The following is a 144,179-nucleotide window of genomic DNA, read 5'->3' on the forward strand; positions in this document are numbered from 1 at the left end:
AGTAGACAGGAGTGAGGGACTGAACAATAACAACTCTCATTTGGGACTCCCTTTAAAAAAATCTGTCCATAGTTTTGCCCTTAATCTAGGCCATCTATACTATATTCAAATCAAAGTCTGACATAATTGTTTTACCTCACAATACACAATTTGAGACAATAAGGTAAAATTCTACACCAAAACAAAAAACAGTCATAGTAAATTTCCTGAATTGCTAGTTGTTGTTTGATTAAACACACACACACAGACAATATGCCGAGACATTGTAGATGACATATCTTTATTTTTAAAGTTAATTTTCGATTTATAAAGAAAGCTTTACACCTTTTGGGATATTTGATTTTGCAATAAATCTTCATCCTTTTATGAAGTAATGAAACATGGTCCACTTGAAAGTAGGGAAAGAACTATTAGAAACAGAAGTTCTCATTCTGAAACTTGGTAGCATGAATCTTAAATTTAGCTAATTGAGAATGAACCATCAAAAAAAGGTCTGGTTTGTTCTAACAATTGTCTAGAATTTTAGACACACTATTTGACCTTTGACCTTAAATAGATTTCAATGCCAGTAAATAAAGGACGACACGCCTCTTTTTTACCTAGCTATGCATAAAGGGCTATTATTACCATGACTCAATGACACAATCCTGTCATTAACAGCTCTCAAAGCCAGAGTGAACACTCGTGGGTTTCTTTAAGTTTTATTTTCTAATTTTATGTTTAAAATACAATTTTGTTTTCTTTGGAATGCACGTTCTACATTGGATCACTTTCTTCTAAAATCCAATATTCCTGATTTATGAGTTCTCAATCAATGGCTTAATTTTGAGATGGCATCTTTAGGCTCTGATTTCATCAACACAAAGACCAGTCCGACAGGAAGTTGCGCTGACGCTACCATCCTATGTAAACATCCCAGGCATTTTGATTCCGTGTCTGACACTCACTGTTTTTGTTTTCCGTTTCGTCAGAAGGTTGGCCACAGTGCCCAGGCAGTGCCTGCACGTGTCTGTAAGCCTTTATGAGCGTTCTCGATTAGAAAAAGCATAGGGGCGGGACCTGGATGAACCCTGGACAAAGGCAGGTGAGGGCATCAGCTGGGACTCCGACAGCGGCACCCTAGTAGGCGGGGGCTGCCTGAGGGAGAAAGAACCGGCAGCCGCGTAGAATAGACCGGCGCCTCAAGGGCAGCCCGTAGGGGGCGTGACCGGCTAGCGGGGGCCGGGCCGGCGAGCGGAGGCGGGGCCGGAAGACAGAGGCGGGGCTGGGAAGAAGGGGGCGGAACCGGGTGAGGAAGCGGATTCGGCGGGTGGAGGCGGGGCCGGCTGCAGAGAGAGGGCCGCGGGCGGGGCGGGGCTGGGAGGAAGGAGGCGGAACCAAGTGAAGAGGCGAGATCCGAGGGTGGAAGCGGGGCCAGCCAAAGGGGCGGGGCCACCGGTGGAGGTGTGGCAGCCCAGCGGGCGGGACCGCGGTTGGAGGAGAAGCAGCCCGGCGGGGCGGGGCCACGGGCGGGGGCGTGGCGTGGGCGTGGGCAGCCGGGTAGGGCAGAGCCTGCAGGCGGAGACCGGATCTCTAGGGCGGCTGTTGCTGGTCCATCTGCTCGATGAGGCCCCAGCACTAAGACCATGTACTGGCGCCGCGCAGCGCTGGTGGGGACTCGGCTCGTCCCGATCAGGAGCAGCTCAGCGGGCCGGTTTGAGGGGCCAGCGGGAATTTCGGGCTCGGGGTAAGCGGCTCTGTGAGCAGCACGAGCTGGACGTGGCTGTGCGGGCTCGCTGGGGTCTGGACCTAGCGGTGGGCGGAGGCAGCTTCTTCCCGGGCGCCCGGTACGCCCCGAGTCGATCGAACCGCTGAGGCGCCTCGGAGAGCGGGAGGCCGGGAAGGGACAGAGAGAGAAGGTGCCTTAAGCGCTCTTGGCGATTTCGGGACCACGTGATCTTCAGATTGCACAAGCCTAAGTCTTGCTGGCTTGAACCTCCCCTTCTCCTCGGTTACTAGATAAAATACAAGATGCCCTAATAAATTAGTATTTCAAGTATACAGCGAATAATGGTTTGGCTTAAATATATTCCAGATATTGAACGGAACATACGTAGGCTAAACAGTTATTCGCTGTTTATCTGAAATTCTAATTTAACCGAGCGATCTTCATTCTCATTTGCTAAATCTGGCTCCTGCGGCAGGAAGTGGAAGTGGCGCTTTCTACCAAATGGCCAGGTCTTCGAGGTTGGACGGTGTCGCCTCTGGCTCGAGCGAGGTTGGTGAATACCCGCGGCCCCGAGGCCTGCGTTGCGAGACCGCCTCCTCTCTGCCCGCCTCATTCCCGTGAGGCCGGTCGGGGCTGTCCTACCAGCTCGCCTATCTGTACATCCAGCCCTCTGTCTGGGACGTTATTCCTAACTCCTCGATTTGTTAACTTCTGCCAGTTTTGCAAGACTCGAGGAGCTCCTTGATTAACCTCTGCTAAACTAGAAACCCCCTCCAGAAGGTGCCAATCACATAGTGTAACTATTTGACAAGTCCTGGAGGTTCAGTGGTGTTTTTACAGTGATACTATCCCTTCGGCATTTCAGCCCTTTAGCACATAGTACGGAGAAGGCAATGGCACCCCACTCCAGTACTCTTGCCTGGAAAATCCCATGGATGGAGGAGCCTGGTAGGCTGTGGTCCATGGGGTCGCTAGGAGTCGGACACGACTGGGCGACTTCACTTTCACTTTTCAGTTTCATGCATTGGAGAAGGAAATGGCAACCCACTCCAGTGTTCTTGCCTGGAGAATCCCAGGGATGGGGGAGCCTGGTGGGCTGCTGTCTGTGGGGTCACACAGAGTCGGACACGACTGAAGTGACTTAGCAGCAGCACGTAGTAGGTGTTACGTAAACGTGGCATGGCTAGTGGCTACTTCATTAATGGAGAAGAGAAACGTGTATTGAACAACTTACTTTCTTTTTCTTTTTTTTTACAACTTACTTTCTTGACTGGAATTGGAGAAAAGTGCCTTCCAGCAGCTTTCTCTTCTCTTTGGCGGGGAAGGAGACGTTTCAGAATACACCTTCCACTTCCTCTTAGTAGGAAAGGAAATATGGTCTTAGAAGGTCTATTAGAATTCCTGCTTCTAGAGTAGATGCAAATAGTAGGTGCTTTGGGAATGCTAATTAAGTGTTGGAACTGAGATGAAAAGGATGTGTTCTCTTAGTTAATAAGACAAATAGATTGATGTGTTGTTCCACCTAAGCTCCTACTTAGGTCCACACCTTCATCCTTTAACCTCCATTTTCTTTCCTGAAAGCTAGATAGTAAATGATGTAGGCCTTTGTGATATTAGTAAACAAATACTTTGACAATGCTATTTTGTACTGATAGCAAGTAAAACTTTTCTCTTTCATATGTTTGGATATATATTTGCATATTGGGTTGCTCTGAATGGATCTCATCTGATATATTGTCCTTAATGTTTAACTGCACTGCTCTTTAAAATTCATTTTAGGATGGGGAACAGCACATCATCTTTGGGAAACGCAGCAACTGCTCCTGTGAATCAGATCCAAGTGAGTGATGGGGGACACGTAGGAAAAAACTTTCCTTGTTGGAAATAGAATTGTCATACATATTTAATATGCTTATCCAAACTTGACAGTCTAGAAAATTAATTACTAAGTTTATATATATATATTTTTTTAGTTAATATATTTTAAAATCTGCTATCAAGATCATGCATGATACAAAGAAGTTCTGGATCATTTTCTTAGTTGTTGTTTTTTTTTTTTTTCTCAAAATAAACTTATGAGATTTATTCTTTTTTTCGCTGTGCCAAATTGCTTGTGGGATTTTAGTTTCCTGACCTGGGATCGAACGTGTGCCGTCTGTAGTGGAAGCACAGAATCCTCACCACTGAACTGCCAGGGAAGTCCCTATGAGATTTATTCTTAAGGTGCCTTCGCTCCTCTAAGTTGGGTCTATGAGGTTGACTGTTCTTTCCGTCTCCCCCACCTCAGGTTTCCTGTTGTTACCAGTCAGGGTGCCTTAGCCAGGCATACTGTTCGATTCTGTCCCAAGAAGCTGTTTCTCTAAAACATAGAACCTAGTTTGCAGTAGTTACTCTGTGACTGATCCTCTCAAGGATACTGTGCACTGCTGTGTTCTCTTGTGTTTCTCTTGCTTGAACTGCAAAGCCCAGTTAAGTCTGCCTCAGGAAATTCCTCTTGTGTGTATGTTTTTCTACCCCTGCAGCCTACTGCTGCTGCTGCTAAGTTGCTTCAGTCGTGTCCGACTCTGTGCAAACCCATAGACGGCAGCCTACAGGACATACATATTTCTCTGTCCCTCACCACCAAACACCACTACACACAAACAATTTCTGCCTTTGGTTTATTTGACTACAAAAATATTCACTCACAGCTGCTGAAAATAACAGTAATGTTGGAGACCTGTTGTGAGGGATTGCTTCTTTTAAAATAAGAATAGGAAACCAGGAGGAACTTCCCTGGCATTTCAGTGGTTAAGATTCCATGCTTCCACTGCAGGGGGCACAGGTTCAATCTCTGGTCATGGAACTAACACCTCGCAATTTGGCCAAAAACAAACAAACAAAAAGAATATGAAACCATGAAATATTTAGTAAGGACAGTGTTGAGAAAATGTGAGAAGGAAGGTTCAAGAAACTGTGACACTGTCATCCTGAGTTTCTGCTCAGTTTGGAATCTCTCAGTTCAGTTCAGTTGCTCAGTTGTGTCTGACTCTTTGCAGCCTCATGGATTGCAGCACGCCAGGCCTCCCTGTCCATAACCAACTCCCAGTGTTTGCTCAAACTCATGTCTATTGAGTTGGTGATGCCATCCAACCATCTCATTCTCTGTCATCCCCTTCTTCCTTTCCCAGCCTTCAATCTTTCCCAGCATCAGGGTCTTTTCAAATGAGTCAGTTCTTTGAATCAGCTGGCCAAAGTATTGGAATTTCAGCTTCAGAATCAGTCCTTCCAATGAATATTTAGGACTGATCTCCTTTAGGATGGACTGGTTGGATCTCCTTGCAGTCCAAGGGACTCTCAAGAGTCTTCTCCAACACCACAGTTCAAAAGCATCCATTCTTCAGTGCTCAGCTTTCTTTATAGTCCAACTCTCACATCCATATATGACTACTGGAAAAATCATAGCGTTGACTAGATGGACCTTTGTTGGCAAAGTAATGTCTCTGCTTTTTAATATGCTATCTAGGTTGGTCATAACTTTTCTTCCAAGGAGTAAGCGTCTTTTAATTTCATGGCTGCAGTCACCATCTGCAGTGATTTTAGAGCCCCCCAAAATAAAGTCTGACACTGTTTCTACTGTTTCCCCATCTGTTTGCCATAAATTGATGAGACCAGATGCCATGATCTTAGTTTTCTGAATGTTGAGCTTTAAGCCAACTTTTTCACTCTCCTCTTTCACTTTCCTCAAGAGGCTGTTTAGTTCTTTTTCACTTTCACTATAAGGGTGGTGTCATCTGCATATCTGAGGTTATTGATATTTCTCCTGGCAATCTTGATTCCAGCTTGTGCTTCATCCAGTCCAGCATTTCTCATGATGTACTCTGCATATAAGTTAGATAAGCAGGGTGGCAATATATAGCCTTGATGTACTCCTTTTCCTATGTGGAACCAGTCTGTTGTTTCATGTCCAGTTCTAAATGTTCCTTCTTGACCTGCATACAGATTTCTCAAGAGGCAGGTCAGGTGGTCTGATATTCCCATCTGTTTCAGAATTTTCCACAGTTTGTTGTGACCCACACAGTCAAAGGCTTTGGTGGAGTCAATGAAGTAGAAGTTGATGTTTTTCTGGAACTCTTTGCTTTTTCTATGATCCAACAGATGTTGGCAATTTGTATCTGGTTCCTCTGCCTTTCCTAAATCCATCTTGAACATCTGGAAGTTCACGGTTCACATACTGTTGAAGCTTGGCTTGGAGAATTTTGAGCATTACTTTGCTAGCGTGTGAGATGAGTGCAGTTGTGTGGTAGTTTCCGCATTGTTTGGCATTGCCTTTCTTTGGGATTGGAATGAAAAGTGACCTTTTCCAGTCCTGTGGCCACTGGTGAGTTTTCCAAATTTGCTGGCATATTGAGTGCAGCATTTTCACAGCATCATCTTATAGGATTTGAAATAGCTCGACTGGAATTCCATCACCTCCACTAGCTTTGTTCATAGTGATGCTTCCTAAGGCCCACTTGACTTTGCATTCTAGGATATCTGGCTCTAGGTGAGTCATCACACCATCGTGGTAATCTGGGTCATGAAGATCTTTTTTGTATAGTTCTGTGTATTCTTGCCACCTCTTCTTAACATCTTCTGCTTCTGTTAGGTCCATACCATTTCTGTCCTTCATCGAGCCCATCTTTGCATGAAATGTTCCCTTGGTATCTCTAATTTTCTTGAGGAGATCTCTAGTCTTTCCCATTCTGTTGTTTTCCCCTATTTCTTTGCACTGATCACCGAGGAATCTCTACATCACTATTTGTCAGGGCTTCCCTGGTGGCTCAGATGGTAGAGAATCTGCCTATGATGCAGGAGACCTAGGTTCAATTCCTGGGTCAGGAAGATCCTTTGGAGAAGGGAATGGCTACTCACTCCAGTATTCTTGCCTGGAGAATCCCATGGACAGTGGAGCCTGGTGGGCTACAGTCCATGGGGTCTCAAAGAGTCACATGCAACTGAACGACTTTCACTTTACTGTGTTTCAGCCCCTCTCTCTAAATTTATGGTCTCGGGTGTCTCTAACCTGCGGCAGCACAGTGTGGAAGGAGCACTTGCTTTGGTTTTGGGCCAGGGTGGGTGGAATCCCACCCAGTGCTGTGAAGTCCTCAACCTCAGTTTTCTCATCTGTAAAATGGATTCAGTAGTATATCTCTGGCCTGTCTAGCTCTCCCTGAGATAGACTTCTGTAGTAGTAAATATTGAGAGTGAGCAGAAGAGAAGCATGGAAATAGATTTGCATACACATAGACTCTTGAGAGTCCCTTGGACAGCTAGGAGATCCAGCCAGCCAGTCCTAAAGGAAATCAACCCTGAATGTTCATTGGAAGGGCTGATGCTGAAGCTGAAGCTCAATACTTTGACCACCTGATGTGAGGAGCCAACTCATTAGAAAAGACCTTGATGCTGGGAAAGATTGAGGGCAGGAGAGAAGGGGATGACAGGATGACGTGGTTGGATGGCATCACCAACTCAGTGGATATGAATTTGAGCCAACTCTGGGAAATAGTGAAGGACAGGGAAGCCAGGTGTGCTGCAGTCCATGGGGTCGAAAGAGTTGAACATGACTTAGTGACTGAACAACTGAACAGACACTGACTTGGAACCCTTCTGACCCCCGAGGGCATATGCATCTTCTGAACCACTTTGTCCTACTCTCTGATTTTCGACCTTCATCTTGAAGGTGCTGCTTATGACTCACACTAGGACAACCTAGCAGATGCTAGATCTGTCCATTCAGAAATTCCCGAAAGACATTGACATGCACAGAGCTCAACAAACTTCACCCGTGAAGTTGTGACGCAGATGCACAGCGAAGCCTTGGGGTCTTGGTGACGAAGGCAGGCAGGATAGCCTCCAAGGCTAATATAGCTTCCAGGCTGATGTTAGAATTGTTGGAAATGTTTTTCAGAAATAGTTTCTGACCTCTGCCTGAGACCCACTGAGTCAGCATGTCTGGAAGTAGCTTTTCCAGGAACAATGAATGCTGGAGAATATCTTATCAAAACAGTGATGACAGTTGTTTTATTTTTTTACTATAAAGATATACAAGGAAGGAGTGGAAGTTGAAGGGAAAAACTATTGTATACCTGGATCCTTGAAAGCCTTACATTTTGAAGAGAAATCATACATCACTGGGGCTTCAGGTGTCACTAGTGGTAAAGAACCTGCTTGCCAATGTAGGAAATGTAAGAGACATGGGTTTGATCCCTGGGTCAGGAAGATCCCCTGGAGACGGGCATGGCAACCCACTCTAGTATCCCACGGACAGAGCAGCCTGGCAGGTTACAATCCAAAGGTTTGCAGAGACTCAGACATAACTGAAGTGACTCAGCATGCATGTGTACGTCATTTTTCACCATTGAACAGTAAGGAAGTGGGTTGATCATTTTGTAAAATATAAAAATACCGAATCACCATGCTATACACCTGAAACTAATATAATAATGTAAGTCAGTTATATTTCTGGAGAAGGAAATGGCAACCCACTCCAGTGTTGTTACCTGGAGAATCCCAGGGATGGGGGAGCCTGGTGGGCTGCTGTCTGTGGGGTTGCACAGAGTCGGACACGACTGACGCGACTTAGCAGCAGCAGCAGTTAGATTTCAATGTTAAAAAAAAAAGCAAAGAAGGGAATTCTCGTGGTCCAGTGGTTAGGACTTCAGGCTTCCACTGCCAGGGACATGGGTTCATTCCTGGTTGGGGAGCTAAGACCCCATAAGCCGTGTGGTTCAGCCAAAAAAAAAAAGCAAAGAATGGTTAAGATGGTAAAAAAAAAAAAAAAATTTAAGAGACAGTTAAGTAAGGAGTTAACTCCTGAACACCTGAATATTTGAGTAGTATGACAAGAGATTAAGTATCTGGGCTGTGGACTCAGACTTGTGTGGGTTCAAATCCCAGCTCACCCACTTAAGAGCTGAGGACCAGGGTGAAGTTATTTACCCTCCTCTCTGCCTCAGTTTCCTCATGATGAAGTGGAGGCGATGATAAAGATCTATCAGGATTGTAGTGAGGTTTAAGTGAACTAGTGAAGGTAAAGTGTTGAAGATCGTGTTGGCACACAGAAGTGTCTGCTGTCTATGAATTGGCGGTGATTACATGTGTTATTACTCTGTGCCAACTCTTTCCACCCATCACATCCCTTTTCCCTAATAATTTTCTTTTGTCCTCAATCTACAGATGAGAATTAGATGACATAGGCTGAGTCTGAGCCCTAAATTGTGAGGCTCCAAAATCCATACCCTTCCTACTATATCATGTATCTCCTGTATCATGATTCCTTTCTGAGAGGAAATGTCTAAAATTAAAATGATCTTTTTGTTTTTCTTCAGGAGACCATTTCTAATAATTGTGTGGTGATTTTCTCCAAAACATCCTGTTCTTACTGTACAATGGCAAAAAACCTTTTCCATGACATGAATGTTAACTATAAAGTGGTGGAATTGGACATGCTTGAATATGGAAGTCAGTTTCAAGACGCTCTTCACAAAATGACTGGTGAAAGAACTGTGAGTCCATTCCCTGCATTGCTTTGCCCCAAAGTGGGTGGTGAGCTGGGTCACCTTGGGCCTGTGTCCTTGTGTAGGGAAAAGTGAGCCAGACATACTCCAAGAGATTCATAGATCAGGAAACAACAGAGTTCAATTTTTTAAAAATTTTTACTGTGTGTGTGTGTGTGTGTGTGTGTGTGTGTGTGTGTGTGTGTGAAATGGGTGGGTTAATGGTGTTGGCGTGAGTGGTGGTCTATAAATGGTTGACATCCTCCTGGGACTTTTTCAAGATGAAAGAATTCTTTGCTCACTTGAACAGTGCAGATCAAGGGTGCTTCATTTTCTGTGCTAATGAGTGCTTTCAGGCTCCATGTTTTTAGATTCTTGAAAATCTGAGGATGTTCCCATAATAATAGAGGAAATTCCATTGTTGTCCAGTAGTCAGGACTCTGAGCTTCCACTGTAGGGGACTGGATCCCTGGCCAGGCAGAATTAAGATCCTGCATGCTGCATGGTGTGGCAAAACAAACCAACCCAAAGGAACAAAAAAGAAAAATAATGGCAACATTATTTTTCCTTCCTGTTTATATGTGCCATTTTCCTATTTATATGTGCCTGTTAAGGAGTTGATAATGTACTCTTCCCCTTTAGTAAACAGTGATAAGAAGAACCACTTAAACATCACTAATCATTAGAGATTGCTGATTGCTTTATTTTGCCTTTTATATGCCAAAGTGATGAGGAGAAAGGGATTGAGAGTCAGTTTGTCCTGGGTTTAAACCCCAGTTCTGTCACTTACTTTGTGATCTTGGGCAAGCTCCTGTGCCTCCTTTGCCTGCAAAATAAGACTAAAAAATAGTACCCACCTGAAAGGTTGTTGTTTAGACGCTAAGTGTGACTTCTTTGTGAGCCCATGGGCTGCAGCCAGGATTTTCCAGGCAAGAATACTGGAGCGGGTTGCCATTTCCTTCTCCAGGGGATCTTCCCGACCCAGGAATTGAACCTGTCTCCTTCATCGGCAGATGGATTCTTTACCACTGAGCTAACCAGGGAAGCCCCACCTAAAGGGTTGAAAATTTTAAATAGGTAATTATCAAAGAGCTTTATATAGTGCTTTGCCCATAAAAGCACCCACAGAGTAGCATGTATTAGGATCCTGTGAATGGCTTTATACTTCTGACACCCAGGGTGACATCTAAACTTTTGTTTATCCAACAGGTACCACGAATATTTGTCAATGGAACTTTTATTGGAGGTGCAACTGACACTCATAGGCTTCACAAAGAAGGAAAATTGCTTCCACTAGTTCACCAGTGTCATTTAAAAAAAAGTAAGAGGGAAGAACTTTAGTGATGTAAGTGCATATAACTTTGCTAGTAATATGTCACTACATATTTAAAATGATATTGCCTGCTAATGTCTTTTAAATATTTGAAGGTGTTTTAAATATATGAATTATCTTCATGAAAAGGTTGTAAAAAATAATGAACAATAAATCACTGTGGAAACATCTTATTTGCCAATTCTTCAGTAAAAAAGATATTTAAAACTGAAGGAGCAGATAATAGGTGACAACCTGGACAGACGGGCATCTGCAGTGAGTGCTGCAGGGACAGTCCTGTGGGTCTAAGCAGCTGCCCAGGTGACATGCCAGTCCCAGATGACCAAGAACTTTAGTCTGATTATGCAGGGAGTTGTTACTAAGCGGAGGATTAACAGAAAGACTTTTGGGTGGGGGGACGTAAGTTTTCAGTAAAAAAAAGCATAATTGTTACTGGGAATGAGGGTTTCAACATAAATTTTGGGGAGACACATTCAGTCCATAACACCATAAATTATAGCTGGATAAAAGTCTTAATGTAAATCTAAGGCAAAACTAGGTTTTGGCAGCCGTACTTTCCAGAATCATAGGTTAGAAAGAAAATGGTGATCGTTTAAGAAAAAGTATGATCTTTTTGGGGGGGTCTTTGATTTTTACTGTTAAGATCTGAAAGACTAACTGTTTAATATTTTTTAAAAAACAGGCAATCTTTCCCCCCTCACTTTTACCACTAATCAACTTAGACATGAATTGCTGAAAAATTTAATTGGGAAGCTGAAAACCTGCTGGGAAAAAAGGGATTTTTAAAATATATTTGAGTTTCACTGTTTACTAATACTAAAAAAAATACTATTTGAACAATTTTTTTTAAAGGCAAGTTTCCCAATTAAGGTTTAAAATAAAGTTTAGTTTTGCTCATCTGTGAGGAAATATTTACAATTGATTCCTGAACAAGGCAGGGATTGGGGCTCTGAATACCACCTTGAAAATCCAAGTGTAACTTAGAAATCAGTCCTCCACACCCTCAGATTCATCCAGTTACAGACTGTCTAGTACTGCAGTATTTATTACTGAAAAAAATCCATGTCTGAGTGGACCCACACAGTTCAAACCCACGTTCCAAGGGTCAACTGTAGTTTGTGATCTTCCTTTCTCCATTCAGCTGTTCACTGCCATCTTTAAATGGAGAACTCTAATATCGAATGAATGTTTATACAGTTTTGGTGGGTATGCTCGTATGTAGTTTCAATTCGTATGTTCTCTTCAATTCCTATGGCTCAGATCTTAGAACTTATTTTTATTTTTTTTCTTAGAACTTTTAATATGAAAGTTTGATGGGAATTCAGAGAAATCTCTGTAAATTGGCACTTAGAATATTTTTATTTGCATAGTTGAGTTTTGGTGTTACCTTTTCCCAAAGGCAACTTTTATTTTCTATTTTTTAAAATTTTGTAGTTGAAGTATCATTGCTTTCCAGTGCTGTGTTAGTTTCAGGTATAAAGCAACGTGATTCAGTTAGATTATATACCTATTATATATGTGTGCATGTGTATATATATATTCTTTTTCAGATTCTTTTCCCTTATAGGTTATTTCACAGTATTTAGTAGTTCCCTGTGCTATACAGTAGGTCTTGTTAACTACTTTATATATAGTAGTGTGCATATGTTAATCTCAAATTCCTAATTTATCCTTTCCTTCCTCCCAAAGGCAACTTTGAATAATTTTTTTCCCACAAAAGAATCTTGTTTTAAACTCTTTAAAAAATGTATATTTTTATTAAATGTAGTTTTGATTCTATAATTAATACCTATTGAAAAGAATCCTCAAGCACATATTTTAAATAAACATTGAGGCATTTCAAGACCAGTATTAATGATCAAACCTTAATTTCATTTTATTTATCTATTATAAGACTGAATATTCAAATACTGTAAGATTATAAAATGTAAGGCCAAGAGCCTTACATCTTGTAAGCCATGCATGCTAAGTCACTTCAGTCATGTCCCACTCTGTGGTCCTATGGACTGCAGCCTGCCAGGCTCCTCTGTCCATGGAATTCTCCAGGCAAGAATACTGGAGTGGGTTGCTGCGCCCTCCTCCAGGGGATCTTCCATTGAACCTGCGTCTCTTGTGTCTAACCTGCATTGACAGGCGGGTTCTTTACCACTAGTGCCACCTGGAAGCTTCTTACAAGGCACATAATAACCTTAAAATTCTTCTTTCAAGAAATAAAGACAAATACTTGATGTGCATAGAGTTTATTTGGTACCTCTATCAAATTCTACAATAATACAAGTGACTAGAAACAGTTCACATTGTGCCCACCTGCACTCGATGTCTAAAATGATTTATCCAGTATGGGTTTTGCAGGGCTACACAGGAGAGTCCAGATTTCACAGTATTGGTGGAAACTATTTTGTCATGAAACAAATTTCATACATTAGTGTTTCATCCATTTTTCTATCAGAAAACACCAGAATTACATTGTTAGATGTGTTATTTACAGTGATAACTTGGAAGACTCAATAGAGTATCAGTGAGTTTCTAGGAAACCCCCGCCCCTCCTTTCAGGGTCCTTTTCCTTTGAAATGGAATGTGTTATAAATCAGACTTTATATACTTTAAAGCACCAGCTTGACAATTTAAAGTTTTCTCTCATTTTTATAAAATATTCCTGCTTTAAAAGGCAAAGTGAATGTAAAAATGTGAATGTAATTAAACATCACTGGCCTGGATACTTCTTATTGCAACTGTTTACAACTGTATTCACTTCTTTGAATGAATTGGTGGTAGGCTTGAAAGAATATATTTGCCTTTTGTCTTGAAAAATTCCCTTAAAAAATTAATCATTTTTGGAACTGTACAACTTTATTTTTCACTCAGAGTGTTTAAATATGCAGCTTGGTCCTTGGAGATCATGTTACATAGAGTCCAGCTTCTTGGATAATTTGTTATACAAAACAATAAAAAACCTTAAACTATCACAAGGTATTACTGATGTTAACAGTCATGTATGTATAACACATCAGTGTCCTAGATTATCCTGTTAATGGGTGCTTAAACAACTAATGTACAATCAGATTTAAAACTTGTTAAATTTCCATTCTTTATGTAAAAGAGAAAGCTGTAAAAGAACCTCAAGTTCTATACTTTAGAAATACTGACACTATTAAGGCATTACTTAATGAACAGACCCTAAGCAAAGTATGTATGCCTGTGTTGGAGAGCTAGTCATATTTTAAGGCAGTCAGAAGGTTCATTTTTTCACTTTAAGGCTCTTATATACTTCAATTTTACTCTATGCAGGCATTAGTCTGTATCATTTAAATACTGAGTGGTCAAATACGGAAATCAAAGCCTTTATATAAAGAAAATGGAGATTTTATAACTAGATTATAACAGTTCTTCCCCAGCCAATTTTTTTAAAGCTGATTTCATATATCTCATCCCTTAGGAGAATTTCTTCATTATCAGAAGCTGACAGTAAAAGGCAGAAAATATAATTCAGATGCATTACAAATTATGTCTAGTCACACCATTCCAAATTACATGCAGTCCATCTTTAGCAGTGCAACAAAAATATTTTTTCTCGGTTACTATTCATTAATTATATAATATCTTTGATTTGGCCGTGTATGGATTCTAAACAGTTTGCATTGCAAATATAGCTTAATAAGCCATTTAAACAGAGGTTTCAATACAATGATTGTATTGATATAATGGTCCATCAGTTTTGTGGTAATGATACATAAAATAGCAAGGCTTTAACCCCATTTACTACCCTTAACAATCCAAGTGTTCATTAAGTGAAACGTATGGAACTTACTATTTCTTTTGTTCATGTAGAGATTCTGATAGCTTCTAAAAGCAGAAAAATTTAAATATATTTGAAAATGAAATATTTTCACTTCTGTTCATAAAATTACTATAACATGGTGGTACTAAATTAAATAGAAGCAAACAGAAAAATTTTCTTAGGCTCAGAAATATCTTTTATATGTTTTCATTGTATTTACAAAATTAATTCTCATCGAAAATAATCACATTAATTTCAGTCAGAATTCTGCAACATAGCTCCTAAATTTATGTTTCTTTTTACCGATTTCCCATATAATTTGGTATTTTCAGAGTTTAGGAAAATGTGTCATTTATTATAATTTCTATTCAAACAGTTAAGTTTAACTACATTATTAGTTATCTTTTTTTAAATTATTAGTTTTCTACATGAAAAATACTACCATAGGATTAATTTTTAAATAAACGTCATAATAATTTTTCAAAAGTAAATAAAACACTTACCAAGTAAAAAAATGTTCAATGTGAATACAAGTCTTATTTATAAGACCTTTTATACTACAAGCCATGTATACAGAAGCATCGTCAAGTACTTGGTAGACCAAAGATTTTGTGGGTAGTCTTTATAATAATGGAAATATGAGCACTGAGATGTGCTACTTTCTGAGAGTATCCAGTTATTTATTTTTCAAAGAGTTTTTCTAAGAGCCAGGTACACTTATAATTGCAAACAAAGGCTGAATAACTAACCCTACTCAAAAGGCCACAAAATATCTGCGTACAGCTTATATAAAAGTTATACAAGTTAACTTGATTGGGAAGAGAATTTATCAATTTGATTATTGTTCTAGGAGACATGCCTGTTATTAATTTGAAAAAAAAATGTGACCTTAACTCTATGTGGAACAAAAAGCACTCTGCAAAAGATGTATCCCAAACCGAATACAGGTGACTTTCTTGTCATTCACGTTATTACTCAGGTAGAGCAGGAGTAGAAAAACAAAAGACCAAAATGTCAGAAGAAAGGAATTTTAAAAGAGGAAAAAAAGAAACAAGGAAAAAAGGTATAGAAGTAATCTTTCAACAAATAAGGGACTAGGGAGCAGGTATATGGGATATACTAGATTAAACTGCATACAGTAAGTACACCTAACTAGTTCAACTTACCTTTTTTTCCTAATTCTCCCTTGTGCATGTTTCCATTGCAGCTATCTGACATTTCTCTAAAGGGGTTTATCGCCTTAACAAATCACCCATGTCTGTGGTAGACAAGACTAGAAGTTTTCATTTTTGATTACTTACTGTAAGGGCCTTATTGAGAAATGTGTGGGTACCTTTAAGTCAAATTAAAATAAGTTCAATAAGTGATCACAGTTATTTTCCTTTATCGTTTAGATGTAGCTTTATTGTGCTTCTAAAGACGTTTCTCACGTAACTGTCAGATCCTCACATAACTTTAAATTTCCCAAATAACTTTAAATTGCTTTGCAGAAAAAAAGCCTGATTAACTGATATTCTATCATTTATAGATTTACCTATTATTTAAAAGGTTATGTAAATGTTTCTAAGACCATCTTCTTATTTAGAATATGAGTTTGTTTTTTAATGGGATCTTAGACTTGGAATATATTACTACTTTCTCTTATCAGAGAATGATGACATTTCCCATTCAGAACAGGAAGTGTTTAAAAAAATTACTCAGCTTAATGAGCTGTTTTTCTAAAACACTTTATCTTTCAAAACATATACCCTATTAAAAGTTTTAATTTTAAAGAAGTTCTAATTTGTATTGCAAGCCCTCTTCCCAATTTTGACTTTTATACAGATATAAATTCATTGATTCGTCTATGATCCAAGGATTAGATATGGTACTTTTTAAGGAGAGCAAAATTGAATCACACAGGTTAAACTGGTTGTCTCCAGTCACACAGTTAAGTTAGAGTGAAAGAGGCTCCAGAGAGATGACGGTACATCCCGTTCACTGAGCATTTTCCTCACCAATATTCCCGTAAGATGATCACTAAACTAAACAATACAAGACAGTATTCCTAAGTGGAATTTCCTAGAAATTTCAAATAACAAGGAAAGGGTAGGATTATAAGATTAGTTTTTGTTTTTACTAATTAAAACTATATCCTGAAAATATTTACGTATTTTCTGGGACATAAAGTTTATTTTTCTTAGGGTTGTTTTTTTAAAAGCCAACATTTTCCTAATCAGCAGTAATGCTAAAAGTAATTCAGAAAATAAAACTTCTTTATTACTTGAGAATATTTGATTCATAATGAGGTAAAAGTTTTTATTTTTTCTATATGACTATGTTATATAGCAACAGGTTATTAAGATATTAATTGTGCTTGAGGGTCACTATGAACTACCAAAGTATACATGTTCACAACTTCTCTGTTTTTCTACTCCTAAAGCAATCATGTATATACATTAATTACTTCCTAATACCTAAAAAGATAAAAGTCTTGAATAATTCTATTTTATCCCTTACTCTTATAAGTAAATGTCTTCCCACAAAATGGTACTTTTTAAGGATAGCAAAATTGAATCACACAGGTTAAACTAGTTGTCTCCAGTCACACAGTAAGTTAGAGTGAAAGAGGCTCCAGGGAGATGACGGTACATCCCGTTCACTGAGCATTTTCCTCACCAATATTCCCACAAGATGATCACTAAACTAAACAATACAAGACAGTGTTCCTAAGTGGGATTTCCAGTGAGCGCTGGAGTGAGAATGAGGAGGCCATTTCTAGACCTAGGGCTCCAGTGTCACAGTCTCTCGGACCTCGGGTTCCTAGCCTAAGTCAAAAAACTACCTTTTACATTTTTAAGGTTATTTCCAGCTCTAAAGCTCCGTATTTGAAATAAAGCTACCTTGTGTGGTTGTCTTTAGTTTTCTTTCTCAAATCTTAACATTTAATAGACTTTTCTATGTGACTTCAAAAAGGCCACAGCTAATCTTACTTCTCTGATGGATTTGTTAATATTAGTTCCTGAATATTCTGCCTAAAAACAATATAGAAACAGTATTTAACCGAGGAAATAAGCGTTTATATTATATTCCACTTAACATTTCTATTAGGAATAAGAAGTTAGATCATGTTATAATTTTTAATTTAAGAAGACCTTGGGTTTATGTAATGAATTCAAGTATGATTACATAATTCTATTAGGTTCTTGAAGCTTTAAATTCAATCTGAGCATAATATTTTAATGTATCAAAGTAGCTATCATTTCAAATCTAATGCCTGACAGGAGGTAAAAAAACCAAAGATACCAGAAGCGATGTATTTTGCGGGTGTTGGGTAGTGATGCCACTAGCTTTGTTGACCAAAATCTCAGGTAAATCACAATATTTACAAATTGCTACCAGTTGCCTTGAAGGAATGGCTACATAGATAAACCCAGTATAAATATGTCAAATAAGTTTGAAAGGGACATTTTCTTGTCACTCCCAGAGCCCAAATTTCTCATGAAACAGAAGAAAATATACAAATTCTAACATTACTTAATCCTTCTGCCCCCTAACATAAAATCTCTAACCCCCAAGCACACAAGTATGTGATTTACACTTATTGTTTGACTTTTCATAGTGAGAAGGCTTTAAAAATCCCCAGTAAATCTTTAAATACATTTAAAGAACAATACATAAAAACTAAAGTTTTATGTCCACATTATCTTAAGCAACCATGATATAATTATGAGCAAATATATTGGCATTTCAACAGCTTAAAGCTCCCCACACAGAAGGGGTATTTGCTCAAGGAAATAATGCACTTTATAATGAATAGGAAGTTTAATATACACAAATAAGAAAAATTTAATTTCCTATAGACTGGTTAGTGGTAATATGCCACTCAAAAATTGCCTTTCAAACCTGAAAGACCTAGCTTGCCTTTTTTTTTTCACACTATCAAAAAAGAATATTTTGCCACAAATGAATAGTAGACAAAGAGAGGAGGATGCCAACATGTTTACAATTAGAAATATCTAAAACTCATTTATAATTGGATAAAAAAAGTAATTAAAACAAAATTTTAAAGTAAGGTAAAATATTTTAAAGTAAGGTATAACCAGATTATGGTTATAGCTGAGATTTTATCTGTCATATTTTTCAGATTATGAGTAGGGGAAGTTAAATGCTTGAAACATCTTATGTTTTCATTTGTGAATATGAAAAAATGTGTCCCTACCTGTGGCTATGTTGGTATAAGCCATAGGAAACCAACAAATCATGCCCCTCACAGCAATAAACCAACAAAAACAAACCAAAATAGACTTCCTCAGCTGACAAACTTTAGTATCTCTTCTCAAAGGTTTCCATTATGTTTCTGGTTAATGGTAAACAATCCTGTAAATGTAAATTAACCCTCAGAAACAGAGTATCTTTTTCACTGACTGAGAATGCTGCTATTTATGAGATCGGTGAAAACTGTTAAAGCAATTTGTAAAACTCATTCATAAGCAAATGTCTTGGTGGTTGTTTTATCCCCTTGGTATAAAAATTTACAAGGAGTTTCATAATCACAGTACATGGTCCAGTGCATTTCAGAGTATTTGGACATTATCAAAGCTGTCCTTTACCAATGAAAACATTTAAGAAAACTTAAAGGCATTTCTCAAACAAATGACATGATATAGGACTACTTACACTTTTGGCTCTCACTTCTTTTAAGTACAAATGTGATCATTCACCAAAGCAGAACTGTTTGACTATTTTACAGTATCTCAACAAGAAGTTCTCTGTTAGGTAGAGGGGGCTACAGTGTACTCTGAAGCTATTTCCCAAAAGCTAGTTTAGTAGAAAGAACTTTGGGCTCATCTTATTGTTCCTTCTTTTTTTTGGTAAGGTAACCTTTCCATTATGCACATACTATACCACTGTCTGACTTCTTTCAGTGGATTAAGATTAGCTGGGAAGTAGCTGTTTGTTTTTAGCGAGATCACTGATGGCAGTGGACCTCTTAGATTGTGCTGGTGCTTATGGTTAAATCATATCTAATGTGAAACTTCGAATCACATCCAGAGCTCCAGTATCAAAGCCACACATGTCCAGCATGCCTCTATCATCTGGGTCTGCAATGGTAAAGCCACTTGATGTCATTCCACAAACAATCAATTTAGCTGGAATATCCATATTCTGTAGGAAAAGATAAAAGATATTTTAAAAATAGTATGTTAATAAGCAAAAACAAATAACCTCCAAAATTAAAACATTTTAAATCCTATCACAGCTTTTCATTACAAAGCCAATTTGTGTTTCCTCCATAAAATCTGTCAGTCTTCTGGGGCCAGAAGACTTCAGAAGAGAATGTGATCTTTAGAAGTATAGACAATTAAACATGTGAATAGCCTGCCTGAAATTCCTGCTTCTCTGCTGCATGTTACCACTCATTTTATGGACACAAAATACATTTCTGAGCAGCACAGGGACTCTGTACTCATGAAACCTGTCAGAATGTTCAGAGACATCAGACATTTTTACCAGCACATCATACACTGGGGCAGTATGTATGGGTACAAATAAGGAAAACAGTTCCTGGGGTTATCAATTTTTGTTCTGTGACATTGCTATGTATGACATATATAAATGTCGTAACTATAATGTCAATGTAATAACTTGTTCTCTGCAGCTATGATTTAAGGCTACAATACTTGAGTTTTTGAGAAAGACTAACAATCACTGAGTGTGCACTATGTCAGATACCATGAGCTCTTTAGACGACTGATCTAATGTTAACTGTTATAATGAGGGCTTCTCTGGTGTCTGTGGTAAAGAATCCATCTGCCGATGCAGGCGACAAGGGCTCGATCCCTGGGTGGGGAAGATCCTCTGGAGAAGGAAATGGCAACCCACTCCAGTATTCTTGCCTGGAAATCCCACGGACAGAGGAGTCTGGAGGACGACAGTCCAAGGAATCACAAAAGAGTCGGCCATGACTTAGCAACTAAAGAGTAGCAATTGTTATAACAACCCTGGAAGGTAAGTAGTACTTTTAACCAACATGGTACATGCCACAGCAGTGATACACTATTATGACATGTATCAGGTAAATAATTCACTTGGGTCCACAGCTAGTATAAAGAGAAAGACCCAGGACTCAGAACCCAGGCTTCTTGACTCTGAGTTCCATTCTCACTTTTTCTTAAGTACACACGAGAATCCCCAGAAAGGGTTGTTAACACACAGTCCCATCCCCAGAGTTCCTGACTCAGCAGGTCTCCCAGGGACTCCAGGAACATGCATTTCTAACAAGGTCCCAGGTGATGCTAAGAAAAGGTGCAGATGCTCAGAAAAGGAAACCACACTTTGAGAGCCACTGCTCTTCATCAAGTCCTAGTTCTGCTTCCAGTCACACCTGCCACACAGTTCAAGTGCTCCACATTCTCACCAGACTAGCAGATTCCACCCTGGATAGTGCAGATACAGATCCCTCACTTCACAAAGTTCACCAGCAGAGACTGATTGGAACTTAGAAATACTCATAACACTTAAAGCACACATTATATTATAGCTTTGCTTTACATTTATGTAGTTCTTAGCAAAACTCAGAAGTGATGTTGAATCATTAAAAAATTTATGGTTAAATTTCAAAAAATTTTGATTATTACTGAAAATACTGTTTGCAAAGTATATTAAAATATGTACATCTGGAACTGGTTGAAATAAATTATATATGTGTACTCAGTACTTCCTCATTTCAAGTACTGTTGAGTCCAGAACTAGAGTCGTATTCCTTTTACAAAGGTACACAACTACTTTCAGTGTCATTTAAAAAAAATATATATTGACTGTTTTAGAACTGAATCTTGTTTGGGGTGAGAAAGAATATTAGACTTTGCTTTACCTTTCGATATTCCCTCAGAGCGACAGCAGGATGGACACTTCCAGCAAAGGTCTCGTTATCAGTGAATACAATGAAGACATCGGCAGCTGTATTTGTCTTTTGAGCCCAGATCATTGGAAGAGAGCAATCAGTTCCACCTGCTGGGATCTAACTCAGAATAAAAACATGGTTAAGAATAAAAGAAAATGCTCCCATTTCCATACTGAGATGTCTGAAATAATTACTTAAAAGTACTATTTTACACATTATCATCTTGTTTAGCGCCAATGTATATGCTTTCAGAAAGCTTGTAAATATATTTTTGACTTTGTGCTCGTAAAAAAAATTGAGATGTAACACGATTTGTTCTCATATATTGATTAATATCAGTCATGACATCAATACAAAATTATTATAAAATACATATTAAGTAGACTACATGAAATAGTTTCTTACCTGACTCATAGCCAGTAAAACTTGTTGTAAGGTCATATCTGTAGTCACTGGACATGGTACCATTTCATCTGAAAAAGCAACTATAGAAGAATCTTTCTCTGTTCGTGTGACAACCTGAAAAATTCAATAGTAGGAATTTTCAGTACATTCAGGGGAAACAAATACAGTCTCTTAAAGTTCATCTTTAAAAGAAAATATGATGATTTATTTCTGAACTTAACTGCGTTTGAAAACTATACAGTAACAGTAGTATAGCTTTCAAAGCACTTTCACAAACTCTTACGAAGAAACTGGTTTTAACAACAATCCTTTGAAGCAAATAGAGTATATATTCTTCTTCTTATTTTATTAAATAGGCAATAAAGCCACAGAAGAGAAACTAAGAAGCTCGCTGATGATTACTCACTACTGAGTCAGGCTAGAACCGGAAGTCTCCTGTCGTTATTAGTCCTTGATCTTTTAACATCTATATTCGTTAATAATTTCTCTAAGAATTATCTATTTCTTTAAAAATACCAGTAACATTTAATCTGTTATTGTAAAATTAAAAGTTCTACTCTGATTTTTCTTTAGACATGCTTTTTCAATACACCTACAATATCATATATACCTAAGTATTAAAGTATATGTAAGTATGTTTTTGTTGTTGTTCAGTTGCTAAGTTGTATCTGACTCTTTGCAGTCCTATTGACTGTAGCCTGCCAGGCTCCTCTGTCCATGGAATTTCCGAGGAAAGAAGACTGGAATATATAAGTATACTCAAGTATATATACAATACTTAAAGCTCTGCTTAAAACAAGTGAAAATATAATTTTTGATCGTATCCAACTTTATAGTTTTGTGCTGGGTAAATATTTTCAGTATGGCAAAACCCTAAATTGCCTCAGGAGTTCTCACCATGCACATCGCTGCAGCTACTGTGCTTGCGTTGAGTACACTACCCAAAACTCTTTGGTTCATAGAACCACTGACATCAATTGCCAGTAAGAAACGCTTTCCAGTTGGCTCAACTGTCTAAAGAGAAAACAAAACAATCATTAAAAGCAATCACAGATACCGTAAATAAATTTCTAACATATCATATTTAATTTTCACTCAAAAGACTATGATAAAAGGCTTGACTTTTGATTTACCGACTGACAAATATTTAGAAATGCTTAGCTTTAACTAGAGGTAAAACAATGAAAATAAGATGGCCTATTTAGTAACTTACAGAAGTTACAGTCTTCCTTTTTTTTTTTTTTAAACTTTTCCTCATGAAGTAAACTGGGAATTTCTAGCAAGGAATTTTTTTTGTAGTAAAATATAAACAACATAACATTTACTTTCTAATCATTTTTAAGGGTATAATTCAGTAGCATCAAAAACATTCACAATGTTATATACATACATATATATATGTATGTATATAACCACCATTACTATTTCCAGAACTTTTTCATCATCCCAACAGAAACTCTACCCACTGACAACAACTCCTCATTCTTATCCACCTCTAGCCCTAGGAATGGAGAAGGAAATGGCAACCCACTCCAGTACTCTTGTCTGGCAAATCCCATGGACGGAGGAGCCTGGTGGGCTGCAGTCCATGGGATCACTAGGAGTTGGACACGACTGAACAACTTCACTTTCACTTTTCACTTTTCTGCATTGGAGAAGGAAATGGCAACGCACTCGTGTTCTTCCCTGGAGAATCCCAGGGACGGGGGAGCCTGGTGGGTTGCCATCTATGGGGTTGCACAGAGTCGGACATGCCTGAAGCGACTTAGCAGCAGCAGCCCTAGGAAGCTTCTGTTTTACTTTCTACATCCATGAATTTGTGTATTCTGGAAACCTCATGAGTGGAACCATAGGATACTTATTCTTTCCTGTCTGGCTTTTTTTCACCTAGCATAATGTTTTCAAGGTTCATCCCTGCTTTTTAGCATCTTTCAAGTTCTACTACTTTGTAAGGCTGAATACTCCATTATATGCATATATCATATTTCATTTGTCCATTCATCTCCTGACAACAACTCAGGTTGTTCCCACCTTTTGGCTGCTGTGAATAATGCTTCTATCAACATCTGGGTATAAGTACCTGTATGAGTTCCGGTTTTCAATTCTTTTGGGTATATACATAGGAGGTGGTATTTTTGGATGGCCAGAGCCATCCAACTAGGTGTGAAGTGGCATCTCACTGTGGTTTTGATTTGCATTTGCCTGATGACTAATGTTGAGCATCTTTGCATGTGCTTAACTGGCCATTTGTTTACCTTCCTTGGAGAAATGTCTGTTCAAGTACTCCGCCCATGTCTTGAATTGGGTTGTTTGTATTTTTACTGTTGAGTTGTAGGAGTTTTATATATATATATATATATATATACACACACACACACACACACATATATATATATATATATATATATATATACACACATATGCTGCTACTGCTGCTGCCAAGTCGCTTCAGTTGTGTCCGACTCTGTGTGACCCCATAGACGGCAGCCCACTAGGCTCCTCTGTCCCTGGGATTCTCCAGGCCAAGAATACTGGAGTGGGTTGCCATTTCCTTCTCTAATGCATGAAAGTGAAAAGTGAAAGTCAAGTCGCTCAGTTGTGCCTGACTCTTAGTGACCCCATGGAGTGCAGTCTACCAGGCTCCTCCGTCCATGAGATTTTCCAGGCAAGAGTACTGGAGTGGGGTGCCATTGCCTTCTCTGATATATACACACACATATATGTATATAAATATATATATATATATTCTGGATATATATATATTCTGGATGTTAAACCCCTGTAAAATAGATGATCTGCAAATATTTTCTCCTTCTCTGCAGATATCTTTTCACTCTTCTGACAGTGTCCTTTGATGCACAAAAGATTTGAGTTTTGATGAAGTCAAATTTATCTACTTTTCTTTTTCTTTTGTTGTCTGTTCTTTTGATATCACATCCAAGAATCTACTGCCAAACAGTAGAGCTTTTATAATATGGGTCATGAGCTTTTAAAAGGGTCATGAGGTTTTATAATAGGTCTTCTTCTAATAGCTGTATAGTTTTAAGTCTTATCTACAGGTCACTTTGAGTTAATTTTTGTATGTGGTATAAAGTAACAGTCTAGCTTCTCTCTTTGACATGTGGATATCCAGTCTCCTCAGCACCATTTGTTAAAGACTTTATCTTCTTTCCATTGAATTGTCTTGACACTCTAGTCAAAAGTCAATTGACCATACATGTGCGAGTTTAATTCTTGGCTCCCTGCTCTATTCTGTTGGTGTACATGTTGTATTTATGCCAACGCTACATTGTTTTGATTACTGTAGCTTTGTAGTAACTCTTGAAATCCTAAATTTGGAAGTGTGGGTCTTTTGACTTTTTTTTTTTTTTCAACATTAGGTTTCCCGATTTGGGGTCCTTTGAGAGTCCATATAAATTTTAGGTTGGGGATTTCTGTTTCTGCTAAACATGCCACAGGGATCACAATGAATCTGTAGATTGTTTTGGGTACACTGGCATCTTAACGTTATGAAGTCTTCCAAACTAGGAACACAGGATGTCTTCTCATTTATTTATTTCTTCTTAAATGTCTTTCAGTAGTGTTTTGCAGTTTTCAGTAAGTCAGTCTTACACCCCATAGTTAAATTTACTCCAAAGTTTCTCATTATTTCTGATGCTGTTGTAAATGGAATGTTTTCTTAATTTTGTTTTTGGACTTTTCACTGCTAGTGTATAGAAATACTACTGATTTTTTCCTGCTGAATTTATATCCTGGAACTCTGCTGAATCCATTTGCTAGATCTAATATTATTTTGTGGAATTAAAAAAAAAATCTTTTTGGTCATGCCACGTGGCATGTGTGATCTTAGTTCTACAACCAGGGACAGAAACTGTGCCCCGTGCAGTGGAAGGGTGGAGTCTTAACTACTGGACTCCAGGGAAATCCTATTTTGTGAATTCTTTATGGTTTTCTCCATGTAAGATCAAATCATCTGAGAACATGATAGTCTTTCTCCCTTTCCAGCCTGGACTGAGATGTTCCTGGTGGTTCAGTGGTTAAGACTGCACTTCTACTGCAGGGGGCATGAGTTCCGTCCCTGGTCGAGGAACTAAGATCCTGCATGCTGCAGGAGTGGTTTTTTCAATAAAAAATTTTTAAGTGAAAATGAAAACAACCTGGATACATTTTAATACTTGTTTTCCTTTTGTAACTGCTAGAACTTCCAGTAAATGTAAATCAAAGTGGGAAAAGTGGGCATCCTGGTCTTGTTTCTGATCTTAAGGGAAAAGATGTCAATCTTTTACCCCTGAGTATGATGATGGCTGTAGGTTTTTTACACATGACCTTTATCACACTAAGGAAGCTCACTTCTATTCCTGGTTTACTAAGAGTTTTTTTTTTTTTTTTTTAATCAGAAAGGGTACAGGATTTTCTCAAATGCTCTTTCTACATCAATTGAGATATATGTGTTATCTTTTAACAATGATGTTATATTACATTGATTTTTCTTATATTGTATGATCCTTGTATGTTGAGGGTGACTCACTTGTATAATCTCTTTAATATGCTGCTGAATTTGGTTGCTCATACTTTGTTGAAGAGCAAGACTTTTTTAAAACCAAAAACTTTAACTTATGGCTCTGATATAGAATTTCCATTTGTAAAAAAAGATTATTCCCTATCAAGACAGAGGAGATCTATTACTGATTAACAGGGAAAACAGAAGATCAAGTCCCAGGACTCCACAGGAATGCAAATTTTTAGTAATTTAAAACATCAAAATTTAATGGTTGATGTCTGGTTGTTGTCCAAAGGTAGAGACAAATACTTTATTCATAAGCTTATGACTATAATCATAATTATATATTCATCTTCACATGAACAAATGAATACCTAATCAAAAATGGTTAAACTACTAATATCATCTTTAAAATGTGTTTCTAAATCTTAACTGGGTTTTTTGTTTTCAAACAAAAATCAAACCATTACCTTAAACGTTTTATAAAAAGCAGCATCCAAAGCTTGCAGAATTTCTTCATCAGGGCGCCACTTCAGTTTTCCTCTGAGCCCATGACCTGTCTTATAAGTTTCTAACGCAATTAAAACATGAAATGGATGTATACGAGCCTAGAACATGACAGAGACAGAAAGCAAATGTCAAATTCAAGTGAAAAACTGTAATCATGTCTCTTAGATTTTTGTTATTGTAGCTAATAAATCTATTTCATAAAGAGAAAAATGAGGACATATTAGAGTTAGATTTCAGAGTCAATGCCATGTGGTATGATAAAAGTCTCAAAATACCTAAAAAATTCGCTGATTCCATCTCCAAAATTTAAAAGCCAGTTTTTTCAATTAGTAGTAGTTAACAAAGGTAACACTTACCTTTTTTAACAGTTTTTCATTACACAGCTTTTCACATACTAAAGACACTTCTGAGTTTCCGGGTTCAAGCACTGAATTAGCTGTCATCTTTCCCAGATTCCTTAGTAATGCTGTGAGAGGCATTTCTTGTAACAAAGCCTTCCACACCTATTGCAGTAAAACAGGTAGAAATAAAAGGAATTAAGGGGAAATGAATACATGTAACATAGACATATCAATTAATAGTAGTCTTTAAGGCTTTCTTTTGGGGGTTTGGACCACTTTCTAAATAAAAATTTGTGTGGGTTGGTCAAAGACTCATGGAACAAAGTAACCTGCTCTTTATTAGAGTAATAAAGTTAAAGTACATTATATTTTGTGAAGGAACTGTATATAAGAATTTTATTTATGTAATTAGCGAGGTAAACTAACCAATACATTTTCTGGAGTGGAACTAATACTTAAAAATTGCCAACTACATCTGGGCATTGTGCCCAGGTGTTTTAAATAAATGTTAATTTTAAGATATATTTTAAGTATTTTTTAGGGAATTCCCTGGTGGTCCAGTGATTAGCGCTTGGCGCTTTCCCTGCCGGGGGCCTGGGTTCAATTCCTGGTCCCCTGGTCAAGGAACTAAGATCCTACAAACCATGCAGTATGGAAAAAAAAATTTAAGTATTAATATATTTTAAAAGCATTAGCAAAATTTATCCTTTTACCACACAGCCTAAGTTCCTCATGTTTCCTCATGTGCTAGAACATATTATCACTTTCTTACCTCTCTCGACTTTAAGTGGTTTGTTAGGAGGTGCTCCCTAACCAGCCTGTGCTCTTCTATCAGATGAATGACTTCCAGTTCATCTTTTGTGCGCTTCACTTTCTCTACAGCCTCGAGATACTTTAATAATTTTTCAGCCTCCACAGAAAGCGCTTTTTCTTTATACATTTCATGGACCTCTTTCCAGCCCTTTGTAATATATTTGGTGACAATAGCAAGTCCTTCAACAAAATAAAGAATTAAAAAGGCATGTAGGATTAGCAGGTAAAAAACTGGACATGTTACTGAGAACACCTTATGTGAATGGCACATCTAGATACACAGGAGTTTAAACCAGGATGCTACTTCTCATAATAAGACACACACTTACGCAAATGGAGCCAACTAATTTTTGCCTCTCCCATGAGACTCTGGAGGTAAAACTCTAACCTAATATGTTTTGAAGTCTAATGACTCCAAAGTCATTTTATTACAGAGCTTTATTTTTGGAAGCAGTAGCATCAGAACCTTTAGTACACACTGACTATCTCAGGTCCACAATCTCAATTCACAAAAGTATAGATCTACCTCAGTTAATCTCATATTCACCTGCCCCTTTACCTGCTAAAGAAAGATGCATTTGTAAATTACAGAGATAAGTGGACAAGTAGGTAGGTAACTTGTAATTTTTAATAGCTGAGAAAGTATTACAGGCCTAAATAATGTGTCCATTTCTATAATTCCTTTTAATAGTTGAAAAAGCTTTGCACTGGGGGAGTGAGGAAATCTGGGTTCTAGCCTACATGTATGTGTGACCAGAGGCCTTAGTTTCCACTTCTGTAAAACAGTGGGGGGACATAATTATCAAATTTCAAGGTCTATGGGGGGAAGGTAGGTAAAATAAATGACAGAGGTCATTGATATAATAGTGGTCATGACTGTGGTGAATTAAACAGAATATGCCTGACAGATATTTTAATAAAATATTTGGAAAAAAAATTGGCTTGGTACTGCTAAAGGAATGTATTTTCAATATAAGGTGCAACATGGATTTTTATGTAACACTGGCAAATAATTGATTTTTCCCCCTAAAATATAGTTCAGGCCAAGTAAAATACACCTCTAAGGCAGACTGAGCTGATGTGTTCTTTCTGAACTCTAAATAATTTGAGTAAAAGTTAATACTGACATGCAGGAACTTGTAAAGTATTGTGACTCTGCTGTCTTACACATCTTAATGTGAAATCTGGAATTCCCTGACAGTCCAGTCGTTGGGACTATGTGCTTTTACTGCAGGGGTTATGGATTCAATTCCTCATGGGGGATCCAAGATCCCACAAGCTACACAGTACCCAAATAAATAAATAAATAAATATAACAAGGATGTAGTTTCTAATAAAAAAATCAAAATATACATGTGTTTGTGTATATAAATATAGTAATTTATTGCCTAAATTTCATTTGAAAAAGTTCATTTGTAGTTTTAGAAAAAAGTGGTAAAACAGAAACTACTGAGGAGATTCCATGTATGAAGACATCACCATACAAGATGTGTAGGAAGAAGGAGAAGCAACCAACACTGCCCTTTACTTGTGTCAGAAACTGTGTGTGTAAGTATTCCGATACACACTATCACTGATAGTCACACTAATTTCAAGGGCTATTCCCTTTCTACCTTTTTTTAATAGATTAAGATACAGAAAATCAGACAGGTTCAGTTACTTGGTATACGGACACACAGTAATTAAGTAGAACTGAAATCTGAACTCATCTGAGGGGCCGTCATTTCAAGTTTCACCTCTGCTGTGAAAAAATAATGTCAACTTTGGACATGTTCATGAATTAGTCAATCGATGTCTTGAGACTGAAAGACTATTTCTAGAAGATATTACACAATTGTCTTACAGCAGATAAAAATTTGCCATTTACTGGATATCTGTACCTCACCTGTCGCCATGAAGATCTCACACTTACCTTCACTGGAAGGTTTAAGATGTGACAATCTTAACAGATCTTTGTGAGACCAGCCGTTTCTTTGTTTGTATTTTGTAACTGCCAGGGCGAGGGCCATGCCACCCTTTTCATTATACCAGTCTGCTACAGCCTTCCGGAGGGCACGACCCCACATGCCACACTTCATGCTTTCCTTCAGATCTTTCTTAAACTGGATAAAAGTAAAGAGGTGTGTAGGGATGCGACAAACTTCAGGAACAGCTTTGAAGGCGGCTTGTTTGGTGCTTATGTCGGAACACTGGGAGCAAATGGCCAGGGCAAAGAGTGTGGGTTCCTGCTTTGCGGTTCTGCCTTCTTGACTGAAGGACTTTATTTCCTGTATCACTTCACATCCTCTGCCATCTTCAATCAATCTGATTAAAGCTTCGGCATTCTCAAGGCCTAGCTTCTGTTCTTTGATATAGTAAGTCCCACCTTCAGAACCAAAACACAAGAACCGGTGTAGCCGATTCATATCAGTGACTTGCCACACATATCCGCCTTCGGAATTAGCTATCTGCTTCTCATTCAGTGGCTGCATTTGGTTTACAGATTCCTCCATTTTTCTGTCTTTAGGAAGCCTATTGGAAAGCAAAATGTTATTACAAGAAAAAAATAGAATTCTGTATCATTGAAACTACCATTTAACAGAAAAACTTGTAATCACCTTTAAAAATCCAGATACATTAACAGAATTATCTTGGAATTTTCTGAAAAATACAAAGGCCCAAAGTGAAACTGAAAGTCACTCAGTTGTGTCCGACTCTTTGAGACCCCATGGGCTATACAGTCCATGGAATTCTCCAGGCCGGAATACTGGAGTGGGTAGCCTATCCCTTCTCCAGGGGATCTTCCCGACTGAGGAACTGAAGTGGGGTCTCCTGCATTGCAGGTGGATTCTTTACCAACTGAGCTATGAGGGAAGCCCCACTATCACTATTTTCCCCAGAAAAAAAAAATTTATTATAGGTAGATAGAAATGATAAATTATAAAAAGGAAAACCATTTATTAATCTAGGCTTATTGAAATCTGCCATGAAATATTTTAATTTAAAAATATTGTATAAATAAGTTATGGTATGATGATCAGAAGTGACAGTCAAGAAGTCACATTTCTGACGCAGTTTGCTGCTCCAGAGCCTGAGCAGGCAGCTCGGGTGGAGTCCAGAGGAGCAACCAGGAGAGGAAAAGGGGCGGGGCGGAGCAGTAACGTCTCTGGCGCAGTGACCGCAGACAAGCTCTGCTTGTACCCAGCATCTGCCCCTCCCTCCCCTTTTCTAACTAGTATCCTCTTTCCGGTAGTAACATCCTTCAGGGGACATTCCTCAGCCCCAAGGGATGAATCCTGATTGCTCTAAGCCAGTGGTTCTCACAGTCTATGAGCATCAGAATTACTTGAAGTGCTAGTTTAAACATAAAATGATGGGTCCCACTCGCCCCGTCCCCCTCAAGTTTCTTTCACAATTCAGAATGTCTGGCTGAGGCCTGAGTTTTGGTACCAGTTACGAGTCTCCAGGTGATGCTCTCACTCCTCTTGCCATGTGACTGGTACAGGTATTGAGCAAGTATCACAGCTCCTGCCAGTGAGACATGATAAATCTGCCAATACTTTGGAGGTCTCCTTCCCTCTTAAAAAGGGGCCTGGACTCTTAAAAAGGCATGTTCTCTAAAAGAAACAAAAGAGCTATATATAGAAAACTATAAAACACTGATGCAAGAAATCAAAGATAACACAAATAGATGGAGAAATATACCATGTTAACGAATCGGAAGAATCAATACAGTGAAAATGAGTATACTACCCAAAGCAATCTATAGATTCAATGCGATTCTTATCAAGCTACCAATGGTATTTTTCAGAGAACTAGAACAAATAATTTCACTATTTGTATGGAAACACAGAAAAACCTCAAATAGCCAAAGCAATCTTGAGAAAGAAGAATGTAACTGGAGGAATTAACATGCCTGACTTCAGACTATACTACAAAGCTACAGTCATCAAGACAGTATGGTACTGGCACAAAGACAGAAATAGATCAATGGAACAGAATAGAAAGCCCAGAGATTAATCCACACAGCTATGGACACCTTATCTTTGACAAAGGAGGCAAGAATATACAATGGAGAAAAGACAATCTCTTTAACAAGTGGTGCTGGGAAAAACCAGTCAACCACCTGTAAAAGAAACTACAAAATGTTCTAACACCAAACACAAAAATTAACTCAAAATGGATTAAAGATCTAAATGTAAGACCAGAAACTATAAAACTCCTAGAGGAAAACACAGACAAAACACTCTCTGACATAAATCACAGCAAGGTCCTCTATGACCCACCTCCCAGAGTAATGGAAATAAAAGCAAAAATAAACAAATGAGACCTAATTAAACTTAAAAGCTTTTGCACAACAAAGGAAACTAGTAAGCAAGGAAACTATAAGGCAGCCTTCAGAATGGGAGAAAATACCAAATGAAGCATCTGACAAAAAATTAATCTCTAAAATATATAAGCAGCTCAATACCAGGAAAATAAACAGCCCAATCAAAAAATGGGCCAAAGAACTACACAGACATTTCTCCAAAGACATACAGATGGCTAACAAACACAGGAAAAGATGCTCAATATCACTCATTATCAGAGAAATGCAAATCAAGACCACAAGGTACCATCTCACGCCAGTCAGAATGGTTGCTATCAAAAAGTCTACAAACAATAAATGCTGGAGAGGGTATGGAGAAAAGCAAACCTTCTTACACTGCTGGAGGGAATGCAAACTAGTACAGCCACTATGGAGAACAGTGTGGAGATTCCTTTAAAAACTGGAAACAGAACTGCCATACAACCCAGCAATCCCACTGCTGGGCATATACACCGAGGAAACCAGAATTCAAAGAGGTGTGTACCCTAGTGTTCATCACAGCACTGTTGACAATAGCCAGGACATGGAAGCAACCTAGATGTCCATCAGCAGACAAATGGATAAGAAAGCTGTGGTACACACACACAATGGAATATTACTCAGCTATTAAAAAGAACGCATTTGAGTCAGTTCTAATGAGGTGGATGAAACTGGAGCCTATTATACAAAATGAAGTAAGTCAGAAAAAAAACACCAACACGATATATTAACGCATATATGTGGAATTTAGAAAGACAGCAATGATGACCCTATGTGCAAGACAGCAAAAGAGACACAGATGTAAAGAACAGCCCTTTGGACTCTGTGGGAGAAGGCAAGGGTGGGATGATTTGAGAGAACAGCATTGAAACATGTATATTACCATATGTAAAACAGATGACCAGTCCAAGCTTGATGCGTGAAACAGGGCGCTCAAAGCTGGTGCACTGGGACAACCCAGAGGGATGGGATGGGGAGGGAGGTGGGACACATGTACTCCTGTGACTGATTCATGTCAATGTTTGGCAAAACCCACAATATTGTAAAGTAAATACGAGTAAATCCAATTAAAAAATTAATTTTAAAAAGGCATGTTCTTTCTGCCTTGAGATACTCATTTGCAGCACATGATGCCTGACGTGGTGTCAGCTATCTTGAGTCATGGGGGAGCCAGTTTAAGATGACATACAAAGGATGGCAGAGCTAGAAAAGATTAAAAAAAAAAAAGAAGAAAGAAAGGAGTCCAGGCTATTGATACTACCAAGTTACCTGGACCTTAGAAATGTGCTAATATATCATAGTGTATTAGTGTCAGCTGCTCAGTCGTGTCTGACTCTTTGCAACCCCATGGACTGTAGCCTGCCACGCTCCTCTATTCATGGGATTTTCCAGGCAAGAATACTGGAGTGGGTGGCCATTTCCTTCTCCAGGGGATCTTCCCAACCCAGGAATCGAACCTAGGTCTCCTGCATTGTAGGCAGATTCTTTACTCTCTGAGCCTAATGTATCTGTATTGTTTAAATCGTTTATAGGTTTTCTCTTACCTGTAGCTGAGAGCATTCTGATTAACATCCTGTATCAACAGTGCTCATTTATAGTTTGTGTCACCTGTAACTACCCACATTTTCCTCCTCCCATTATCTCTAAAGCTACTAGAACTGACTGTCTGGCAGCAATATCACTTTCTCTCCTCCTAGCAGAGTAACTACAATCATCCACTGCTCTACACTGCTGTTCTCTCTACAAGTGTTTGCTCTCAGGTTTCCCGCCTGCACTGCTACAGTGCACTGGGCTTCTCCCCATGGCCAACACAATGACACAGCCAACAGAAAGTCCTCAACCAGCATTTATTACATACTATGTGGAAGGCATGAAGGAGACTCTGTTCCATTAAAAGTAAGATTTTCAAAACTTTTCCTGCCCTCAGGGAAATCAGTCTGTATGATGTGGTAGAGATCTATTTATGCCTCAATTTAAATTTATATACAATTATGCACAACTTTATATACAATTGATAAAGCACTTGTAATCAAGTGCTTTAATAGAAAAGTGAATAAGCAGAGGAGGATAAACTAATGCTGTCTCAATAATCCAGGAAGGCTGAAAAACTGGCATATAAAGTTTGGGGAATGCATTCCAGGAAGGGGTATCTGTAATTTTGCTCTGTGTCTTTCAAGTTTAGAAAAGGAAGTAAGAATACTCCAAAGAAATGTTGGTAAGTGCAGATGACACCACCCTTATGGCAGAAAGTGAAGAGGAACTAAAAAGCCTCTTGAAGAAAGTGAAAGAGGAGAGTGAAAAAGCTGGCTTAAAGCTCAACATTCAGAAAACGAAGATCATGGCATCTGGTCCCATCACTTCATGGCAAATAGATGGAGAAACAATAGAAACAGTGGCAGACTTTATCTTTTGGGGCTGCAAAATCACTGCAGATGGTGACTGCAGCCATGAAATTAAAAGACGCTTACTCCTTGGAAGAAAAGTTATGACCAACTAGCTAGCATATTCAAAAGCAGAGACATTACTTTGCCAACAAAGGTCCGTCTAGTCAAGGCTATGGTTTTTCCTGTGGTCATGTATGGATGTGAGAGTTGGACTGTGAAGAAACCTGAGCGCCGAAGAATTGATGCTTTTGAACTGTGGTGTTGGAGAAGACTCTTGAGAGTCCCTTGGACTGCAAGGAGATCCAACCAGTCCATTCTGAAGGAGATCAGCCCTGGGATTTCTTTGGAGGGAATGATGCTGAAGCTGAAACTCCAGTACTTTGGCCACCTCATGCGAAGAGTTGACTCACTGGAAAAGACTCTGATGCTGGGAGGGATTGCGGGCAGGAGGAGAAGGGGACGACAGAGGATGAGATGGCTGGATGGCATCACTGACTCGATGGACATGAATGAGTTTGAGTGAACTCCGGGAGATGGTGATGGACAGGGAGGCCTGGCGTGCTGCGATTCATGGGGGTCGCAAAGAGGCGGACACGACTGAGCAAATGAACTGAACTGAACTGAAGGCAGTAAAATAAAGAAGCAAAAGAAAAAATTCTTTGAAGATGATAAAAGCTTGAGCATGTTCATATACTGTAGGGAAGGCTAAAGATAGAATCCTGGTGAATATCAACAATTAAAAGCTAAGGAGAAAAGGGTCCTTTAAAGGAGAAACAGGAGAGGCCCACAGACTTTAAATCAAGAAAAAGTGGTTATCATAGATCATAACAGAATTTCACGGAGTGAATGGCTGGTAATGTCAAACACTTGGTAATCAAGTAAATAAGGCTGAAATTGGTAACAGGAATGCTGAAGAGAGGCAATCACAGTCAGGGGCTGCGAGAAACAGCTTGATTCCAATGTGGTGAAGAGGGCACACAGCAAGGAAGAGCCTTCACGGGTAAATGCTCTTTTATAGAAGGAAAGTTATAAAGGCAAGGGAAAAGTGAAGGTGGGAGATACAGGAAAAATCTTTTTACCTTCTCAGATGAGAGGACAGGAGGCTGAGGTTGGAAGTTTAATTTGGAGAGTTGAAGGCCGTGGAGGAAGGGAGTTTAGTGAGGCAATGAGATCCCTGAAAGCTGCTCAGAGCACCCACGTGGAGACTGGCCTTGACAGCACAGGGCTGTCCCCTTCCCAAAGGATGAGGGTGATGGCTAAGGGCCCCCTGAGGGAGAAGGAGAAACAAGGAAATGACGGCGTTCCTAGTGGGGAAGTAAGCCTGGTGAGTGATACTGGGTCTCAGAGCGGGGAACACACAGTGCTTGGGAGAAGGTAGGTAAGGGGTAAGTGGGAGAAAGCCTCACGTTTCTGAATGTGACTGCGGGGGACAGAGATTTGGATTGTGTGGAAATAGCAGTATCAGTATTTCAGTACAGCTCTGTTACAAAGTAGTGAATGTCAGGGCAGGCCTTGGCCTCAGGCAGTGTCGGAGAGGTGGTGGTCATATTCTATCAGCCACTGGGGACTGATTTACAGTGACTGAGAGCAGCACAGGCTGAAACTCCTGGTGTGGTGGCTGGTGCTTTTTCTACGTATTCTTAACCTCGTTTCAACATGGCATGTACCTCTTCTTTTCAATCCAAAGAGACAACTGCCTTCTCAAAGACTGATAAAATTAATCGCTAATTCCAGTAGAAATTATTATTTTGATTTTTATACTGCATTTGACGTTACTGGCCTCTCCTTTAGATTTTACAAAAACATACTCTCTGGTGTTACTTCAACCAGGCCATTCTTGCTTACGAGTTATGTTTGTTGGATGAGTGTGAAATGGCATTCAATTATCGGATTATACTACTACCCCAGCTTTCCTGCACCAAGGTCCCAGTGGTGAGTTCAAGGTCCCAATATAAACCTCAAAACCCCCTCCTCTCCAAGTTTTCCCTTGTATTATATTCTTTGTTACACGTCCAGCTAACATAATGGTTCCCTTGAGAGTGGGGACCAGGTCTTACTTGTGTATCACTCCCCTAGAATATCATTTCTAAATAATTACAAATATATATTTAAGAATAACTAAGCAGGGCTTCCCTGGTACTTCAGCAGGTAAAGAATTTGCCTGCAACGCAGGAGAACCCAATTTGATTCCTGGGTTGGGAATGTCCCCTAGCGGAGGGCATGGTAAACCACTCTATTATTCTTGCCTGGAAAATCCCTATGGACAGAACAGCCTGGCGGGCTAGTCCATGGGGTCACAAAGAGTTGGACATGACTGAGCAACTAAGCACAGGACAGCACCAGTAACATTAAAGTTGATTTTTCTGAACCATTTCTCTAAGTATTATGCATGACTTGCTTTTCTTTCCTGTAACATTTACTTTAAAAGTAAGTCTTAATGCACGCAATTAAAAACATAATTCTTTAACATAAATTCTGTAATCAGACTAATAAATGTACTATATGCAGGTAACAGAAATAGTTAAGAAAAATAAAACATGAAAAAGTTACAAAGTAATGAGTTCTGAGTAAGAAAGTCATCTTACAGTCATTTCTCTGTAAATTCTTCTAATATGTTTAATATTAGGTATTCAAGTATCTTTTGTACAGCAAGCAGCAAAATGAACTTTAATTCTAGGGAAGATGCCTGAAAAAGAAATGTAATTTTTATAATTCCTATTATATGAAATGAAATCACTTATTCATAGCTGTGCCAATGGAATCTTCCCTTGAGTCTTATATTAATGACAACTCTGACCATGTATCTTTTCAATATTTCTGCAAGAGAAACTGTTCACCTTTTTCATCTGCTTCTGTGAAAGTACTTTCCAAGATGCAACATAAAACAGTGGACATAAAACATCATTAACAGCTATGGCCCCTATCCACTTGCCTGTGTACATATACCAGAGTCAGAATTTTTAGTTTAAAATAAAAAACAGAATGGCAGCATATTCCAAGCTACTCTGTCACTGAACCTGCAATAGATATTAACTTTAAAATTGGCTAGGTGGAGACCAGTCCTGGGTGTTCATTGGAAGGACTGATGCTGAGGCTGAAACTCCAATACTCCGGCCACCTCATGCAGAGTTGACTCACTGGAAAAGACCCTGATGCTGGGAGGGATTGGGGGCAGGAAGAGAAGGGGACGACAGAGGATGAGATGGCTGGATGGCATCACTGACTCGATGGACATGAGTTTGGGTGAACTCTGGGAGTTGGTGATGGACAGGGAGGCCTGGTGTGCTTCAATTCATGGCGTCGCAGTCGGACATGACTGGGTGACTTGACTGAACTGAATTGAGGTGATAAAACATAGTGGTATAATAAGAATATTTGGTTTTTGTGGGAGGTACAGACTACAGACGTGGCTGGTGCTCAGAGGTTAAAGCGTCTGCCTCCAATGCAGGAGACGCGGGTTCGATCCCTGGGTCGGGAAGATCCCCTGGAGAAGGAAATGGTAATCCACTCCAGTATTCTTGCCTGGAGAATCCCACGGACAGAGAAGCCTGGTAGGCTTCAGTCCACGGGTCGCAAAGAGTTGGACACGACTGAGCGACTTCACTTTCACAGACTACTGGAGGGAGGGGCTTCCGAGGTGGTGGTAGTGATAAAGAACAAGCCTACCACCAATGCAGAAGATGTGAGACATGGGTTCAATCCCTGGGGAATCCATGGATAGAGGAGCCTGGAGGGCTACAGTCCATAGAGTAGAAAAGAGCCGGACAAAACTGAAGCAACTCAGCACACACGCAGACTTCTGGGTATAAGACAGGCTACAGTGATATATTGTACAACACAGGGAATATAGCCAGTATTTTGTAACAACTATAAATGGACTGTAAAAAAAAACCTCAAAAATATACACGCATCCAATGTTCACAGCAGCGTTATTTACAACTGCCAAGGTATGGAAGCAACCTAAGTGTCCAGCAACAGATGAATGAATAAATAACATGTGGTATATGTATATACAATGGAATACAACTCAGTCATAAACCATAAAAAGGAATGAAATTTTGCCATTTTCAGCAACATGGGTGGACTTGGAGGGCATTATGCTACATGAAGTAAGACAAAGACAAATATTGTATGGTATCACTCATGTGGACTCTAAAAAGTGCAACAAACTAGTGAATGAAGAAGCAGTAAACAGGTTCACAGATACGGAGAATAAACTAGTGGTTAGCGGTGGGGGGGTGGGGGGAGAGGCACAATACAGGTGTAGAGGATTTATAAAGAGTTATTGTGAGACTATATGAAATCATGTGTGTGAAACTTAAAAACTGTACAGCAGCATAGAATTTAAAGAATCTTTTATTCAAAACAATGTTAACAAAAAAAAAAACCTTGCAATATCCTGATTGATGGGTGTCTTTGTTATGCTAATGAGAGGGCTCTTTCTGGGCCTTTGGATTGCTTCCAGATGGGATCACCATAAAGACCAATCGTCTGATTAGAAGGCTGGAACATCCTCTCAGGAGGGGAGGACGGCAGCACACTGGGCTCAACCATGTGGTCAATGAATTCATCAATCCTGCTTAATCATAAGACTCCATACACAAACTGCAGACCCCCAACTTCAGCACAGACTCCAAGTCAGTACTGGTGGGGTGCCGTGCCAGGACTGCACAAACTGCCTTCTCACTGGCCCGGGCGTGTCCTCCACTGGGCTGTCCCTGAACTGCGTCCTTTTAAATAAAACAGTAATCATAAGGCTGGTGCTTTTAGGGAGTTGAGTCATCCAGGTGAACTACTGACCCTGAGAGGGCTGCAGGACGCCCACCTGAGCAGGCAGAAGTGTGGGGAGACTGGGGCCCTCCCAGAAGCTGCTGTCTGAAGGAAGGGCAATCTGTTGGGGGTCCTGCCCTTTAACTTGGGAGATCTGATGGAACTGCACTCTGGGATGGAACTGAAATGAATTCTGAGGTGAAATGAATGTAAGACACTGTGGTGACATCAGAGAACTGATCTCAAAACACAGACACGAAAAGCATAAGTGACGAAAGGAAAAAAAACAAGCTTTCGTCAAAATTTAAAACTGTGTTTCAAAAGATACCACAAAGAAAGCAAAGAGACATCCCAGTGAAAGGGAGAAAACACTTGCAAATCATATATATGATAGGGAATTTGTGTCTATAATATAGAGAGCGCACATAACTACATAATAAAATGGCAAATGCCCCGATTAAAAAACAGGCTAAGAGTCTATATAGGCCTTTCTTCAAAGAAGATATACAAATGGCCAACACACAAAAAAAATGCTGACTATCACTGGTCATCAGCAAATAAAAACTGCAATGAGGTATCATTTCACGTGTACTAGAATGGCTGTAATCAAAAGGACAATAATAAGCAGCATTGTGAGGATCCGGAGAAATTAGAACCTTCATACCCCGCTGGTGGAATGTAGAATGTTGGATCATATGATATCTCTATATTTAACCTTTTGTGGAATTGCTAGATTCCTCTCTAAAGTGTAAGAGGTTTCTTTTTGGGGATGATGAAAATGTTCTGAAATTAGATAGTGGTAACGATTACGCAACTGTGTGTGTGTGCAACAACTCTGAATATACTAAAACTCCTTGAATGGGATGTGTGAAGTCCATCTTAAAAATGTTACTTAAAAAAAAAAAAAAAACTGACTAGGCAAAATTTGGGAAGTTATTTTAAAAGATAAACATTCAAATGATATTTAACCTTACTTTTTTTATATTTGTCTTTAGAAAGCAATTTGGGATACACATGGACATATATATGTGTGTGTGCATTGTTGTTTAATTGCTAAGTCATAACCGACTCTTTTGTGATCCCATGCTAGGCCCCTCTGTCCATGGGATTTCCTAGGCAAGAATACTGGAATGGATTGCCATTTCCTTCTCCAGGGGATCTTCCTCACCCAGGGATTGAGCCCATGTCTCGTGCATTGGCAGGCGGGTTCTTTACCACTGAACCACCTGGGAAGCCCATATGTGTGTGTGTATACATATATATGTAAAAATATATATGTGTGTGTGTCTATGATGAGATGGTTGGAGGGCATCACCGACTTGATGGACCTGAGTTTGAGCAAGCTCCGGGAGTTGGTGATGGACAGGGAAGCCTGGAGAGCTGCAATCCATGGGGCTGCAAATGAGCTGGACACGACCGAGTGACTGAACAGATATATATAAACACATACGTGTATGTTATATATAATACACATACATATATAGGACCTTAATTTCTTCCTTCCCCAACTGCTTTCATCCCCCTTCTCAAAGCTTAAGCTCCAGCGTCAGTGGTTTAGAAAGCAGTTGGGGAGTGAGTTAGGTCAGAGCCTGGTCATCAGTTAATCCAGTCCTGAACATCCAAGTGTTGTAAATCCAGATTAACAAAGATAGTTAATTATTCTTTCAGTCGGACTGACATACCCAGTATTCTTAAAGCATACCCCTCCAAAGAAATTTAATACAGCTAAAGTTTTATTAAACTTCTATAAATTAAAATTTGGGGAAGCAATCAAACAAATCACAATGTTACTAAAAGCACAGCCACACTTTGAAATTGGTTGTGGTTCTCTTTTTCCTAATTTTAAATGCAAAATCAGTGAATGCTAGTAATACACAGTATGTAATAGCATTTATTTCTGCTTCTCATTCACTGGAACTAGAACAACTACTGAAGCTGAAGCTCCAACACTTTGGCTACCTGATTCGAAGAGCTGACTCACTGGAAAAGACCCTGATGCTGGGAAAGATTGAAGGCAGGAGAAAGGGACAACAGAGGATGGTTGACATCACCAACTCAATGGACATGAGCAAACTCCAAGAGACGGTGAAGGACAGGGAAACCTGGTGTGCTGCAGTCCATGGGGTTGCAAAGAGTGAGACAAGAACAACTATAGCAGCTTTTAACAATGCTAATACATGATTTCTAAGCATTCCTACGTTTTTCTTGAAAGTACACATCTAAGTATCTTTCCAAAGTCTCTTGATCATTTGTTACTTGAAAAGGCTCCCTTTCATCCCAAGAGGTCAAACAAGTTGGTAGCTTACTCCTTTTTAAATGAAGTCAAAACTTACTTACACCTATGAGAGAGAGGAAGATAGTCTGAAAAAAGAGGGAATACTGCAAAACCTGGGGCCACACTTTCAGATAACTATCACTCAGACTGGTAAAGGACATGAGTGGATCAAGTCAAGTGTGATGTAATAAAAAGCAGTGAAGAACAGTAGGAGATGTAACAGCATGATATCCCGAAGGCATGCCCTTTCAGCCAACTGGTCAACATGTAGTAAGGGCCTTGTAATTCCAGATCCTCTCATTTTGCCCAAAGACCCAGAAATCTGGATTTTTATGTGAACTCTTAAATGTTAACAATATAAGGAAATTTGACCCCCATTCCTTTTCTGATTACTTATAGGTTCTGTCAAGGGCTAATTTTCAGTTTGGTCTCTCTACAACAGGCACATTGACTGGAGTATCAAATGTTAGTTCTGCTGTATTCACTTAGCCCTGAAGTTCTAAGTTCTATTGCAAGTTCACAGCAATACTGCAGATTAAAAAGTACCACAAATTACTGCAAACAGTTCTAGGGTCTGATGACACTCATTCTAGGTGTGGTTCATAAGGAAATAAGCCTAGACTCCTCGCCTCACAAACTTTCCCATCTAAGTATACTTAGCAGAACTCCTGGAGAAGACAATGGCACCCCACTCAGGTACTCTAGCCTGGAAAATCCCATGGACAGAGGAGCCTGGTAGGCTGCAGTCCATGGGGTCGCGAAGAGTCGGACACGATTGAGCGACTTCACTTTCACTTTTCACTTTCATGCATTGGAGAAGGAAATGGCAACCCACTCCAGTGTTCTTGCCTGGAAAATCCCAGGGATGGGGGAGCCTGGCGGGCTGCCGTCTATGGGGTCGCACAGAGTCGGACACGACTGAAGCGACTTAGCAGCAGCAGCAGCAGCAGAACTCCATCCCCTCCACCCACTACCCCCACCAGCTTTAGGACAGAATCTCTCAGGTATAAACTCCCAGGAAAGTTTCCAAAAAACACTTTTAAATCTAACACCTGACACAAACTTGGGCTTCTACTCCATAATACAACCATGTCTTAATATTAAAGCTGTCCCGTTCTCAATAAAATTTATCACGTTTACTTTGTGGCTTCACATAGCCCTGTAGGACAATGTTCCCTTATTTCAGGTCCACCAGACTGAGAAGCAAATAGAGTTCTACCAAGTAAAGCTTTTTTTCCCCCTGAAAGTCAAGGGCCCCTCCTGGAATTCAGAGATTCAGGGAGTGATGCATAAGTAATACCACCCTTAAAGACTTTATCTTAACATCAGTATTCTGCAAGGGCTTGGTGAAGGGGGGCTGTTTCGTGATTTAGCGAAGACAGCCATTTTTGGTTCAACGCATCCTTTAGTCTTAGGACCATTATACGTGTTTTCAGATTTAACACACTACATTTTTCAACCTCCTGAGCCTTGGAGGCATCGCACAGCACTTGTCTATCACCTCCGATGGACGACAGGAAGGATTCTTCTCTCCCTCGTCATTCCCTCCAGCACAAACTCGTCCTGGGTCTTCTCACAAAGATCCTTCTCCTCAAAGGCTGCAGGCCGGGCAACGCCTCTCGGCGCAGCAGCGGCGGGAGGAGGAAGGAGGAGGAGGAAGACAGCGGGTCCTCGGGACGTCGGTCGGCGGGAAGCTCCGCAAGCAGCAGCGGGAGGGGTCCGGTCTTCCGGAAGGGTCCGGCCCAGCGGGGAGGCTCACGGAGCGGCCGGTTCCGCTCCCCCCACACCCGAGACGGGCAGAGCCCCGAGTCGGGGCGGGAGGAGGTCTGCTCCGGCCGCGGAGATGCGGAGCGAGAGCCACGAAGGACCGGCCGGACCCTGCGCATCCGGCCCCCCACCCCCCGCGCCGCTCAGACCGCACAAAGGGCCGCGGCCACTCGGCCGCCCGCGGCTCCCTCACCTGTGCCCGGCGGCCAAGCCTCCGAAGCCGCCTCGCCACTGGGAGAAGCGCTACGCGGCAACGCGCCGCCGCCGTAAGACGACGACGCACGGCGGCCTGACGGGCGACGACTGCTCGGGGGAAGCCGCTTGGGCCTCCGGGTTCGGCTCCCGGGCGCGAGCCCCGCCCCCCGGCCGCGCCCCGCCCCTGCCCCAGACCGGCGAGGGGCCCGGATGTTCCCTCCTCAGGGGCCCCAGGCCCCGCCTTTTCTCGGATTTTGCCCAGACCGTCCGCCCCCCAGCCCTTCCAAATCCGCTAGTCGTCCTCCGCGGCCCAGGGAGAGTCTCGCCAGCTCCCGGGCGGCTAGAGCGTCCGCCCGCGCTCTGTCGCGTTCCAGGTGACGGCGCCGCGGAGGCTGTCGGGAAGTAGGCGGGGTGACGTGAGGTGGACGAGCCCGCGGCGGGTTTGCCGAGCTCTGTGGCCGGCGCTGGCAGGAGCGAGGGCCGGGGCGCCCGGAGCCGGAGGTGGAGCGGGGCGGCGCGCGGCCGGGGCCATGACGGGCAATGCCGGGGAGTGGTGCCTCATGGAGAGCGACCCCGGGGTCTTCACCGAACTCATTAAAGGATTTGGTGAGAGCCAAGGGGGCAGTCCTGGGCCGGTGGCGGGTTACGGGAGGAGGCCGGAGCTGGGCACGAGCGCTTCTCTGCGGCTCCGGTAGCCTGGCGTCTGAAAGGAGGCGACTCCCGAACCCTGGAGTCGGGGAGAGGCGGGGGAAAGGCAGGGCTTCAGCACCGGTAAGTCGCGTTTCCGTGGCGATCTGAGAGCCACATCTCGGGGACAAGAACGTGTACCCGGGATTCGACGCTCCAGGACTGGATTCGCTGGCCCGAGCCCTCCGCCCCGGCTGCCACTTTTACGCCTTGGAAGCCTCCTCTTTCCACCTCTGGGCGCCCCCATCGCGGGCAGGTGTGTCCAGGTGCGCGTCTCGGGGCATCCGTCCTGCAGAAAAAAAGTCAGATGTGCCTTGTCGAGGGTGGAGGTCCAGGGCCCCAAGCTGCCCGGGAACCTGACATCCGAGTCATTCGAAGCAGAACCCGTCGAGTGTGTGTGATCGGCCCTGCGGCCGTCCGCGCGGGCTGGCTACACGGAACGCGCAGGCCACCTCGCTCGTTCAGCTCGTTGTCGCTTCCGGGAGTGTGCATTCTCCAGCGAGTGTTCTAGAGGCCACATGCTTGCCTCCTAATTGCTTTCTGACTCTATTCCTTGTCTCTGGTCCCAAGTAACCAACGTATTCGACTTGGTGGCCTTCTCTGCCGTTCTTGTTGCCTGTTCTCTACTTTGGCAGTAAGTTTATTTTTATCTGTTACATTTTTTAAAAGTATTATTCATTTTAGCTAGTATGTTATTAAAACTTGTACTGAAGGTAGAAATTCAACATTGATATGTATACTGTTTGTCCTGCGTCCATGCTCAGTCGCTTCAGTTGTGTCTCTTTGTGACCACATGGACTGTAGCCTGCCAGGCTCCTCTGTCCATGGAATTCTCCAGGCTGGGATACTGGAGTGGGTTGCCATGCCCTCCTCCAGGGGATCTTCCCGATCCAGGACTTGAACCCGTATCTCTTGCGTCTCCTGCATTGCAGGCAGGTTCTTTTCCCACTGAGCCACCAGGAAGCCCACTGTTCCTTGTACATAGCTATTTGAAATACCATTTATCACGCATATATTGTTTACCTACTGTATATCTCAGACATATTGGTAGGGTTTCGGTATTTTTAGTCTGAAGAACTGACTGACAGTATATAATGTGGCATATTAACTGCTGCCTTAGAGTATTTACACACAAGTCCTGGAAGAACACAGGCAGAAGGAAAGGCATAAACAGTAGTGATATTAAAGTATATGACTTAGGGAACAACTGCTCAGTCCTGTCCGTTAGCTCCGTTCTTTACCACTAGCGCCACCTGAGAAGCCTAGGGAAGGGGCCTTGGAAGTGACTAAAACAGTGTAACAGATTAGAGGAGTATTTGAATCCCAAACTGAAAAGATAAACTGAGGCCCAATTGTGTGCCATGCTGTGTTGTGTGGATTGGCCTGTAATCCCCCGGGACTGAACTGTCAGCTATTTCAATGCTGAAATGATATTTTTATAATTGAAAAACATTTACTACATGTAGTGTGCAGTACACTGGAGTGGAATGAAGTGAGAGACTAGAAAACTCTTAAGATGGTCAGAATCTGAAAAGGTTAGCTCGATATGAAGTAGTGATTTGGAGAGGAGGTAGTCAGTAATTTTGGCTTTATTTAAGTCCACAGGACAGTGAACTGGTGGGATAAAGGGGGAAAGGTGATAATGACTTTAGTCTCTAGCTTCAGTTCAGTTCAGTCTCTCAGTCGTGTCTGACTCTTTGTGACCCTGTGAATTGCAGCGCGCCAGGCCTCCCTGTCCATCACCAACTCCCGGAGTCCACCCAAACCCATGTCCATTCAGTCGGTGATGCCATCCAACCATCTTATCCTCTATCGTCCCCTTCTCCGCCTGCCCTCAAACTAGCTTAGGAGACTGGTGAAGTAAAAGAGAAGAGTAGGCTTGATGGACAAGGAAATAGGTTCAACTTTGGACATACGCTGAATTTGAAATGTGCGCAGTTTAACCATGAACTTTTACCTTCAAAACCTTAACTATTATGACATATTAAAGTTACCTTAAAAAATGTTGTACCAGACAAGTTTGCTTATTTTAAATTTAGTTCATTCTACTAACAGCTGTTGCTTCACTTTCATATGTGCAGAAAGCTTGGAATTGAAAGTGATTTAAGTAAAGTCATGTATAAGAGTGGAGAAGGCGATGGCACCCCACTCCAGTACTCTTGCCTGGGAAATCCTGATATGGAACCGCACCTCCTGTACCTGCACTTGTGAAAAGTGAAGCGATATGATTGGCTCAGTTAGCAGGAGAACTTTGCCAAAAGTTAAATGATGGAAGTTGTTCATCATTATCAGCTGCTTCAAAGAGACAAAAAGTTTATTTCTGTCTTTTTTTTCCCCTCATTCACGTCATGGATTTAAAAAAGCTTTTGGAAGTTTATTATTTCAAAAGTGAAACATCTTACTGTTTTATAGGTGGTACTGTAGTTTTAAGTTTCTTCGCTGAAGGGGAAATTGTGAGTTCAGTGATTATATAATTAAAAATTCTGGTGGAATATAACATCAGGGTAAAACAAAGTTCTTGTGTTAAGAAACTGATGGAGCAGATCTATATTTTTAATTGATACAGTGCATACATGATTAATAAATTGAGTAAAACAAACTATGATAGTCTACCAATTAAAAATAGAAGCCGTAAATTTCTGCTTCTACCCAGGATAGAGTATCAGGGACTGGATTTAGTGCAGCAAATCAATGACCCCAGCTTTCCCTTCAGTAAACTAGAAAAAGAAGGGCAGATTAAACCTATAGTAAGCAGATAAAAGGAAATAATAGAGATCAGGGTTGAACTTAGTAAAACAGAAAAGAGAAGAATAGTGGAGAAAGTCAATGAAACCAAAAGCTGTTGTCTCAAAGATCAGTAAAATGGATAAACCTCTAGTCATACTGATCGGAAGAAAGGAGAGGAGAAAGATGATGAATATCCAGGAATAAGAGAGATGATATCATTACAGATTCTATAGATATTAAAAGGATAAGTGAATATTCTAATAAATATTTGTGCAAATAAATTGACAACTTAGCTGACGTGTACAAATTTCTTTAGACACAAATTACCAAAGCTCACTCAAGAAGTAATTGATAAACAGTATAGCCTTATGTGTTTTTAAAAAATTGAAATTGTAATTTAAAATTTTCCCACAAGGAAAACTCTATCCAAAATGTCATCACTAGTAAATTCTTGCAAATATTTAAGGAATAAGTAATACCATTTCTACACAGACTTCTCCAGAGACATTGGAGAAGAAGTACTCCTTATCTCATTTTATGATGGTCAGCATTAATTTTAACACGCAAACCAAAGACATTGTAAGAAAAGGAAACTGCAGACCCATATCTATTGTCAACGTAGACACAAACATTCTAACCAAAATATTAGCAAATCAAATCCAATAATATATTAAATAGACAGTATGTCATGAGTGAGAGGGGTTTATCCCAGGAATTCAGGGTTGGTTTAACATTTGGGATTCAATGTAATTCACCGTATTAAATAAGAAAAACCATACGATTAGATTATCTCAATAATAGCAAAAGACATTGGACAAAAATCCAACATCTGTTAAGAATTACAAAGTGTTAGGTTTTAGCCTACTTGCCAGCCAGCAAGTGAGCCTGCCACTATTTTATAGATGCTGGTAGACAGCTTCAGCTATAGAGGTAAATAATAGTATTACTCATGGCACGGTAGTCAGCAGGAGATTCATGTTTGCATTGGTGTCCTTATCCTTTGAGTCCATAGGAGTGAAGGTAACGCCACAGGCATGAGTTTCTGTCAGAGCTGAGGAACCCCTGACCTTTGGGAGCCTCAGCTTTAGAGTCTGCTTGCAAACTTGCTCAACCTTTGACTCTAGGGAGATGATATTATAAACAGCAGATCCATCTTCTCTCTGCCCCACATGGGGGATACTATCCCTGATCTTCAAGTCTGTTTACTATTTTGACATTCTTGAAAAGACAGTTCTGAACGAACCTCGCAATTTCTCTCAGAAGACAAGCAGTAACAGTAGAAACTGATTGAGAATTGTCTCCCAATACAATCTATCCTTTCTTACATACCAAATATGCCATTCCGTCAGCTACTCTGATTAATCTGACTGGACCTGCAGGACTGGTATCAAATCTGTTTATCCCTTAGGATGTTTATGTTAGGAAGCCAGGTGACTTTCTCAAGTTTTTGTATTGGCCTTAAGGCTTAAGGCATTAAATCAGGCATAACAGTATGTATTAGTGATTGCACAGACCCTACCTTGGTCTGCAGGGAAGAAGTCTGAAACAATTCCATCATCTACAACTCTGGCCCATGAGTTGAGGCATCTCTGAGGGATTCAGGGCCAGTGTGGTGTTTCCTTTACATGGATGTCTATTTCAAACACTCATGAGGTACACGTCTGTTATTGTGGGGAGGGGGAGAGGTGAGTTAATGCCTGGCATTTACACAAGAAATAAAAGAACAGTTGAGTGTGCATGTGGTACACTTGAAGTGAGTGTTGATTCCTATCTTTGGGACCTCCAAAAAGGCACCTTCTTAAGAGTGAAAGTTGCTCAGTTGTGTCCTACTCTTCGCGACCCCATGGACTGTACAGTCCGTGGAATTCTCTAGGACACAGTACTGGAGTAGCAGCCTGTCCCTTCTCCAGCAGATCTTCCTGACGCAGGAATCGAACCAGGGTCTCCTGCATTGCAGGTGGATTCTTTACCAGCTGAGCTACCAGGGGTATACGTTAATAGTGCCTCCAACTTAGGGCTCCTTGTTCATTTTTAATAACTGAGTTTAGTCCTTTTTGGAGACATTGCCTAAGAGTTGACCATATCGTTTTTCCTATTTTGTCACATCACCAGTTGAATGGCATTTGTCTGTGCTGTGTAATAACTGAAAAAGATAATGGGGTTGGGAAAGATATCTGGGGCTGTTTTTTGTGGGAAGTGCATAAGCTGGCGCCATGCCTGCTGCTTCTGGTGGAGCTGTTTATATGGTCATGGGGTTGGCAATCAGTGTGTCCAAGCTATTTGTTGAAAGATACCATTCCTAGCAGTCAATTAAATTTGAGTCACTGATAGTGGCTTAGTGTTAAAGAATCCACCTGCTAATTCAGGCAACACAAGAGATTCTGGTTCAATCCCTGGGTCGGGAAGAAGCCTTGAAGTAGGAAATGGCAACCTATTCCAGTATTCTTGCCTGAGAAATCCCTTGGACAGAGAAGCCTGGCAGGCTACAGTTCATGTGGTCACAGAGAGACACAACTGAGCACGCACAACAGTTTGGGAGTACTTACCCAGAGTATTTTTCTTGGGGAAAAAGACTCCAGGTATGTTGTTAAGAAAATGATTTTTAGAATTAGTTTCTCAATAGAGCTCTTTTATGGAGCCACCAGCACTATAGTATAAATGTGTTTGTCAATCTATAAATATTTTTAAACAGTTTAATGAATGAATTTAATTAAAAATTTATTTAATGTTTTATTAAGTAAAATCAGTTCAATAAAAGCGGTGTTCTGGTTTGAATGGCAGATTATTTGGTTATCCTATTTAAGGCCCAGGTTAGCTGTTCTTTAAAGTTTTTTTCCGACCTGCAGTGGTAGTCTGCTACCTCTTAACTTGCAGAACACAGCCCATGTACCTTTCATATGCAAACTATGCAGCCTGCATAGTCTTTGAGTCATAGATATGTGTTTCCTGCTAGGTTGAAGTTCTTGTACGTGTCTCTGTGTGCTTGTTGTGTCCCACTCTTTGCCACCCCATGGACTGTAACCCACCAGGCTTCTCTGTCCATGGGATTGTTCAGGCAAGGATACTGGAGTGGTTTGCCATTTCATTCTCCAGGGGATCTTCCCGACCTGGGGATCGACCCTGTGTCTCTTGCATCTCCTGCACTTGCAGGTGGATTCTTTACTGCTGAGCCATTGATTGGAAAAGCCCCAGGTTGAAGTTTTTAAATATTGTTAAAGTATTTTATTATTTTCTGGCCTTGTTAGGACCTAATACCGTGCTTGACATATATTTTCAACCTGTGTTTGGTTGAATCACGCATACAGAACCTATAGATACAGAGTGCTGAATATATTTGTTAAATACCAGCAATTCATTAACTTTTTAAAGTTCAACTCCCACTCAACATTTTACTTAATAAATATTAGAGAAGTCAGCATGGTGATACTTTGTGCTTGGTATTTGAGAATGTATACCTCACTAGAGAATTTTGTGAATTAGATAAAGCAGGTAGTATTCTCATTTTAAACTTGAGGAAAGTGAGGCTCAAAGACATTTTCTTGCTAAAGGCAAAGAACTTAAAGCCATTGCTAGGATTACAACCCAGGCCTCTTGAGTCATTGATTATTTTTATTTCCATTATAATCTGCATGATTTGAAATTGAATGTACATAAAGGGATTATTGGGCTTCCCTGGTGGCTCAGATGGTAAAGAATATACCTGCAATGCAGGAGACCCAGGTTCTATCTCTGATTTGGGAAGATCCCCTGGAGAAGGGAATGGAAACCCACTGCAGTATTCTTGCCAGGAGAATTTAATGGACAAAGGAGCCTGTGGGCTACAGTCTGTGGGGATTCAAAGAGTTGGACACGACTGAGCAACTAACACTTAAACTTTTTCACAAGGCGATTATTCAGTTCAGTTCAGTCGCTCTTTAGCATCACTCCTTCCAAAGAACACCTAGGACTGATCTTTAGAATGGACTGGTTGGATCTCCTTGCAGACCAAGGGACTCTCAAGAGTCTTCTCCAGCAACACAGTTCAAAAGCATCAGTTCTTCGGTGCTTAGCCTTCTTCACAGTCCAACTCTCACATCCATACATGACTACTGGAAAAACCATAGCCTTGACTAGACGGACCTTTGTCAGCAAAGTAATGTCTCTGCTTTTGAATGTGGTATCCAGGTTGGTCATAACTTTCCTTCCAAGGAGTAAGCATCTTTTAATTTCATGGCTGCAGTCACCCTCTGCAGTGATTTTGGAGCCCCCAAAAGTAAAGTGTGACACTGTTTCCACTGTTTTCCCATCTATTTCCCATGAAGTGATGGGACCAGATGCCATGATCTTCATTTTCTGAATGTTGAGCTTTAAGCCGACTTTTTCGCTCTCCTCTTTCACTTTCATCAAGAGGCTTTTTAGTTCCTCTTCACTTTCTGCCATAAGGGTGGTGTCATCTGCATATCTGCGGTGATTGATATTTCTCCCGGCAATCTTGATTCCAGCTTGTGCTTCTTCCAGCCCAGCGTTTCTCATGATGTACTCTGTATATAAGTTAAATAAGCAGGGTGACAATATACAGCCTTGATGTATTCCTTTTCCTATTTGGAACCAGTGTGTTGTTCCATGTCCAGTTCTAACTGTTGCTTCCTGCCCTGCATATGAGTTTCTCAAGAGACAGGTCAGGTGGTCTGGTATTCCCATCTCTTTCAGAATTTTCCACAGTTTATTGTGATCCGCACAGTCAAAGGCTTTGGCATAGTCAATAAAGCAGAAATAGATGTTTTTCTGGAACTGTCTTGCTTTTTCCATGGTCCAGTGGATGTTGGCAATATTAGATAGATTAGAAACATCTATCTCCTTATACATCAAGTTGAGTACTGTGTTTTCCTTTTGCAAAGATGTGTATGTGTCAAACATAAGGTTATTTAAACAGTGCCACCACTTGAAAGTATACCTTTACAAAAGACTTTGGGACTCTTAATTCAGTGACTTTTGTCATTGTGTTTCTGTGTGGTATGTGCAGTGTTCTAATGTTTGGTCTTTTCATGGTAGATTTACAATAGTTAACCAGTGTTAACAGTCGCATCAGTGCCCTTTTGTGCCCTTTCTTGTTACTCGCATAAGTATAGGTTCAGTTTCGTAAGGTTTTTCCCCCAGCTTAATTATGTGGACGTCTAGAAACCTGTTATACATATGTGGGTTGTTTCTAGTTCTTCTCTACTACAAATAGCATAGGGCTTCCTTGGTAGCTCAGCTGGCAAAGAGTCCACCTGCAATTCAGGAGACCCCGGTTTGATTCTGGGGTCAGGAAGGTCCCCTGAGAAGGTATAGGCCACCCACTCCAGTAATCTTGCCTGGAGAATCCCTGTGGACAGAGGAGCCTAGTGGACTGCAGTCCATGGGGTCACAAAGAGTCGGACACAATAGAGTGATTACACGCACAAATAACGTAGTAACTCTCCTCGTACCTGTAGCTTTAATACCTGAGTGGGTGCTAATAGATATTTGCTGAACGGAGCAAATTGTGGTAGTAAACGGTATAAATGCTCAAAGTCACAGAGTTGGTTGGTCGTTGGTCCAATTTTTTTTTTTTTTAACCACTCATTTTTGCAGTTGGTCTAAAGGCTTCTCCATCTCTGACTGGAAAATAATCTGGAGTATTAGAAAAATGCCCAGACTTTGGAACCAGGCATGTTTTAATTAATTTTTTGGCATATGTTAGTTGTAGTGAATTTAGGCAAGACACCTACTATCCCTAAGCCTCTTTCACATAATACTTGTTTTGTAGGAGTTAGAGAAAATCCATTTAAAGCACTTTATCCATTGAAGTTACTGGTAAATATGACTGTTTTTTTGGTTTTGTTTTTTTCTCATGATAATACTACTACCTGACATTTAGTGAACCCTAAAAGTGTGTGAAAGTGTTAGTTACTCAGTCGTGTCTGACTGTGACCCCATGGACTATAAGCCCACCAGGCTCCTCTGTCCGTGGAATTCTCCAGGCAAGAATACTGGAGTGGGTTGCCATTTCCTTCTCCGTAAAGTGTGTGAAGGCACTATATTGAATGTATGTCATTCATAATAAATTATCTTATGAGATAATAAGTAATCTCCTTTATTCCTCACAACAGCTCTATGAGTATGGGGAGCGAGAAGGTCACTGGTAGTGGAGGCAGGGTTCAGACCCTGGCAATTTGGAGGCCACATTTTAACATTACCACGATATGAACTACTAGAGCTGGGTTCTCCACCTTGGTTCTCTTGCCTTGTTGGGATTAGACACTTTGGGTTTGATAGTTATTTTGTTTTGACACTTTGGGCCAGGTAATTATTTGTTTTTGGGTGCTATCCTGTGCATTGTAGGATGTTCAGTATCTCTGGCTTCTACCTACGAGTTGCTGCCCCCCCCACAAGTGACAATAGTGGCAGTAAAAGTGTCTTCAGACATTTTGAAACGTTCGTGAGGGAGAGGGGGATTATCTTGGTTGAGAACCACTGGGGGACTCTGATGTAGTTGACATTAAATTAAAATTTTAATTTGTATAGTATAAAATTTTAATTTAATTTGTATAGTAATTTGTATTTTAAAATGTATAGTATTGGAATTTTGGAAAGGGATCAGGACTGAATACGTGATCTGAAAGTCGCTGTTAAGTGCTAGTTACGTATTACCACTTTATGGATCAAGTGGACAATAAGGAAGAAAGAGAGCCATGGGCAGAATTGTGGGAACTTAGCAGCTGAGTGAAGAGGGTGGATGAAGAGGAGTCAGAGAGAGAGACTGAGAAGGGACAGTCATGGGTGGTGCTTCAGTGAAAATCAGTGGGGACAGTTTTTAATATACTCCCTTTGTAAATAATTAGAAAATAGTAAAGAAAGGGCTAGGATTTGCTGTGAACTTGATCAGTTTTGCCATTTTAATTTGTCATGTCATATTGCCCCTAAATGTGCATTTCTTTCTGTTGGTATTTTATTTAATGGTGAAGGGGGAAATGCATTGTTTTGTCTTCTGAAGAAATAATTTATTTCAGGTTGCCGAGGTGCCCAAGTAGAAGAAATATGGAGTTTAGAGCCTGAGAATTTTGAAAAATTAAAGTAAGTATGTTTTAAATTATGTTAAAAATATGTCTATACTTAAGCAAACTTAAGCCCATTTTCTCCTTTATATTTTTCAACTGTGTAAGGGGCTTCCCTCATAACTCAGTTGGTAAAGAATCTGCCTGCAATATGAGAGACCTGGGTTCAATCCCTGGGTTGTGAAGATCCCCTAGAGAAGGGAAAGGCTACCCACTCCAGTATTTTGGCCTAGAGAATTCCACGGACTGTGTAGTCCAAAAAATCAGACATGACTGAGTGACTTTCAAAAACAAAAAAAGGTCGATATTATTCCCATTTTATAACCAAGAATCCGATGCTTATAGATAAGTAATTCACAAGGGATTCAAAACTAGGTCTGTGTAATTCCATATCAACAAAGTACTGATTGGTCAACTTTTTTTTTTTTTTTAACAACATTCACTTTATAGATCGATAGTGTTAGAACGTGGAACACATTTTAACACAAACACAAAACACGTGAATAATAGGTCAGTCTACAAAACTGTATTTAATAGATAATGTACTTGGCTAACCCAATGTATTGATAATAATTCAGAACCTTTTTCCCCTACATTATTACATTGCCTCTTGGGGAGGTTCCAGTTCAGATTCCAAATGTTGATTCCTGGAAGTACCTTCCTCTTACCCCATCCTTCTGACTGGAGTCACTTGTCTGAGTCTCTCCCTAACCCTGAAACCTCTGTGTCCACAAGCACCAGCCCTGTATTACAGATGGAAGGCTAGAAGAGTTTTCGATGTGGGAAGCATTCTTAGGGTCCTGGAATAGGGACTCTAGGGATGTGCTTTTAATATCTTTAGTAAGGAAATAGTTTAACGACCCCCCTCCCCCCATTTTTCTCCTTCCCCACAAAAGGAACAGTCATTTTGGATGGAGTAAGAGGATGATCAGGGAAGATTAATTAACAGTGTATCATTTAACCTGTCTTTGCTGAATAGGAAAGAATTTGTTGTGTGGAAGGTAGTGATAAAGACTGGAGAGACTCCTCACGTGGTGATTTAATTGTTCAGTGGTAACAACCATTGTAGGGAAGTGTGTGAGATGCAGCATCCATCCAGTAATTACATAGTTTGCAGTATATATGCCATCAGCTGATTTATCTGTAAGCATCCTACGTGAACTTTGTTCCTGTATATTGGAATTCACTCTAGGGCTAACAACTTCTAGTTTTGCCGTGTTCGTTCTGGTTTTAAGTGAGGGTGATAAATGGTAGAACTGAATAATCCGCAGGTTTAAGAATATACCTTTCATTATAATTCCATTTTAATTGATGTAATTTTAAGTTTTGTTAGCCTTATCTTGGGCAACATTCTAGTAACTATGAGTAGCAATGCTGCTGCTGCTGCTGCTGCTAAGTCGCTTCAGTCGTGTCTGACTCTGTGCGACCCCATAGACGGCAGCCCACCAGGCTCCCCCACCCCTGGGATTCTCCAAGCAAGAACACTGGAGTGGGTTGCCATTTCCTTCTCCAATGCATGAAAGTGAAAAGTGAAAGTGAAGTCGCTCAGTCATGTCTGACTGTTAGCGACCCCATGGACTGGACCCCAGGACCAGGCTTCTCCGTCCACGGGATTTTCCAGGCAAGAGTACTGGAGTGGGTTGCCATTGCCTTCTCCGATGAGTAGCAGTAGAAATCGTAAAAAATTTTCTCTCATTTACTTCATTTGCACTGTATTTCTTAAGTAAGTGACTAAAACTTAATATATTGACAATGTTTTATAGAAGTAAAGAATCTTCCTGCAGTACGGGACACCTGGGTTTGATCCCTGGGTTGGGAAGATCCCCTGGAGGAGGGCATGGCAACCCACTCCAGGATTCTTGCCTGGAGAATCCCCATGGACAGAGGAACCTGGCAGGCTACAGTCTATGGGGTCACAAAGAGTTGGACATGACTGAGTGACTAAGCATAGCACGTATAGGAAGCTGGGTTTGGTGTCACTAATTTGTATTTTATTTTGTAGGCCAGTTCATGGGTTGATTTTTCTTTTCAAGTGGCAACCAGGAGAAGAACCAGCAGGCTCTGTGGTTCAGGACTCTAGACTGGACACAATTTTTTTTGCCAAGCAGGTATGGTCGTTGGACACTCTGAAGTCTCAAGAGCAATGCTTTTTATCAACCTGTGTGTTTTCCACCTGTGTGTCTCTAGTGTAGCAGTTCTCAAGTTTCTTGGTCTTAGGATTCCTTAACATTCTTAAAATTATTGAGATCCCCGAAGAGCTTCTTTATTTGAATTTTATTTATTAATATTTATCATTTAGATATTAAACTGAGACATTTAAAGTATTTATTAATGGATTTAAAAGAGTAAATTCTATTAATGATAACATTCTTTAAATAAAACATATGTATATTTACCAAAGCAAGAGTAGTGAAAAGACTGCATTGCTTTACATTTTTGTAAATCTCTTTAATGTCGGGGTTAATAGGACACAGCTGGCTTCTCCTATCAGCTTTATTCAGTCCATTGCAATATTTTTGTTTTGTCTTGTTTTCATTTGAAATATATGAAGAAAATTTAGTCTCAGACACGTATATAGTTGAGGAGGAAGGAGTATGTTCATTTCTTTTCTAGGAAATTATGGATATTCTTTGATATCAAAACTCCAAAAATGTTCTTCTTCTAAAGATTGGTTGCAATGTGAAATCTGAACTCATATTAGTAAACTTCGTACTTCGTTTTATTAAAATCCTTAGGTTTATCTTGCTCTTCAAAAGGATCTTTTACTCATGCAGCATCTGATAACATTGTGTGTTGGTCATTTTGAAAATTTACCAACTGATTTTGATTTTGTAAATGTTAGTATGTATGATTATGAAACTTTTAAACTCACAGAGGTGGGTCTAAGTCTTATAAAATTCTAATTTTCACTTGAAAGTTCAAATTTTATCAAGGATACCAAATATTATCAGGTGTTTTCCTTGAAGTGACAGACTCAATTCACACATTTCAAGAAAATAACTGCCAGATACAGTCTGAACTACTGTATTTATCTGCCATATGTCCTTTCAAGTAAAAATTATGTTCCTGGAGAAAACTTAGCTGACAGTTCAAACAGTAGCAAGGGCGCCTTTCCTGGAATTGACTGGCATATTTTGGTTTATAGTAAAAGTGGTGTATTTGTATTTCCTGTTTCACTCAGCAAATATTAAAGAATTATACTCTGTGGTCAAAATGAAATTAAAATAATTTTTACTGCTTTATCAAAGATGTTCTTCAGTAAAAACTGGTTTTTGTTTTGCTAGTTTTTAGAATTATACCTATGTGTCAGTGAGAGAATTTAGTACCACTGCCTAAGTATGTTAATAAAATAGCAGCAGTGTTACCCACGATTGCTTTTGTGCTGCAGTGCAAATATGAAAGCAGGGGAAAACCAAAGACTGTCCTGGACTTATTATGGAGACAATTTTGAGCTCACAGATCCCTTGCAAATGGTCTTAGAAGTTCCCAGGGGTCCAGGTCTCCCATTTTGAGAACTGCAGGTCTAATGTATACAATAAACATTGAAGCAACATTATTAGATGCCTGCATATTTTAGAGTCTATTGTTTGGAAAAGCTGGAAAAGAGAATGCTGAAAGAGGCTCGATTAATATAGAAAATCTAAGCTAAAGATGATTGCATTTGTTTGAAAATAGCACTGCTTTCTAAGACTCAAAAGATTAAGATAAACTGTTAAACCTTTAGAAAGGTGGAAACAATAAAACTGTTAATTCTCATTACTGCCCTTTTAACCTAACGTTTCCTATTCCACTTTGTAATTTGTTTTTCTTTTTCCTCTTCTTTTATTACTTCTTTGTTTTCCTCCCAACTTTTAAGAACGGAGTGTTTTTAAAAAAATTAGAATTTTCTTGCTTTACTTAAAGGATTAGAAAAACATTATTTTATCATTTTGTAGTTAAAGTACTTAAGTTACAGAAATGTCATGACGAGTGAATATACACCTGTGTCTGCTAACCCCTCCCAGCAGTTTGACTCATTCATTAATCATCAAATAGTTGTTGAGCACTTCCTTTGTGCTAGACTTTATTTTAGATACTAGGGGTATAATGGTGGGTAAGACAGGCATGTCTCATTTATTACTGTCATGATAACAGTACCAATGGAAGCCAATATTTACCATTCCTGTTGTGTGCCAGATATTGTGCTTTAGACTATATTATTTATTTAATCCTTGCAGCAGCCCTGTGAGGTTGTTATCCTCATTTCACAGATGAAGAAATTGAGGCCTAGGAAAATTTACTTGGCTGAGGTCCCACAACTAGTACATGGTGGATCCAGAATTTAAACCCAGGTCTAAAGCCCAGGTTTGTCGTTTCACATTCTGTACTACCTCCCACAATTTCTATCCATCTGTTGACACATTCTTATTATCATTTTTTTAACTGAAGTTTGACTGTTGTGCAAAATATTTTGGTTCTTTTTTCACTTGAAACTTGATTTTGTTCCATTTCAGTGCACATAACAGTATTAGATAACATACTGAAGGTTTATTAGGTACTTACATATATCTTATTTTTTATTATTAATTTACTTGTAGTAACTGATCCTCACAACAACCCTATGTGGTTTTACAACTTCCTCATTATTTCACAGATGTGGAAACTGAGTCCCAGAGAGATTAAGAAACTTGCCCAAGTTATGCGGCTAGTCAGTGGCAGAGCTGGGTGCAAACCAAGGCACTGCTACGTTGAAGTCCATCCCATATCACACCACTACTTCTTTTAAAAGCATAGATCACTCAGTTCAGTTGCTCAGTCGTGTCCAACTCTTTGCCACCCCATGGACTGCATCACGGTAGGCTTCCCTGTCCATCACCAACTCCTGGAGTTTACCCAAACTCATGTCCATTGAGTTGGTGATGCCATCCAACCACCTCATCCTCTGTCGTCCTTAGTATAAGTGTCCTGTAATTTTTTAACTCACTTCTTAAGGGTAAACATTTTGAGATTCTTCTCATGTAATGCAAATAATCCATTTGTGAGTTGTAATATTTTATATTTATATAAGTACCATTGTACTATAATAATTATAATAATATAATTATAATCATAGTGTGTGATAATCTAGATAGTACAGAAGAAGTAGGGAACAGACAGTTTCATCCTTCAGGTGATTTTTCTAATTTTTAAGAACATTTTTGTTATTTCCATATGGAATCACATCAATTTAGAGAATGTTACTGCCTGTCTTACGCTAATCATATGCTGTAATTGGACGTATGCAGGTGTGTGGGTCATTGATTAACAAAATATTGAGAAAAGAAATTGCCTTCTGATAATGATTTATTTGTGTTTAAGGATCCAAGAATAACCTTTTTGGTAATGCTTCTCTGCAAAACATTGTTGTCTCACTGCTGTTTCACCGATGAGAAGCTGAGGTCTGTTTGATGTATTGTTAAGGTCATGCTATGGTGGTATTGGGTGTGTGTGTGACTCCGCCTGTTCAGTCTTTCAGGAAAGATCGGTTGTGTGTCTGCAGTGTGCCAGACACTGTGACAGGTGCTTGAGAGACAAGCAGTGGTCAGGATCCCTGCCCTCCAAAGTGTTTAGAGTTTAGTGGAGGAGATTGGTTAAGCAGTGAAATGAAATACTGTAGCGGAAATAAATGCTGCATGGAGTGAACCACCTTGTGAAGTTTGAAAATAATCTATTAAGAGTACGCTCACTGTGGACACTAACTGCAGGGTTTTGGGTCTTCAGTCCACCTTCCCTTCTGACACTTGCAAGTTTGGGGAGTCCCCAAACCCATCCTCAGGTTCTGTAGTTTGTTAAAGTCATAGACCTTACCATAAGCTGTGTAATAAACTATGTTTTAGTCACATGATGACTTTATTACAGTGAGAGGAGAGATTAAACTCAGCCATGTAAAGAGGCACATGGGTCAGAGGCCAAGAGCGTTCTCTGTACACTGCTTCTGGTTGTCTTCTCCCAGGGGAGTCACGGACAGCACCAACTTCACTGGCGGTGATTGTGGCAAAGTGCGCGGTATTCAGGCCATCTCAGCTGATTCCTGGGATCCAGTTTTTAGTGGCCCTCAGTCTCCAGCCACATGAAGACTGAGCCGTTGATCCAGAACCCACCCCAGTCACATTGTGAGACTATCTGTGTGGTGCCCTGCCTCCAGGTGAACACAGACGCTTTTACCAGGCATGGCTCTTCATGAGCTTAGAGATTACCTCCCAGGAGCCAAGGGCCAAGGCCAGGCCTCTTTTAGGGCGAGGCTAAATTCTTCACTACACACATGAAAATGGGACTGACCTTTCAGGGAGATCTGAGAAAGCGTCCCTGAGTAAGTGACAATTCAGCTGAAATCTAAAGGTTAAGTAGGTATTAAGTGGGGGAAGGAAGCGGAGGATCATCCCAGATTACTACAGCTGTATGATAGAAAGGAGTAGGGCTGGTAGCGTGCACTGGAAGAAGGCCAGTACAGCTGGGCTAGAGAGAACACGGGCAGGGTGGCAAGAAATACAAGCAGCACGTGAGTCAGGGTTTAGTCTGATCAACTGTAGAGAAGCAACGCTTTGTGAGAAAGACAGGTTTTTCTCTTTCCCATCCACTGTCAAAGCCAGCCGGGTGGCAGGCTCTTTTGCTTTGTTCCGTTGTATGTGCTTTCTGTTCCAGAGTTACTTCTTGGTCCGAGATGATAGTTGGAATTTCAGCTGTTTCTTCTCAACTCCACATCCTTGACAGTAGGAGAGGACAGCACCCTCCTTTTTGACGGACGTTTTCTAGAATTTGCCTGTGCCGCCTGCTTTCTTCTCTTTGGCTAGAACTCAGTCATATGACTACTTAGTGGCAGAGGAGACTGGGGAGCTGTCTTCATTCCAGGTGAATGTGGACCCAGATACATGTGAGTCCTTTGTTCTGGAAGAGGGAGAAGGTGGATATTAGAGACTGACTCCCCGCTTCCTGCCAAGGTGCCAACAGAGGCGAATCATGCTTGAGCCCTTTGTCTGTATCCTAAGAGCAGTAGAAGTTTACTGAGGTGTTTTAAGAAGGGTGATATGATTAGATTTTCATTTAGAGGAGATCACTTTGGCTCCCGTGTGGGGAGTGTGTTTGAGGAAGAAGGAGTGGTATAGGGTAGAGATGACATAGCAGTTAATAGACTTCTGTAGAAGTCCATGCCAGAGTAGGTAACACTCCTAGTAGGGATAGATGTGAACAGACTTGAGTATCACTTAAGAGATAAAGTAACTAGCACCTTTAATGTGTAACGATTGGGAGTGACTAAGTGAAGTCGTTCAGTTGTGTCCAACTCTTTGCGACCCCATGGACTGTAGCCTGTCAGGCTCCTCCGTCCATGGGATTTTCCAGGCAAGAGTGCTGGAGTGGGTTGCCATTTCCTTCTCCAGAGGATCTTCCTGACCCAGGGATCGAACCTGGGTTTCCCACTTTGCAGGCAGGCACCTTACCATCTGAGCCACCAGGGAAGCCTTGTGGGGGGTAGTGACTAAGGAAGAGAGCATATCAGTCGATGATGCCTGTGCTTTGCTTTTCTCCTTTTTAAAAAATTGACCTTCCGGTCCACGAAATGGAATTACTATTATCCCTGATTGGTGACATACATTCCTGCCCTCCTTTACTTTACTCATTTGGTTACTTTATAACTAGTAAGCACCTTAGAACTCACCCTAGTAAACCTGCCCAAGTAAACCCACCATCTGTCATTCCCTGTGTCCCCCCACATGACTTTCATCCTCCGTCCCTTCATCTGAGTAACCTGCATGTTGAATTCTGTATCTCATTTCCTTGCTTTCTACTTTCTGTAGTTTTCCTAATCCTGAAATGGCTGCGTATGTATAAAATTTTAACTTTATAAAAAGTATCATGTTCTGTGTATTTATTAATAGTTACGGGGGACTGACTTTTTTAGGTTAATTTTATATTAAGGTTTATCCAACTTATTTTGCATGGTGTACAATAGTGATTGCATGAACATGCATGAAAAATAAGCAGTTGTGTGCTGTTGTTTAGTCACTAAGTCCTGTCCTACTCTTTTGTGACCCCATGGACTCTGTAGCCCACCAGGCTCCTCTGTCCATGGGATTTCCCAGAGAAAAATACTGGAGTGGGTTTCCATTTCCTCCTCCAGGGGATCTTCTGATCCAGGGATGGAACCTGTGGCTCCTGCATTGGCAGGGAGACTCTTTACCACTGAGCCACCTGGGAAGCTTAAATAATTGTTTTCTTTTCATTGTTTAGTTTTCATTTGCATCACTCTGAACTGTGCAGCTCTACTTATTTTTGTACATCTATTTTATCTCCTGATGTGTAACCAGAAGTACCATACTACTTAATCTGATAGGTAAATGTATAACTTAAGGAGGAAATATCAAAGTGCTTTCTGAAGGAGGGGCTCTAGTTTATACCTGTACTAGCAATATCTGAGTTACTGTGTAGCCACGTACTCCAGTATGCAGTTATTGTTAGACCTCTTTGATTTTTGCCAGCCAGCTCATTCTAAAATGGTACTTCTTCGTGGTCTGAGTTTACATCTCCCTGGTCACTAATCTTGTTGAAAGGGTCTTGATGCCTAGTGGCATATGTGTTTCTTCTGTGAAAGTCTTAAGTTACTTTCTGTAGGATTAATGTACTTTTCTTTTTTATTTATAGGCATTGTTTATATATTCATGATACTGCTTCTCCAAATTGGTACTTTATTGTTTTACTTTTTATGGGTGTTTTTTGATAATGGAAATTTGTATTTTAGAGCTTGTGCCTTTTGTATCTTGTTTAATAAATTATTATCTATCTGAAGTTATGAAAGATATTTACCTATGCATTTAAGTTTTAATTTTTGATATCTATGTCCATAATTCATCAGGAATTGGATTTTGGTATATCATGTGAGGTAGGGTTTCATTTTTACCTTTTTCCCACCTGGATCACCCTTTTTTTGAACATCCATATTTCCTTACTTATCTGACACACCACCCCTGTTGTATATGTGTTCCACACATGTGTGTGTGTTTCCTGAGTTGTACTGATCACTTTGTCTCTGCCAATACCACCCTGACTTAATTCTTTTCACTTCTTTGTAAGTTCTTAGATCTAATAGGTCATGTCTCCCCTACCTGCTCTTTTTTGGAAATATCCTTCCTATTCTTGACCTTGTGCTCTTCATATAAATTTCAATCATCTTATCAAACTGTAAGAAAACTTCTATTGGAATTTTGACTCGAATAACATTGCATATATATATATCAACTTGGGGAGAATTTATATCTTCATGATATTAAGTCACAAACATAATACGTTTCTCTATTTAGACCTGCTTTTATTTATTTACTTTTAGATGTGCTTTTAAGCTTTTATTATCTTTAATATGTTGCATAAAAGACCTTAATAAAGGTCTTTTACATTTTTGTTAGAGTTATTTTAATTCCTTAATATCTCTGTTATAAATCATCTTTTCTTCAATTGCATTTTCTAGATGTTTGCTGCTAGTATAAAATAATTAATTTTTATGTCTTAATATTTAGCCATCTTCCTCAACTCTGTTATGTTTGTTATTTGTTGGTTTGAGAGAAGTGTTTCTATCTAAATTACTATATCAAATAATACCAGTTTTATTTCCTTATTTTGAATCCCTGTGTCTCTAGTTTATTTTTCCCATCTTATTGCCTGGTTTAAACGTCCAATAAAATCATTGTGATTTTAGAGGGAATGCTTTTACCGTTTCCCGTTTCAGATTTTTTTTCCTTTAATATTCTTTTTCGGGTAAGGACATTCTTTTAATAATTTAGTAAGTGTCTTTATTATGGAAGGACCAAGTTTTTTCAAATGCTTTTCTGCATCTATTAACATGATCGTTTTTATTTTCCCTCTTAATAGGTTAATATGATTAGTTACGTTTATGAATTTTTCTAATATTAAGTCATTCTTTCATATCTAAGATAAGCCCAGTTGGCCATGATATATTCTCTTTTTATGCACTGTTGAATTTAATTCAGTATTTGTTTAGAGGTTTTTTTAAGCATCTATATTTTTGAATGAAATGGGCCTTAATTTTCCTTTCTTGTAATGACTTTGGCTAGTTTTAGTATTAGAGCTGTGCTTATTTCATGAATTGGGTTGAAATTTCTTCTTTTTTGTAATTGTCCTGAAGAATTTGTATAAAATTTAAATGGTTTGTTTCTTCAAATTTTGATAGAATTGGCCTATGAAATCGTCTGTGCCTGGTATTTTCTTTGTGAATGTATTTTTAACTACTGTAGCCATGTGCTAGTTAAAAGACTTATTTGGGCTACTTATTTTTTCTTGACTTAGTTCTGGTAAGATTTTTTTTTTTAATTTCTCCATTTTAGTTTAAGTTTACAAAATTGTTTTATATGATTGTTATTCATATCCCCTTATTTTGTTTTAATCTTATTTTTAGTTGTATACCTGACACCGTGAGTTCTGACTTGCATATTTGGGTGATCCTGGTTTTGTTTGCTCCATTAACCTATTGCCCTTTATTATTTCATACTAGCATTAAGGTGGGGCTTCCCTGGTGTCTTAGTGGTAAAAATCTGCCCGCCAATGCCGGAGACATACGTTTGATCTCTGGGTCAGGAAGATTGCCTGGAGAAGAAAATGGCAACCCACTCCAGTATTTTTGCCTGGAAAATCCCATGGACAGAGGAGGTTGGCAGGCTACAGTCCATGGCGTTGCAAAAGGGTCAGAGATGGCTTAGTGACTAAACAACCATGAACTTTAGGGTTGGAGAAGGAGATGGCAACCCACTCCAGTATTCTTGCATGGAGAACCTTGTGGACGGAGGAGCCTGGTGGGCTGCTGTCTATGGTGCTGCACAGAGTCGGACACGACTGAAGCGACGCAGCGGCAGCAGCATTAGGGTAGCAACCCAGTGGATCTTGTTTGTTTTTAGCCATTTTCAATCCTTCCTGTAAGTTGTATTAAACCAAACCTTTCTGAATCACTGTTTTTACTGCTATTTCCTATTTAAAATATCTTACTCCTAGGGTAAGCTCCTAATGGCTTATCAATACTGATTTAGTAGATGACTAATGACCCCATACTCTTGTCTACAAGCATACTAATACAGGCAGACCAATATACTTACTGTATCAAAGATCTCATCTTAATTTGTTCCTTTTTGTGCCCTTTTCTCTTCTAGAATGAATTCCCTTCTCTGTTCTCTAGGTTCTACTGTGCTTTCAGTGCTCTCTTAAAACTGGTGGTGGGAAAAACTGGCCCTTGCTCTGGTGGGCAGGGCCTTGCTCTCAGTAAGCTTTAATCCAAGTAGATTCCCTCCCTGGTAGTTTTTTTGGCCTAAGGCGACCCAGCCCTCTGGTCTGCAGGCTTATGGTCTGGTTAATGATGACCTCCAAGAGGGTTTATGCCAAAGGGGACCTTCCCAGACTGCTGCTGTCAGTACTCCCATCCCTGTGGTGAGCCCCTGCCAACCCACACCTCCACCTTCAACACTAGCAGGTGGTTTTGGTTCAGTATCCCATGGAGTCACTGCTCCTTTCCTCTGAGTCTTTGTGCACGCAAGGTTTTGTTTGTGCCCTCCAAGACTGGAGTCTCTGTTTCCCCTAGCCTGTGAAAATCTTGTAATCAAATCCTACTGGCCTTCAAGGTCAGATTCGCTGGGAATCAGTTCCTTTGTCAGATTCCTAGACTGGGAAGCCTGACGTGGGATTCAGAACCTTCACAACAGTGGGAGAGCTTCTTTGGTATTATTTTGTGGGTCACCTACTTTTTGGAAATGGGATTTGATTTTATAATGATTGTGCCCCTCCTGCTGTCTTTCTGCAGCTTCGTCTTTGTCTTTGGACATGGGGTGTCTCTTTGGTAGATCCCAGTGTCCTCCTGTCTATGGCTGCTCAACAGCTAGTTGTGATTTTGGTGCTCTTGCAGGAGGAGATGAGTATGTGTTCTTCTACACCACCATCTTGAACTGGAAGTCCTGTCTCTGCTTTTTAATGCACTGTCTAGGTTCGTCATAGCTTTTTTTCCAAGGAATAAGCGTCATTTAATTTCATGGCTGCAGTTACCATCAGTAATTTTGGAGCCCAAGAAAATAAAGTCTGTTAATAAATATTAAAACATTATTAATTTATCCTATAGCTATGACTCAGTGAAGATTGACTATAATTTATAATGCAGTACTTCAAGCAGTTTTAGGTGTATTTCTCTAGGCGTCTGCCATGTTCTTTTCTGTACACCAGGATAAGAAGTTGTTCTCTAGCCTCTGTGTTGTGAAGTCAGGTAGCTGCAGGATCCGGTTGGCAGCATGAATGTGTGAATTGGATTTTGTGTAAGAGGTAGAGAGTGGAAGAGCTCAGATGAATTAGAGAATATATGGCCTCTTCAAGGAATTCAGACCAAATTCCTAAGGTTCTGGGGCAACCCTTCTTGTGACCTGGTCTAGCCTTCCTTCTGTTGTTAAACTCTACTGCTTTATTTAAGTGTGTTACAAGTCAGAATGCTTTTAGTAGAACACTCAGGACTAGTTAAAGATTTAAGCAGTTGGGGACTGTATACATAATTTATACTGCAGAAATTATTTTCTGAAATAAGTTTAAGTTCTTCCAAAAGGATGTATATAAGGTGATTTTTACATGTTTCATGAGGACAAGGACCGCATCTCTTACGCTCACTGTGTGTTCAGCATTTATCACTATGTCTGGCCCCCAGTGGATGTTTCAATAAATATTTGAGCAACTGAATGGCTGTGCACTTTTTAATGTCTGAAAAAGAATTTTTTGCTACTTCTGTGCAGTATCCCCCCGCCTTGTCTGCTGTTTTACTTTCCATGGTTTCAGTCAGCTCTAGCTGAAAATATTAAATGGAAAATTTCAGAAGTACACCATGAGTTTTAAACTGTGTGCTGTTCTGAATAGTGTGACAAAATCTCATGCTGTCCTCCATCCCACATGGGGTGTGACGCATCCCTTTGCCCCTAGTGGATGCTACCAGCCCATTAGCATAGGAAAGAACATTTTATTTTTCGGGGTTGGTACTGTGCATGTTTGACGCATCCCCTGGGGGTCTTGGAAGATCTCTCCCAAGAGTAAGACTCATGTGCTGTTTATAGCCTTACCACTTGGTGGCACTAAACTCATTTAAAAACCTGAAGAGCTATATTTATACCCATGCACACACATAATGACTGTTCTTCACACAAACACAAAACAGGCTGGTAATAAATCATGGACACTGTTTAGTCCTTATTAACTCCAGAAGAGGAGTATCAGTAACCACATGATTTTCTTTCTCTCTCTTTTTGTTTAACCCAACTTTATTGAAATATAACTGATATACAAAAAAACTGCATATTTACTGTATACAGTTTGATGATTTTGCCTAGAGTTCTTTACTAATCCTTTAAAAAAATTTCTGAAGTGATGGATTACAGATTTGAAGTTCTTAGATGATAGGAGGGTTTGTTAGTATTTTCCGCCGTAGCCTCAGTGTCTAGTGTAGCATTAGGTATAGAGTATGTCTTTAATGTGTCATCATTTTGAAAGAATGTGTGAATGAGTATAAATTTTAACTTCTGTTGACTTCACTCCTACCAACCCAACCCCAGATAATTTTGGCCCAAGATAAGAGAGCCCTAAGTCTTGTTTTAGTTAATGACCTTTATGATGTCTCCTTTAATCATTACAAATTTTCATCCAAATTTACTAAAGAACTGTGATTCAGATCAGAATACATATTAAAAGAAGTCAGTGGCAATGTTAATTGGATTCTAGATCTATTGTTACTTTTCTCTAATTGTCAACCATAAGATAGTTTTGAGTACAAAATACTGTAAGGGGAATTCCAAGAGTGTGGTGTTATTACTGTTTGAGAGTTGGGAGTAAGAGAGTGGTCTCTTGGAAATGGAGAAATGGAAAAAGCAGGCTTAGCAAGGAATTTCTTTAACATACTGCAGTCAAAAGTGTAAGAACTCATGGATGTTTATAAGATTTCAAGTCTCTGACCACAGAAAAGTGTAGGAGTGTAAGAGTTAATAAAGGAAGATGATTAAAGGATTTTATTTTGAAATCAGGCAAAATAGAAATAATTTACCAAATTGTCAGATCATAAACGAATTAACGTTTTTGGAAAATGGTTTTTAATTACAGTGTTGTAATGAAATACAGCAGTAGGAATAAATTGTATTTTTTAAAGTAATTTATCAGGGTTAACTTTACAGTGAATCTAGCTGGCATTTGCAATGATGGTCTGAGGCTCTTTCCAGCTCTGTGATCTCAACCCTGAGTAGGTGCTGTAGGGAGTGTGGCAGAGGCCCTTGTCCACGAGTAGGTTATAATCTCGCTGGAGAGACCACAAGTGTGTGTGGAGCCAGCCTCCAGTGTTGGCTAAGTAGACTGATTTTCACACCAGATCACCTGCCTCTTAGCTCTGTGCCCTCGGGGTAAGTTACTTAACCTTTTTGTTCCTCAGCTTCCACAAATGTAAAATGAGGATAATAATATTACTCCTTCTTCTTAAGTTGTTGGTTGACAGGATTAAAAGAAGCCTAGAACAGTACTTGCACATAAGTGCTATCTAGATGTTTTCTTCTCTCAGTAGAATGTGGCAAGTTACTTAACCTTTTTGTTCCTCAGCTTCCACAAATGTAAAATGAGGATAATAATATTACTCCTTCTTCTTAAGTTGTTGGTTGACAGGATTAAAAGAAGCCTAGAACAGTACTTGCACATAAGTGCTATCTAGATGTTTTCTTCTCTCAGTAGAATGTAAGGTCCTCACAATTTGTTAAATAAACAGTTAATAGCTAGAGGTTAGGGCTGTAAAGATTGCATTGAAAAATATGTGGACAGTATACTGCCGTATATGCTGTCGTTTTTAGAAATTCAAATGAGGGAAGAAACTAATATAGATTGTTGCATAATTTCTCTAACAATTACACAGGTAAGTTAGAGTTTGCACTGGATTCTGAAATTTGGATTGAATGTTTGAAGGTAGAAACAAGCTTATTAGGAAGTGAATAGGAGGGAAGCATAGGCTGTTTGGGTTTTATCAGGTATATTTTAGACCAGGAAATATTGATTTCGTCACTCTAACTAGATTAGTCTTCACTGATATTATGAATTCATTTAATCTATTTGATTCAGCTCCAGAATTGCATAAAATTCCTGCAAATAGATTAAAAATGGAAATTAATCATGTTTATTATGTTTATGCTAATACTATATTAAGTAAAATTTGGAAGCTATTATTTTTTTTCATATGTTAGGGGTCAGTGTCACCAGTTGAAAGCTGGGTTTTTTTAAAACACATTGATAATATTTTTCCTTTTATATTTTATAGGTAATTAATAATGCTTGTGCTACTCAAGCCATAGTAAGTGTGTTATTGAACTGTACTCATCAAGATGTCCATTTAGGAGAGACATTATCAGAGTTTAAAGAATTTTCACAAAGTTTTGATGCAGCTGTGAGTACAATCTTATTATTCCTAAAATATCCTATTTGTGATGGTTCTTATTTTAATAGGCTACTTTCAAAACTTATTTCAGATGAAAGGTTTGGCGCTGAGTAATTCAGATGTCATCCGACAAGTGCACAACAGTTTTGCCAGGTAAAGAGACTTTATATTACATAAATGTAATATTTGCTGGTTTATCTTTGCCGATTTGTTTCTCACGGTTTTTCTGTTCCCTGTAGACAGCAAATGTTTGAGTTTGACGCTAAGACAGCAGCAAAAGAAGAAGATGCTTTTCACTTTGTCAGTTATGTTCCTGTTAATGGGAGACTGTATGAACTAGATGGATTAAGAGAAGGACCGATTGACTTAGGTAATGTAGTTCCTATTCCTGGCATTTCAATTTTGATGAAGAAAAAAGGATTGGATGTTCACCTTCGTTTCAGTGCCAGTGCTGTGTAGGTTTTGAAACGGGAGGTGATGTCCTTAAGCTCTTCAGTCCTTTTTGAAACTAAGTAACAGGCAGTGAGGACATGTTGACTACTGTAGTTTCATTGGGACCTTTAATTTTTTCCTATGAGAAAAGTGTTTTTAGTCCCGAGATTACACAATTTATTTTTGATTTTTCAGTTAACTTTTAAAAACTACTTCTTTCAGTGAACTTAACTTGTCATTGATAAGAAATACGATCCCGTCCCTGTCATCTGTGTTAAAATATTTTCCCTTGGATTTAGATCTTTAAGAATCTCTGTAATTCAGTGTTCAACAGTCTATAGAAATGTTTTTCTTCAAAGCTTCTATTTAAATAGTGCAGTACCGTGCTGTCCTTTGTGCCAAAGGGTGGATTTGTCCTGATCCCACCCTAACTCCAGCCTTGAGCTCATGATAAATGGTTATTGAGTGAGGCTGAGGTGGTTCTGATCTAGTAATGAACTAACAACAGACCCACAAGTTTAACTCCATATTTTACCTCATTAAGTTTTCTTTGTCTCTTTTTAAAGTTCGGTTTAAGTTCAGTGAAACCTGTTTTTATGAAATCTAATGTTGTTTGCTGTTCGCAAAACTTTATACTTCCAGAATAAAAAAAAAAAACATTTGCAGTTTTATTTTGCTTATTCTATTCTTACTGCCCACACCCATGCCTGGAACCAATAGTTCATCTCATGCAGATTTACATGTTTAAAAATATTTATTTTTCTATGTTTCTTAAAGAAAATTAATAGAATGTTCTTTTAATTATGTAGAAGTTGATTTTCTCTGGTTGGGGGTTGATCTGATCTCTGCATTTTTCCTCTTGGCATCTGTCTGGTCAGCCATTCTCTATTCATTGGATCCATCAGCTATAAAGGACGTAAACTATAAAACAGAACGGCCAGTTTTGCTACACAGCTGGTGGCTATGCTAAAATATAGGTAAAAAGGGAGGATTAAAACAACTGGGTAAAATCAGTTTTGCATTGTGTGTGGATTTTAGTTTTGTTTTGTTTTTTCTATAGTTGTGATGGTGGGGAGTCAGATAAGGATTGAATCCCTATTTTGTCGCTAACGTGAGTGGGCTTTTCTTAGCCCTCAGTTTCATCATCTGTAAAATGAAAGGCAGTCATCCTTATCTCACAGAGACAAGAATTTTAATGAAATAATTGCCTAATTCATTACTTTCTCAAACATTTGTCTAGCAGTGACACAATGTGACAATGCAAATTATGATACCTTATCATTTCCCTCTAATCATTCCCGAGAAAGGAAGGGTTGAAGCTTAACACAGTTATGCTAAAAAGCTTTTTCTATAATGAGTTTGCCAAAATATTTAAAAAAAGATACTTTGAATAAACTTTTGAAATAATATTGATGTCAAATCTGATATAAATGCTTTTGCATTTCTTCCTAGGTGCATGCAATCAAGATGACTGGATCAGTGCAGTGAGGCCAGTCATAGAAAAAAGGATACAAAAGTAAATGCTCATCTTATCTCTTTGGCATAACGAACGTCCTCATTTTTAAACATTTCTTTAAGCCTTTTTTAAAATTGTTGTTTTAGCAATACTTACTGAACTTTTTCTTTGGATTGGATTAATATGTTCAGGAAATCATACAGAAAAATCTCTAAATTCTACATAATAATAAGTTATCTTGTCTTTATAGGAGCTAAACATGCGCATCTCTGTTTAGGTAGATACTTTATACAGTTATTTTGTGACGTTTATTGCTTCAGGACTGTCTTTTTTATGAAATTAATTTTTTTGTTGAGATAATTATAGATTGACATTAAGTTATACAAATAATTCAGAGAGATCCTGTGTACCCTTTACCCTTCGGGAGGAACATCTTGTAAAACTGTGGTACAATGTCACAGCCAGATGCTGACACTGATATAGTCAAGATGCAGGATAATTCCATCACTGCAGTGGTTCTTCATGATGCCCTTTTATAGCTACAGCCACTACACCCCTGCTCTGCCACCCCTATCCTTAATCCCTAGTTCTATAATTTTTGTCACTTTAGGAGTATTACATAAATGCAATCATAAAATATGTGACCTTTTTGAATTGACTTTCTTCACCCAGTGTAATTCTTTGGAGATTCATCCAGGATATTTAGTATTGTCAATAGTACCTTCTTTTCTATAGAAGAGTAGTAGTCCATGGTATGGATAGTCTTTTTTTTTTTTTTTTTTGCCCATTCACTTATTAAAGGACATCTGGATTAATTTCTGGTTTTTGCTATTATGAATAAAGCTGCCGTAAACATTTGTGTACATATTTTTATGTGAACATAAATTTTTGTTTCTCTGAGATAATACCTAGCTGTATGGTAAATGCATGTTTAATTTTTTTTAAAGAAATTGACAAACTCTTCCAGAGTGGCTGTACTATTTTATTTTACATTTCCACCTATAAGTGGAAATGTATAGTATAAGTGATCCAGTTTCTCCGCAAGCTAGCTAGGATTTGGTTTTGTCAAAATTTTTTATCTTAGCCATGTTAATAGGTGGGTAGTGATATTTCATTGTGGTTTTAATCTGCGTTTCCCTAATGACTAATGTTGAAGATCACACCTTTTGTTTATTTTGTAATTGAATTGTTTGTTTTCTGACTGTTGAGCCTTGAGGCTCTTTATATACTCTTGATATCACCAGTCCTTCCTCAGACACTTGGGTGAAAACAGACTCTCCCGGTCCCATCGACTCATCCTTCCACTGTGGTCTTTCACAGAGCAAAAGCTCTCCATTCCAGCCAAGTCCAGTTTGTCAATTTTTCCCACTATGAATTTGTATTTTTGTTGTCCAACCTAAGAAATCTTTGTCTAGACCTAGGTCCCAAAAATTTCCCCCTTTTTCTCCTTAAGGGTTTATAGGGTAATATTTTATGTGATGTATTTTGAGTTAATTTTTGTTTGATGTCAAGTTAGGTCAAGGTTCATTTTTTTGCTTCATATTTTCAATTGGTTTAGCACCATTTGTTAAAAAATGCTGTCCTTACTGAACTGTTCCTACACCCTTGTAAAAAAAAAAAAAAATCCAGTTGGGCACATTTGTATGGGTCTGTTTCTGGGTTCACTCTTCTGTTCCACTGATTTGTTTTTCTCCTCTCTGCAAGTACCTCACAGTCTTGATTGCTGTAGCTTTATTGTAAGTCTTGAACTTTATTCTTTTTCTTTAAAGTTGTTTTAGCTGTTACAGTTATTTTGCCCTCCATGTAAATTATAGTGTAATTTTGTATCTACAAAAGTTCTTGTTGGGCTATTGATAGGAATTGTGTCAAACATCAATTTTAGGAGAATTGGTATTTTTTTTAAACTCAGCTGATTCTTCCAATCCATGAGCTTGATATGGCCTTCCATTTACTTGGATCTTTAATTTCTTTCATCAGCATTTTGTGGTTTTTAGCATACTAATTCCATACATATTTTTCAGATTTATACCCCAAGTAGATCATGTTCTTTTGACTGATAATGAATGATACTATATTTTAATTTTTAATTTCCATGTGATCATTGTTAGTGTATAGAAATAAAGTTTAATTTTTTTTCTTTCTTTGTCTTGTATCCTTCAACCTTGCTGAACTCATCCACCAGCTTTAGAAGCTTTTTGTTAATTCCTTGGCATTTCCTACATAGATTACTAGGTCATTTGCAAATAGAGACAGTTTTGAATTTGCCTGTTTCTAATTTTGGTTTTATCAGTTTTTAAAGCTTTATGTATTTTTGCAGGTCTGTTGTTTGGTACATGAACACTTATGATCACTATTTCATTTTGGTGGATTGACATTTTTACCATTACACAGTGCTGTCCTGCTCTAGTAATTTTCTTTCCTCTGAAGTTTACTTTATCTCCGGTTCATAGTCTTTTCTTTCAGCATTTGAGAAATAGTATGCCACTCCTTCTGGTCTCCATGGTTTCTGCTGATAAATTCAGTTATTCAGTGTGTTTTCACCCTGTAGATATGGTTAACTATATTTGTTAACTTTATTCCTAGGTATTTTATTCTTTTTGAAGTAATTGTACATGGAATTTTTTTCTTGGTTTCTCTTTCTGATAGTTCGTTATTAGTGTATAGAAATGCAGTAGTTTTTATTAGCTATTAAAACTACTGGGATTCCCTGGTGGCTCAGACAGCTCTAATAGTTTTCTGATAGAGTTTTTAGGGCATTTTGTATTTAGTTTCATGTCATCGGCAAATAGTGAGTTTTGCTTCTTTCCAATTTGAATGCCTTTTATTTCTTTTTATTGTGTGGTTGCTGTGGCTAGGACTTCTAATACTGTATTGAATAAAAGTGGTGAGAGTAGGCATCCGTGTCTTGTTCCTGATCTTAGAGGAAAAGCTTTTTAACTTTTCACCATTGAGTATGATGTTAGCAGTAAGCTTGGCCCTTACTGTGTTGAGATATGTTCCGTCTATATCTTTGTTAAAGAGTTTTTAATCATGAGTGGATATTGAATTTTGTCAAATAATTTTTCTGCCTCTATTGAGATGATCATGTGATTTCTCCGCTTTGTTTTGTTGATGCAGTTATCACACTGATTGATTTGTGTATGTTGAACCATCTTTACATCCCTAGAATAAATCCCACTTGATCTTTTTAATGTATTGTTGAATTCAGTTTGCTAATATTTTGAGAGTTTTTCTATATGTGTTCACCAGGGATATTGGCTTGTAATTTTCTTTATCTGAAGTGTCTCTGATTTTTGTATCAGGGTAATGCCATACTCAGAATGAGTTTGGAAGTATTCCATCCTCTTAATATTTTTAAGAATAGTTTGAGAAATATAAGTATTAATATTAGCTGTTCTTTAAATGTTGGGTAAAATTCCCCTGTGAAGTCATCTGGTCTTGGATTTTGTGTGTTGGGATTTTTTTTTTTTTTGGATTACTGATTCAACCATTGTTATTGTTTGTTGTTTAGTCTTTAAGTCATGTCTGACTCTGTTGCAATCCCATGTAGCCTGCCAGGATCTTCTGTCCATGGGATTTTTCAAGCAAGAAAATTAGAGTGGGTTGTCATTTCCTTCTCCAGGGGATTTCCCAACCCAGGTATCAAACCCACGTCTCCTGCACTGGCAGGCATATTCTTTACCACTGAGCCACCAAGGAAACCCTACTCATTCAATTATATGACTAGTAATCAGTCTATTCAGATTTCCTATTTCTTCCTGATTCAGTCTTAGAAGGTTGTTTCTAGGAATTTATCCATTTGTTGGCATATCATTTTTCATAGTATTCTCTTATGATTGTATTTTTGTAATATTGGTTGTAATGTCTCCTCTTTACGAAAGTTTTCTTAAAATATCAGTTTTTATGGTTAGCTGATTGGTAGATTTGTGTCTACCCCAGAAAATAAGGGAGTAATCAAAATAGGTTATCTTTATTATAACAGTGTTACGTTTCTTTATTACATTATAAACTGTCATTTTTTCTTAGGTACAGTGAAGGTGAAATTCGATTTAACTTAATGGCTATTGTGTCTGACAGAAAAATGATATATGAACAGAAGATAGCAGAGTTACAAAGACAACTTGCTGAGGTTTGTAGCCATGTGTTTTATGTACAAAGTTCTAGTTATTCTCTCAGGGAAACTATTTTCTTTTCTTTCCTTCCTTCCTTTCTTTTTCTAAAATATAGATTTAATCAAGTATCCTGAGTGGTGGTTAAGATAAAGCACCCTGGAGTCAGGCTTCCTAGATTTGGCTCCTGCCTTTGCCACTTAGTGAAAGTATGATTTTGAATGTATTTCTCCGTGCCTCAGTTTCTTCATGTAAAGTGAAAATAATAGTCTTTACCTTAAATGTTGTTGTGAAAAATAACTGATATATATATATATACACACACATACAAACCACATCAAAAAAGTGACGGGCAAATAGTATGTACTAAATAAGTGTTCACAATGAACTATTTACTGTAATTTTATTATATAAGCAAGTTAGAATATATTTGTTATAGAATTAATTGGGCACATTAGAGTCACATGTAATCTTTATTATTCCTTACAATGATTATCTTTCTAGTAAATATGATTGGCAAAGAGAATTAGTAATAGACAAAGACTTCTGTTTACATTTCTTTGATCACATTTTCCTGAGTATGTTTAAGCACATTTATTCTATAGCTAACAGAAGATTGTAACAGTTCAGTACATTATACAATGGATGGTTTTTAGTTAAAAATTCATACATACTGTAGAACACAAAAATTTGAGGAAATACTATTTCTTATACTTACTTATAAGCTCTAAATAAGTATTTCTTTCATCCTTTAATATTACAGTTATTAAGCTGATATTCCATCACCAATATTAAGATCAAAATTGCAAAATGGGGGGGGTGGTCCTAAGATGGCAGAGGAATAGGACAGGGAGACCACTTTCTCCCCCACAAATTCATGAAAAGAACATTTAAACTCTGAGTAAATTCCACAAAACAACTTCTGAATGCTGGCAGAAGATGTCAGGAACCCAGAAAAGCAGCCCATTGTCTTCGAAAGGAGATGTTTTATCAACGGTGCTATATAGAAGGAGAAGTCTTGAGACTACTGTAAAAATAAGACTGAAAACCAGAAGCAGGAGGCTTAAGTCAAAACCCTGAGAACACCAGAGAACTCCTGACTCTTGGGAACATTAATTGACAGGAGCTTATCAAATGCCTCCATACCTACACTGAAACCAAGCACCAACCGAGGGCCAGCAAGTTCCAGAGCAGGACATACCACGCAAATTCTCCAGCAACACAAGAACACAGCCCTGAGCTCCAATATACAGGCTGCCCAAAGTTACTCCAAAACCACTGACATCTCATAACTCATTACTGGACACTTCATTGCACTCCAGAGAGAAGAAATCCAGCTCCAGCCACCAGAACACCGACACAAGCTTCCCTAACCAAGAAACCTTGACAAGCCACTGATACAACCCCACCCACAGTGAGGAAACTCCACAATAAAGAGAACTCCACAAACTGCCAGAATACAGAAAGGACACCCCAAACTCAGCAATATAAACAAGATGAAGAGACAGAGGAATACCCAGCAGGTAAAGGAACAGGATAAATGCCCACCAAACCAAACAGAAGAGGAAGAGATAGGGAATCTACCTGATAAAGAATTCTGAATAATGATACTGAAAATGATCCAAAATCTTGGAATCACAGATAAATGGCCTGGAGACAGGGATTGAGAAGATGCAAGAAAGGTTTAACAAGGACCTAGAAGAAATAAAAAAGAGTCAATATATAATGAATAATGCAATAAATGAGATCAAACACTCTGGAGGCAACAAATAGTAGAATAACGGAGGCAGAAGATAGGATTAGTGAAGTAGAAGATAGAATGGTAGAAATAAATGAATCAGAGAGGAAAAAAGAAAAACGAATTAAAAGAAATGAGGACAATCTCAGAGACCTCCATGACAGTGTTAAACGCCCCAATATTTGAATCATAGGAGTCCCAGAAAATGAAGACAAAAAGAAAGACCATTAAAAAATACTTGAGGAGATAATAGTTGAAAACTTCCCTAAAATAGGGAAGGAAATAATCACCCAAGTCCAAGAAACGCAGAGAGTCCCAAACAGGATAAACCCAAGGTGAAACACCCCAAGACACATATTAATCAAATTAACAAAGATCAAACACAAAGAACAAATATTAAAAGCAGCAAGGGAAAAACAACAAATAACACACAAGGGGATTCCCATAAGGATAACAGCTGATCTTTCAATAAAAACTCTTCAAGCTAGGAGGGAATGGCAAGACATACTTAAAGTGATGAAAGACAATAACCTACAGCCCAGATTACTGTACCCAGCAAGGATCTCATTCATATATGAAGGAGAAATCAAAAGCCCTACAGACAAGCAAAAGCTGAGAGAATTCAGCACCACCAAACCAGCTCTCCAACAAATGCTAAAGGATATTCTCTAGACAGGAAACAGAAAAAGAGTATATAAACTCAAACCCAAAACAATAAAGTAAATGGCAACAGGATCATACTTAGCAATAATCACCTTTTGATTTGGGTTGAATGCCCAAATCAAAAGACAAAGACTGGCTGACTGGATACAAAAACAAGACCCCTATATATGTTGTCTACAAGAGACCCACCTCAAAACAATGGATACATACAGACTGAAAGTGAAGGGCTGGAAAAAGATTTTCCATGCAAACAGAGACCAAAAGAAAGCAGGAGTAGCAATATTCATATCAGATAAAATAGACTTTAAAACAAAGGCTGTGAAAAGAGACAAAGAAGAACACTACATAATGATCAAAGGATCAATCCAAGAAGATATAACAATTATAAATATATATGCACCCAACATAGGAGCACCGCAATATGTAAGACAAATGCTAACAAGTATGAAAGGGAAATTAACAATAACACAATAATAGTGGGAGATTTTAATACCCCACTCACACCTATGGATAGATCAACTAAACAGAAAATTAACAAGGAAACACAAACTTTAAACGGCACGATAGACCAGTTGGACCTAATTGATATCTATAGGACATTTCACCCCAAAACAATGAATTTCACCTTTTTCTCAAGCGCACACGGAACCTTCTCCAGGATAGATCACATCCTGGGCCATAAATCTAGCCTTGGTAAATTTAAAAAAATTGAAATCATTCCAAGCATCTTTTCTGACCACAATGCATTAAGATTAGATCTCAATTACAGGAGAAAAACTATTAAAAATTCCAACATATGGAGGCTGAACAACACGCTGCTGAATAACCAACAAATCACAGAAGAAATCAAAAAAGAAATCAAAATATGCATAGAAACGAATGAAAATGAAAACACAAAAACCCAAAACCTGTGGGACACTGTAAAAGCAGTGCTAAGGGGAAAGTTCTTAGCGATACAGGCATACCTCAAGAAACAAGAAAAAAGTCAAATAAATAATCTAACTCCACACCTAAAGCAACTAGAAAAGGAAGAACTTAAGAACCCCAGGGTTAGTAGAAGGAAAGGGGTTAGTAGAAGGAAAGAAACCTTAAAAATTAGGGCAGAAATAAATGCAAAAGAAAGAGAGACCATAGCAAGAATCAAAAAAGCCAAAAGCTGGTTCTTTGAAAGGATAAATAAAATTGACAAACCATTAGCCAGACTCATCAAGAAACAAAGGGAGAAAAATCAAATCAGTAAAATTAGAAATGAAAATGGAGAGATCACAACAGACAACACAGAAATACAAAGGATCATAAGAGACTACTATCAGCAATTATGTGCCAAAAAATGGACAACATGGAAGAAATGGACAAATTCTTAGAAAAGTACAACTTTACAAAACTGAACCAGGAAGAAATAGAAAATCTTAACAGACCCATCACAAGCACGGAAATTGAAATTGTAATCAGAAATCTTCCAGCAAACAAAAGCCTAGGTCCAGACAGCTTCACAGCTGAATTCTACCAAAAATTTAGAGAAGAGCTAACACCTATTCTACTCAAACTCTTCCAGAAAATTGCAGAGGAAGGTAAACTTCCAAACTCACCCTAATACCAAAACCTGACAAAGATGCCACAAGGAAAGAAAACTATAGGCCAATATCACTGATGAACATAGATGCAAAAATCCTTAACAAAATTCTAGCAATCAGAATCCAACAACACATTAAAAAGATCATACACCATGACCAAGTGGGCTTTATCCCAGGGATGCAAGGATTCTTCAATATCCGCAAATCAATCAATGTAATTCACCACATTAACAAATTGAAAAAATCCATATGATTATCTCAATAGATGCAGAGAAAGCCTTTGACAAAATTCAACATCCATTTATGATAAAAACTCTCCAGAAAGCAGGAATAGAAGGAACATACCTCAACATAATAAAAGCTATATATGACAAACCCAAAGCAAACATTATCCTCAGTGGTGAAAAATTGAAAGCATTTCCCCTAAAGTCAGGAACAAGACAAGGGTGCCCACTCTCACCACTACTATTCAACATAGTTCTGGAAGTTTTGGCCACAGCAATCAGAGCAGAAAAAGAAAAGGAATCCAAATTGGAAAAGAAGAAGTAAAACTCTCACTGTTTGCCAATGACATGATCCTCTACATAGAAAACCTTAAAGACTCCACCAGAAAATAACTAGAGCTAATCAATGAATATAGTAAAGTTGCAGAATAAAAAGTCAACACACAGAAATCCCTTGCATTCCTATACACTAATAATGAGAAAATAGAGAAATTAAGAAAGCAATTCCATTCACCATTGCAACAAAAAGAATAAAATACTTAGGAATATACCTAAAGAAACAAAAGAGCTATATATAGAAAACTATAAAACACTGGTGAAAGAGATCAAAGAGGACAGTAATAGATGGAGAAATATACCATGTTCATGGATCGGAAGACTCAAAATAATGAAAATGAGTATGCTACTCAAAGCAATTTATAGATTCAATGCAATTCCTATCAAGCTACCAATGGTATTTTTCACAGAGCTAGAACAAATAATTTCACAATTTGTATGGAAATACAAAAAACCTCGAATAGCCAAAGCAGTCTTGAGAAAGAAGAATGGAACTGGAGGAATCAACCTGCCTGACTTCAGGCTCTACTACAAAGCCACAGTCATCAAGACAGTATGGTACTGGCACAAAGACAGAAATATAGATCAATGGAACAAAATAGCCCAGAGATAAATCCACACACCTATGGACGCCTTATCTTTGACAAAGGAGGCAAGGATATACAATGGATTAAAGACAATCTCTTTGGTGCTGGGAAAACTGGTCAACCACTTGTAAAAGAATGAAACTAGAACACTTTCTAACACCATACACAAAAATAAACTCAAAATGGATTAAAGATCTAAATGTAAGACCAGAAACTATAAAGCTCCTAGAGGAGAGCATAGGCAAAACCCTCTCCGACATACATCACAGCAGAATCCTCTATGACCCACCTCCCAGAATATTAGAAATAAAAGCAAAAATAAACAAATGGGACCTAATTAAACTTAAAAGCTTCTGCAGAACAAAGGAAACTATAAGCAAGGTGAAAAGACAGCCTTCTGAATGGGAGAAAATAATAGCAAATGAAGCAACTGACAAAAAACTAATCTCAAAAATATACAAGCAACTCCTGCAGCTCAATTCCAGAAAAATAACCCAATCAAAAAGTGGGCCAAAGAACTAAATAGACATTTCTCCAAAGAAGACATACAGATGGCTAACAAACACATGAAAAGATGCTCAACATCACTCATTATCAGAGAAATGCAAATCAAAACCACAATAAGGTACCATTTCATGCCAGTCAGAACGGCTGTGATCCAAAAGTCTGCAAGCAATAAATGCTGGAGAGGGTGTGGAGAAAAGGGAACCCTCTTACACTGTTGGTGGGAATGCAAACTAGTACAGCCACTATGGAGAACAGTGTGGAGATTCCTTAAAAAACTGGAAATAGAACTGCCTTATGACCCAGCAATCCCACTTCTGGGCATACACACCGAGGAAACCAGAATTGAAAGAGACACATGTACCCCAATGTTCATCGCAGCACTGTTTATAATAGCCAGGACATGGGAGCAACCTAGATGTCCATCAGCAGATGAATGGATAAGAAAGCTGTGGTACATATACACAATGGAGTATTACTCAGCCGTTAAAAAGAATTCATTTGAATCAGTTCTGATGAGATGGATGAAACTGGAGCCGATTATACAGAGTGAAGTAAGCCAGAAAGAAAAACACCAATACAGTATACTAACACATATATACAGAATTTAGGAAGATGGCAATGACGACCCTGTATGCAAGACAGGGAAAGAGACACAGATGTGTATAACGGACTTTTGGACTCAGAGGGAGAGGGAGAGGGTGGGATGATTTGGGAGAATGACATTCTAACATGTATACTATCATGTGAATTGAATCCCCAGTCTATGTCTGACGCAGGATGCAGCATGCTTGGGGCTGGTGCATGGGGATGACCCAGAAAGATGTTATGGGGAGGGAGGTGGGAGGGGGGTTCATGTTTGGGAATGCATGTAAGAATTAAAGATTTTAAAATTTAAAAAAATAAAATAAAATAAAAAAAAAAAAGAAAGCTGTGGTACATATACACAATGGAGTATTACTCAGCCGTTAAAAAGAATTCATTTGAATCAGTTCTGGTGAGATGGATGAAACTGGAGCCGATTATATAGAGTGAAGTAAGCCAGAAAGAAAAACACCAGTACAGTGTACTAACACATATATATGGAATTTAGAAAGATGGTAATGATAACCCTGTATGCGAGACAGCAAAAGAGACACAGATGTATAGAACAGTCTTTTGGACTCTGTGGGAGAGGGAGAGGGTGGGATGATTTGGGAGAATGGCATTGAAATATGTATAATATCATATATGAAACGAATCACCAGTCCAGGTTCAATGCATGAAACAGGATGCTTGGGGCTGGTGCACTGAGACGATCCAGAGGGATGGTACAGGGAGGGAGGAGGAAGGGGGGTTCAGGATGGGGAACGTGTATACCTGTGGCGGATTCATGTTGATATATGGCAAAACCAATACAATATTGTAAAGTAATTAACCTGCATTTAAAATAAATAAATTTATATTAAAAAAAATAAAATTGCAACTCAAAAAAAAATTGCAAAATGACTGTACTATGTTTATCATCTAAAAATGTTTTAGAGTTAAGCCTCAGTTATTAGGGTGTGCTATTCTTTTTCTTTTCCCCAAGGAGGAACCCATGGATACAGACCAGGGCAGTAATATGTTAAGTGCTATTCAGTCAGAGGTTGCCAAAAATCAGATGCTTATTGAAGAGGAAGTACAGAAATTAAAAAGATACAAGGTAAGTGTTTCTCTTTTGTTCTTTAATGTAACATAGAGTAGTGTATTTTGATGTGAAGGTATATTGCTGCTTGATTGCTCTTCTCCCCATCACTTACATGTTTTCGGAATGTGTTGATCTGCCTGGCACCGTACAGAGGTAACTAGTAAGGTTTCTTTCCTTTTAATTTTTTTTCAAGTATTTTGATGAACAGATATTTAACACATCTTTTGCTAATGCTCCGGAGAAGGCAATGGCACCCCACTCCAGTACTCTTGCCTGGAAAATCCCATGGGTGGAGGAGCCTGGGAGGCTGCAGTCCATGGGGTCGCTAAGGGTCGGACAAGACTGAGCGACTTCCCTTTCACTTTTCACTTTCTTGCATTGGAGAAGGAAATGGCAACCCACTCCAGTGTTCTTGCCGGGAGAATCGCAGGGATGGGGGAGCCTGGTGGGCTGCCGTCTATGGGGGGTTGCGCAGAGTCGAACACGACTGAAGAGACTTGGCAGCAGCAGTTGCTAATGTTCACTGCAGTTATTTTTAGTGCTCAAATTAACCCCGTCTTTGACCGTTAGGAGCCGCATCAGACTGTCTTCCAAGTTCTTTGGATGTGACTATCTTCATGTCTGATAGCTTCCTTGCTTCCTAGCATGACAAGATGTTTCGGACTCTTGTCTTGTACATTTCCTGCTGCAGACTTGAAACTGGCCCAAGAAGTCCTGAGTGCTTTTGGTGAGAAATGGTGTTTAGAAACTATTAGCAACCATTGGTTGCTCAGGGTGCTTAGCGATATTGATTCTTCATTATTTCCAGGACTTTTCAGAGCTAGGAAATACATTTTTACTTGTTTCTTGTTTTATCTTTGAAGAGAAAATGCAATTTGAATTCATGTTAATACTCAAGCTAGGGATTAAAGGGCTTTATATTTGAAGTTAAGCATTTGTTGTCTTTTCAGTTGAAAATCTTGGTTTCTATCAGCATTAACATAATTACTTACTTGCTCTGTGTTATCTGTATAAAAAGGTTCAGAATAGCAATGCCAGTAGTGTTAACAACTGAGAAGTATTCTCGTAATTTTTTTCCTTAGGATATATTTCATTTTCAATGTACAATCGAACTAGCATATTTTAAAATTCACTTGAAAAAATTTTCTCTTGGTGTCATTCTGTTACCAGTTTGGTACATACCTGGGTTCATTTTTTAAATTTTCTTTCCAATTTTTTTAGGGTTTAAAAAATTTTAAATTATGTCAACCATTGTATAACTCAGGGTCAGAGACTAAGCAAGCCTGTCTTCAGTCATGTCACTTCTCTTCATTTGCAGTCTGTCTGATAACTTTTCAGAGATGGAGAAGAGCGAAGGAAACTTAATTTTGTAGGGTGTGGGGGAGACAGTGCTTAGGTGCTCTGCCACGTCTGTCACAGTAGAAAGAGCAGTTTTCATCTGAAGCTCAGTTGAGGGCAGGGATTGTTCTTTCTGTTGTTTAGCGTAGTCTGAGAATGCTGCTTTGTTACTACTTAACAGCCAACAATGTGATTGTTAAAATACATGGACCCTGGGCAAGTAGGATTTCTTTAGGTGGAGGTGGTAGGAGCTGGCTCCAGAGTGTTCCAGACAGGAAAAGAAGGGTCAAATTCATGGAGACAGGAAAGTAAGGGATGAAAGCTTGAATGTTATCTTCTCTTTTCAGTTCAGTTCAGTCGCTTAATTGTGCCCTACTCTTTGCAACCCCATGAATCACAGCACGCCAGGCCTCCCTGTCCATCACCAACCCCCATAGTTCACTCAAACTCACATCCATCGAGTCGGTGATGCCATCCAGCCATCTCATCCTCTGTCGTCCCCTTCTCCTCCTGCCTTCTCTTATTATGTGGTATTAAAACACTGCCTGCTATTTATGTATTCTGGTGTAGTGTTGTTACATAATTAACTAATTTTTCATATTTGCCTTAAGTATAACACTGAGTTTTAGCATGTTTGCTTTGTTTGAGAATGCTTTGTTCAAAAATTGGGCCAAAGAATTTAGCCAAAAAGAATTCTCAGACCAGATATAAAATGAACATGCTAAAATTTTATTTACTTCATTAATTGAGCAAATCTGTAAGATGTCACAACTAGTTCAAAGGAGAAGTCAAAGAAGCTCAAATTTATATGAACTGTAGGAATGCTGAAATGAATTTACAGAAGATGGTAACTTTTTTTTTCCCTATGGAAAGGGAAGTAAATTGAACCTCTACCAGACAGTGACAGGCTGCAATCACATAACTTGGGAGAGTGTAGACAATGCATAGTTACCCACCGGAGCACCGATTTTTCCCTACAGCTTTTCCCTTTTTGGTAAAAAATAATCAAAGAAAGATTGTTCTTAATCACACAATAAAACTGGTCTTATTAAGTGTGGCCTTATTGTTTGTATAGGTGTAGTAGCAGGAGTATTAATTTATCTTGTAGGCCTTCTTTGCTTTCATGAGTTATGTTTTCATAGATTATCTCAGATTAGACTTTTAAAAGCCTCTGTTGTTTGCTAAGCCAAGAGTAGGATGCTGTACCCCAGAGAACTCTCTCCACATATTTTATTTTAATTACTCTTTATTCTCAGCGGCGATGGAAATCTCATTATTTCTAATGCTTTTTTTATGATAATGGAGGATTTTCTTTCATTTCTATTTTGATCTGGATCCAAAAATTAAAATATCAGAAGCTTAGTGAAAATAGTGTGGTTTGGTGTGTGTTTTGTTTTCAGATTGAAAATATCAGAAGGAAGCACAATTATCTGCCATTCATTATGGAATTGTTAAAGACTTTAGCAGAACACCAACAGTTAATACCACTAGTAGAAAAGGTAAGTCTTTTACTGGTGAGTACTTAGAGTCTCCAAAAAATGTTACTTGACTTGAGTAGAGATAAAATTTGTTGAAGCTTTGCTTTTACTTACTTGTTTTTCAGCTTGAGAAATGCTGGGTCAGTGTCATATTGCAAAATAAAAATAAGGAATTGCTTTGTTGCTTTAGTGTTCCGGAATCCTTAATGTTACGAATTCAGATTGTGCTATATTAGAATGAAATTTAAAACATCTTTCTTTCTGTAGCTGAAAACAAATTAACTTTAATTATTAAAGTAATAATGTTTCCCATTTAATTTAGCAAAAATTTGAATTATCATAGAATTTAGAACTAAAATGAGCATTGAAAGGGGGAAGAAGCATAACCTAGCCTGAGAAATAGGTTTCCTTATTCCCAACCTATTACCCTTTGCACTAAGGGAAAACTACAATAGGTTAGTGAAAAATTCTGATTACTAGGATTTTTTTCTTCCATATAATGCACTTTAAGAAAAATTTTGAATAAATGAAGTATAGTTGTTTTTTAAGTTTATACAGTGTTTATGAAAGTGACCACTGGATACTCTTTCATTTATTTATTTATTTTTGATTGGAGGATGGTTGCTTTACAATGTTGTATTGGTTTCTGTGACACAGCAGAGATCTCTTTACAACACTTGGTACCTGGCCCCTCCCCAGACAATCTGGTTTAGGGAGGGAATCTGTAATAAGTTCTCCCCAGGGATTCTAATGAAGCTGGTCTATTTACCACATTTTGAGAAGACACTACTAGGGAAGTACAGTTTTGAACCGTTAACTTAGAGACCAGAATACATTGTAGATGTTTTTTCTTATTAACTTTAAAGTTCATGAAGCACAGATACATTTCAACCCAACTGTTTGGTGCCATCATGAAATCTGAATAATTCGAGATGTGTGTTCAGGTTTTTGTGTATACTTTATTATATAGATCCTGAACATGCTATGTGCTGTGCTTAGTTGCTCCAATTGGGTGTGTCCAATTCTTTGGGACCCCATGGACTGCAGCCCGCCAGACTCTGTCCATGGGGATTCTCTAGGCAAGAGTATTGGAGTGGGTTGCCCTCCTCCAGGTTATCTTCCCAACCCAGAGATCAAAGCCAGGTCTTCCGTATTGCAGGTGAATTCTTTACTGTATGAGCCACCAGGGAAGCCCAAGGATACTGCAGTGGGTAGCCATCCCTTTTCCAGGGGAACTTCCTGACCCAGGAATTGAACCACGGTCTCCTGCATTGGCAGGCGGATTCTTTACCAGCTGAGCTACCAGGAAAGCTTGAATTACCAAGGAATTCTGAAGCACCTGAACATATGCTTCAGCTTTTAGCATTAAAAGTAAAATTGTTGCAGGAACACTGCTAAATCTTCTCTTTACCCATATAGATTTTTTTCTATTCATATATCTCAAGGTAGTAAAAACCATAAAAGTCCAAGATGCGAAACTAATTTTTAAAGGCTTAGAAACAATTAGGGTGCTGTAATCCTCAGGATTGCCTGATTAACTGAGTATCTAGATATTAATATTCTTTACATGAAACACTGTGAAATATTTCTCTGTCGAAAATACTAGAATATAGACTGCTGTGGCAAATTGTATGATATATCAGGTATTAAATATAGATAAATATTATCAGGGACCAGACAAATACTTTAGAGAAATTTTAAATGTATGTATTTTGCTTTAAAATGGTCCGTGAGTAAACTTTTTTGTGCAACTTAAGAATAGGACCATTTTTATTTGACTTTAATGACAGTATATTTCCATAGTTTTTTTAAAGTACAGTTAAAACAGCCTTTCAGCTTTTACATTAGAACCATAATTCTTTAGTTCACATTATTTTGGACACAGGGTGGCAGTATATGAATGCCTAGTGTTATTGGAATACCCACCCAGTCTTTTTTTCATTTGTATTTGTTTTACTGAAAGAGTAGTTACTGACTTTCTTGTTCTTTGACTAATAATACTGCACAGGCAATATTGAGATACAATCTTGTATATATGCACCATCTGTTATGTGCATAGATTCTGAAGGGAATTCAGATTCATTATTTGATTAAAGTTTTTGAGGTGTTTTGATTATCCAACACTCATCTAACTGAAACTGTATTTGAGGCGGTCTGTTAAAGTCAACAGATGTACGCATGATTAAGACACATCTCTGTCTTAAGTAACCTAGTTGGGGAGAGGGTAGGAATACATAATTATAGTACTGTGCTGTATAGTATTATTCTGATAAGTGCCAGAATAAAGTCATGCTGGAGATTCTGGGGGAAGCACAGTGTAGCTCCCAAATATTAACTTTATGCCATTTAAAATTTCACAACCTCAAATTTTTAAATCTGTTGTTAGAATTAGATGCTTAATTTCTACCAGTGAATCAGCTTCTTTAGTACAAATATATTTTTGTTCATCTTATTTTGAAAAATCATATTCATTGAAATATCAGTTTCTGCTGATAACTGCAAATGTTAAAAATTAAAAACAGATCAAGATTAAATTTTATAGTTATATCCAGTATAAAGATTTCAGTAGTGAAAATTACTTATTAAATAAGTAACACTTCTAAGAAGAAATTACATGTAGAGTTCAGAAGTGGATTATTACATTGAAACTCACCCCTCTTCCCTGCAATGCCAAGTGAAAGAAAAATTAGGGATGAAGTGTGGAAGGGGTGGAAGGAACTGAACAGGAAGGTGTGGCTACTCTTGGCTGTGTTGCTAAGAGATAAAGCTGTCCAGGATCAGAATTCTGAGAACAGCAGCATTTACTTACTGCCTGTGATGGCTTGGAAATATTTAAGCTGTGAAAATCTGTTCATTTTACAAAATAATAAAGAGTGCAGACTTTGATTCTCCCAAGGGCCTATGCCTTTAATGAATTAGTTTAAGATCTTGCCTAATTAGTGTTCTTGTTCTGTGACGCTTCTGTTCTTATCTGATGAGTTCATTGAGTGTATGTTAAATAAAAACTGCTCAGGAGGTAATATAAAAATGTATAGTTATAAAATTTCTTGTGCCATACATCAAATCTGTTCCTTAAACTATGAAATAAAATCAGCAGATTAACATTTTACTTGTGAAACTTTTACTTATTCACATATACTTATAATTCTTTAAAAATTTTATCCTAACTTTTGTATGTGTTTCTGAATCATTTTCTGTCTCAGGTTTTTAGCAACCACCAATACCTACCATAATTTAAAGTCATAGATTTTGTTACTGTGGGGGAGTCAGAGCAACCTCACAGTATTGAGTTTTGTCCAGATTTTACAAAAACATTATAATTCAATTGGTAATAAATAACTGATACACAGAATTTACTTTTTCTAGCCCTTAATAGAAACAAGGTAGAACATAGTTCAGCTGTTTACAATAATATCTGTGTTAATACCTGTGACTACAGAATTGTCTGACTTGAGTCAACAATTTTTAATATCTCAATAGCACGCTAAATAGAAGGAACATATTTCTGAACTGTGAACATTTTTTTAATGCTATTTTGAAATTCAGTATTTTTTATTTTTCAATCAAGGCCAGAATACAAACTTTTGGTTTAAATCTCAGAAATGTTACTTATTATTAGCTGTTGCTTTTAGGCAAGTTATTTATTTTACTATAGAATCTTTTCCTCATGTATAATTTGGGAATCATACTTAGTTCACATTCTTGGGGATTAAATGAAATCTTATTGGTCAAGGTATGTAATTATTTTTAACTTATTTTATTTAACTCATCTTTAGTTGTATCTGAATTATATATTTTAATACATGAATGGATACTCTGCATGTCTTTGCTTAATTATGTTGTAAAATTTGTTATTAACCAGTTTAGTTAATTCATTCTTATTAATCCTAGTAAGGTACCTGTGTATTCAGACATCATTAAAAAAAGAAGTACACATTTTTATTTCCCAGTTACATCAAAAATGGAATTGTGTTTTTATTATTTGGAAACAGAAAACTCCTTTGAGAAATCATATGCATCAAATTACAAATTATTCTTTTTAATGAAAATGTTTACATATACAATTTAAAAAACTATATGGTACATACAACATATTTACTCTTAATATATTGTAAGGCATAGTGCTGTTTTATCATACAGTTGTATAATAATTTTATTACCTAATGCAGTATAAAAAAAGATTGTAGTTCTAATCAAGGAAGGTTTTTTCTTTAATTGTATAATATCAAGGGTTTAATTGGAGAAAGCAATGGCACCCTACTCCAGAACTCTTGCCTGGAAAATGCCATGGATGGGGGAGCCTGGCAGGCTACAGTCCATGGGGCTGCTAAGAGTCGGACACGACTGAATGACTTCACTTTCACTTTTCACTTTCATGCAGTGGAGAAGGCAATGGCACCCCACTCCAGTACTCTTGCCTGGAGAATCCCAGGGATGGGGGAACCTGATGGGCTGCCGTCAATGGGGTCGCACAGAGTCGGACACGACTGAAGCGACGCAGCAGCAGCAAGAGCTTAATTTACTTGTTCCTTTCTGATTCAAGTGCCATAGTGGAAAGAGCATTATATTCTAGTCTTGTAAAATCTTGCTTCTCTCAGTGTCACCTGAGGGCCAGCAGAATTGGTATCACCTGAGAGTTTGTTAGAAATTTAGATCCTTGGGCATTTTACTGAGTCAGTTTGCATTTTGACACGGTTCCCAGGTTATTAGTTTGATAACACTTGTTAGCTCTGGCCTCCTCATCTGCTAAAAAGTGAAATAGAGTTACTGTGTTCAAGCTTTTTACTTGTTATGAGCTTCAAGTGAACAACTCTTGAAAATGTTTTCTGAGTCATATTAGTGAGGTTTATCAACATTCCAGGTATGTGATCCTTTAGTTAACTTAAACTCATTTAAACTATTATGTTAAACTCATTTATTCAAATATGCAGAAATCAATATAGGATTTTTCTTATACTCATGTGTATGAGAAATGGACAGATATGTAAATATATTGTTGTGAAATAGTTATGAATGAATATGACTTTATGGAATGAGTAATTTTTTATCTTAAAATTATTACCATTATAATAATACATTTTCAACTTCAAGTAAGAAATAACTGCAAACCAAATATGATCCTTTTTTTATTGAGGACAAAGAATCACTAATTGTCCAGGAGGAGTTTGTTGTGAGTCTCAAGTTATAAAAGATAATGCTTTAGACATAAACAATGTATCTCAAGCGAAGAATGTCCTCTTAGACACATTTTAATATGAACTGAAACATACTTTTAAGATGTTATTGTATGCTATCTTTAATTTCTAGGCAAAAGAAAAGCAGAATGCAAAGAAAGCACAGGAAACCAAATGAAGAAGATGCTTTGGGATGTGCATACATTTCTGCTTCTGCACTTATCTTCATGGAAACCATTAAGTATAAAGAACCTTGAGCAACTTTCTCACTGACTCAGTGCACGTTTGGCAATAGTACCAGTCTGTCTTGTCTTTAATGCATGGATTCATAAACTCTCCCTACCTGCATCATATGCATGTGGTGCATACTAAATAAAAGCGGTGTTCAGAGCACTTGCCCAAATTCCATTATTTGACATTGGATCTGAGCACTCCTGTTGGTTCTTTGGGTAGATAACTGCCATAATGAACCTAGAAAATGGACAAATGCTATTCTTTACCTGTAATTGTTATAATTAATCTTTCATTCAATCTTCCAGCTCAGTTAAATACTTAAAATTTATAAATGTCAGATCTTGATTAAACTGAATCTCTTTTCTTCTCATCATTAATGAAAAAAAATCAATATTTCTATCTTATAGTATCTTAAGTATTTTGAAGATTTAAAAATGATTTTATCTTCTATGCCAATTATTTAAAAAAGCTTGATTTTTTAAGCAGATCATTGAAAAGAACAAAAGTATAATTTCTAGTGATTTTCATTGCTACCAGTAGAAAAAGTAATAAACATCCCAATTTTATTTTAGCAAACATTTTTCAGTGTTTGGAATTATTTATGTATTGTAGAATTGTTTCAGGAAGGTGTATTATGCGTCAAAGCAAAATTTTAGGTTAAGAGCAAATTGTGAAATCTTCAAGATTTTGGGTGTTACTCAGTTTGGCAACATTTTTTCAAGCTGTATCTTTATAAAAAATCAAAGATTGATCAATTTTGGCTATTATTTGCTTTTTTATAAAAAAGGTGATGGTGGCGATGGAATATCCTTGTTTGCCAATTTGAACAAAATTAGTACAGCCCAGTAGTTTATAAGAGCCATCTATAGTTTGCCCACAATGGAATTTGCTATTGCTTTAGAGAGTTGTTTTGTTCTTTATTTTATGAAATGATACTGTATTCTTGCTCTTAATCTTCTTTTTCGAGTTAAACTTTAAAGGAAATTTTATAAAACTTCTATTTATAAAGGAAATAATCTACTTTTTTCTTTACTAGGTACATTTATAAAATTGATCCATGACTCTTTAGTATTTTATTATGGAAAAATTTAAATATAAGTAGAGAGACTGTATGCATCCTCTAATTTGAGACATTAATTTTTAAAGATTTTTTTTGTTGTTGCTGCAAAAAGCTAATAATTATTGTTTCCATTTGGTCAAAGGCTTGGAAGAGGGCCCCAGGGTGATTAAAAAACTGCCTAGTGGCAGCAGAGAGGGGCTTTAGGCATAAGTCCTGACACCAGTGGAGCGCTCCAGAGTCTCCTAACTGTGCTCGAGGGTGAGCCTCTCAAAGAGATTCTCATCCAGTCCAGCCTGGGGACCTCCAGCCTGGGGAGGGTAGCCACGCGGTGGCTTATCTTCTGGGTGTTTCACCGCTCGTCCAGGAAGCGGCTCTCTGGGAAGTCACAGAGGTGGGGGTCCACGCGGGCAGAACCCAGGGCAAGCAGACCCAAAAGGGCCTGGTTCACAGCGTCCTGGGTTTTGCACCATTCATCTTGGGATTGCTTCTGCACCTCATGAAAGAGGGTGTGGCCGCCCCAATTGTTTTGCACTCTAGTCACTGGGGCCCTGGTGCTTCATCTTGGCCAATTCACAGAAAAAGTGGCCCACACCCTCCAGAAGCACAGTGTCACGGTGGGAGTAGAAGCCCAGAGAGGGAAGTGTAAGAGACCTGGAGGTGCATGTTGACAGGTGGTGAACCATGGTCTCTCCATCAGTGAAACTGGATGAATCTGGGAGCCCAAGACTATTCCGGTAACAAGGAGTTCAGTTCAGAAAATAGAGTTGGCTTGTTGCGGAGACTGAGTGGCTGATTCTGAGGGTTGAATAAAAGCTTGGAGGGTGGTTGAAAGCTGGAGTTTGGGGGCGTCCCTAGGTCTGTCTGTCCAAATGCTGTTGAAATAAGAGACACATCCATAAGTAGCCAAGTGCACTGCTTAAGGATTGTTTTTATGCTTACTATATTGTGGTATTTTAAAAATAATGTGAGAAAACCTAGTGGGAAATTGAGTAGTAAAATTAATAAAATATTTTTCAAACAATTTCAATTAAAGGTCATAAAGAAAATTTGTAGTTTTTCGTTTGTTCATCAGTAAATACATTTTGCTTTGGATACAGTAGTGATTATGGAGTGTTTTCAAAACCATAATACAGTTTAAAAATGATTTCATAAGCATTACTTTAGGTTCATCTTGATCTATCTCAACTTTATATATTTTGTAAAGCAATGCAAAGAGTATTATAGTAAGTAGTATCCAGTGACCAAAGACAGTGTGATACTGGTATTGTTGTCGTTTAGTTGCTAAGTTGTCCCCGACTCTTTGCGACCTCATGGACTGGCCTGCCTGGCTCCTCTGTCCAGGGAATTCTCTAGGCAAGAGTACTGGAGTGGGTTGCCATTTCCTTCTCCAGGGGATCTTCCTGACCCAGATTGAACCCACAGTCTCTTGCATTGGCAGGCAGATTCTTTACCACTTAGCCACCAGATCTGTATTTATAAGGTCACTTGAGTTTTGACAGAGATAGCAAAGTAGTCCAACAGAGAAGGAAACTCTTTTTAACAAATGGAGCCAGAAGAGCTGAATATTCCCATGGAAAAGATGAACCATGATCTCCTGCCTCACAAAAATGAATTTGAGGTGAATCCCAGACCTACATGGAATAGCTAAAATACAAAGCTTTTTATAACAAAACAACAGGTGACTATCTTAGGTCACAGAAAGCAGTGACCATAAAGATCTAAAATTGGTGTTCATGAAAATTAAAAACTTGTCATTGAAAGATTCTTTTAAAAAAAGTAACTAGTATCAAATGACATTTTAAAAAATGTGTCATAGTGAATTGTCAGAAAAAATATATTAATGCATTTATGTGAAATCTAGAAAAACGGTGCATTTCTGTCGCTCAGTCATGTCTGACTCTGTGACCCCATGGACTATACCATGCCAGGCTTTGCTATCCACCAACTTCCAAAGCTTGCTCAAACTCATGCCTATAGAGTCGGTGATGCCATCCAACCATGTCATCCTCTGTTGTCCCCTTCTCCTCCTGCCTTCAGTCTTTCCCAGTATCAGGGTTTTTTTCCAGTGAGTCAGTTCTTTGCATCAGGTGGCCAAAATATTGGAGTTTCAGTTTCAGCATCAGTCCTTCCAATGAATATTCAGGACTGATTTCCTTTAGGATGGACTGGTTGGATCTCCTTGAAGTCCAAGGGACTCTGAAGAGTCTTCTCCAGTACCACAGTTCAAAAGCATTGATTCAGTGCTCAGCCTACTTTATGGTCCAACTCTCATATCCATACATGACTACTGGAAAAACCATAGCTTTGACTAGATGGACCTTTGTTGATAATGTCTCTGCTTTTTAATATGCTTTCCAGATTTGTCACAGCTTTTCTTCTAAGGAGCAAGCGTCTTTTAATTTCATGGCTACAGTCACCATGTACAGTGATTTTGGAGCCCAAGAAAATGAACTCTGTCACTGTTTTTGTTGCTTCCCCATCTATTTGCCATGAAGTAATGGGACCAGATGCCATGATCTTAGTTTTCTGAATGTTGAGTTTTAAGCCAGCTTTCTCACTCTTCTCTTTCACTTTCATCAAGAAGCTCTTTAGTTCTTCACTTTCTGCCATAAGGGTGGTGTCATCTGCATATCTGAGGTCATTTTATTTCTCCCAGCATCTTGATTCCAGCTTGTGCTTCATTCAGCCCAACATTTCACATGATGTACTCTTTGTAGAAGTTAAAAAAGCACGGTGAAAATATACAGCCTTGACGTACTCCTTTTCCTATTTGGAACCAGTCTGTTGTTCCATGTCCAGTTCTAACTGTTGCTTCTTGACCTGCATACAGATTTTTCAGGAGGCGGGTGGGGTGGCCTGATATTTCCATCTCTAAGAATTTTCCAAAATTTGTTGTGATTCACACAGTCAAAGGCTTTGGCACAGTCAATAAAGCAGAAATAGATGTTTTTTCTGGAACTCTCTTGCTTTTTTGATCATCTAGCAGATGTTGGCAATTTCATCTCTGGTTCTTCTGCCTTTTCTGAATCTAGTTTGAACACCTGGAATTTTATTGTTCACGTACTGTTGAAGCCTGGCTTGGAAAATTTTGAGCATTACTTTACTAGCGTGTGAGATGGGTGCAATTGTGCGGTAGTTTGAACATTCTTTGGTATTGCCTTTCCTTGGGATTGGAATGAAAATTGATATTTTTCCAGTCCTGTGGCCAGTGCTGAGTTTTCCAAATTTGCTGGCATATTGAGTGCAGCACTTTCACAGCATCATCTTTTAGGATTTGAAATAGCTCAACTGAAATTCCATCATCTCCACTAGCTTTGTTTGTAGTGATGCTTCCTAAGGCCCACTTGACTTTGCATTCCAGGATGTCTGAGTGATCACACCACCATGGTTATCTGGGTCATGAAGATCTTTTTTGTATAGTTCTTCTGTTGTATTCTTGCCACCTCTTCTTAATATCTTCTGCTTCCGTTAGATCTGTGCTATTTCTGTCCTTTATTGTGCCCATCTTTGCATGGTATAGATGAACCTATTTGTAGAGCCGGAATAGAGGCCCAGGTGTAGAGAACAGATGTGTGGACATGGACTGGGGGAGAATGGGGTGTGGGATGAATTGGGAGATTTTGAGTGATACATCTGCACTACCATGTGTAAAATAGAGAGCTAATGGAGAGCTGCTGCACAGCACAGGGAGCTCGGCTCGGTGCTCCTTGATGACCTAGAGGAGTGGGTGAAGAGTCCAAGAGGGAAGGGATGTATGTATACTGAGGGCTGATTCATGATGTTACACAGCAGAAACTAACATTGTAAAGTAACCATACCCCAGTTTAAAAAAAAAAAAAGCTGTATAAGGCCACTGAATTAATAGCTATAAGGGTATTTTCTTATTAACCTAATTCTAATAAAATTCCTTGATAGGCCTGTCCATACCTTAAGAATGGTTTATTTTATCGGCTCCTTCTTTGATGAATGCAAATGCATTGTAACCTTGCATGATAATTTCTGGCCGTGAATAAAGGAGTATGTTATCATTTTCTGTGTCCTAAATGATGAAGCTAGTTGAGAAAATGGAGGAATAAGGAGCAATTGCAACCCACTCCAGTATTCTTGCCTGGAGAATCCCAGGGATGGAGGAGCCTGGTGGGCTGCTGTCTATGGGGTCGCACAGAGTCGGACACGACTGAAGTAACTTAGCAGCAATAGTATATAAACATTGGTTATGTGGAAATTTTTTTTTGAAGTTTTTAAAAAGAAAGTCTTATTTGCTCATTTCACTTTTGCCCTTTCTTTTCTAAAATCTGGTTTAGTGATTGAGTAGATAAAGGCACTTCCATTCGGTTTTATTCCTTTTAATATAGCCAGTCGTAAGGGATTTACTTCTACTGTTTTAAACAAAGAAAGCTTGCCAACAGCTGCGGTACTGGCTAGTCTCACTTCATATGTTTAGTTCCCAAGATAGCTGCCCTTTTTCTAGCAGAGAGCAGTCAGCTTGACTGTGTCACTGGAATAGACAAATATTTGTTCTGAGATCATGTGCTGTGGGGACTTGCTCCCCTATTTAGATCATGATGAATACTCCTGTGTGTCTTGTGGTATTACATGTAGATTAATACCATTTAGTTACTAATCCTAGTTGCCTCAAACATTTCAAGATACATTAAGAAATTGCTCTTTTCCTGTAAGATGATACTGTTGCTTATGTTTGAGGAGGGAAAAATGGCTTTTAAAAGTTTTCCCCTTAAAAAGATGAGCAAAATAAAATTATTCTTAATTCTACCACCAGAGATGACTACATTAACATTTTAGAACCCTGAATATTGATCGGAAGGACTGATGCTGAAGCTGAAGCTTCAATAATCTGGCCACCTGATGAGAAGAGCTGACTCATTAGAAAAGATTTCAGTGTTGGGGAAGATTGAAGGCAAAGGAGAAGTGGGCAGCAGAAGATGAGAGGGTTGGATAGCATCACTGATTCAATGGACGTGAGTTTGAGCAAACTCCTGGAGACAGTGGAGAACAGGGAAGCCAGGAATGCTACAAGCCCAGGGGATCACAAAGAGTTGGATATGACTTAGTGCCTGAACAACAACAAAAGTGATTCTTTTCCCTACATGTTTTTGTGTGTTAGTCTTACATGCCCTTTCTACATTCTGAAATAGATTTACATAGTATACATTATTTTTAAAATTAATGATACTTTTTTGAATCATTGATAACTTCCTTGCAGGAAATAAATGTCTCTAGCTAGTTTAAGAGGAATGGAAATTAATATTGGGAATTTTGAAACTACTTAGCTCTTGCCTGGAGAATCCCATGGACAGAGGAGCCTGGTAGGCTACAGACCATGGGGTCGCAAAGAGTTGGAAACGACAGCGACTTCACTTTAACTTTTCACTTCCATGCATTGGAGAAACAAACGGCAACCCACTCCAGTGTTCTTGCCTGGAGAATCCCAGGGACAGAGGATCCTGGTGGGCTGCCATCTATGGGGTTGCACAGAGTCGGACACGACTGAAGTGACTTAGCAGCAGCAGCAGTCCCTTACAAAGTCGTCAGAAGGTATGGAGGCGTGAACTCAAGTTTGGGTCCCCAGAAATGACTTGTAGTAAAATTGCTGGCCAACCAGGGCAACTGCTACTGCTGCAGTGTCAAGGGGGTCTCCACTGGGTTCCTGACATCAGAACAGGTTACAGTGGCTGTGTTCTGGGAACGTGCTGCACCATCTGCAGGCAACGAGCGACCATACGTGGGAAAGCAGAAAACTGCCACCTCTCCATGGCTGCATATGCCACGGAGATGGCTTCCACCTTACCTGTCTCCTCCAGATCTTAGGTTTTCTGCAGAGAGAGTCTGGGAAATCAAGTGTTTAGCCCTGCAGTCTGCAGGATAGGAAGGCATCCCAAGGATGGATGAGGAGATCGATGTGGGTGCTGGGTGCAAATCCATTTCATCACACACTGTTAACGTTCTCCACCAAAATAATTCCTTTTTACATGAGTGGAACATGTTTATTTTAGAGAAATGATAAAATACAGAGAAGGAAAAATGTATAAAAATCCAATTTAATCCCATTACCCAGAGATTAATAGTGTTCTGATACAGATTTCTCCTGGACTTCCCTGGTGGCTCAGACAATAAAGCGTCTTCCTACAGTGCGGGAGATCTGGGTTCGATCCCTGGGTCAGGAAGAGCCTCTGGAGAAGGAAATGGCAACCCACTCCAGTACACTTGACTGGAAAATCCCATGGATGGAGGAGCCTAGTAGGCTACAGTCCATGGGGTTGCAAAGAGTCGGACACGACTGAGCAACTTCACAGATTTCTCCAGAGACTGTGTGTTTACACTCACGCATGTAATAGGTTTCTTCTTTTTCTGAAAATGGGACTATGTTGTTGCATGTGTTTTCACCCCAAACGTCTTATTAGTAATTATGCTTATTCCACACCTTTGTTCGATGGTTGCTTAGAATTCCACTATCTAAATATGCTTTAATGTATTTAACAAGCCCCCATGGAGGCTTATAAGGAATAAAACTTAGAAATAAAATGGGCAAACTGGATACCTCAATTTTTAGGGAGGAATTTAATTTTTATTTTTTAAACCTTTTTTTTTTAAAGTCTGTTTTGAATTTGTTACAGTATTACTTCTGTTTATGTTCTGGTTTTTTTTCCTGTGAAACATGTTGAGATCTTGGTTCCTCCACCGGGGATCAAGGGCCTTCCTGGTAGCTCAGTGATAAAGAATCTGCCTGTAGTGCAGGAGATGCAAGCGACTGGTTCAGTCCCTGGGTCAGGAAGATCCCTGGGAGAAGGAAATGGCAACCCACTTCAGTACACTTGCCTGGGAAATCCCATGGACAGAGAAGCCCGGTGGGCTGCAGTCCATGGGGTCGCCAGAGTCAGACATGACTTAGTAACTAAACCACCATTACCACCAGAAATTGAACCAGCACCACCAGCATTGGAAGGCAAAGTCTTAACAATGGACCACCAGGGAAGTTCCTTATTTTTTAAAGTAAATTCGGTTCCTAGATCAGTCAATAACACGTATCTTTCATTTGTTGTTTTCTTTATCACGTGGTTACTGGCAGTAAATCCAGTGACTGACCAACTAAAGATTCGTCACTCTTAGCTTACCTAGTATTTTTGATTTTGACTTGATATGTTAACATCTTGACATATCTTTCTAGATGCAATAGTATCTTTGGTAATTTATTCTCATGATCATTTATTCAGCATACCTGAGTTCTAGATACTGGAGATAAACTGGCAAAAGAGATAAGGACCCATTATCATGGTAAGATGAGGAATAAACAAGCCTGTATAATACCATCTTTCAAGTAGTAGTGAGAACTATAAAAAGAAACCAAGACAAAAGGATGGAGTTGAGGCTTAATAGAATGGGCATGGAAATATCCCTTTAAAGAGATGATGTTTAAGCAGAGACCTGAATGAAGAGAATTGTCTTTCTGAAGTACTGACTCAGCAATGTGAAAGTGAATTGCATATGAGCAGAACAAACGTGAAAATTCAGAATATTAATTTGCAGTAATGTTTGATGACAGTTGATTTGGGGTGTCAAGGTGAAAATAATAGGTTGACTAAAAGTTACATTGAGAAAAGCCTAGGACCACTGGCCTGTGCTTTTTAGGCTATCCAGATATTTTACATAATAAACTCTTTTAACTCTTTCCTGTAACAGTAATAATATAGTACTGACTAAACGGTAAATCCAGTGGTAAAAACCTCATGCAAATATATTAAAAAAAATAATTTGAGATATGATTAATGATGATTTAGATAATACAACTAAAATGAAATTACTAGAAAAATGTGAGAGAATATTTTATTATTTGGGGGTCAGGAAAAACTTCTAAGCAAGAAATAAAACATCAAAAAACATAAAGAATCCAGAAATGAAATGCTTAATTCTATGAAAACTTCTGTACAATAACGTACACCATAAAACTCTAAAAAGACAGCAAGCCAATAAAATCTTACCATAAAAAATGTAATATATATATTAGAAGTATAATATCTAATATACAGAGAGCTGTTACAAAAAAAAGGAAAAGGTAACCTAGGAGAAAAATTGGCAAGTGATATGAGCAAACAATTCACAGAAGAAATTTAAATGGCTAGTGATATTTTAAAAGAGCAAATCCCACTAATGATTAAGAAAATAGAAGTTCAAATAATAAAGGGATGCCTTTTTCCTGATTATGAAGGCAGTTAAAGTGATTGCCAGTGTCTCTTTCCCAGTGTGGACGTAAGACAGGCTCCTGAAATAGTGGTAGAAGCTGTTTTGAAAGCAGTTTGGCAACTCTCATGTTTAAGAAAATTCATCATCGTATTTGTGAGTGTGTGTATGTGTGCTCAGTCATATCTGACCCTTTGTGGCCCCATGAATATAGTCCACTAGGCTCCTTTGTTCATGGGATTTCTCAGGCAAGAATCCCAGAGTGGATTGCCATTTCCTATTCCAGGGGATCATCCCAACCCAGAGATTGAACCTGAGTCTCTTGCATTTTCTATATTGGCAGATGGATTCTTTACCATTGAGCCACCTGTAATTGCAAGTAATTGGAGACATCCTAAACACATAGCAATAGGGAAGAATAAATGAGTTATAGTATGTTGGAATACTGTGCAGTCACTGAAAAGAAGGAGGTGAATTCTTATGTATTAACATGGAAGGATGTTTGTGATATATTTTTGAAGACAGAGCAAGTTGCATATAGTGATGTAGTAAGAATTCATTTTCTGAAAAAAAATCTTAGATGGGTATATAAGAAAAAATGCTTTAAAGTATCATACCAAACTCTTCAAAGTTTTCAGTCTAGGAACTTAGAACTTTAAGGGTGAAGTAGGGAAATTTTTTCCATTTTAAGTTTATAGGTTTCTGAGATAATTGAGTTTTTCCTACCAGAATATATTACTTTTGTATTCTAAACAATAAGTAAATATCAGTAAATTAGCTAATTATTGTCATAACAAATGTATTGGCAGAATTTTTTTTCAATAAGATGCTCCCTAAGTACAGTTAAATATGAACAAAACAAACAAATGTATCTATATGCATATATATACACACATATACAAATAACACATGTATTTGAAATAGATATATTTATTGTGCAATCTAAGGCATACCTAGAATGCCTTTCGAGCAGTAATAATACAGCAGATTATGGAGTTATCCCCTTTAGTGACCATTCCTCTCACATTTTAAATATATTCTTTGATTTTACTTTCTTCTGCCTATTTTTTCCTTTGAAGCAAACCATCTGTATATAGCTTAGCTACTCACAGACCAGCAGCATCGGGCATCACCTGGGAACTTGTAAGGAATGCAGAATCTCCTTGCCCTGGACCAAGGAAATCAGAACCTGCATTTTACCAAGATGCCCAGTTGTTTCCTATGTGCATGAAAATTTAACAAGCACAGCCTCACTTGTTACTGTTATGTTTATGGAAATGTTTTTATAATCAGTGGGCGTTGGGCTTTATTTGTTGCACTTAAGAAACAAGTTTTAGGATTTTTACAGTTTGTGGCAAAAAACAAAAGTGCAGTTGACTAGAAAATTTATTAGAAATAAAATGCAAAACCATCCACAATATGCCAGGCATTATCCTGTGTATTTTTACATAGTAGCTGTAACTCCCTACAAGATTCAAAGTAAATCCTGTTATACCCATTTTTCAGACAAGGACACTAAAGCACTAAGATAGTTCCTTGCTCAAGTTCACACAGCTAGTAAAGAATAGTCCTAGGATTCAAACTCAAGGTGAGACTGCTCAGTTCATACTTCTTTCCTTCTCTCCCTTCCTCCTCCTTCCGTCTCTTTTTTCCTGCCTTTCTCTCTTTCCTTCTCTATCTCCCTCTTTCTTCCTTTTTTTTCCTATCCCACTTTTCCTCCCAGCCACCTTTTCCTTCTCCTCTCCCTTCTACTCTCTTTCTTCCTCCCCACCTCCCATTCTTAGAAGTGACGTTGCTGTTGTTCAGTCACTGAATTATGTCCAACTCTTTGTAACCCCATGGACTTCAGCACACCAGGCTTCCCTGTCCTTTAGCGTCTCCAGGAGTTTGCTCAAACACATGTCCATTGAGTCAGTGATACCATCCAACCATCTCATCCTCTGTCACCCCCTCATCCTGCCTTCAGTCTTTCCCAGCATCAGGGTCTTTTCCAGTGAGTCAGCTCTTCACATCAGGTGGCCAAAGTATTGGAGCTTCAGCATTACTCCTTACAATGAATATTGAGGGTTGATTTGCTATAGGATTGACTGGTTTGATTTCCTTACTGTCCAAGGGACTCTTCTATAGCACCACAATTCAAAAGAGGTGAAGTTGCATTATCATAAAGCACAGAGTGGAAGTACTCCCATGAGAAAATTATGTCTGGATTTATTAGAAGCTTTGCAGGAGATGCTGATGACCTTTGCTGGGTTATTAAGGAATGCACATAAGTGGTAACCATGAGCTCTGGGGCCTGGTTATTACAATGATTCTGATTAGAGACTAACAAACTCTCCAGGTTGGGCTGTGTCTCCTAGTGAGACTACCAAAGTCCAAGTTCTGCCCTTTAGGCGTATGATGAAGGTGATAAGGACATTGGATAGTTGAGACAACTTAATAAAACTTGGAGGCTAATGTACACCTGAAAGACAATTTATTAATTTACAATTAAAACTGCAAAGAGAGCCAAATATTCCTGATTGCCTATCAATACATTCTCTCAGGTTATGAGAAAAGAGAATTAAGACCAGGAGATTGGTTAACTGTGGTGGTGTGGTTTAGTTGCTAAGTTGTATCCAACTGTTGTGATGACTGCCTCCTGCCCCCGGGCTTTAGCCCACCAGGCTCCTCTGTCCATGGGATTTCCCAGGCAAGAGTGCTGGAGTAGGTTGCCATTTTCTTATCCTGAGGATCTTCCTGACCCATTAGAAGTAATCCAGAAGGAAATTACTTGTTTTTTAGAGGTACTGGCTGTTGTAGCCTATGACATGTTTTGCCATACTTAATGGCAAACAAATCTGCCTGGTTCACTACACACTTCCTTGGTCAAAGAGTTACTATATCTTTTTCCTACACATTGCTAGGACTCAAAGTTTTAAACTCCACAATAATCACTGGTTGATATTTTCCTGCTCATATCACATGTTTTCAAATATGTTGTAATTTAGATTTATTGATTTCAATGTTATCCTAATCTGGTTTCTTCTAATGACACGTGGAGGGAGCTTTTATATTTTTTAAAATATAATTTTTTAAACTGTCTCCAAATAAGGGGACTATTTCCTATAACCTGTGTAACATCTGGGTTCAGTCCCTGGATTGGGAAGATCCTCTGGAGAAGAAAATGGCAACCCACTCCAGTATTATCTGGGAAATTCCATGGATAGAGGAGCCTGTCCATGTGGTTGCAAAAAGTCAGACACAACTGAGCACACAAACACGTTTAACACCTATGGACAAGGAATCAGTGTTTCTGTTCTAACGTGGCCGGCATGACTGTTCTTAATATCACCTTCTGGGACATGAGTTTGAGTGAACTCTGGGAGTTGGTGATGGACAGGGAGGCCTGGCGTGCTGTGATTCATGGGGTCGCAAAGAGTCGGTATATCTGAGACTGAACTGAGACAATTTATATCTAATTTATGTATTTGGAATGCCATGCACACTTCTGTGGAAAGTTTTTCTCAGAGCACACGGGGTTGTTAATTGGAATAGTTAATACTGTGAACGTTTGGTGACACCATTACTTTTTCAGATTTTTTTGCAAACTTTATTTGGATGAACATTTGCAATCACAAACACTGATGTGTCCACGTAAGTCACTTCTGTATATCTCTGTGAATCACTTGGTCACTGTAGCCTCTACTGTCATCCTAAGAACTGAGCATAGTTGCTAACTTGCTTAAAGCTGGTAAACACAGCTTCACAGTTAAAACATTGACCTTTCTGCATAAAATTTTCTTTCCAGATTGTAACTTCCTGGTGCAAAATATTACCAGTTACTGTGCTTGGACTTAAGAGGCCTAGGATTCTAGTCTTCCCACACTACTAACTATTGTGTAACCGTGACCTATATATTTTGTTTTCTGCTGAAACGTACTTTGTCCTTTGTTATACATTTCAAGTAGCCCTTATGGGCCAAACAGATGGCTTTCACATCCGTTTATACAACTAACCCTTAAAACAAATACTGCTTTATTAAAGCTTCATTGTTTTAGACACACACTTCTGGCCCTCTCTTGCTCTCATGGTTGAGTCTAAACATACGAAATCAAGCCTATGAGTATAAGCTGTATAAACTATGCATTCTGACGCAGCATCTCCAGTCTGAACCCCAGTTATTTGTATATACCATCTTTATAGCTTCTTTCCAAGTGTATTCACCAAAATGAAAATCAGCTGCTTTCTGGATGTGTCTTTAAATAAAGCAAACAGTTCGGGGGCCTTGGGGTAGAACTACCATTTAAAAAATTTGAGGGACTTGGCTGGTGGCTAATAGGCTGCACTCTAAGTGCAGGGGGCCCAGGTTCAGTCCCGGGTCAGGGAACTAGATCCTACATGCCACAGCTAAGAGTTTGCTTTCCACAACTAAAAAGATCCCACGTGCTGCAACTCAGACCTGGTGCAGCCAAACAAATAAATACTTAAAGAATTGAATTCTGTATATTAGCATCAGTAAACGTCAGAACAGAAGCCCTGATTTTATAAATGCCACATGATAGTATTCTAATAGAAGCAAGATTGAGAATAAGACTTTACCCTCTGCTTGCCCATTCACTGGCTCATTCAGTCTGAGGTTCACTGCTTTGTTGGGAAAACATGGATGAAGAGACATGCTCTTGCTCTGTAGTCTTGGGCTGGATTTTAATCTTGAGAGATTATAATAGACACTGGTGATAACTTTGCCAGAGAGCAAGGACACCATGATGATAAGTAACTATTACCCATCCATTAGACAAAACAGTCTAAATGAAGTCTAGTTACTGCCGCACATGCAGTAATAATATTTATGTAGTTCGAACAAATGTTTATGAGAATCAACTTCCACTTCAGATACCGACTTACTATTATATGTTGTGGTCATGGTGTAAATACTCCTGTCAACATTTTTCTTTTTTCAGATTCAGTAACAGCTTCTTGTCGGGGGCAAGAAATAGAAGGAGAAAAAAGAATAGAGGTGTTAGCTGGTTTTCAGTTTAGGTTCTAGATAAATAATACGTAAAAATGGTGACTTCTAAGTTCTGTCAGCATTTGGGGGCTAGAGAAGTGCTCCCCAGGAACTGGGGAATTAAGGAAATAAGATTGCATTCTGCTAGTTAAATTGTAAGGTCAACACCATAACACAATATTGAAGTAGACAGTCCCCAGAATGAGGCAGACTATTTCTAGGCCATTTGGATATGGCATAAATCAGAGGTCACAAACTTGGGTCTGCAGACCCAGGCAGGTCATATAAAAGAGTAAGCTGATCAGGTTTAACATACTGAACACAAAGTGATAGTCTTCACTTTTCACAAAAATATGTGCTTCCTTCTACTGTTCTTTGACATATATGCCCCTCTTTGTTCAATTTCCTTTTCTCTCTCATCTGTGCAATGAAACAGCACATATTTTATTTTTCTCTCAAGTTTGAGAGGGAGAAAGAACACAAACAGATTAATGGCAGGTGACCCGTGGCTGGAGTGGCAGAAGTCTTAGTGAGCAGGAGAACTCACACCTTACCTGAGGGGCACAGCCATTCCTCAGACATAGCTGATTGTTTCAGGTGAAAACCAGGGCTGTTATTGCAGATCTTCTGTTTTTGAAAGAAGCCCCCAAACCAGGATTTACTAGAATTTCTCAATTTGGCAGTGTTGATTTCAGTTTCGTTTAAAACACCATGCACCAAACAAAAACCATCTGTGGGCTGAATTTGACCCAGTCTCCACTTTAAAACCTCAGCTATAACGTAATTGAATGTAGTAATATTTTATGAACATAGCTCACCCAAAAGGAGTTAGTCAAAAAAGAATGGCCAACTGTAGACTTGCGGTTGTAATAGAGTCGTAGTATATGTTGAAGTATGTCAGGAGGAAGAGTCTTACCCACTAAATGCCTGGGTGTCTCTGATCTCAACACTTAGATATCTCTAATGTTAAACCCATCTTGCATTTCTTGGATAAAACCTAACTTGTTCCTGCTATAGTAGGTGTTTTTATATATTACTGGATTCTGTTTGCTAATATTTTGCTTGGGATTTTTGTCTCTATATCTGTGAGTAATATTGATCTTCTTTTATTTTTCTCTTACTACTTTGCTTTTATTTTGATAATAAGGTTTTGCTGCTGCCACATAATGAGTCTGATCATTCCAAAATCTGGAGTCTTACTGGATCTTTTATTGAGGTTTCTTTTAGTGCTTGCTTGAGTTGCCGTGTGTATTCCTTATCTCATTGTTCTTGAAAAGTTATTTGTAGGAATATTTTGAGGCCTGGGCTGCAGTTTCCTCCAGAAAAGGTTTACATTGCTTATACCAGGTACCCAAGGCTTCCCTGGTGGCTCAGGTGGTAAAGACACTGCCTTCAATGTGGATTCAATCCCTGGATCGGGAAGATCCCCTGGAGAATGGAATGTCAACCCACTCCAGTATTCTTGCCTGAGGAACTCCATGGACAGAGGAGCCTGGTGGGCTACAGATGGGGTTGCAAAGACTTGGACACGACTAACACACGCATGTATACCAGGTACCCAAGGCTCAGCAAATTTGGAATAACCTTAATCTATGTTGAAGACCGGAGTTTTCTTGAGCTTCCTGAATGGTGCAGACCTGGGCTATTGGACTGTGCAAAGGCTGATTTAAGTACGTGTCATACTTTGGAGTCCAATTTTTGTGTGTGTGTGTGGGAAGAATTTACAATTGAATCCTTATTGTACAGAAGACAGGGCTTTGATTTCTCTTCCTGTTGACCTGGGTGGCCATAACAATTAGTTTAAATTTTCAGAGTTTGACATATGTGTAAAAAGCAAAGGCATCTTTCATGGGTTCTTGTCTCTCTTTTCTTTGGCCTGGTAATTTCTTATTACCTGTTGGTGCCTTGATAATTTCATCTATTGTTTTTTGTTTAAAGTTGTTCTAAGCAGGAGATTTAGTCCACTACCAGAATAGCATTACTAGACAATGAAGTTCCTTCTCTGTTCATTTCTACATGTAAAGACTGTCAAGGTTTACTAGTAGAGGTCTTTTTGTTTTAATTTAAATGTAATTGGCATACAACAATATATTAGTTTCAAGTATCCAATAAAGTGATTTGACATATACTTTATGAGATGATTGCCATGATAAGACTAGTTATCATCTGTCACCATATAAAGTTATTTTGATATTATTGACTATATTACCTATATTACATCCCTGTGACTTAATTATTTTAGAGCTGGACATTTGTGCCTCTTAATCCCCTTTATCTGTTTCATTCACCCTCAGGCCCCTACCCTATGGTGACCACCAGTTTGTTCACTGTCTCTATGAATCTGTTTCTTTTTTGTCTTGCTTATTAGATTCCAACTAGTAGTTCTTACTTATTTTTAAAACTTGAGAATAATTTCATTGAAAATATATGTAGTTCTTATCTCTGCAGTAGTGGTATACTTTGTATCTCCATTTTCTTTGATCACTAATGGAATTCATCTTTTGTGTATTTGATGGCCATTTGTATTTCTTTGCTAGTGAAGTACCTACCTGTCATGTATTTAGTCCATTTTTTTCTACTGATGTGCTAAAATTTTAGAAATTAATGTTAGAAATTTCAATAGCTTTTTTAGATATTAAGAAATGTTCATTTTATAAGAAATGCTAAAATCTTATTTCTAGAGCTTCTAAACCATCAGGTTACTCCATCAATAAGTGAAAGTCACTCAGTCGTGTCTGACTCTTTGCAACGCCATGGACTATACACTTCATGGAATTCTCCATGAGAGAATACTAGAGTGGGTAGCCTTTCCCTTCTCCAGAGGATCTTCCCAACCCAGGGATCAAACCCAGGTCTCCTGCATTGCAGGCAGATTCTTTACCAACTGAGCTATCAGGAAAGCAATAAAGAGGAGGAATATTGGTATGGGTGGCTTAAGGCTAATGATATTTGTCTCATTATAGTGCTGGAGACAGTGTCCTCTAAATGTTTACTCACCATACTAAGCATCAGGTACTTAATGAGGTTCTGGGCATATAATAGTAAAAACAAGTTATGACCTTCATCTTCATTAAGTTTGCTCTTTAGTGAGGCTGACAAACCTGAAAAAGTCATGTGTATAGATACACACACACACACACACACACACACACACACACACATAGATACACACACACAAACACACATTTGTTATTGTTCAGTCGCTCAGTCACGTCTGACTCCTTTCGACCCCTTGGGCTGCAGCACATTAGGCCTCCCTTTCCTTCACCATCTCCCAGAGCTTGCTCAAACACATGTTCATTGAGTCAGTGATGCTATCCAGCCATTCTCATCCTCTGTCTCCCCCTTCTCCTCTTTCCCTCAATCTTTCCCTGTATCAGAGTCTTTTCTAATGAGTCAGCTCTTTACATCAGGTGGCCAAAGTATTGGAGCTTCAGTTTCACCATCAGTCCTTCCAGAACATTCAGGACTGATTTCCTTTAGGATGGACTGGTTGGATCTCCTTGCAGTCCAAGGGACTCTCAAGAGTCTTTTCCAGCACCACAGTTCAAAAGCATTGATTCATCAGTGCTCAGCCTTCTTTATGGTTCAACTCACATCACATGACTAGTGGAAAAACCATAGCTTTGACTAGATGGATCTTCATTGGTAACGTAATGTCTCTGCTTTTTAATATGCTGTCTAGGTTTGTCATAGCTTTCCTTCCAAGGAGCAAGGGTCTTTTACTTTCATGGTTGCAGTCATCATCTGCAGTGATTTTAGAGCCTAAGAAAATAACGTCTGTCACTGTTTCCATTGTTTCCCCATCTATGTGCCATGAAGTGATGGTACCAGGTGCCATGATAGTCATTTTTTGAATGTTGAATTTTAACCCAGCCTTTTCAGTCTTCTCTTTCACTTTCATCAAGAGGCTTTTTAGTTCCTCTTCACTTTCTGCCGTAAGGGTGGTATCATCTGCATATCTGAGGTTATTGATATTTCTCCCAGCAATCATATGTAAATATAATATAAAATCAATATATTTCTCCTGGCAATTATATATATCATTATGAACCAATGTAAGTGCTATGTGAGTAAAGATCTCTGTGAGATTATAATAGATCATAGGAGACCTGACCTGGAGGCTTTTCTGATGGCTAATTGGGTAAAGAATACACCTGCAATGCAGGAGACAAAGGAGTCATGAGGGTTCTATCCCTGGGTTGGGAAGATCCCCTGAAGGAGGAAATGGCAACACATTCCAGTATTCTTGCCTGGATAATCCCATGGACAGAGGAGCCTGGCGGGCCACAGTCCATGGGATCACAAAGAGTCAAACACAGCTGAGTGACAGTACATATACGTGATTTGACCTCTCTGGGGGGAACTTTGAGCTGAAATCTGAAGGAGAAGAGGGAGTTTAGTAGACAAACCTGGGGGTTGTGTGTGGAGGGAAGTGTCCCAGACAGAAGGAAGAATGAAAACTGTAGATAGACTAGAGCTAAGGAGGTTTAGAAAGTATGCCTGGGGTGTACAGAGTGAACGAATGTGTGGAGTCTGGAGAACTAGCTGTAGTGATTGTGCAGATTTTTGTGAGTTACACCAAGGAGTCGGGTCCTCAAACTAACATGAATAGAAACCATTCAAGGAGCTGAAGCAGGAGAATGATGTGGTCATCATGGTGGGTTCTTCTTCAACTGGAGGTGACTCTGGTCTACTTAAGTCTCCATCTGTGTCTTTTTGGTGATACCTCCCTGCCACGGATGAGTTATGACTTAAGTGTCTTCTGACTCATGGCTTTTAGCTTCCCTGTTCTTCCTACACTTATCACATTCTGCCCCCACACAAGGGTGGACCCTCCTCAGAAACAGGTTACTCTATTTCTTGTGAAGTCTGGGAGCATACGTCCTGTCAGCCACAGGAAACTGTGATGACATCCAGGGAGAATTAAGGTTCCTGGATGAGCCATTGGGCAAATGATGGATGCAGTTGTCTGCTACCCTTGCACTCTGCCACTGCCAGCTCCCACTCACACAGGCTCGCTTCATCAGCATCTACATCCACTTCCCTTCCACAAACATAATAAAGGGTAGCAAGGCTTTTCATTTTGTTAGGATGAGATTAGAAAAAAGATTCTACAACTTTTAAGAACAATAACATTGCTTCTCCTCTCAGTTCAGTTCAGTCTCTCAGTCGGGTCCAACTCTTTGCAACCCCATGGACTGCAGCACACCAGGCTTCCCTGTCCATCACCAACTCCTGGGGCTTACTCAAACTCCTGTCCATTGAGGCAGTGATGCCATCCAACCATCTCATCCTCTGTCATCCCCTTTTCCTCCCACCTTCAATCTTTCCCAGCATCAGGGTCTTTTCTAGTGAGTCAATTCTTCACATCAGGTGGCCAAAGTATTGGAGTTTCAGCTTCAGCATCAATCCTTCCAATGAATATTCAGGACTAATTTCCTTTTGGATAGACTGGTTGGATCTCCTTGCAATCCAAAGGACTCTCAAGAGTCTTCTGCAACACCACAGTTCAAAAGCATCCATTCTTCAGCTCTCAGTTTTCTTTATAGTCCAACTCTCACATTCATACATGACTACTGGAAAAACCATAGCTTTGACTAGACGGACCTTTGTTGGCAAAGTGATGTCTCTGCTTTTTAATATGCTGTCTAGGTTGATCATAGCTTTCCTTCCAAGGAGCAAGTGTCTTTTACTTTCATGGCTGCAGTCACCATCTGCAGTTATTATGGAACCCCAAAAAGTAAAGTCTGTCACTGTTTCCATTGTTTCCCCATCTTTTTGCCATGAAGTGATGGGACCAGATGCCGTGATCTTACTTTTCTGAATGTTGAGTTTTTTGTTTTTATTTATTTTTTTTTAGTTTTTATTTTTTAATTTTAAAATCTTTAATTCTTACATGTGTTCCCAAACATGAACCCCCTCCCACCTCCCTCCCCATAACATCTCTGTGGGTCATCCCCATGCACCAGCCCCAAGCATGCTGTATCCTGCGTCAGACATAGACTGGCGATTCAATTCTTACATGATAGTATACATGTTGAATGTTGAGTTTTAAGCCAACTTTTTTACTCTTCTCTTTCACTTTCATCAAGAGGCTCTTTAGTTCTACTTCAAAGACTTTCTGCCATAAGGGTGGTGTCATCTGCATATCCGAGGTTATTGATATTTCTCCCGGCAATCTTGATTCCAGCTTGTGCTTCATCCAGCCCATCATTTTGCATGATGTACTCTGCCTATAAGTTAAATAAACAGGGTGACAATATACAGCCTTGACGTACTCCTTTTCCTATTTGGAACCTGTCTGTTGTTCTGTGTCCGGTTCTAACTGTTGCTTCTTGACCTGCATACAGATTTCTCAGGAGGCAGGTCAGGTGGTCTTGTATTCCCATCTCTTTAATAATTTTCCACAGTTTGTTGTGATCCACACAAAGGTTTTGCCATAGTCGATAAAGCAGAAATAGATGTTTTTCTGGAACTCTCTTGTTTTTTTGATCATCCAACCAATGTTGGCAGTTTGATCTCTGGTTCCTTTGCCTTTCTTGAACATCTGGAATTTCACAGTTCACATACTGTTGAAGCCTGGCTTGGAGAATTTTGAGCATTACTTTGCTAGCATGTGAGATGAGTGCAATTGTGCGGTAGTTTGCACATTCTTTGACATTGCCTTTCTTTAGGATTAGAATGAAAACTGGCCTTTTCCAGCCACTGCTGAGTTTCCCAAATTTTCTGGCATATTGAGTGCAGCACTTTCACAGCATCATCTTTTAGGATTTGAAATAGCTCAACTGGAATTCCATCACCTCTACTAGCTTTGTTTGTAGTGATGTTTCCTAAGGCCCATGTGACTTCACATTCCAGGATTTCTGGCCCTAGGTGAGTGATCACACCATCGTGATTATCTGGGTCATGATGATCTTTTTTTGTATAGTTCTTCTGTGTATTCTTGCCACCTCTTCTTAATATCTTCTGCTTCTGTTAGGTCCCTACAATTTCTGTCCTTTATTGTGCCCATCTTTGCATGAAACGTTCCCTTGGTATCTCTGATTTTCTTGAAGAGATCTCTAGTCTTTCCCATCCTATTGTTTTCCTCTATTTCTTTGCACTGATCACTGAGGAAGGCTTTCTTATCTCTCCTCGCTATTCTCTTTTCACACTGTTCTATTTTCTTTGTTAGGCTCCTCCATTCTTACAGGTTCAACACAGAGATCTAGATGACTTCCAAGGGTTCCTCTCCCAAGTGCTGTCCAACTACTGCTGAACTTCTCTTTATAGATAGTCTTCTGTAATCTCAAAACCATTGTGGCTGAAAATACATTCACATCTTCCTTCCTGATTTATCTGTTCCCTTACTGGTAACTAGACACCCAAAACGAAGAGTCGTAGTCATGTTTGAGTTCCTTTTACCTTCTCGTCCTACTCATTGTGGAGGTCTTGAGGAGACAGTTCGCCTCTGTAATGGTTCATCGTCACTCGCTTGGTTTCCTATGCCGCCACCCTGACACTGGCAGGGCTGTCTTTAAAGCTTTAAGCTTCCTTCCTTCCCTGAACCATACTCAAATGTAAAGCTATGCCAAGGACTTCTCTGTCAGTCCAGTGGTTGAGACTTTTCCTTCCAGTGCAGGGGGTATGGGTTCAATCCCTAGTGGGAAGCTAAGATCCCACGTGCCTTGTGGTCAAAGAGTGAAAATGTAGAACAGAAGCAATATTATGACAAATTCAATAAAAGACTTTTTATATGGCCCGCATTAAAAAAAAACCCTTAAAAAATAAAATAAAGCTATATTCAACTGTAACATAGGAAGCTTAACTTGCACATGGAAATTTTAGAAATTATTTACTACAATTTATGAAAGCATAATTCTGTATATATTCACTGACGGTGAACTTTTTGTTTTCTTGCTATCTCAGCTTTATTGTTGCCTTAAGTTAGTGGACAGAGTTCAGCCTTACCCAGACTAATACAGATATTTTGCTTTTTAATTCTATAACTGCATATATTTCCCTTTGATTTATTCTCTTCTTTAAATTAATCTTCCCCAATCAGAACTCTTTTCTTCTCAGGAAAATGGAAATGCTCTCTCACTTACCAAATACATAAACTAACCAGACAGCTAAGACTTCGTGCTTCCACTACAGGGCTCGTGGGTTTGATGCCTGGTTGGGGAACTAAGATCCTGCATGCCACACAGCAGGGCCAAAAAGAAAAAAAAAAAGTGAGTGGTTTATAGGCTGCTCATGTTATATTTCTGGGCTGCTTTCCAGAAGTTCACCAAGACTCAGAACCAAAGGTGTCCCAGATATTTGTTGGACTGCAAATGAAGCTGAGTGCCAACTTTCTCTAAACTTGAACTCTGGCTTGGGCTTTCAATTTCTTCCAACCTGTTTTAAGTAAGTTCTGCTTACCAGATTCTTCTCTTCCCACATGCTGTTGAATTTCAGACTAAGTGTCTGCTGCTTCCACATTTATAAAAATATTGAATTGCTCCCTCAGGACAGTCTTGCTTGGACCTAGCAGATTTAGGTCAAGTGAGTGAGATTAATTTCCATTTTAATAAGCAACCCAGACCCCATCATTGGGTGCTCCTTTTCACTTTCCTTTTAATCTTTTTTATTTTTTAAATCAAAAGTAGGTAGAGAGTATTTTTTCTTCTGTCCTATAACACACTTTTCTCCTCTTTTCTCTCTGTGTCTTTTTAATGCTGAAAACTCTTTGCCAACAGCTGCAGAGCTGCCCGACTCTCAAACCAAACACTCACCCCAGGACTGGGTGAGAATCTGTGAGACTGGAATAAGTCTGGGGTAGACAGACTTCCAGAACCCATCTGTTTTAGGGAGAAAGAGTTCCTTCCTTGCTGGAGAGAAGAAAGTGGATTTGAGGAAGAATGGGGAGTATTTCTGTCACAAACCAGCTGCTAAGTGTTGACTAAAGTCTTCTGGTAATTAGCCACATTGTTTATAGTATATACATGGTATAAATGTATTCTTTCCATTTCTGAGGAATTCAGTAGGTTTCTGAAAATCATCTCATCTCTATTTTTAAAATAATTTTTAAGTCTATGTTTGCCTTTTGAGATGGGAGAATGACCATTTTTTCAACACACTTTACCACTGAAGAAAACAGAGAAAGGCATATTTACATCAATTTCCCAAGGTTATGCAGAGACATGTAGAGCAGAGTCCCTTCTATATATTGCTTAAGTATTTTTAGATTTTAGGCTATTTCAGTGGACTCAGTAACTTCCACTTGCTCTGTTGTTCAGTTGCAAAGTCATTCCCAGCTCTTTGCAACTCCATGCATTGCAACACACCTGGCTTCCCTGTCTTTCACCATCTCCCAGAGTTTGCTCAAACTCATGTCCATCGAGCTGGTGATGCCACCCAACCATCTTGTCCTCTGTTGTCCCCTTCTTTCTTGCCCTCAATCTTTCTCAGCGTCAAAGTCTTTTCTAATAAGTCAGCTCTTTGCATCAGGTGGCCAAAGTATTGGAGCTTCAGCTTCAGCATCAGTCCTTCCAATGAATATTCAGGTTTGATTTCCTTTAGGATTGACTCATTTGCTAGCATTTATACTTGCTACTGCAGAAAATAAAACAGTTAGCACTTCCCCTCTCAACTCATCAGACTCAAAGGAAACTTTAATATATTTTGTGTAACACCATTGTGGTCATTTAAAAAAATTAAAGTGGCAGGCGTAAATTATAACATCATAGCAAAAAGTAAAGTGTAGCTTCTCCCATATTACAAATGTTAGTAATGCAATTGTCTGCTCCTGAGAAGAACTAAGTAACATGGAAGGCAGTGCTTTTGTCAGTCAGTAAACCAGTATTTATTGAACACAAACTACATTAATGGCCCAAGGCAGGGACCCAGCCTGACAAACCTGTGGGGTGTAGCATGCACAGCTGCTAGTGCACACAGCCCAGGAAGATGGGGCATTCTCGGCTGTAAATTCCTTGTTCAACTTCAACATCCTTTCTGACAGTGTTCCAGGAACCCCTGCTGGGCAAGTGGCTAGGGAGGTAACTGATTTTCCTTCTCTATCTGAAGTAATCACTATTAATCACTGAATTAATCACTATATGAAAATAAAACTGAATGGTGTAGTACTGAGATCATAGACTTTGAAGAGAGATAAAGCTGGGTTCGGAGATTATAGACTTTGAAGAGAGAGACAGCTGGATTCGAGTCATGACTTTTTGATTGTTGTGTATCCGTAAGCAAGTCAGTTAATCTCCCTGAGCCTCAGTTTCCCCATCAGCAAAACAGATAAAAATAACCTCCCAGGACAGGCCCTGTGAGCACTGGTGGTAATGGCATGTAGACAGTGCTCAGTGAATGTATGAAATGGAAACTTACTCTTTCAGAAACATTTGAATGATAAAATGGGTTGATTAGTTTTCATCTGTGTTTGGCATCATATAGGTATCATTACTTTGCCAACAAAGGTCCATCTAGTCAAAGCTATGATTTTTCCAGTAGTCATGTATGGATGTGAGAGTTGGACTACAAAGAAAGCTGAGTGCCGAAGAATTGATGCTCTTGAACTGTGGTGTTGGAGAAGACTCTTGAGAGTCCCTTGGCCTGCAAGGAGATCCAACCAGACCAACCTAAAGGAAATTAGTCCTGAATATTCATTGGAAGGACTGATGTTGTAAATAAAACTCTAATCCGTTGGCCACCTCATGAGAACTGACTCATTTGAAAAGACCCTGATGCTGGGAAAAATTGAAGGTGGAAGGAGAGGGGATGGCACAGGATGAGATGGTTGGATGGCATCACCGCCTCAATGTACATCAGTTTGAGTAGGCTCTGGGACTGGGGATGGACAGGGAAGCCTGGCCTGCTACAGTCCATGGGTTCGCAAAGAGTTGGACACGACTGAGTGACTGAACTGACTGAGGTATAGCCTTTGTGGCTGGTAAAGAATCCGCCTACAATGTGGGAGACCTGGGTTCGATCCCTGGGTGGGAAGATCCTCTGGAGAAGGGAATGGCTACCCACTCCAGTATTCTTGCCTGGGAAATCCCATGGACAGAAGAGCCTGGCAGGCTACAGTCCATGGGGTTGCAAAGAGTTGGACATGACTGAGAGACTAACACTGAATTTAACTGAAAGGTATAGCCCAAACAAAGTCTTCTAGCTGTTTTCTGATAGGAAGTTAGAAGTTTTCATTATAAGAGTTGTGTAGGAGGAACTTACATTTATCGAGGAGCTCTGTTCCAGTCACTATTTAGAAATTTTATAGATTTGTCAGTGGCTCAGATGGTAAAGTGTCTGCCTACAATGTGGGAGACCCAGGTTCAATCCCTAGGTTGGGAAGATCCTCTGAAGAAGGAAATGGCAACCCACTCCTGTATTCTTGCCTGGGAAATCCCATGCACAGAGGAGCCAGGTAGGCTACAGTCCATGGGTCGCAAAGAGTCGGACACGACTGAGAGACATCACTTTCACTTTTCATTCCTTCCAACAGTGTATGAGGTCGCTATTATAATTTTCATTTTACATGTGAGGACATGAAGCTAAATTTGGTTAAGGGGGTTATCCTAAATCATATGGCTAAAAAGTGGTAAAATCTAGCTCCAATTTTCAGTACTTGTGTAAGATCAATGAATTGTTTATATCTAAGACATGAGTTTCTGAAACTCCGTAATCATACGCCTGAGTATTCAGGTAGTGAGGTATCGACTGCCTATGTCCACTGAAAGCTTCTGTCCCAACAAAGAGGCTTTCAAATTTGACAAAGAATCCTAATGGTCAAGTAAACCTTGATGATATAAACTGAAAAATAAAATATCCAGGCCAGCACCAACTATTTTAGTTTTCTTACAGTTTTTCAAAAAGTGTAAGTAAATTTGGAACCATTAATACTTTGGGAAAATAATCAATGATGTTAAGGTGCATCCTTGGAATGGGGAAAATTTTCTAACTATAGAATCACTACTATGGATATAAATAAAGAGATTTCTCCTGATTATAAAAGTAATATTTGCCTATTAAAAAATGCTTAGAAATAAAGAAAATATAAAAAGTGCTTTTCCATTGCCCCAGCTCTAAAGACTACTGTAATTATTTTGGTTATTCTGTATATTTACGAATTAAGAAATTTTTGAAAAAGTTAACTGGATAACTTTTAAGATTAGAAAACTAAAGGCTGAGAAAGCTTACATGCCTTACCTAAGGGTTTGTTGTTGTTGTTTAGTGACTAGGTTGTGTCCTACTCTTTGCGACCCCATGGACTGTAGCAGCCCACCAGGCTCCTCTGCCCATCAGATTCTCCAGGCAAGAATACTGGAGTGGGTTGCCATTTCCTTTTCCAGGGTATCTTCCCAACCCAAGGATCGAACGTGCATCTCCTGCGTTGGCAGCCGGGTTCTTTACCACTGAGCCACCAGGGAAGCCCTACCTACAGATACTAATAACTAAAAACAAGTATTGGGAGAATGGGAATTCTAACATGTATACTATCATGTAAGAATTGAATCGCCAGTCCATGTCTGACGTAGGGTGCAGCATGCTTGGGGCTGGTGCATGGGGATGACCCAGAGAGATGTTGTGGGGAGGGAGGTGGGAGGGGGGGTCATGTTTGGGAACGCATGTAAGAATTAAAGATTTTAAAATTTAAAAAAAAAAAATAAACAACAACAACAATGAAAAAAAAAAAGTAAATAATCATGTGCTAATTTACATAACTTCATTGCAAAGATTGGAATGCATTTCATTACTATTAGTAAATGTATTGTCCTGTTTTAATACTCAGATGAGGTATGGAACTTATAGCAATCACTCCCAAGTCTTTCTTTTATTCAGTTAATGGAAGCAGATAACATTTAGGGCCTTCCAGGAATACTCACCAATGAGAAATTCCAAGTGAAATATGAAGTAACAGAAACAATAACATTAGGGGCTATTTTAATGGCCCATGTGGTTGTTCCCTACTCCTACCCTCAATGTTCAAAAATGCACTGTTGTTCTAGAATGAAAATAAGAAGCAATGTACTAGATGAAATAGGATCTTTTTGCACCTTGACTCAGAGAAACAAACTGCTCTAAGAAACTCTTCTGGGAACTACACAATTCTGGTCTCATAAATTTGCAAAATAATTTATTTCCTAAAAGTTTGGTAACCTCAGGTTTTAAAAAAGGCCTTATTGAATCTAGGGTGAGTCAGAACACTTTTTATCTTGATGGAGCCAGTTACTTTTATTTGTTCAAAAGCAATCTTTGTTCTAGTTAATTTGTCTTATGTTTCTTTTCTATTTTTGTTTTGTGGAAATAAAACATGGTAAACAGACGCATGTTCAGTTCCTGGGTCGGGAAGATCTCCTGAGTAGGAAACAACAACCCATTCCAGGATTCTTGCCTGGAAAATTACATGGGCAGAGGAGCCTGGTGAGCTACAGTCCATGGGTCACAAAGTGCTGGACACGACTGAGCGACTGAGCACGTACACATGCACACAGTTAGTGGGTGGAGTAGGACTTTGTTCATGAAAACGAATTCAAATCTCATTTTATTTACACATTGGGTGATGCCAAGTCACTCACTTTCTCTCTAGGTCTCAGTTTCTTAATTTTAAAAAATTTTATTAGTTTTATTATTGATATATACTTACTTGCTGGACAATGTTGTGTTGGTTTCTGCTACACAACTAAGTAAATCAACTATATGTGTATCTATATCCCCCCCCTCTTGAACCTCCCTCCCGTCCACCCCCCATTCAACTTCTTTAAACTCCTGGCGATGTTGTCTACCTTGTAGAGTTATGGTGAAGATTTTAATCTCTGTTTAAATGATAAATGTAAGCTCTTAACAAGTGTTTTGTCCTGTTTCCCTTCTGAATGAATATAATAGCATCAGTTTTGTTGTGTTGTATGTCTTGGTCATGGGAAGCAAGGCTAAATTAGCGTTTGGCCTTTGTTTCCATTCATTTCCATACAGAGGACTATCCTATCACTATACATACACAATAATGATTACTTGAGACTGAAAGTAGCCACACATGAAGAATAATGGCTTAAAAAGGACAGCAACTGCAGAGGAAGCTAGGCCTGAGCAGTATGGTGTTTCCATGGAATCAGAAACAGAGGTTCTTTCTAGTTTGTTGCTCTGTCAAACATGGCTCCACCTCCCAAGGTCACCTTTTTGGGAGCTCTACAACAGGAAGGGGGACCCCTTTCATGGCCCAAGACTGGGGTCTTGTCTAACACTCAGAAATGAATTGTCCAAGGAGATACACATGCTGACGAAGCAAGAGACTTTATTGGGAAGGGGCTCCTGGGCAGAGAGCAGAAGCATAAGGGAACCCAGGAGAACTGCTCTGCCACGTGGCTCACAGTCTCAGGTTTTAAAGTAATTGGGTTAGTTTCCAAGTTGTCTCTGGCCACCTATGGTCCTTCCTGGTGGCACATACATCACTCAGCCTAGAGGGATTCCAGTGAAGATTCTGGAAGATTCGTAGGAAATATGGACTGGAGTCTCCTTTCTCCATTTGACCTTTCCGGAATTCTTCTGGATGGTGGTAGCTTGTTAGTTTCACACTCCTTACCAGGACCTCTTGTTTAAGATAACTCATGCAAGCAGTTACTATTGGGCGTGGCCAGCATGGGCGGTGTCAGTCAGTGGTTCCCCTAGCAGTTCCACCTGGATATTGGAGCCCAACTCATAACAACCGTGATCCCAGAAGGAGGAAAGGGAGTGTTAGAAGATAGTTCTCCCTCCCTTTTAAGTAAAGTCCTTCCCAGGAAATACCGCACAATGTTTGTTTTGATTGTTCTAATTAATCTACTTAATAAAAAGAGGTCAACATATAGTGGCAGGTAGGTAGGACTCTCCTCCACGAAGTAATCCAAGGGACCCAGGCTAGTGAGGTGGCCCTGCCACCATCAACACGAGGGTTAAAAGGCTGCCACAGATGTTGCCTGTGGCTATTTCTTAGCCAACAAGGAGAAAGGTAGTTGTAGTGAGACCAGGGCAATCATCCTGGGAGGCTGACACATCACTCCAGTCTTACCATGATGGTCAAACAGTGTAATGTCTGAGGCTGGCTGTCTGTGACTACAATTTAACTTCGTGAGAAGTTTGTATTATGCACAGGAAAAAGAGAATGGTTACTGGGGTATGGTCAGCAGTCTTCATTCCACGTGTCAGTGGCCAGAATTTAGTCGTCAGTCCCTTCCACCTGCAGTGGAGGCTGGGGAGTGTAGTCTTTGGGTTGGGTGGCAAAATATATCTGAAGAACGGGGGTACTTTCATTATAAAAGGAAGGCAGAATGAATAGGGAGAGGAAATTGACAATCTCCATCACAGTATGTGATTAAACTGCTGGATTACTAACTTTCATTACTAGAATCTCAAAATGTTAAGGGCTGGGTTTTTCAAACTGAATCAGTATTCTCAGGTATTTAGATTGAAGGTAAAATAACTCATGTGATACAGTAAAACCTGTGAGTCTTTAAGATACACACAGTTTATCTATGATCACTGAAAATAAGTTGATTTCCATGTTGATTTTGATATAAACTAAAACTATTCTTACTAAGTTCATTGACTTTTAAATTGCCATGTCCATAACTACCTGTCATTTCTTGTGTGACTTACCTTGCTAATGAACTTGGTATTGATTATTTCCTCCTCAGGAAACATCCTACCCCTTTTGTTTCTGAATCATTGACTTTCTCTTTGCTCTTCTGAAACTTCTGAGATTGCTCCTTTTAAAGGCCACCTATTTTTTAAATGTTTGTGCTCCCTAAACCTCTGTCTGAAGAGCTCACTTCATTCCATGTGTTCTCTGTACAGTCTCACGCTCATGGCTCTGCTGCTGCCTCCAGAGCATAGCTCCAGTGTTGGCTTCTTCAGCCCAGGCTTTTCCTCTGAAAACCTCATCTGGACGTTAAATACCTAAGGGATAATTGCCAGTCTTTTAAAATGTTTTTTTTTTTTTAATTAAAGAATGCAAAATATAATATGCCAGAAAAGTGCACAAATCATAAATGTGTAGTGTACCACATCTTTATCCATTCATCTGTTGATGGACCTTTAGGTTGCTTCCATGTCCTGGCTTTTGTAAATAGTCCTGCAAGAAGATATGGTACATATACACAATGAAATATTACTCAGCCATAAAAAGGAACGAAATTGGGTCATTTGTAGAGCTGTGGATGGACCTAGAGTCTGTTGTACAGTGTGAAGTAAGTCAGACAGAAAAATATCATATACTAATGCATATTTGTGAAATCTATAAAAATGGTACCGGTGAACCTATATGTAGGGCAGGAACAGAGATGAGGTGTAGCAAATGGATGTGTGGACCCAGTGAAGGGAGGGATGAATTGGGAGATTAGGGTTGACATATACGCTAGCCTGTGTAAAACAGATAGCTAGTGGGAACCTGCAGTACAGCACAGAGACCTCAGCTTGATGTTCGGTGATGAGGACCTAGATGGGTGGAATGGGAGGGGAGGGTCCAAGGGGGAGGGAATATATGTATATACATATAGCTGATTGAGTTCATTGTTCAGCTTAAACTACACAATGTTGTAAAGCAATTATGAAAAGTGAAATTGTTAGCTGCTCAGCTGTGTCCAACTCTTTGTGACCCCATGGACTGTAGCCCACCAGGCTCCTCTGTCCAAGGGATTCCCCAGGCAAGAACACTGGAATGGGTAGCCATTCCCTTCTCCAGGGGATGTTCCTGTCCCAGGGATTGAACCTGGGTCTTCTGCATTGCAGGCAGATCTTTACTGACTGAACCACCAAGTCTGAAACAATTATACTCCAATAAAAAAGAAAACAGCAATAGATGAAAAATGAACATGCAGGGTAGAGAACAGTGGAAACACAGATACCTCTGGAAGCATACTGTTCAAAAGACAGAACTTTTTCACCCCTGCTGAAGGCTCCTGGATATTCCTTACTAACTATATGACCCTTCCTCTCTCCTGTAAGTGTTATTGTGGTGTTTGTGATAAAGTCTTTCTTGCTTGTTCAATGTAGTCTTACAAACTATGTATGTACCTCTAAACAACAAAATGCAATGTTGCCCATTTTAACTCTTGTAAATACAATAATACTGTATTTATTCTTTTGAAGCATGTTATTATTAAGCACATATAAATTAGGATTGTTAATCCTCAGAGTATTAAATCTTTTATCATAATGAAGAAAACCTCTTATTTTCAGTAATGTATTTATCTTGCTTTTGGTATAATTACTACAACATTATTGTAGTTAATATTTGAATTTTTCCCACTTTAAAATTTTCAGTCCTCTGTACAATTATGTTTTGGATGTCATACATAGCAAAAGTTAAATCTAGGGTCTCAATATTTGACTTCTACTTGGAGCATGTAGTATATTTAATATAATTGCTGATATGAGGAATTTTAAATCTGCCACTTTAGTTTCATTTTCTACTTGTCTCATCCAATTGATATTTCTTTAAAAATGTCTTTTTTCTTGCCTTCTTTTAATTTAAGTTGGGTTTTTTGTTTGTTAAATCATTCTATTTTTTTCTCCCCCTGTTGGTTTTTGAAGTTATAAATTCCCTCCTTTATTTGCTTGGTAAACACCTTCTGATCGTTCAAAGCACAGCTTAAGTCTATCTTTGGAGAACATCTTTCTTGAATCCTGGCCCTTCCCCACCATGAACTAAACAGAGATGATTGTAGTTCCATGGTTCCACACTGTACATAAGTCACATGTATAGTACTTATCCCCTGGAGAAGGGAAAGCCTACCCACTCCAGTATTCTGGCCTAGAGCCTTCCCTGGTGGCTCAAATTGTAAAGAATCTGCCTGCAAAGCAGGAGGCCTGGGTTTGATCCCTGTGTCAGGAAGATCTCCTGGAGAAGGAAATGGCAACCCACTCTGGTATTCTTGCCTGGAAAATCCCATGGACAGAGGAGGCTGGCCGGACAGCCATGGACAAATCCCATGAAAATCCCATGGACAAAGAACTGAACATGACTAAGTGACTAACATAGCATAGCACTTATCACCCTGCAAGTTACCTGTCACTTATATGTCTCTCTCTCCTAATAGGCAGTGATATATTTAATGACAGAGAAAACACCTAATATATCCTTGTCAGTCTTTTAACATAGTCCTTTTGGGACCAGATATTATATAAGTGGAAATCATGCCTCTATCCAAGTAGCTCAGTGGTAAAGACTTCGCCTGCCAATACAGGAGACACAAGTTCAATCCCGGGTCAGGAAGATTCCCCTGGAGGAAGAAACGGCACCCACTCCAGTGTTCTTGCCTGGAAATCCCATGGACAGAGGACCCTGGCGGGCTACAGTCCATGGAGTTGCAGAGTCTGACATGACTGAACGACTGAACACACGCATGCACACACACACACACACACACATCCTATAAATAAATTTCAGTTGAGACCAGCAACTCAAGTTATATTAGAGTACTTATAATCAAAAGTACTTATATTAAAACTTTGAAGTACTTAAATCAAAACTTTAGTCCTAAGTAAAATGTACTTTATGTGTGTGTGAATATATATATATATGCATACATGTATATTTGGGCTTCCCTTGTGGCTCAGCTGGTAAAATATCTGCCTGCAAAGCAGGAGACCTGGGTTCAATCCCTGGGGTGGGAAGAGATCCCCTGGAGAAGGGAAAGCCTACCCATTCCAGTATTCTGGCCTAGAGAATTCCATGGAGAAGTCCATGGGGTCTCAAAGAGTCGCACACGACTGCACGACTTTCACACACACACACACACACACACATGTATATATATTGCAAATCTCTGAAATTTTAAATGTTTGGCCATAGGGCAAAAATGAGCTCTTTCCTTTTAATGATCTTTTCCCATCAAATTAGATGTCATAATTTATTATAGTGCTATATTTGCCAAATATCTAAATGAGTGGTTCTCAGATTTTAGTTTGCACAAGAATTACTGGGGAGAGTTTGTTAAAAAGGGTATGCTTCTGGGATCATCTCCAATCTCCTTTCTTCTCTTCTTTACTTATCCAAATTATGCTAATCCTCAAGGTCTTGTTCACAGGCAGGTTCTCTGTAAATCCCATTTCTTGTGGAATCCTTTCTTCCTACCCACCCCCTCCCTCAACTCTTCAAGTCCCTTTCCCACCTGGATTCTTAGCCTGAGCTGACAAGTGCTGCTGCTTCTGCTTGTTCCCAGAGGAGCATGCCAGATGAGGTTCCAGTTCACATTTTATCCTCAGGGCCTAATCTATATTCTTCCTGTTCTCAGGTCTCCAAAGCTGACTGTCTTTCTCTCTTTCTCCTACTCTTCCTTGAAGGTAAATGTAGAGTTGTCAAGAGTAACTGAACCTGGAAAAAGAAAAATGGGTTTCAAATCTCAGCCCTCCTGCTGCTACCTCTGTGTCTCTGTCCAGCCACGTTCATCTCACTGGGTTTCATTTTCCTTCTTCCATCCTATGCTGGAGGAATATTATGAAATTATTAAATATAAGGTAGCACATTAAAGGTACACAGAAGGTTCTAAGTAAATGTAACTTCAGTTTAAATAATATTTGACTTCCTGATTAAAGCACGAGGGTGGAGCCTACATCTTACTCATATTTGTGACCCCTATGTTTTGCCGTGTTGGTAAAAATGAATTAAATGTAATGAATCCAACTGACTGTAAGTAATTGGAAAGCAGTTGGAACCCTGTATACAAATCTTAGAGGCTGTTAAGCCACAAACTTAGTTTACTGCTGTTTCTCCAGAAACACGAGATAACAAACATTTTGAAATGAAGGTTTAATTATGGTACTTGCATTACAGAAGTCTTGAAAATGTTTAATCTCAAGTTGACATTTTCTTTATAATTTTTAGAAAAAAGAACTTCATTTTTCTGTTAACTTGATAGCCTTTTTCCCCCCACTAATACCAAATAATCTACCTTGATGTTTTTTACCCCCATTTATTATTTGCTTAATGTAATATGAACAAGCCTTAAGATATTTAAGTCCCTGGGGTTGAACGAAACACATATAACATCACAGGCCTTGTTCAGATTTCTGCTGACTTAAGAACATATCTTCAACCTTTGGCTTAACTTTGCTACCCGTAGGGAGATGCAGTTTCAAGATAACAAACAAATTGAGGATAATCTGTTGTATAATCTGTGACAATAAGAACTCACCATTATTTTAATCAATTATTCAATTAGATTCAGAAGAGTAAGAAACTGCTATCATCAGAACTGAATTATTCAACTACTCAAGTACCAATTAACTAGTCTGAGGGTGATCCATGTCTTTGACTTAATTATATATGTCCTTAGAATTATTCTCTATTTAAGGGTTGTGAATTTATCTGTTCTTGGCCAACCAGACATGCTCCTTCAGAATAGGGATTGTATTTTCCAATGCAGTATCATGGAAAAGAGAAAAAGTAAAACTTACATACTTGAGTGTCTGTTCTTGACTCTGAGACTGACCAACAGTGTGGAATCAGACAACTGCCTTGGAACTTGGATCCCTTACCTGTACAACAAATGTGTTAAAGAATTATCTCTAAATTCATTTATTTTTACTTTTTCCCAGTTTTAAAATAACATTATACTGTATATAGCTGTGTGGATCACAACAAACTGTGAAAAATTCTTAAAGAGGTGAGAATACTAGACCACCTTACCTGTCTCCTGAGAAACCTGTATGTGGGTCAAGGAGCAACAGTTAGAACTGGACATGGAACAATGGACTGGTTCAAACTGGGAAAGGAGTATGACAAGGTTTATATTGTCACCCTGCTTGTTTAATTTCTATGCTGAGTACATCATGTGAAATGCTTGGCTGGATGAATTACAAACTGGAATCAAGACTGCTGGGAGAAATATCAACAACCTCAGATTTGCAGATACCACTCTAATGGCAGAAAGTGAAAAACTAAAGAGCCTCTTGATGAGAGTGAAAGAGGAGAGTGAAAATTCAACCTAGCTTAAAACTCAACATTCAAAAAACTAAGATCATGGTGTCTGGTCTCATTGCTTCATGACAAATAGAAGGGGGGAAATGTGGAAACAGTCACAGATTTTATTTTCTTGGGCTCCAAAATCACTGTGGATGGTGACTGCAGCCATGAAATTAAAAGATGGTCCTTCCAGTAGATGTGAGAGTTGGACCATAAAAAAGTTTGAGTGCTGAAGAATTGATGCTTTTGAACAGTGGTATTGGAAAAGACTCTTGAGAGTCCTTTGGACTGCAAGGAGATCCTAAAGGCAATCCTAGTCAATCCTAAAGGAAATCAGTCCTGAACATTCATTGGAAGGACTGATGCTGAAGCTCCAATACCTTGGCCACCTGATGCAAAGAGCCAACTCATTGGAAAAGACTCTGATGCTGGAAAAGATTGAAGACAGGAGGAGAAGGGGCAACAGAAAATAAGATGGTTGGATGTCATCACTGACTCAATGGACATGAGTTTGAGCAAGCTCTGGGAGAAAGTGAAGGACAGGCAAGCCCTGAAATGCTGTAGTCCATGGGGTCACAGAGAGTTGGACACGACTGAGTGGCTTTCACTTGGTGTTAAATCAAAAAAATCATCACCAAGACTATTGTCAAAGAGCTTCCTGCTTATATTTTCCTCTAGGGCTTTTATAGTTTCAGATCTTACATTCAAGTCTTTACCATTTTGGGTTTGAACCCAAGAGTATGAACCCAAGGGTAGTGTTCTAGTTTCCTCCTTTTGCATGTAGGTGTCCAGTTTTTCCCAGTATTTTTTGTAGATACTGCCCTTTCACCATTGTATATTCTTGATTCTGTAGTCATAAATTAATTGACTGTATATATGTGGATGCATTTCTGGGCTCTCTAATCTATTCCACTAATCTGTGTGCCTGTTTTTATGCTAATAACATACTATTTTGATTGTAGTAGCTTTGTAAACATAGATTGAAATCAGAGAGTTTGATGCCTCCAGCTATGTTCTTTCTCAAAATTGTTTGGCTATATGGGATCTTTTGTGTTTTCATACAAATTTTAATATTGTTTGTTCTATATCTGTGAAAATGCCATTACAATTTCGTTAGGGATTTTTTTTGAATCTATTGATTACTTTGGGTAGTATGGACATTTTATTTTGAACTCTTTGTTTTGTATTGGACTATAGCTGATTAACAGTGTGGTTGTATCGACATTTTATTTTGAACTTTTAACTTTGTATTGAGGCTTTCTTTTTTTTAACTATTTGTTTTATATTGGAATATAGCTGATTAACAATGTTGTGATAGTTTCAGGTGAACTGTGATGGGACTCGGCCATGCATATGTATGTATCCATTCTCCCCTAACACTGAAACAAGCATTTCTACACATAACATTGTGTGTTGTGTGTACACATAGCATTTCTACATGTAACTTTCTACACATAACATTGAGTAGAGTTCCATGTAGGAACTTGTCAGTTATCCATTTTAAATACAGCAGTGTGTATATGACCAACCCAAACTCCTTTAACTGTCCCTTCCCCCATCAACCATAAGTTCATTTTCTAAGTCTGTGAGTCTCTTTCTGTTTTCAAAGTAAGTCCATTTGTATCATTTCCTTTTAGATAGTATGGGCATTTTAACAATATTAATTCTTCTGATCCATGAGCACGGAATAACTTTCCATTTATTTGTGTGTTCTTACAGTTTCTTTCATGAATGTATCATGGTATTCAGTGTACAGGTCTTTCATCTGTTTGGTTAACTTTATTCCTAGGTATTTTATTATTTTAGATGAAATTATAAATGGGATTATTAATTTCTGTCTATGATAGTTTATTATTAGTGTATAGAAATACAAGATATTTGTGTGTGTTTATTCTGTATCCTGCAACTTTACTAAATTCTTTCATTAGTTCTAATGTTTGTTTTGGTGGTGTGATTAGGGTTTTATACCGATGATATCATGTCATTTGCAAATAATGACAGTTTTACTTCTTCCTTTCCAATTTGGATGCCTTTTATTTCTTGTTCTTTCTTTCTTTCTTTCTTTCTTTAATGCTCTGGCTAGGAATCCCAATACCATGTTGAATAAAATGAAGTGAGTGGGCATCTTTGTCTTGTCCCTCTTCTTAGAGGAAAAGCTTTTAGCCTTTCATCATTAAGTATGATGTTAGCTCTGGTTTGTCATATACGGCCTGTTATATTGAGGTACGTTCCCTCTGTACCCACTTTGTTGAGTTTTTTTAAAAATCACAAATGTTGATTTTATAAAATGCTTTTCCTTCATCTATTGAGAAGATCATATGATTTTTATTCCTCACTTTGTTTAGTAGTGTATCACATTGATTGATTTGTAAATACTGAACCACCCTTGCATCACTGGAATAAATCCCAGAGATGATACACTTGATCATAGTGTATAATCCTTTTCATATACTATTGAGTTCAGTTTGCTAATATTTGGTTGGGGATTTTTGCATCTATGTGCATGAGGAATATTGGCTGTACTTTTCTTTTCTTGTAGTGTCCTTTTTTCTGGTAATATTTGCCTCATAAAATGAGTTCAGAAGTGTTCCCTCCTATTTTATTTTTTGGAAAAGTTTGACAAGGGTTGCTATTAACTCTTCCTTGAATGTTTGGTAGAATTCACGAGTGAAGCCATCTGGTTCTGGACTTTTGCTCACTGGGAGATTTTTGATTACTGATTCAATCTCCTTGCTAATAATTGGTCTGTTCAAATTTTTTATTTCTTCATGAAACTTTCTAGGAGTTTATCCATTTCTTCCAGTTGTTCAATTTGTTGTCATTTTCGGCTGCAACCGGCGCGCTAAGCGCAGGCGGCTGCGACCAGAACACTAAGTGCGGCTGAGAGGAGCTACCCCGTGTCCGAGGTCAGGGGCAGAAGCCAGGAGGACCCAATGCTCGAAGGGTGGCGGCCAAGAGGAGTTACCCCACGTCCGAGGTCAGGGGCAGCGGCTGAAAGTGCCAGGCTGTGACGGCTCAGGAACAGCCAGGAGGAGCAACCCCACGCTGGAGACCAGGGGCTGCGGCCAGGAGGAGCCACACAACATCCAAGGAGTGGTAGCTGCATGGGCGCAGGAGGGCCTAGAGGAGCCATCCCACGTTGAAGGTCAGGAAGGGCGGTGGTGAGGAGTTACCTCTCATCCGAGGTAAGGAGCAGCGGCTGTGCTTTGTTGGAACAGCCGTGAAGAGATACCCCATGCCCAAGGTAAGAGAAACCTAAGGAAGATGGCAGGTGTTGCAAGAGGGCATCAGAGGGCAGACACACTGAAACCATAATCACAGAAAACTAGTCAATCTAATCACACTAGGACCACAGCCTTGTCTAACTCAATGAAATTAAGCCATGCCCGCAGGGCAACCCAAGACGGGCTGGTCATGGTGGAGAGGTCTGACAGAATGTGGTCCACTGGAGAAGGGAATGGCAAAACACTTCAGTATTCTTGGCTTGAGAACCCCATGAACAGTATGAAAAGGCACAATGATAGGATACTGAAAGAGGAACTCCCCAGGTCAGTAGGTGCCCAATATGCTACTGGAGATCAGTGGAGAAATAACTCCAGAAAGAATGAAGGGATGGAGCCAAAGCAAAAACAATACCCAGCCGTGGATATGACTGGTGATAGAAGCAAAGTCCGATGCTGTAAAGAGCAATATTGCATAGGAACCTGGAATGTCATGTCCATGAATCAAGGCAAAATGGAAGTGGTCAAACAAGAGATGGCAAGAGTGAACGTTGACATTCTAGGAATCAGCAAACTAAAATGGACTGGAATGGGTGAATTTAACTCAGATGACCATTATATCTACTACTGCAAGCAGGAATCCCTCAGAAGAAATGGAGTAGCCATCATGCTCAACAAAAGAGTCCGAAATGCAGTACTTGGATGCAGTCTCAAAACGACAGAATGATCTCTGTTCGTCTCCAAGGCAAACCATTCCATATCACAGCAATCAAAGTCTATGCCCCAACCAGTAACACTGAAGAAGCTGAAGTTGAATGGTTCTAGGAAGACCTACAAGACCTTTTAGAACACCCGAAAAAGATGTCCTTTTCATTATAGGGGACTGGAATGCAACAGTAGGAAGTCAGGAAACACCTGGAGTAACAGGCAAATTTGGCCTTGGAATGCGGAATGAAGCAGGGCAAAGACTGATAGAGTTTTGCCAAGAAGAAAATGCACTGGTCATAGGAAACACACTCTTCCAACAACAAAAGAGAAGACTCTACACATGGGCATCACCAGATGGTCAACAACGAAATCAGACTGATTATATCCTTTGCAGCCAAAGATGAAGAAGCTGTATACAGTCAACAAAAACAAGACCAGGAGCTGACTGTGGCTCAGAAAATGAACTCCTTATTACCAAATTCAGACTTAAATTGAAGAAAGGGGGGAAAACTGCTAGACCATTCAGGTATGACCTCAATCAAATCCCTTATGATTATACAGTGGAAGTGAGAAATAGATTTAAGGGTCTAGATCTGATAGATAGAGTGCCTGATGAACTATGGACTAAGGTTCGTGACATTGTACAGGAGACAGGGATCAAGACCATTCGCATGGAAAAGAAATGCAAAAAAGCAAAATGGCTGTCTGGGGAGGCCTTACAAAGAGCTATGAAAAGAAGAGAAGCGAAAAGCAAAGGAGAAAAGGAAAGATATAAGCATCTGAATGCAGAGTTCCAAAGAATAGCAAGAGGAGATAAGAAAGCCTTCTTCAGCAATCACTGCAAAGAAATAGAGGAAAACAACAGAATGGGAAAGACTAGAGATCTCTTCAAGAAAATTAGAGATACCAAGGGAACATTTCATGCAAAGATGGGCTCAATAAAGGATAGAAATGGTATGGACCTAACAGAAGCAGAAGATATTAAGAAGAGGTGGCAAGAATACACAGAAGAACTGTACAAAAAAGATCTTCATGACCAAGATAATCATGATGGTGTGATCACTCATCTAGAGCCAGACATCCTGGAATGTGAAGTCAAGTGGGCCTTAGAAAGCATCACTACGAACAAAGCTAGTGGAGGTGATGGAAGTCCAGTTGAGCTATATCAAATCCTGAAAGATAATGCTGTGAAAGTGCTGCACTCAATATGCCAGCAAATTTGGAAAATTCAGCAGTGGCCACGGGACTGGAAAAGGTCAGTTTTCATTCTAATCCTAAAGAAACGCAATGCCAAAGAATACTCAAACTACCACATAATTGCACTCATCTCACACGCTAGTAAAGTAATGCTCAAAATTCTCCAAGCCAGGCTTCAGCAATACGTGAACCGTGAACTTCCAGATGTTCAAGCTGGTTTTAGAAAAGGCAGAGGAACCAGAGATCAAATTGCCAACATCTGCTGGATCATCGAAAAAGCAAGAGAGTTCCAGAAAACATCTATTTCTGCTTTCTTGACTATGCCAAAGCCTTTGACTGTGTGGATCACAATAAACTGTGGAAAATTCCGAGAGAGATGGGAATACCAGAGCACCTGACCTGTCTCTTGAGAAATCTGTATGCAGGTCAGGAAGCAACAGTTAGAACTGGGCATGGAACAACACACTGGTTCCAAATAGGAAAAGGAGTACATCAAGGCTGTATATTGTCACCCTGTTTATTTAACTTCTGTTCAGAGTACATCATGAGAAGCGCTGGACTGGAAGAAACACAAGCTGGAATCAAGATTGACGGGAGAAATATCAATCACCTAAGATATCCAGATGACACCACCCTTATGGCAGAAAGTGAAGAGGAACTAAAAAGCCTCTTGATGAAAGAGGAGAGTGAAAAAGTTGGCCTAAAGCTCAACAGTCAGAAAACGAAGATCATGGCATCCGGTCTCATCACTTCATGGGAAATAGATGGGGAAACAGTGGAAACAGTGTCAGACTTTATTTTGGGGGGCTCCAAAATCACTGCAGATGGTGAGTGCAGCCATGAAATTAAAAGACACTTACACCTTGAAAGAAAAGTCATGACCAACCTAGATAGCATATTCAGCAGCAGAGATACACATTTGCCAACTAAGGTCCATCTAGTCAAGGCTATAGTTTTCCAGTAGTCATGTATTGATGTGAGAGTTGGACTGTGAAGAAGGCTGAGCGCTGAAGAATTAATGCTTTTGAACCGTGGTGTTGGAGAAGACTCTTGAGAGTCCCTTGGACTGCAAGGAGATCCAACCAGTCCATTCTGAAGGAGATCAGCCCTGGGATTTCTTTTGGAAGGAATGATGCTAAAGCTGAAACTCCAGTACTTTGGCCACCTCATGTAAAGAGTTGACTCACTGGAAAAGACTGTGATGCTGGGATGGATTGGGGGCAGGAGGAGAAGGGGACGACCGAGGATGAGATGGCTGGATGGCATCACGGACTCGATGGACGTGAGTCTGAGTGAACTCCGGGAGTTGGTGATGGACAGGGAGGCCTGGCGTGCTGTGATTCATGGGGTTGCAAAGAGTCGGACATGACTGAGCGACTGAACTGAACTGAGTTTTTGATAGTGTTCTGTTATGATCCTTGAGTTTCTGTGGTAGCAGATACTATGAGACTTTAAGGATCTGCCCTGTCGCCTCTGACAGTCCCATCAGACCCTCTGTTGTTTACATTCCAGCAATCCCGAGTCGCTTATACTTCCCCATAGGATGCCATACTGGTTGACACCTGTTTATTTTCCTTGGCACCGACCTTCCTGTTTTCGCTTAGCTTTCTCTCTTCTTCCTCAGTTTCTTTCATGGTGTCTTCTTTACCTTGTGTGTGCATATGTTCCTTTCTCCACACTTCTGTCCTGGGCTTCACCACTTTTCTTGTGTGATCTGTCTCATTCACTCCTGAGGATTTAATTGCCATCTGTATATTCCTCCCTTCATACTCTTAATTTTCCAAATGGATGTTGCACAGATGTCCTAATCTTAATGTGTCAGATGCTGCTGTTTGTCTCTTTAAAACTCATTCCTGTTTCTTCCACATACACTGTAAGAGATTTAAAACTCAGTTTTTGAGTCTCCTTTTCAGTTAAAGGTGGCCATGTTAAAAGTTGTAGAAATGTCACACATTTGGGAATCTCCTGGTGCCACTTCTCCTTACTTCTTTGCTGAGAACTCTGGAGGCACAGGAATCCCTTGGGATCACAGGAAATGAAAACTATGCATAAGGCTGGAGAAGAGGAAAACTAAAGGAAATGGGTCCCTGATAGCATTGTTTAACCCAGAATCCAGCCTGTGTTGTCTGCGCCCAGGTTTTTTGTGTGAGTAAACAAGAATTAGCCACTACCGTAGAGTTTCTTGTAACTGGTTGTATGCAGTCCTAATGCGACACCCAACATACCTCATTCTTCTCCTTACTTCTCATCTTTTCTCATATCAGTGAGTGATACTGCAATCTACCTAGGATCCCAAATCAGAATTAGGGAGTGAAACTCAATTCTTCCATTTTCCTATGATCCTGTCCTTCTGAATATTGCATCTTTAATACTATTAACATTAAATATAATAATGAGTCCATCTGCCTCTCTTTATTCCCACTGCCATAGGTCCTGTGGAGACATGAATTTTGTGAAGACATTATTCAACCTATCACATAAAGTTGAGAGTTTCATAAGGAAGTTTAATCAAGGCCTTTTAGAATACAGTGTATATTTTTGCAGTGTATCCATCCTGCAAATCTGTCTTACAAATTTTCTGTCAGGAAGTTGTAAGTCTAAAACTCAGATATCCTTTTTATCTTGCTGCCCTATGATAATAAGTATATCTAACTTTGTCACTCCTTAAATTTCTTCGGAGCAGCCTAATTTATTTATATCTAATGTGTCAGACTTTATCTTTTGGTCTCCAAAATCACTGCAGATGGTGACTGCAGCCATGAAATTTAAAAACGCTTACTCCCCCGAAGAAAAGTTATGACCAACCTGGATAGCATATTGAAAAGCAGAGACATTACTTTGCCAACAAAGGTCCATCTAGTCAAGGCTGTGGTTTTTCCAGTGGTCATGTATGGATGCGAGAGTTGGACTGTGAAGAAAGCTGAGAGCCGAAGAATTGATGCTTTTGAACTGTGGTGTTGGAGAAGACTCTTGAGTGTCCCTTGGACTGCAAGGAGATCCAACCAGTCCATTCTGAAGGAGATCAGCCCTGGGTGTTCTTTGGAGGGAATGATGCTAAAGCTGAAACTCCAGTACTTTGGCCACCTCATGAGAAGAGTTGACTCATTGGAAAAGACTCTGATGCTGGGAGGGATTGGGGGCAGGAGGAGAAGGGGACGACAGAGGATGAGATGGCTGGATGGCATCACCGACTCGATGGCTGTTGAGTTTGAGTGAACTCCGGGAGTTGGTGATGGACAGGGAGGCCTGGCATGCTGTGATTCATGGGGTCACAAAGAGTTGGACATGACTGAGCAACTGAACTGAACTGAATGTGCCATTTGGTACTTCCCTGGTGGCTCACTGGTAAAGAACCTCCCTGCCAGTGCAGGAGATGCAAGTTCAATCCCTGGGTCAGGATAATCCCCTGGAGAAGGGAATGGCAACCCACTCCATTATTCTTGCCTGAGAAACCCCATGGGCAGAGGAGCCTGGCAGGCTACAGTCCATGTGGTCACAAAAGAGACACGATTGAGTGACTAACAAATGTGTCTTTTAAATATTTTCTACTGATCAAAGTCAATGATTACGTAGCAAAATACCATGTAAACAAAAGATTGGTGCAGGCTTCTTGAGGGCTCATTAAATATGGATGATGATAAATATTAAGTCAAGAGAATCAGCCAGATAATAAAAGAGGGGGCCTAGTGCTTTATTCTCAAAACTCAAACCCACATTTCTCCTCTTTGGGCATAAATATTTCATCACCCCAACCCAAACTTATTTTAGACTATTATCAAAGAAATCTCAAACACTTAGAGGGGTTTTCTTTTTAAAGTAGTGATTTAAAAACTCAGGAATTCAGAATTACTGGTTTTGTTAGTATTTCTTGAAGGTAGCTAGATAAAGAGGGTTTTGGAACCAGACTTCTAGTGGGAGGCATTACTGTAAGCTGTACTGTGGGTGTCATCTGGAGTGATTTGAAACCATAGAAACAAATCAAAGCTAATGCTGGTGTTTGTCTTGAGCTGAGATTGCATGCACGTGACTTTTCACACTGCCAAAAATGGTTAAGAGTGTTCACCGGCCAAAAATAGATTCAGGTACGTTTGCCCTGTCTCTGTGCATTAATCGTTGCCGAATTATTTTAACATTTATGCAGTCATCTCTCTGGTCTCCTGACATGGTTGAGAAAGCGACTTTATTTGTCTTTTACCGTAATTCGAGTTGAGGTAAGAAGAAGCAAGACTGTAAAGCCGAACTGCAGGATGACCATAGTACTGTGTCTCTTAAGCAAAACACCCCTTAAAGTGGCATAGGAAACCACTCACACCTCTTTGTTTGAATAGGTTGGCACACAGATTTCGGAGCACTTAAAGAAGTGGATAGAAAAAATAAAGCATATTGAATTTCTGCTAGATCCAATACCACTCAAGTAGAAATAATATAATTGAATTTCCTAGGCATGAAAAAATCTTACTCTTGAGGAACATGAACTGCTTTTTTAATGTGAGAATCAGTCTTGAAAACATAAAACTTTGGGGGATAATAGTTTAGGGAAGTTTTTTATATTTTATATTATATGTGAAATGATCCATACAAATGAAATAGAACCTAACAGAATTCATTTTAAATATAGGGAAGTTGTTATTTTCTTTTTTCACAATAGTTTTTTTTTTTTTAAGACTAAACTTTAGACTTTTGCAAATGTCTCTCCATTTGACTCTACTTGACTAGAAATTATTCTCCAGTGACTCTCTTCAACTACTCTGTTAATAGTAACAGAGTGACAGGCCAAGGCCAAATCTGGCTCTCAAGTGTGTTTCTTTAAACTTATTTTGAATGTGAATGTACTTCGTTTCAACTTTGCTCTTTGGTTGCCCATATTTTGCCCAACCTTCCTCATGTGTTCATTCCCATTTCCTATGGCATTTGGAGTTTATCTGATGCCACTTTCTCTATCTCAGTCTTCCAAAGTGGTGCTCCTCTTCTTACTAAATTCTTGAAATCTTCTCTCCATTCAACTCTGTGTGTCATAACTTTGTATGTCTTGCTCTTCTGTTTCCCAGCTTGACTTCTCCCTGGAGCAGCATGATAGCAAGGGAACAAAAACCCAGAATGCTGACAAAACTCAAAATACTTTTTCTAGGACTGACAAGCTGGACCCTGAATGGGCATCAATACATAGTTTGCCCTCTGCTTCCATCAGGACTACCACCTTTATTGATCATTGCTCCTGAGAGGTGAGACTGCTGACAGAGACACTGCAGTAAGAAAGCTTATGGCAGCAGAATCCTCTGAGTCCATCCTTCCTAATTTTGCTCAAGCATCCACCCCTCCACTATACACTTAAGCATGAGGAAAGTCTGGCTCCATCTCCAACTCAGGTTAATGTATCCTGATTCTATTTTTATAGCCAGCATTGAAAAAAAAATGTGTATTTGTCTATGCTGGGTCTTAGTTGTGGCACTCGGGATCTTAAGTTGCAGCACATAGGATCTAGTTCCCTAACCAGGGATTGAACTCAGGCCCCCCGCATTGGGAGTGGAGAGTCTTAACTGCTGGACCACCTGGGAAGCTGCTATCCTGATTATTTTATTTTACTTATTTATGTATTTATTTTGGGATTTAGATTTTAAAAATTTTTTATTGGAGTATAGTTGCTCTACAATGTTGTATTGATTGCTACTGTACAGCAAAGTGAGTCAGCTGTACGTTTACATATATCCCCTCGGTTTTGGATTTCCTTTAGGTCACCACAGAGCACTGAGTGAGTTCCTTGTGCTAGACAGTGGGTTCTCACTAGTTATCTATTTTATACATAGTATCAATAGTGCATATATGTCAATCCCAATATTCCTATTCATCCCATCCCACCCTTCCCCATTGATACCTGTATGTTTGTTCACTAAGACTGTGTCTCTATTTCTGCTTTATAAATAAGATCATCTATACCAGTTTTTCAGGTGCCTTTGTCCTGATTGTTTTAAGCCATTTGTAATACTTCCATGGTATCCATTTCAGGCTGCAGAAGTACAAGGGGCATGCTCCTGGGGGCTTCTGGTATGATTTCTTCAGTTTTAAGTAGGTGACACTGAAGAAGCAAAGCCTTTTAGCTTCTGAACTATACCCTGTCAGGATGTGGTGGCTGGAAAGTTTGCCACCATCCAAGAAGAAGCCAATATAAGGAGGAGGGTGGAACCAAGAGAATCACAGAGATGCTGAACTGAGACCCTGACAAACCACAGCTGGAGTTGCCCGACCTCCATCGTTTCAGACCCTGTGAGTCAGGTCTTCTTGGTCCTCTCAGTTCAAGGCACCCTCAATAGTAAATCTTCCAAATTCACCACCTCTTTGTTTAATGGGCAAAATACTCTGACTTACGACACAACCTCTAGAAATCTGTTTGTTTGTTTGTTGTCCTTTGAAATGTCAAACTCTTCTAGATATGTGTTCTCTCTCTAGGAAGAAACCCTGCAGACAGAGAGCTCAGTGTTCTACCGAGAACAGTTAACTGCTGCTCTGTTACCTGTTTTTTCCTTTTATACCACTATTACGATGTGGTTAGAATTATTTCACTTTGCACCTGCAAACTGATTTATAGTTTGCAAAATGCTTTGTGTCACTTATTTAGTTCCAATGACAGCGCTGTGAGATAGAAGAAAAGATGAAGAGACAAAAAATGGAGCCCAGAAAGATTATGCAGTTTGGCCAGGGTCACACATCTACAACAGAGAAGGCAATGGCACCCCACTCCAGTACTCTTGCCTGGAAAATCCCATGGACGGAGGAGCCTGGTGGGCTGCAGTCCATGGGGTCGCTAAGAGTTGGGCACAACTGAGCGACTTCACTTTCACTTTTCACTTTCATGCATTGGAGAAGGAAATGGCAACCCACTCCAGTGTTATTCCCTGGAGAATCCCAGGGACAGGGGAGCCTCTTGGGCTGCCATCTATGGGGTCGCACAGAGTTGGACATGACTGAAGTGACTTAGCAGTAGCAGCACACATCTACAAAGTGTCAAGGCTCGGACTTAAATCTGGGTTCTATAACCCAAGACCTAGTGCTTTTGCCACAAAACCACAGCTAGAGTTTGGAGCAAACCTATGGGTTATGGGGAAGGAACAGTTTACAAAAGGGAAGTAGTCAGGTGGCTCCAGACATACTGCAAAGAAACTGGATTCAGCTCCTGGCTGTGTCAACCACTAGCTGTGAAATATCAGGTGAATCATTTTATCTCCAAGAGCCTCAATTTCAAGGAATTACACTAAGTAATCTATTATGTGCTTCCTGATTCTGACATCCTGTGATTCTGTTGTTCATAAGCCACCGAGAGTTGCTTATGCAAATAGGGTACAAATCGTGCTTTATATAAGCTGTAAAGCTTCCCCAGTGACCAAAGAGGCACTGACTGTGTGTGTTTGGCTTGGGGTTCTATTTTAGCCTTCACGTTCATGCCTCTTGAGCATCTGTGAAAATGTCAGCAGTTAACAAATGGGTTGAACATCAACATAAACTCATAACCCAAGTCACGGGCTTTTTTGTTTGCAGAACAGGTTTAATCTAGAGCTGCAAAAATCATCTGTTGATGAGCTGATCTTGTCACCATGATTCTTGGGACATATTTAAGATGGTATATAAGTCATCCCTGTCATGTTTTGGTGATGTTTCTTTATTAGGCACTTGAACGGCAGTTTTCCACAATTAATTGTCCCGTGACTGGCTTCACTATTTTAATGAAGCATGTGATATTTGCTGCCTCAACAGATTTAGGTTTGCAAATTTAGCACTATGGGGGCTATTTTCTCCTAAGTAATATGTCAGCAATTTGAGAAAACTACCATCGGGGAAACTGTGTTGCTTTGGTTGCAGTTTCATGATCCTAAAACTCACCTTGCCACAGACAAATTATTATTAAAAAGAAAAAAAAATGTAGCACACCAGGAGTTAGGTCTCTTAAATAGAAACTGGTCTGTTTCAGAAACTAGGAACTATTTGCTGCAAGGTTATAAAGTAGTGCTTTATGAAGAAATATAAGCACTGGCTGAGTGAAAATATTACGTGCTATGACTACACAAGGAAAACAGCTAAAGGAGCCTGGGAAAGTGATCGCAATGAGTCTAATTGTGTGTGGAATACAGTGGACGTTGAAAAATGATGCTGGAAATGGAGTCCTCAGAGGGATGTTTTAGTTTTTAATGAGAAAAATTTTTTTCTTCCAGCTTTATTGAGGTATAATTGACATACAGCACTGGATAAATTTAAGGTGAGCAGCACAATGATTTGATTTACATATATCATGACATGGTTATCACAAGTTAGTGAACATCCTTTGTCTGTATACATGAAAAAGAAATAGAAAAAAAAATTTCCTGGTAATGAGAACTCTTAGAATTTACTCTTAGCAACTTTAATATATAACCTAAAGCCATGTTAATTATATTTATCATGTTGTATATTACATCTTTTGTTGTTGTTCAGTCCCTCAGTTCAGTTCAGTTCAGTTCAGTCGCTCAGTCATGTCCGACTCTTTGCAACCCCATGAATCGCAGCACACCAGGCCTCCCTGTCCATCACCAACTCCTGGAGTTCACTCAGACTTGCATCCATCCAGTCAGTGATGCCATCCAGCCATCTCATCCTTTGTCGTCCCCTTCTCCTCCTGCCCCCAATCCCTCCCAGCATCTCGTCCCATCACTTCATGGGAAATAGATGGGGAAACAGTGTCAGACTTTATTTTTTTGGGCTCCAAAATCACTGCAGATGGTGACCGCAGCCATGAAATTAAAAGACACTTACTTCTTGGAAGAAAAGTTATGACCAACCTAGATAGCATATTGAAAAGCAGAGACATTACTTTGCCAACAAAGGTCTGTCTAGTCAAGGCTATGGTTTTTCCAGGGGTCATGTATGGATGTGAGCGTTGGACTGTGAAGAAAGCTGAGAGCCGAAGAATTGATGCTTTTGAACTGTGGTGTTGGAGAAGACTCTTGAGAGTCCCTTGGACTTCAAGGAGATCCAACCAGTCCATTCTGAAGGAGATCAGCCCTGGGATTTCTTTGGAAGGACTGATGCTAAAGCTGAAACTCCAGTACTTTGGTCACCTCATGCGAGGAGCTCAGTTCCTCAGTTGTGTCCAGTGCTTTGTGACCCCATGGATTGTAGCACACCAGGCTTCCCTGTCTTACACCATCTCCTGGAGTTTGCTCAAACTCATGTCCATTGAGTCAGTGATGCCATCCAACTATCTCATCCTCTGTTGTCCCCTTCTCCTCCTGCCTTCAATCTTTCCCAGCATCAGGGTCTTTTCTAATGAGTTGGCTCTTCATATCAGGTGGCCAAAGTATTGGAGGTTTAGCGTCAACATCAGTCCTTCCAATGAATATTCAGGGTTCATTTCCTTTAGGATTGACTGGTTGGATCTCCATGCAGTCCAAGGGACTCAAGAGTCTTCTCCAACACCACAGTTCAAAAGCATTGATTCTTTGGCACTTAGCCTTCTTTATGGTCCAACTCTCACATCCATACATGACTACTGGAAACACTATAGATTTGACAAAGCTAGATGGACCTTTGTTGGCAAAGTAATGTCTCTGCTTTTTAATATGTTGTCTAGGTTTGTCATAGCTTTTCTTCCAAGAAGCAAACATTTTTTAATTTCATGGCTGCAGTCACCATCTGCAGTGATTTGGAGCCCAAGAAAATAAAGTCTGTCACTGTTGCCACTCCTCCCCCATCTATTTGCCATGAAGTGATGGGACTGGATACCATGATCTTATTTTTTTGAATGGTGAGTTTTATGCTAGCTTTTTCATTCTCGTCTTTCACCTCCATCACCTCTTTATTTCCTCTTCACATTCTGTTAGGGTAGTGTCATCTGTATATCTGAGGTTATTGATATTTCTCTTAGCAATCGTGATTCCAGCTTGTGCTTCATCCAGCCCAGCATATTACATGGTGTACTCTGCATATAAGTTAAATAAGCAGAGTGACAATATACAGCCTTGACATCCCTCATGCCTGAGTGCTAAGTCGCTCAAGTTGTGTCCAATTCCTTATGAACCTGTGTTCTGAAGAACATAGGTTCTGAGGAACCTGCCTGGTCTCTCTCTCCAACAGATTCTCCAGGCAAGAATACTGGAGTGTGTTGTGATGCCCTCTTCCAGGGCATCTACCCGACCCAAGGATCAAGCCCACGTCTCATGTCTCCTGCATTGGCAGGCAGGTTCTTTACACTAGTGCCACCTGGGAAGCCTGATATCCCTTACTTATAACTGGAAATGTACCTTTGACCACCTTCATCCAATTCCCTCTCCTTATCTCCCTCCTCTCTTGACCACAAATCTGATCCCTTTTTCTATGAATTTGTTTTGTTTCTTTCTGAAGTAAAATTGACCTATAACTAACTATGTTAGCTCCTGGTACACAACATAGGGATTTTATATTTCTACTCATTTCACCTATTCACCACAACAAGCCTAGTTACCATCTGTCACAAAGAAATTACATAATTATTGACTATATTCCCCACACTTACATTTCATACCAGTGACTCATTCATTTTGGAGCTGGAAGTTTGGGACCTTTTAATCTCCTTCTAAGGGATGCGTCTGAGTGTAAGGATGGTGATTGATGGAAAGAATTGTAAATCTTTGCATTAGGTGTCTTTTTGAGTGACAAAACCCCGATTTGCACTAGTCAAGTAAATTAGAATTTATTGATTTATTTAAGTGGGGAGTCCAAAAGGCAGGGTGGACCCCTCTGACTGCAACCAGGGACTCAACTTATATCACTTTTTGACTTTGCTTTTCTCAATGTTGGGTTCATTCTGTTCATAAGATCTTGGTACACAAAGTAAAGCTGCCTACAGGAAGCTCAGAGATGTTCCAAAGCTATGTACTTTTTCTCCCTCAGGATATGTATATGAATTCCAAGGAAGAATCTTGTTAGCCTTATCTGGGCCATGAATTCTCTATGGCCCAAGGAGATAGAGTACTCTATTTATTTATTCAAGTCTGTTTCTGGTGTAGAGCAACATGATTAAGTTATAAATATATGTACATATATCCTTTGTCATAATCTTTTCCATTATGGTTTATCACAGTATATTGAGTATTGTTCCCTGTGCTAAACAGTAGGAACTTGTTGTTTATCCATCCTATAGATGATAGTTTACGCCTGCTAATTCCAAGCTCCCAATCCATCCCTCTTCCACCACCCTCCCACTTGGCAACCACAAGTCTGTTCTCTATGTCTGTGAGTCTGTTTCATAGATAAATTCTTTGTGTCATATTTTAGATTCCACATGTGATATCATATGGTATCTGTCTTTTCCTGACTTACTTCACTTAGTGTGATAATCTCTAGTTCCATCTGTGTTCCTGCAAGTGGAATTATTTTGTTCTTTTTGAATGGCTGAGTACTATTCCATGGTAATATATACGTAGCACATCTTCCTTATCCATTCATCTGTCAATGGACATTTGGTGATTTTCATGTCTTGGCTATTGTGAGCAGTGCGAACATAGGGGTGCATTATCTTTTTGAATTATAGTTTTGTCTGGGGAGATAGAGTACTCTTAATACCCAGTCTAGGTCACTGCTCAGGTTTGGAGACAAGGCAGTATCATACTGACAGCCCATTGGGATGGGACCACAAGCTATAGGAATGGGAAGAATTCCCAAAGGAAGGAATGCTGGACAGTAAAACTATATATGTACTTGAAACTTTTCTTGAGATTAAAAAAAAAAAAAGTCTTCACATGTAACACTGCACCTGAAGTTTTGAAACTGAAATTAAACATGAGTTATGGACAGAGTTTTTCAAATTATCTAGAAACGCTATGTCCTAAAATTAGAACAGATGAAACAATCAGAACTGAATAAAAGTTGAGTCAGGTAGAGTGCTTTTTCCCATCTAACTCATGTTTTTCCTATAAACTCGTTACTCAAAGAGCTATGCATTAGTAAACATAAATTATGAAACGTAAAATGGCTAGTACTTTGGAGGAAGATTTAAATAATTGTGAATTAGTTCTCTCTTAATGGCAGAATCAATGATTCATTTCACTTTCCACACTTGACTACATCTAATGTAACCTGTTAGATATTGGACATGAAGAGATTATTAAATCTTACTGACATTAGTCATTAGATTGGGTTCCCTGGAACAGACTCAGATGGATGGTTACATGCAGAAGCTTTGTAAGAGAGGGAGGCAGGAAGGCAGGATTAGGCAGAGGGAGAAGCTGACGCACCATGTGACTGCCGCTGAAATCTCAGCCTATTCTATCGAATTCTGAGGGGCCTTCAAATGTCTCCCAGATGGAGACAAGGGGGCCAGGCCTTTGCCCACCTATGATGGCCAGTCATCGGATGCGGGCTGGTGGGGTGGAGAGGCTGAACAGAATCTTGGTCAAAGCCGCTTCCTCAGCTGTGGGCAATTCCTGGAATGGCCGCTGTGAAGCATGCACAGACTACACTGCCCAGAGGTGGTGGGAGCCAGTGGTTTGGTCTCGCAGGACCCAGCACCAAGTGACACTGCACAGTCTCCGTGACTGAATGACATTTAATAGCTCCACACAAGGGTCAGATATATTTTCATTTTGGACTCCAGGCAGAAATAGTCTCTTTGGCCAGAAACCCTTTAAAATGTTCCTCATAATCGACAACAAACACAAAGTGGTCAGGCAGAAGAATGCTAACTGTGCCTGGAGAAGGCAGTTACTCAAAGGAAGAAACAAGATCATTTCAGTGAGAGGAACAGCAGGTGTTAAATGGTCACTTTCAGGGTTAAGAAGCAAAGACCCACCTGTGTAGGGCCTGGAAGAAAGATTAAAATATGGTAGACAAAGTCTTGACAGAACAGCTAGACACAAACAAAAGATCTCAGAGACCAGAATGGGTTCCCTCATCCAGACTACTTCATGGAGTTTGCTTGTATCTTACCTTGGTGAGTGACAGCTGGGACAATGTTACGGTGTAATCTTTTC

At 39.3% G+C, this 144,179-nt stretch overlaps 3 protein-coding genes across 13 annotated transcripts; 2 read left to right on the forward strand and 1 right to left on the reverse strand.

The window, feature by feature from the left end:
* Positions 1–954: 954 nt before the first annotated feature.
* GLRX2 (glutaredoxin 2) lies at positions 955–21,394 on the forward strand. Of its 6 annotated transcripts, none has more exons than XM_060396020.1 (5): positions 955–1,084; positions 3,488–3,548; positions 9,058–9,234; positions 10,435–10,546; positions 21,211–21,394. In XM_060396020.1, exons 2-5 carry the CDS (start codon positions 3,489–3,491, stop codon positions 21,255–21,257), a joined length of 396 nt encoding a protein of 131 aa, XP_060252003.1. In that variant the 5' UTR covers positions 955–1,084; position 3,488; the 3' UTR covers positions 21,258–21,394. The 6 variants fall into 6 exon arrangements, with proteins under 6 accessions (XP_060252003.1, XP_004013633.1, XP_012042394.1 ...); XM_004013584.6 differs by lacking the exon at positions 955–1,084 and adding an exon at positions 1,547–1,726 and having other exon boundaries at positions 10,435–10,570; XM_012187004.5 differs by lacking the exon at positions 955–1,084 and adding an exon at positions 1,547–1,726.
* On the reverse strand, positions 12,783–43,678 carry RO60 (Ro60, Y RNA binding protein). 3 transcript variants are annotated; one of them, XM_015099149.4, is made up of 9 exons: positions 43,509–43,678; positions 29,705–30,303; positions 27,752–27,972; positions 26,995–27,141; positions 26,599–26,736; positions 22,525–22,641; positions 21,628–21,741; positions 21,193–21,339; positions 12,783–19,484 (listed from the first exon to the last, which is right to left on the reverse strand). In XM_015099149.4, exons 2-9 carry the CDS (start codon positions 30,282–30,284, stop codon positions 19,332–19,334), a joined length of 1,617 nt encoding a protein of 538 aa, XP_014954635.1. In that variant the 5' UTR covers positions 30,285–30,303; positions 43,509–43,678; the 3' UTR covers positions 12,783–19,331. The 3 variants fall into 3 exon arrangements, with proteins under 3 accessions (XP_014954635.1, XP_012042393.1, XP_060252001.1); XM_012187003.5 differs by lacking the exon at positions 43,509–43,678 and adding an exon at positions 43,050–43,162; XM_060396018.1 differs by lacking the exon at positions 43,509–43,678 and adding an exon at positions 30,390–30,406.
* A 236-nt stretch (positions 43,679–43,914) lies between these two features.
* UCHL5 (ubiquitin C-terminal hydrolase L5) lies at positions 43,915–91,507 on the forward strand. 4 transcript variants are annotated; one of them, XM_004013585.6, is made up of 11 exons: positions 43,915–44,116; positions 53,935–53,998; positions 55,982–56,087; positions 69,299–69,424; positions 69,507–69,568; positions 69,655–69,785; positions 71,300–71,363; positions 75,330–75,432; positions 82,609–82,722; positions 85,446–85,544; positions 90,831–91,507. In XM_004013585.6, the coding sequence occupies exons 1-11, from the start codon at positions 44,041–44,043 to the stop codon at positions 90,873–90,875; spliced, it is 990 nt and encodes a 329-aa protein (XP_004013634.2). In that variant the 5' UTR covers positions 43,915–44,040; the 3' UTR covers positions 90,876–91,507. The 4 variants fall into 4 exon arrangements, with proteins under 4 accessions (XP_004013634.2, XP_012042398.2, XP_042113003.1 ...); XM_012187008.5 differs by having other exon boundaries at positions 82,612–82,722; XM_042257069.2 differs by lacking the exons at positions 43,915–44,116; positions 53,935–53,998 and adding an exon at positions 58,197–58,323.
* The last annotated feature ends 52,672 nt before the right edge of the window (positions 91,508–144,179 follow it).

The sequence above is a fragment of the Ovis aries genome, chromosome 12, assembly GCF_016772045.2.
Source record: "Ovis aries strain OAR_USU_Benz2616 breed Rambouillet chromosome 12, ARS-UI_Ramb_v3.0, whole genome shotgun sequence".
In the NCBI taxonomy this organism is placed as follows: Eukaryota; Metazoa; Chordata; class Mammalia; order Artiodactyla; family Bovidae; genus Ovis; species Ovis aries.

What these genes read in the sequence shown, in the direction of transcription:
- GLRX2 (XM_012187004.5), top strand. Translation starts at nt 1,626, where the DNA reads ATGTACTGGCGCCGCGCAGCGCTGGTGGGGACTCGGCTCGTCCCGATC. An exon ending in GCGGGAATTTCGGGCTCGGG is followed by an intron (nt 1,727 to 3,487) that starts GTAAGCGGCTCT and finishes AATTCATTTTAG; the next exon opens with GATGGGGAACAGCACATCAT. An exon ending in CTCCTGTGAATCAGATCCAA is followed by an intron (nt 3,549 to 9,057) that starts GTGAGTGATGGG and finishes GTTTTTCTTCAG; the next exon opens with GAGACCATTTCTAATAATTG.
- RO60 (XM_012187003.5), bottom strand. Translation starts at nt 43,090, where the DNA reads ATGACGAGGGAGAGAAGAATCCTTCCTGTCGTCCATCGGAG. An exon ending in CTTTTTATAAAACGTTTAAG is followed by an intron (nt 22,642 to 26,598) that starts GTAATGGTTTGA and finishes TTTTCTCTTTAG; the next exon opens with ACAGTTGAGCCAACTGGAAA. An exon ending in CTCTGAGGGAATATCGAAAG is followed by an intron (nt 19,485 to 21,192) that starts GTAAAGCAAAGT and finishes CTTTTCCTACAG; the next exon opens with AATATGGATATTCCAGCTAA.
- UCHL5 (XM_004013585.6), top strand. Translation starts at nt 44,041, where the DNA reads ATGACGGGCAATGCCGGGGAGTGGTGCCTCATGGAGAGCGACCCCGGG. An exon ending in CACAAAGTTTTGATGCAGCT is followed by an intron (nt 69,425 to 69,506) that starts GTGAGTACAATC and finishes AACTTATTTCAG; the next exon opens with ATGAAAGGTTTGGCGCTGAG. An exon ending in AGAAGGACCGATTGACTTAG is followed by an intron (nt 69,786 to 71,299) that starts GTAATGTAGTTC and finishes ATTTCTTCCTAG; the next exon opens with GTGCATGCAATCAAGATGAC.